The 144,179-nt window shown below is 46.4% G+C and overlaps 2 protein-coding genes across 3 annotated transcripts; both read left to right on the top strand.

Annotated features, from left to right (window-relative positions):
- Positions 1-52,900: 52,900 nt before the first annotated feature.
- Positions 52,901-75,275, top strand: LOC119451895 (uncharacterized). The gene is made up of 4 exons (XM_037714505.2): positions 52,901-53,416; positions 70,014-70,238; positions 71,991-72,194; positions 74,935-75,275. Exons 1-3 carry the CDS (start codon positions 53,411-53,413, stop codon positions 72,126-72,128), a joined length of 369 nt encoding a protein of 122 aa, XP_037570433.2. The 5' UTR covers positions 52,901-53,410; the 3' UTR covers positions 72,129-72,194; positions 74,935-75,275.
- Positions 75,276-91,588: 16,313 nt separating this feature from the next.
- Positions 91,589-98,691, top strand: LOC119436933 (acanthoscurrin-2). 2 transcript variants are annotated; one of them, XM_049660121.1, is made up of 4 exons: positions 91,589-91,739; positions 96,694-97,003; positions 97,091-97,499; positions 98,451-98,691. In XM_049660121.1, exons 1-3 carry the CDS (start codon positions 91,728-91,730, stop codon positions 97,480-97,482), a joined length of 714 nt encoding a protein of 237 aa, XP_049516078.1. In that variant the 5' UTR covers positions 91,589-91,727; the 3' UTR covers positions 97,483-97,499; positions 98,451-98,691. The 2 variants fall into 2 exon arrangements, with proteins under 2 accessions (XP_049516078.1, XP_037559904.1); XM_037703976.2 differs by having other exon boundaries at positions 96,694-97,499.
- Positions 98,692-144,179: the final 45,488 nt, after the last annotated feature.

Below are 144,179 nucleotides of genomic sequence, written 5' to 3'. Positions count from 1 at the left end.
GCAGAGGCGCCCCGCGTCGAGGCGAGCGGTGTACGGGTGTGAGAACGTTCTCCGATATTGCGTAGAATAGCATGTAGCTGTCTACAAGGACTCATGCGTTACGTGCACTTTACCGAAAGGTTCAACCCTTTCTTTGATGGCGATTTTTTTGGCGACAAAACGAGGACAGAGACATATCGCGTCGTGATGCATTTTTTTGGGGCGTCTTTGCCCTTGTTTTGTCTGAGCTGTTTAGAACATTTATACTGAGCCAGCGATAAAGGGCGTTCGGCTCGTCCGATTTCAGAGCTTACCGTTTTGGTCGCGAACTGCATATGCGTAAAAAACAAAACTGATGAATTCGCTACTCTGGTCTCTTCAGGTAAACCACACGTGAATATACTAGGTATAGAGTCTTGGCTCGATGAATTTATTGGTAGTTCCGAAGTTTTTACTCCCGGTTTTCACATCTACCGTTCCGACCACCTTTTACATGGTGGTGGTGTCTTTCTTCTTGTTGATTCGTGCTTGTAATCGTCTCCTCTGGTGATTCCATCTGAATGTCCCGAGGTTGTTTGGTGCAATATTCGTTTCGACAATGAGCAGTTATTAACAGTTAGCTCCTTCTTCCGTCCTCCCGTTTTCACTTCTGAGTTATTTAGATCCATTTCTTATTTTCTGTCTACACTTAACAATGACTATTTCATGTGCGGTGATATTAATATGTCCGACGTGCAGTGGGTCGATAATAAACTTGACCTTGGTAATTTATCCGCACTTTCTCTTGCCTTTCGCGAGGCAGTATTGGCAAATGATATTTATCAATTTGTTACCGAGCCTACTAGGCGTGGTCCTAGCAGCTATTCTGTTCTAGACCTGCTTTTCTCAAACCGGTCGTCGCTTGTGTCTGACAACGTCGTCCTTCCGGTTATTAGTGACCACGACTGCGTTGTAGCCCATGTTCGAATTGTCCCCTTCTAATGCTAACATGATCAGCCGAGGAAGGTTTGTTTGCTTGATAAGGGTGATTATAATTTGTTATCTAATGAGCTTGCTAATTTTTTGCAGGAATTCAGCCACTTAGCTCACTTCTTAGATTGCAATAGCCTATGGGATGCATTTAGCTCCACCCTAAAGCAACGAAGTGGTGACACACACGTTCCATCCAAAATTTTGAAAGCCAAAAGACGTAGGGACAAACCATGGGTTACTCGAGAGGTAAAACATTTGACCAATAAGAGACATCGTCTCCTAAATGCTTAAAAAAGGCATCATAACCATACAATACTTGGAATGCTAGTGTCTTGGAAGGGATTAAAAGTAAGAAACAAAGTCGCTAAAGCAAAATACTTCTTAGCCCACTGGGTCCCTAAGTTAAAAAAAACAACCCGAAAGAAATGCGGTAGTGCTTATAAACAATCACCAGAGACTCTGCCGGCATTCCGAGTATAAACAACGGCAATGTACTTGTTACCGATGACTTTGATAAGGCCTCCTTCTTTAACCTTCCTTTTCAGTATGCTTTCACAACTTCCTGTGGTCATGAACTTTCGGAGATCCATGACATTATGCTTGATCCTATGCACGAACGTATTGTGACATACAGTGATGTACTAAAATTACTTAACAGTATAAATGTCGCCTCTGCAAATGGTCCTGATGGCATACATTCTTATGTGCTAAAGACGTATTCCGACATAACGTTCCACTACCTGGTTATCTTATTTGAAAAAAAAATTGTTAAGTTCTTCATCGTCACCTCGGGAATGGAAAGTTGCTAACGTAGTTCTCCATCCATAAAACTGGTCCGAAAAATACTGTCTGCGATTGCAGAGGAATTTCTTAACAAGTGTTCTGTATCAAAACAATGGATCACATGGTGTACAGAGAAGTAATAAAACATGTAGAGAACATGAATTTTTTTACTGAATCCCAGTACGGTTTTAGGTGTGAACATTCTTGTTCTAGAGAGCTTTTAGAATTCAGCCACGATCTTTGTCTTCATTTGACCTTGGTGTACAGATTGATTGCATATTCCTGGACTTTCAAAAAGCTTTTTATTTTGTTCCCCTTGTTTTGCACTTACTTAAATTATCATGCCTTGGTCTCTCGCCTTTAGTAATTGATTGGATTCAGTGTTATTTACAGGATCGCATGCAACGTGTTGTAATTAATGACTCACAATAAAATTATGTCACGGTTACGTCGGGACTCCCGCAGGGATTCCTTTTGGGACTCTAGCTGTTTCTGGTGCACATCAATGATATTGGTTAGGATGTGTCGTGCAAAATACGTATGTATGCGGACGATTGCGTGATTTATCACTGCTTTAGGGTTTCCACTGACCACGAGTATCTCCAACGCAATTCGACTGTATACAGCGCTGGTGTGTTAGGTGGTAAATGTCTCTGAATCCGAGTAAGTGTCAGTTTATTTCCTTAACACATAAACGCATTCGATACCTGTTTGGTTATACATTAGATACTGTACAGCTATCGTGAGTGAACGAGTATAAATATCTCGGGGTTGATTTTTCATCCTAACTAACTTGGACTAAGCAGCTTGAATATGTAACAGCGAGAGCTTGCAAAATGCTGGATTTCGTCAAACGTAACACCAGGACAGCACCTCCCAAAATTATAGAACTGCTTTACTTTACTAATGTAAGATACATCTTAGAGTGCACCTGTGCGGTCTGGGAGCCGCAAACTTAAATCCTTTCTAATACGCTTGAACTCGTACACAACCGCATAGCTCGATTTGTTTCTAATAAATATAATTGCCATTAGAGATGCTTTTCAATATTTATTGCGGCGTGGTGAAAGTAGACAGGGAAACATACCTTTTGCACCCTCATTTTGCATCTCGAAGACGTGATCATCAATAGAAAATAAGGGAAATTAATTATAGAACTAATGTCTTTCATGGTTCATCTTCATGGCTCATGAATCAACTGCCACAACAAATTACTGAATACCGAACTCAGATGTCGTTTCGAGGTCTTTTGGATGTATGACGGTGCGTGAGTGGTTATTTTTGATTGGTGTATAATGGCGTGCGCGGTAGTTTGTTGTTTGCTCCACGCCGGCCTCATGGAAACACTGCGTAAAAAAATTCGGGGTAGCTTGCACTAGTGGCGCAAGACTAAAGACACAGTGGAGCTGATCGGTTCCTAGCTGGTCCTGGCTATACGAAGTGATGCTGTTATACGAAGTAATGCCAAGTCATGCTAAGTTATACGGACACCCTCAGTGTTTCCCAGTACCACGTCATGCAGGGGGTCTCGCATACATTTAACTCGCGCGACGCCTGTAAAGAATGGCGTGTCTAAGTATACTATCGCTTCTGGTATCGTTCGTTCTCGGCTTCTCTCATGTCGGGATCTTCTCGGAGCAGACGCTTTCTTTCCCGTTCCCTAGCATTCTCTGGCTGGACGTACTCGGGGTCTCCGGCTCGCCGTCGTCGTTTTGCAGCGGCTTCTTCGGCTAACCGTGCTGGCTCCAATCGGCGTCGACGCTGGCAGTCTCGCTTAGCAGCGCGCCGCGATTCTTGGTAAGCGGCTTCTTCCTCCGCAGTGCGAACATTCCTTGGTCTCCCCATGTCTACGTCTGGCGCACCGCCGCCGCGCACCGGCTTTAATATGGAACGAAGGAGCGCATGCACAGTTGGCCATGACGTCACGTCTGACTCGCGGCGCATGCGCACTAGTGCCCAGCTGGTGGTGAAGTCGTAGGGGAAGTGGTGCGAAAGCTATGCACAGTGTACGGGCGGCGAGCGCAGTCGCGCCGGGATGACGTCACGGTGCATGCGCAGTAGCGCGCAGCTGGCGGGAGCTCGGCGGAGCCGTGTCTGTGTCGGGAAAGCGAGCGCGCATCTGCGCCGGCGGTGACTAGGCAATTTGAGGTCACGTCATAGCTCCTCGAAGTTTTTTCTTTCTACGACAGACAGATTAGGCTCGGCATAAACAGCTCCGCTCTTAAAAATTAAATGAAACTCACCCACAATGCCATTTTGCTTGTATTGCGAGTTGAACTGACCCGCAACGCCGCTTGCTCTATCCGACTCGGCTGTGAACCCGGAAACTAGCTTTCGCTCCCATAAACCTTTTGAGTGGACGGTGCCTAGTTCAGTTGAGAGAGAGAGAGATAGAGAGAGAAAGAGAAAGAGAGAAAACTTTATTGTGTCCATGATGGGGTCCGGGGGCAGCGGGGGTTGGGAAACTAACCCCCAGTCCTCCCCTTCCTCAGACGGCGGCCAGTACTTGCTTTCTAGCGGCGTCTTCGGATATCCGGAAGGCCCAGAGCTCCTCTTCTGGGTCCAAGATGAGCAGCAAAGTCTCCCACTGCTCAGCCGTAATTATGAAGCGTGTAGTGTTAGTGCGGTGGGTGTTGGTGGGTGAAACTTTCGGGTATGCCCAGATGGTGCGATCGAGGTCAGCGCGGGCCTCGCAGGCTTTTTTTGCACAGTGGGGAGTATACATCTGGGTAAATTCGGTGGTATAGCACGGTTGAAGATCCCTAAGGTATTAACAATCGCTCGCTACCACATATTCCTTCGAAGAATGCACTGTGGGCGAATAATGCATTGCGTACCATAATACCCTTCTTAATGCTTTTTGCACACGGTGATTCTAAGGAAAGTCACTAATAGACAAAGAGGTACACTGAAAGAGTGTGCGTCACTGGCGACAACGCATGGAAAGTGACGTCTGTAATGCTCCCGTGCAAGTTGACGCACAACTATCATCAACAAAACGGTAATAAGTAGCGTTGCACAGGACACCCGAGCAAGTTAAGCATGTACTTACACCTCAGTAAGCTGTCGCGATAAAACACAGGCGGTATTAGTTTTGAAATAGTGATCCAAGTGTCTATTCCCATGAAATTTCATGAGGAAATAAGAAAGACCAATGTATATACATATACTGTAAACTATATATACTTACACAAGAGTGGACATATGTATGAAATTGGACTGACTCTCAGTTTTTTATGAGGTTCTTAAACGTTTTAAGACCTTGTTTGAGAGATCCAAATATAGTGAGAAAAGATTTCTCACTTCGTAATAGCACAAAAAAAAGGAAAACCTATAAGTACTCCTGCTCATAAAAGACACGTCCTAATGGCAAATAGGCCTCTCTTGCGTAACTATTGTATTTCCACAGCACTTTCATTTTAAGTACTCGTTTAATGTCCTAAGATGCGAATTGGCGGCCATGTTCCTCACAAACTGAAATGTTCCCCTTAATTCGACACCAGTTATTATGAATGTCCGCTTAATTTGATCGAATTCACGAGTTCCAAAATGCTCCAATGGATTTTCAACAATTATCCAAATTGAACATCGGTTAATATAAGCCAAACTTTCATGTAACGCCGCACTAGAGTTAAAGAAAATGATCCGTTGTACATGTATGCTGGCAAAATTCCCGCTTCATTCACGAAAGCGCTGACATAAAAATGATCACTAAATGCGTTGTCACGAACCACCGCAGCCAGAACGAAGCAAGAAGTGCGCAGCGGGTTAGCGATGAAAGAGGAAAGAAGAAAAGAGGACGAGACGGGAAAGGAAATTCGCGCTGGAAGGCGACCTTCAGTCTTTATGCCACACCATGGAAAGCAATACAGTACAGCAATGCAGGATGCACTGTGAAACGCGTTGATTCGGTACCTTCTGCCTAAGTGTAAGGGACCTGTAATTTTGCCACAGATAATATGTCGCGGTCTGGGGCGCGATGGCCGTCTTCCTGCGCTTCATGCATGGCAGGAGTCGAGTGCAGTTCTCAAGTAATACAAAAAAAAAAGAAAAAAAAAACATGTCGCCGAAGAAGCGTTGTGCATGGAGGGACAGTTGAGCTTGGCAAGAAAATTCACATAGCTTCCGTCTTTTTCTGTGCTTTCTTCTTTTTTGCTTTCTCTTGTTTTTATAGAGGTATACCGATGCAAGCAGCGAATAAAGAAGGTTAAAGAAGTATTATTGGTTAGCAGGACAGAGACCTTCCGGCTGTATCGAATGTGCTTAGCAGAGAAAGATGGAATTCGCAGAAGCAGCGAGAATAACGGTAGGACGACGAGGATACGGAGGAAGCCGCGGGAGAGATGATAGAAGGAAAAACAAACGCCAGACGAGACGTAGACGCGGTACGCCTGCAGTTGCGGCCGCGGCGTCTGCGCGTTACGCTATCTCAGGCAAGCCGTTGCCACAGCAGCAATACCACAGCTGCTGAGTCGGCCACTGTTTACGTTTTATGCCCGCGGCTATTCAGATAAAGAAGAACTGGTACTTGGCCCGTTGCTCCACTTCGAGGAGCAGCGGAGGCATCGGCGCTATGAAAAAAAAAAAATGATAAGGAAGAAGAGAGAAAAAAGATAAATAAACCAACTGCTGCCCTGAAGATGAAAACGGGGTGTTCAGAAATTGGTGTTTGGACAAACCTGACTCCTGTAAAACAACGTACTGCTAACCCGGCATGCGTTAATCACCTGAGAATTACATTGCGATTAATCAGCGTCTAAGCTTATTGTTCCGATTGTTATTGTACACGCCTAGTACACGCATTACGGCTGCGTAATCTCCGCGCTGAGCTACTGTGGTCTAATGCAGCCGAAAAGACCCTACTTAGATCATGTGGCCCGGCAACGTGTGCTGGTAGTAAAGTAATTTGTATAACTCACAAGTTACACATAAATAAGTCGCTGCATTTACGATAACTTTTGTTACATTGTAGTTCAATGCTGTAGAGGCAAAAAATAAAAAATAAAAAAAATACGGCACACTACCACGAGTTTATACATATACTTTTCCTCGAGTTGATGAGCTAGTTGGTTGAGCATTACTTGGGCTACAGTGCAGGACAGACGGGGACACAAGAACTTTAAAAGGCACAGTGCCTGTATGCCCGTGACGTGTGTGTTCTTATGATATTGTTTCCACGACTTGAGCTTGAAACGGTGGGACAGTCTTGGCCAGTGGAGAAACACTGCTTGCTAATGACCGCACCGAAGCGCTTTGAATATTTTTGAAAAGTACAGACCTTAATGAAGACTGTAGCAACAGTTTAAGCGTCTGTGCGTGTCTGAGGGTGCGTGGGCCATTTGTGTGTTTGTATCATCACTGTGAATATCATAACTATAATAAGAATCGCAAGTTTCACCCAACACTGGGAGTAGTGTGCCACGCCATTAGCAAGGGCAAATATCTCGTGCTCGTCAGTCTCGAGCTCGTCAGCCACTCTCTCCCTCTTGTTACTCGGATGGTGCACTGCAGGTGCAGTGCAGTGGTCGCGACCACTGCACTGCACCTCATATAATTCGAAGCTGTTTGCCCGTGCGATAGGAAATGCAGGTTTTCTCACAGCTATATGGACTTTTCCAGCGACATCTGCTATGGGTTCTTTCATCTGTCATGCAGCCGTCCGTGGGCCCTGCAAAGGTCGTCCCGATAAGCATTAATTGCGGTACCTGAACGAACCACTTGGAACTTACTGCCCGTGTTGGGCGTTGTCGAGCAAGATATGCATGTTAATGCATTTCTTTCTCTGAGTTCTCTGTCTTCTTGTTCAGCAAGTAAGGATATCATGATTACGCTAGAGCCACCGGTTCACAGTATTTTGTTTGTACCGGTGGATGCTGCTGATAATCTCAAGCGGCTTAATCGCCAAGCCGCGTCTGTGTCTTGAAGCCCTCGCCTCGATCGGGACAAATCACAGATGTAAGGATCAATGGTCGCCAGAACATTTTCGCTATAGATGTTACGCAACGTACGTAGTGCCCTGGATGTTTTGAGCAAAGTCAATGTGTTGGGGACATCAATGTACATTCTTACATACCAAACAGCAAGGACTCTACGGCAGGTGTTATTTACGATGTCGACATTTCCATCAGAGCAAGTGACCTTCCGATTCTGATCAAGCCGGTGACGGAAGGTATTATCATTTTGCTAGCCCGTCATCTCGGCAATTCGTGATGTGTAAAACTTGATTTCAAAGGAAGATATAATTACATCACAAGTCAAAGTAGGTCATTTTCGAGATCCGGTACGGCCGTTTGTGCCAAGACTACTTCAGTGCCGGAACTGCTTTAAGATGGGACACGTCAGCGCTATTTGAACAAATTCTGCCGTGTGCTCGCGATGCTCAGAGTCGCAAAGCACAGACGCCTGCCACGCAGAACATCGAGAGTGAGGCAATTGTCACGGCCCCCACGATGCGTCTTCAAAGGATTGCCCAAACATGAAGAAGGAGATGCAAGTGTTGAAGCAAATGGTTAGAGACGGTTCCACCGTCTCCTGCCAAGGTACGATGTCGGCGCTCTCATCGCCGGAGACCTAGGAAACCTGCTGCCGAAGCTAAGGACGCGCCTCTCCCACGGACTGTCCACCCACCACCACATTGCAAGCGCCCAGCAATGCCAGCAACAAGGCACCATGAGAAGGAGACAAGCCTCATTGGCCCACCTGACGCGTGGCCAACGCTGCTGTCGATAAACCCGCCGTCACAGCTGCAGCATCGCTCGTCCAAGGTAACTTCGGACCGAGTCTGTGGCACCAATGAAGGTAAGGAAGTCATAGCCATGGTAAAAACTCTCATGAATACCCTTCGAGGGCTCCTAACTAGCATTCGCACTCCTACTGCTGATAGTGCACTTCAAATATTGGATGCTCTAAACCCCCCGGTGCTGTCAAGTCTGGAAAACACCATGGCTCCTCCTCTGTAGCCCTTCCGTAAAGAAGTCAAAGAAGCTTCGATTTTCCAATGGAATTCCGAGGCCTTAGACCCCGCTTTTCGGATATTCGGCCATTTGTATTTAAGAATCAGTTTCTGATTATCGTCATTTGCGAACCACGCCTTCACAATGCGATACGATTATCTAGTTACGAAGCTTTCAAGTCTGCTACCTGCAATGACCACAGTAAAGTCATCATTTATATCAGGCGTGAGCTTACCTATATTGAGCATCCAGTACCCCCTGATGATAACAATCAATACGTGTGCCTACCAGTAAAACGCAATAACCTCACTTTCACGCTAGTAGGTGTAAATATTTCCCCATCAAGCCGTTCTGACACCGCGAGATTAAGCGATCTAATATCAGCGACACCTGGGCCGTAGATTATTACCGGCGATTTCAACGCTCATCATTCACTATGGGGAAGCCCGAAGATGGATAATCGGGGAAGACGAGTTTTCTCCTTTGCGTCAGATCATGAACTGTATTGTGTAAACGATGGCAGTCCTACGTTTTTATGGGGACTGACATAGCAGCTGCCTCGACCTAACGTTTGTGTCACGCAGCCTAAGTAACAAAGTACAATGGTTTGCGGACAATGAAACTTATGGAAGTGACTATGTTCCCACCTATATAAAAATCAAAGGCTAGACAAGTCGCAGATCACCGTTTCTTCACGCATCGGCTGGTCAAAGTACATACAGGTCACTCACAGAGCAGCGGTGTCAGGAAAATGAAGAAGGTTCTCTTGAAAACCTAAAAGGCATAATCAAACCGGCTACTCAACAAGCTGTCTATAATTTTACACCTTCATCGCAGTTTTGCGAGGAAGACTAAGAAGCCGAAGATGTTTTGGGACGAGCTTTTTCCGTACACCATGATCGGATTCAGGCCAGGGATTTCGATTCAGGATGCTATGCTTAGAATTAAGAAGAGGCTCATAGAAAAGGTCACTCGTGATACAAGGGTCATACTCGGTCTTGATGTAGAGAAGGCTTTCGACACGATACGCCACACGGCAATTCTCCAGGCCATTTCGGATCTTAATCTTGGTGAAGGCTTTTCCCGCTCCATTCAATCTTTTCTGAGCGGCAGAACCGCTTCCTTGCACATGGGTGACTTAAAATCAGAAATTTATGAGCTGGGTGACAGGGGTAGTGCACAGGGCTCGGTATTGTCTCCCTTCCTGTTCAATCTGGTCATGGCCAAGCTGGCCAAAACATTGTTAGACATTGAGGGGGTTGAACACACCATTTATGCCGATGATGTTACTACATGGAGCGCTGGGGGCAGCGACGGAGAGTTGGAGGCTCGAATGCAGGAGGCTATTAGGGCCACGAAACTCTGCCTCTTTCTAGCGGGCCTCAAATTCTCGTCGGAGAAATCGAAATTGCTCTTGTACCGTCTTTCCAAGCCAGGACGAAAACCCAAGGGCTGGAAGCAAGATAGTTGGCGTCATATCGTGCTCTTCGACATGAATGGCAACCGCATCCCTGAAGTAGGGCCGATCAGAGTGCTAGGACCGACTATTGAGGGTAACGGATACAATGGTTTGATGATACAAAAGATAACTGGCAAAGTGGAGAATACTCTACGAATGTTTCGACGCATTGTCACTAGAAGTAGAGGTATGAGTGAGGAGTGAGCCATTAGGTTCATTCACGCTTTCGCACTTTGCCATATTACTTATGTTGCGGCTATACTCGATTGGAAGAAAACTGAAGAGAAATGCCTCGATACCACCATCCGTCGAGTCTTCAAGGTAGCCCTGGGGCTACCGTTCAATGCATCCACCGAGCTATTTTCGAAACTAGGAGTACACAATACTCTAGCTGAAATCGCTTAGGCTCAGCGCATAGCTCAGGTCGTCCGGTTGTCAGGCACCAGAGCTGGCAGCGCCAACCTGGTCACTCTGGGTATTTTTAGTGAACGCGAAAAGGATAACGTCAGACAACTTAGCAAAGAAATCAGGGACGTGATTGTGGTTCGTCCCTTTCCCTAGGAACGTCCACCCTGTCTTTAACGAAGGCTGAAGACTCGCCCGAGCGAAGGCTCTTCTTGCCGAGGCTGCTGCAGATTCCACAGAAGCTGCCTTCGTAGACGCCACCCAGGTGGTCAGTCGCGAAGCTTTTTCGCTAGCCGTAATAGACGCGCATGAACGAGTTTGCAACGCACTCTCTGTTTACACCAAGAATCCGAAGGTGGCCGGACAAATGGCCATTGCATTGCATCGCTCTCTAGATCGCTCTGCTAGATCCACAGCGCTCGGTAATCTATAGTGATTCCAGGGCAGCCACTCGGGCCTTTGCTAGGGGAGTGGTAGATGCGAAGGTTTCCAAGTTACTCGAAGGCACATCCAAGTTACTCGAAGATAACCGTTGGATCATTAGAGTTACAGAATGGATACCAAGAGAAGGGAAGTGCAGTCGAGGATGGCAGAAAAATAGGTGGGTTGATGAAGTTGGGAAATTTGCAGGCGCAAGTCCGAATCAGCTAGCGCAAGACATGGGTAATTGGAGATCGTAGGGAGATGCCTTCGTCCTGTAGTGGACATAAATATAGGCTGATGATGATGATGATGATGATGATGATGATGATGATGATGATATCAATTAATCTCCACTCTATAGTCAGGTTGCCAGCCCATATGGGCGATTTCTTGAGAGGACAGCGGATCCTTAACGAATACGCTCATAGGGCCGCGCGAGGACTCGCCAGCTGCGCTCCCCTGCAGACCCCTTCGTCTCATCATAAGGCCTTTTAAGATCAACTTCAGACATATAATGAGCTTACGAAGCACTTTAATTTAGTACGTAGAGAATTCTCCCTTCCAAACAAGTGACTTAACAGGGTGCAGTCAGTCACTTTCCGCTTGCTACATACGAACTCGTACCCCAATCCTTGGCGTATGAGCCGAATCGACCCAGACTACAACGGATCATTGTGCACAGTGTGGTGAACATGTCAGCTTGGGACACATGTTGTGGGGATGCGCGACGCAGGCCTCCTATGTGAAGGACAAGAACAAGTGGGATGACACTCTTAGGAGCAGCGAGCTACAAGACCAACTCTGGGCTGTCCAGAAAACCCACGAAGCGGCGGAGAGCCTAGGGCTCTCAGTCCCGACGTGGGAGGTGCCCTCTACAACTTGACGAACAGTCGGGTGTCCTTCAGGACCCTTTTGCGGAAATAAAGATTCACCACCACCACCATCGCAGTTTTGCAAAGATTTGGAGTGGCTCCGAGCAATGCGTCATCGTGCCGAGCGACGGTATAGGCGCATTAAATCCATCTATGACTTGAGGGAGGCGAGACGTCTGCAGAAGAAGATTCAGCGTCGAATCAATGCACTCGCATCTCTAAGATGGAAGTCTTTATGCAAGTCGCTTGATCCACACAAGCCTCTATCACATATATGAATGACTACTCTGAATTACTACTTACATTGCAATGCAATGGATTTCGCAATAAAATTGTCCCCAACCCGTGTTACCACTACAACGACATCTTTGCTTGACCTATTCATGACAAACTTGGTTGCTGAAAATGTAATTTCTAGTGTTATAACCTCTGATCTAAGCGAGCATATGCATATTGTGCTAATGCTCGAAAGACAGGCAACGCTTAAAAAACGAATCGAAAGAAAAACTACATATAGCGATATATCAATGCGTACACTCGAGGCCTTTAGACAAACATTGATGCTTATTGATTTGAGTAAGGTAACGGCTATTACAGATGTGAACGCTGCCTACGATAAGTTCTTACAATTATTTAAACAATGTTATTACGCGTCCTTTCCAGAGAAAACCTAGCATGGCTGTAAGAAAGCTCGCAAACCGTTGGTCACTCGAGAATTAGTAAAACGTATCAACGTGAAAAACAGGATGTTTGAGGCCTTCCTCAAGACTCGCGACAACGAAGTGTTGCGAGAATTCAAATCTTTTAGGAACAAACTAAACAAGGCCATTTCTAAATCGAAGGAAGAATATTTCAGACGAATTTACGACAGCGATTGCCTTAGATAAGTGACATCGTCTGGAAAAAATTAAATAACCTGTTGAATAGAAAGCCACTGTCAGACGCTGTCGATTGCATGGCAGTTGATAACGCTTTACTATAAGCGGGGAGACATTTATGAACAGTTTTAATGACTTTTTTGTACAGATAGGAATCACTACTACTCCCCCTTGGTTACTTACATCGATGTCAAAAGATTGCCACAATCTTCGTTCTTTCAACCTACTTCTATTTCTGAGGTTAAATCTCCTAACTAACCGTCAGTTTGGATTCAGAAAAAATCGCGTCTCAGAAGACCTGCTTCAGAAAGAGATTATATTAGAGGACATCGAAAATAAGACGTTGACGCTATAGGATTGTATCAAGATATCAGCAAAGCCTCCGATCATGTCAATCGTGCCATATTACTAAAAAAAATGAAACTATACGGATTTCGGGGAGTTGCGTTACAACTTCTTCGCTCTTACCTAGACGAAAGATTTCAATATACCAAAATAGGCACATGCAAATCCCATCTGCGACGAATTGCTGCGGGAAAGCCACAAAGGAGTATTTTAGAGATTATAATATTCTTTTCCTTTTTTATATAAATGACATAATAAAAATAAGCATCAACTGTCAGTTTATCATTTACACCGATGATTGCACAGTCTTCAATGAAAAAGATTGGTCAAACATTTAAACCGAAGCCAGTACGTTTTGTTGAAATCTTGATAAATGGTGCAGAGCGAACAGCATGCTACTGAACGAGACAAAAACTAAGTGCGTTGTATATCGTGCTCCTGGAACACTGACTGCGATACCCGAGAACGTTACCCTGGGTCCATACACTGTCCGTATTGAAAAATTCGTTACAATACTTGGGATCATCTTCACGGAACACATATCATGAACTGACCAAGTAAAAACAATGACGTCAAAATAGGGGTAAGTGTGTAGGATTATTGAACCGTCATCGACATACGCTACCAGCTGCAAGAAGAAGATTACTATACGATGCCCTTTTTAATTCTCACTTATGTTATTTCCTGCTGGTATGGGGTAAAACTACAGCAGTTAATATATCCAAACTGAGCATAGTACAGAAAAAAGTGGTTCGGGTAATTTCAAACACTTCCTTCCTAGAACACACTACCCCGCTTTTAAAAAAACATAGAATCATTGAAATGTCAGAGTTGTATAATTACAAACTACTATGCTCTTACAAAAAAGGCCGCACTCGGCAAATCAGATACTTTGCTCAATCTTGCGCACCTTGAGCGAAACGCTGTTTCCTATCGCTTCCGATATCAACCGCCTTGGCACGTTCCATTTTCATGCACGCAGTAAGGAGCACACTGCATCCGACATATCTTGCCAACGACGTTAAACTACTATGACTCACTACAAACAGACATTTCATTCCTTACAAAAAAAAAAGAAAAAAGAAATAGGAGCATTATTTCTCGGAAAATAAAACATGCCTTTTATGTTAGTGTTTTCTTCCGCTTTCCATTTTGTTTTGTGAATTATTCTTATGTTGTACGCATGTCTTAAAGTGCATTTCTGCATTCCACTGTGCGCAATACTTTTTTCCTAGAAATACATGTGTTGAAATCGTCATATACTTGTACGCATGTACTAGCAGTGTGTCCAATGTGGTACAAATCTTCGAGTGTGTGACAATTGTTTGAGATCGCACTCTATGTCTGCTTATTTTCTTATATTTTGTTATGCTAAAGATTATGAAAGCTGTACCCTGTCTTTACCGCCGATGGGTGGCTGGGGCTTTGTCAAGCTGTCATTAGGGAGCTTTTTTCTCAGTCAACCTTTTTCACTGCAAATCTTCCGTTTTGGTGAAAATAAAGTTCTTTGATTGATTGATTGATTGATTGATTGATTGATATGGAGAATTGTCCGCGGCCTACGAACATTGCCACAGCAGCATCGTCCCTTAAAGTGCCTTGCTCTCCACCAAGGTCGTCGCGAAATTGAATAAGCAGACGACTTCTGCGCAAACATTGCCGGCAAAGGGTCCGCGTTCACCGCGAGTAATCTAGGAAGCGCGCCGATGTCAAGAGATTCCTGGATGGACAATTTGTTCTCTGTAGAGGAGCTTCAAGCAGCTTTGACAGCATGCAAACATTCCTCATCACCTGGACCTGCTGGTGCCACCTACATGGCCTTGTGTAACCTCGGTCAAACAGCTCGGCGTGCCCTTCTAACCGTGTACAATGACTCATGGTGCAACCGATTGGTTCCTCCTTCGTGGAAGTCCAGCTGCCTCGTTTCTCTGCTTAAATCAGGTAAATATAACTTGGACCTGGCCTCCTATCGCCCCATCGCACTTGCCAGCTGTTTTGGAAAGGTGATGGAGAAGATGGTACTGACTCGCCTAGAGTGGTACCTGGAGCATAACGAGATATACCCTGATGCTATGACCGGCTTTCGGCATGGACGATCCTCTATAGATTACGTGAATGACCTTGTCTCGTCTGTACAACACAAAAAAAAGCATAACAAGATTATCTGCGGCGATGTTCTTGGACGTTTCTTGGACGTGAAAGGCGCATACTACAATGTATCGCATGAAGCTATCCTGGATGCCTTGGGGAACATTGGATTGGGAGGTCGTGTCTACCTATTGATTTACAGTAAGTTGAAAAGCAGAACCTTCTTTGTACAGACAGAAGATGGTACAACAACGTATCATTGTACTTGTAGCGGTGTGCCTCAATGTGGAGTCCTGAGCCCCACTCTCTTTAACCTTGCGCTCATCGGCCTTGTTGATGTACTTTCGCTATCCATGCATCTTTAAAAATACGCAGACGTCATCTGCATCTGGGCATCAGGGGTGACGCGTCTACACGTACATGCCAGTCTTCAGAAAGCGGCTACACTGACGTCAAACTACCTTCAAGGACGGGGACTAGAGCTGTCATCTGAGAAGTGCTCACTGGTTGCCTTCGCGTGCATGGCGATGGGCCCATACGTCATTAAAATCAATGGACAGGATATTTGTTATGAGTAGACCTACCACTTTGAGAGTAATAATAGATCGCGACCTGTTCTGGAGCCCTCATGTTGCCTATATGAAAAAGGAACTGACCATGAACACCCACGTGCTAAGATTTCTTGCGGGAAAATCGTGGGGTGTATCTGTCCGAGCGATGCTTCAACTTTAGAGTGCACTTTTCCTCGGGTTCATGCGCTACAGCTTACCGGCGCTGGGCAGGACCCAAAGAACAAACGTACACGTCCTCCAGTCGATTCAAGCTCAATAACTGAGAATATGCCTTGGCCTTCCGAAATGTGCTTCAGCAGCGACTGTCGCCATATATATTCACGTCGATGCCTTAAAAATGCACATCAGGCATTTTGTCCGGATTCCATCACACCACCCCACCTCACTTCCTACTTCTAGGCCACACTCTGCGTACAGCGATATTATTGCTTCGCATCGTGCAGTGCTTCCCTCGAACTTCAGGCCTGCAGTAAGACCACCATTACCGTTGTCGTGCCTATACCCACTCAAAGCCCTCTTTACCATTCCTGGACTACAAAAGAAAACGCAGTCGTCACATTAAGCCCTATAACAGGCCACACTACTGTTCCTACATGAGAGACACAGCGGACGCCTTCACATTTACACGGATGGTTCAGTTTCTTCTGCAAGCTCAGCAGGAGCAGTGGTTGTTCCCTCGAAGTCCGTCACCATAAAATTAAAGACCTCGCATTATATATCATCGACGGCTGCAGAACTCGCCAGCCTCCATGCTGCTCTAGAGTTCCTAATTGAAGAACCCTCTCAGGCATGGTCAATCTTCTCCGACTCCAAGGCCGCTCTCCAGTGCATTATGTCGCCATTTCGTCATGGACCGAATGAACCATTAGTCTCTGACATAAGACTTCTTCATCACCATGCAATATAAAAAGAAAACACATCATAGCGTATCAGCGGATACCGGGACATTGCGATATCTACAAAAACGACCATGCAGATGAGGCCGCCCGATCTGCTCATGACGGTCTCCACTGTGTAGCTATACCGCTATCCAGAACAGACGCAGCAACAGGGCTTCGTTCGCTCCCCCGTGAACTTACATTTGCACAGTGGAACTCGACGGAATTTACCAATGCTCGTCTCCACAACTTGGATCCGAATCTACAGCTCCGTGTACCATCAGGAATATCTATACTCCGTTTCACACATCAGGTGCAACGCTGTGGAAACTACGCAAGAAGTACGGCCACCAAAATGTATCACTCCGCGCGTTCCATCTATGCTTCGCTGAACGCCAACGGCGTTTGCTCGCGCGAGCATGCACGCGAGGCTGCCGCGTCGGGCTGCAAAAAACAACAACAACAACAACAACAAAAAACCTGCAAGCAAATTGATCTAAAACAACGTGTTAGCAGCCGTATGAGTACATGGTTTGTTTGTTTCGACTGGTAAATTATTTTTTCATTCAGAACTGAGCTTACCTGAAGAACATTTTCACATGGTCAAAAACACCGAACTATTTGTGAGTGCGAACGCAGCCACTGCAAAAAGTATCTCTATCCTCCACAGCGTTTCACCTGATGTATGAAACGGAGTATAGAGCTGAGGAGATGCTCCTGTGCCGCTTGTGGCTTGGCGTGGCCTTCACGAATGCTTATTCATTTCGGATCGGAATCACCAACAATCCCTACATGCGATAACTGTAGCTGCGAGGAAACAATGGCACACCTTCTCTGTGAGTGTCCCCGCTTCAGTGCGCCCAGGAAAGAACTTTCAAGAAGTGTTAGATAGACTTGACGAATGCCCTTTGTCGGAGGAAAGGGTCCTGGGACACTGGCCGAGACCGTCCTCAGCAGAGGAGGCTTTGAAAGCGTTGTTGCGCTTCTTGCGGAGAACTGGTCTTAGAGACAGACTTTAAGTAGTGCCGTATTCTGCTTTTTTATTTTTTGTAACATCCCTTTTCTGTGATTTTTTATACCCCTTATCCCTTTCCCTAGCACAGTGTAGCCAGCCGGACTGAGAACTGGCTAACCATCTTTCCATCTATTCCTCCTTCCTCCTTCTCCTTTCCCTGAGTTCGTCTCTCTAGCGCTCATTGCGTCCTTCAACGAACGCAACTAGGCCAGGAGCATGCTCTTCTGGAATACCTCCATGTGGCCATAGCAACATCGTCATGCCAGCTGTAATAGTAGTAGTATTCAGTCAAAATTACCGGCCGAGCATATCGACCGCCTGGGCAGCAAGTCGACGCTATACTTCTTCCCCTTCAGCGCCAAGCCAGTCGAGCCAGGTGGTGATGGAAAGGGAAATGGGAGGATACGAATCTGATTGCTGAGCAGCTGGAAATGGGATAGGTCCGCATATATAGAGGGGCAGTTGGGACAGCTGGGGTCGGATCGACAGTGATAGAGAAATAGACGGGAGGGGGTAATCAGTGCATTCATTTGGATGTGCCGCAGAAGGAGAGCTTCCGGCACAGTGAGTGATAGATGAGGGGAAGGGTATAGGTGCTTGTACAGTGCGGCCACGTGACGACGGCCGGCATGCAGGACGGGGGACATATTGGACGGGAGGGGGAGGATACGAAGGTTGGGAGCCGGGGTGGATATGGGAGAGGTAAAGGTGGAAACAGGAATGGGAAAGATACCCGCCTGGGCCAGTAACCACTGATCCTGACGAGTAAGGGAAAGCCGGGCAAGCTGGGAGTCGTGGTGGAGAGAGAGAAGAGAACGGAGACGATGGAAGATGCCTGTGGCAAAGAGCTTAGCGGTAGAGGTAGTGATAGCGAGGCTGAGAGCTGCCTTGTAGAGGCCTACAAGCTGTAATATAAATATTAAATATTGCGTAGACTAAGGCACCACGAAGATTCAGGGAAGCCCTCCCACTGGGGTAGTTAACGGGCCTGCCTGCGGCCGCTCCTTTGAACGGAAATGGATAGTTTAATTGAGCGGCCATTTGTGGTCTCGTTCTTTCTTTTTTTTGTCCCTTATATCGTGTGGTTGGCCACGAAGTGCGACGCGTTGTTTAAGCTCATTTCAACAGAGTCTGACGATAAAGTTTTCATATCTGTTACTTCACTGTTGATAACAGTGGTAAAATGTTTATTTATGCCAAATTGTAGCTGTGTACTCTTTCTCTCTTGCGTGGGGTATCGCGATCTTTTGAAACCCGAGGCGCATCTTGCTCCGAAGGCACCTAGTTTGTTGTTGTCAGCTATTCTCTATTGAAAGGTGAATAGGCATAAAATGTTGGAGATAGCTTTCTCAGCAAAAATTGGTATGTCTTAAGTAAGCCGCTGAGGTGCACGAAACTTCGAAACTTACTCATGGACACCATGCCCTATTCAGCGGTTGAATGCTTGAATGACACGTTTGATTCCTCAAAAACGGAGAAACACTCCAACAATGTTTCCAGCAACGGAATGCGCCCCAGCATGAAAACGCCCGGCAATGTTCTATCTTTTGCGATTCCAAGGCAGCCACCTCCAGAGTTTGCTCTCTGAACTAGGCCGTGGACCCCGCGAACAACTTGTCACGGACACAAGAAGGTTTACCATTGGGCGGTTGAGAAAGGACATGACATTATCTATCAATGGTTGCCAAGTAACTGTGGTATCGCTGGAGACCAGCGAGCAGATGCCGCCGCTCGATCTGCCCATGACAGTGGCGATTGCGTTGCTATCCCGATGTCAAAAACCGATGCAGCGGGAATGCTCCGTGCTCTTGCACGCGATCTTACGTTGACCTAGTGGAATGCTGAATACTTTACAAACCCGTGCCTTTGTTCCCTGGATCCCCAAATAAAGCTATGCCTTCCGCACGGTTTACCACAACGGGAGGTAACTGCCATTTGTCGTGTATGGCATTGAATAGCTGACGTTTGTGAGTAGATGGAGTGTAGGTGAAGTTCGTTGATGCAAAGAGGCGAGAGCGCAACTTCTGTGCGATTGTCGTCGTTTCAATGCACAAAGAAAAGGCCTCAGCACCCCACTCGTTAAGATTGACAACCATCCGCTTACGGAATCCAGAATACTTGGACCCTGGTCCCCGCCCACGTCGTCCCGAACTGCTTCGAGACTGAAAAAACGAGAGATGTGCGGACAGATGTTTTTATCATATCTTCTTTTTTCCTTTTATTTGCCTGCCCTTACCCCAACTACCTGTGCTGAGTAGCCAACAGGACGATTATTCTGGTTAACCTCTCTACCTTTCACCTCTTGTTTTTTCTTTCTCTCAATCAAGTTAGACACATTTTCATCGGGAATCTCCTCGCTCAACATAAGCTTGTGGCACTCGAACATGCGGATCCCACGTATGAAGACGAACGCATGACGACGATGGCAAGGCGACGATGCCGTGATGATGGTGTCACGATGACACTGGAATGACGACGATTAAACGACCACGAAGGCGTGATGACGATGACGCGACTTCACTTACTGCATGACGACTGTATGACGACTGCGCCACAACGACGGCATGACGACTGAATGATGAAGGCGGTGGGATGACGACGAATTGACTACGCAGTGGACGACAGAGTGAAGTCGGCGAGTAACATCGTTTACATGCGTACATACATACATGCATACATGCATACATGCATACATACATACATACATACATACATACACACATACATACATGCATACATACATACATACATACATACATACATACATACGTACATATATACATACATTACTAACAGCCAATATCCTCACTCCACGTCTATCCAATTCGCTTTCACCAACAGCTATCTATTACCAAAACCTAGAACTAATTATGGTAAATTTACTACTAATTTTTCAGCCACACAACTTTGTAACTCATTACCGTGTCATATTAAGATAATCTTTCATTTTGGCGCATTCAAATCAAACCTCGTAAATTTTTGCACTCAATGTAATCATTTCATGATTACCGTTTTATTAATAACTGCTTTGTGTTATTAAAATATTTTACGATGTTAGCTAGTGACTCATCTAATACGGTGTTTTGTATGTTTGCATATAGCTGCTTTGTATTTACATACCTTACTCATTTCCAACGGGAGGTCCCCTGTACCGTCTGTTGACTATGGGAACTCCCTCTGTATCTTTGTATCATCTCCATTTGTAACCTTACTATTATGCACAATAAATATACACAATACATACATACACACACATACATACGTACATACGTCCATACATACACGCATACAGTGGAATTTCGTTAAACAAAACTTCAAGGAACTAGGTAAATAAGTTGCGTTTATCAGGAGTTCCGTTTACTGAGAGATTGAGCTCAAGGGTAGGTAAGGGGCAGGTTTTAAAATATACATTTACTTTCTTGCCAAGAGCAGATAATATTGCCACTTTTGCTTTGCGGAGCGTGAGTTTCTTGGCCATGTCGTCAGTCACGCGAGAGTCCGCCCGGATCCTAAAAAAATTGCCGCTGTCGCACAGTTCCCGGTTCCTTCGGATAAAAAGGCTGTCAGACGCTTTTTGGGCCTCTGCGCCTATTATGGGCGGTTTATTGCGGACTTTGCTCGCATTGCGTCGCCGTTAACTCGCCTCACGAGAGATGACGTTGCGTTTGTATGGGGCGACTAACAGCAAGCTGCATTTAACGATTTGCGGGACCGTTTACAAACACCCCCTGTGCTGGCCCACTTTGACGAGACAGCTCCGACAATGCTTCACACTGATGCCAGCAATGTTGGTCTCGGAGGTATTCTGGTGCAGTGCCAGGAGGACACAGAAAGAGTGATCGCCTATGCAAGCAGAACGCTCTCGCGCGCAGAAGCAAATTACTCTACAACCGAGAAAGATTCACACTGATGCCAGCAATGTTGGTCTCGCAGTTATTCTGGTGCAGTGCCAGGAGGACACAGAAAGAGTGATCGCCTATGCAAGCAGAACCCTCTCACGCGCAGAAGCAAATTACTCTACAACCGAGAAAGAATGCCTCGCCGAGGTATGGGCGGTTACAAAATTTCTCCCTTATTTGTATGGTCGGCACTTCAAAGTTATCAGCGACCATCATTCACTCTGCTGGCTCAAAAATGTGAAAGATCCTTCCGGGCGATTAGCACGTTGGAGCCTGAGACTGCAAGAGTTTATTATGACGGTCCTGCACAAGTCGGGGAAACGCCATACCGACGCCGACTGCCTGTCTCGGTCACCCATAGAATCAGCTCCTTCGACCGATGAAAAGGAAACAGCATTCCTCGGTCTTCTCGACACGTCTACCATTGCACAACAACAACGTGACGACCCTGAGTTGCTTCACGGCGGCCGCATTTCGATGGGGGCGAAAATGCGAAAACACCCGTGTACTTAGATTTAGGTGCACGTTAAAGAACCCCAGGTGGTCCAAATTTCCGGAGTCCCCCACTACGGCGTGCCTCATAATCAGAACTGGTTTTGGCACGTAAAACCCCATAACTTAACCCTGAGTTGCTTGTACTGATTAATTTCTTGGACGGACGAATTCAGACAGCACCTAAAGCTTTCGCAAGAGGATTATCATCGTTTTGCTTAAGGAACAAAGTTCTATACAAAATGAACTTCTCATCGAGCGGATCAAGCTATTTGCTCGTTGTTCCTACTGCTCTTCGTAGGGAAGTACTGGAAGCATGCCACAACGAGGTCACTTCTGGGCATCAAGGATATACGCGAACACTGAACAGAGTGCGACAAAGATATTATTGGCCAGGACTGCCCGTTGCCGTGAAACATCACGTTCGGACCTGCCTAGATTGTTAGCGTCGCAAGTCACCTCCAACGAAACCAGCCGGTTTGCTACAACCCGTTCAAGTACCGCAAACGCCATTTGACCAGATCGGAATGGACCTCTTGGGTCCACTTCCTACCTCTACTACTGGTAACCGCTGGGGTATTGTAGCAACTGACTATCTCACTCGCTACGCCGAAACAAAAGCTATCCAGAGAGGCACATCAGCAGAGGTGGCCCGATTTTTCATAGATAATGTTGTGCTGAGGCATGGCGCACCAACCATCGTCATAACAGACCGAGGCACCGCATTCACAGCCGCGCTTTTCGATCACGTCCTGATGCTCAGTGGCACAACTCATCGAAAGACAACAGCCTACCATCCGCAAACAAACGGACTAACAGAGAGCCTGAACAAAACACTCGAAGACATGCTTTCCATGTACGTGAATATAGAGCACAAAGATTGGGACGAGATTCTGCCTAATATCACGTTTGCTTATAACACGGCTAAACAAGAAACTACACGGATGACTCCATTCAGCCTTGTCCACGGACGCGAAGTAAGGACGATGCTCGACGCCATGCTACCACACAAACCTGGCGACATTGGCATGGATGCCGATGCGTTTACGCAACGTGCAGAAGCCAGGCAGCTCGCACGCGTGCGAATACACCTGCAGCAAGAATACGATGTAGGTCGCTATAATGCCCGTCATAGGCCTGTAACTTACGACACCGGTGACAGAGTATGGGTCTGGACGCCTATACGAAAACGGGGACTATCCTAGAAGCTTCTCAGGCGAGATTTCGGACCATATAAAGTGCTCCGTCGACTAAGTGACGTCACATACGAGGTCGTTCCAGATAGCCCTTACTGCACAAGGCGCCGCCAACACCGTTCTGAACTTGTGCACGTAGTGCGCATGAAGCCCTACGTCAGCGAGTGACTGTACGAGGGACTTTCGTTTTCACCAAGCGAACTTTTTGTTTAGCATCGGGGCGATGCTGTTTGCGAGGGAGAGCAAATGACGCGTGCTCTATGCAGACATTTAGACTACGATGACGATATGTGCTTTAACGTGCTCCGTGTAGTGGGACAGGGGGAACTCGAAGACAAAGAAGACGTTTGTTGTTCTGGTGTTTCTAAAGCTGCTCCGCCGTCTTGTTCAACGTGTTGTCACGTGACAATATGTACTACAGATCTGATTACAAAGCTTCCTCTTGTAAAGTTTCTACTTTATAGAAACTTTGGCAACCGGGGGGCGGGTTAGAGCTGGCAGGACAACACATACGCGTAATTACAGAAAGAAGAAAAAGCCATTTCATAAAATATAGTCATTTTAGTGACGCAACAACTCTCAAAGTCATTAATAACTTTGATCTTCATCTCAACGTGAGCGCATTGTGTCCCGCCATTAGAAACGCTAAGCAAACTCACACCTCACCTACATTTCTGACACAAAGAAACCGCAGCTAACCACGACAACTGTAGAGCCCACTGATCTCTACTATAGGGGGCTGGATAGCGTATCAGCGCCCTCTACTGAAGCCAGCCTTGTCCCGGAAGCTGGCGCTTCCCGACTTTGTAGCGGCCCTTTGCGTACACGGGAGTTCCGCATATGTTCTTTTCTTCACCTAGAATACCTGCCTGTTGTGCCGTAAACTACCGCAGCAGGCCGGAGAAGTCTTTTGGAAGACGCCAAGAAACTTTGATCGAATCGCCGAGATCGTCGCTAAAATCAGTGGCACGCGCTTGAAACACTGGTGATTGAGGAAATGCTTTATGTAAGAAAAAAAAATATCGCATACTGGTTTATATTACTGTAAAAGCTTTTACCGGACACGTAGAGACAACAACACCCATTAAAATACGGAAAACCCCGAAGAAAAATTGTTACGGCCACATATTATCCGACCAATCGCACTAGTAAGTGCAGCGTATACGTTCTACTTCTGGGTCAAGCCGCCGCACGACGCCGCATTTCCGCTGGCTTCACCTGCGCCCGGCTCGGCGAGTGGCGAAGTGGCATCCAGCAATACGAGCCACACTAACCAAAGCACTAACAACATCCAGCAAAAGCCGGCTTGGCGATAACCTAGATAACTGGCAAGGAAACACGAAAACAAAAGGGGCAAAATGTGATCCCTGTCGCTATGCCGCTGAGATTCGCTGCTCAGTTTCAGTTTCTGTAATATGTCGAGTTCCATTTTCCTGGAGCTGGAAAAAAATCGTTCCGTTTAACGATTTCTTTTTTTTTTTGCATTGCCTTAATGCAAAACCCACCATATAATAATAAGTTTGTTGTTTCGTTTAATGTTTCCGCTGAGATACCGACGACAGCCGCCACGCCACGCAAAACTCGGGTGGGTAGGCGAAGACTTTCAAAAATACCCAATTATTCTATCAATAAATTGCCGGTAGAGGATCAATCAGTTGTCTTATTCATGGCTGATAACAAACAGAGCACTGAAAACGAAGACGATGGATGGCGTACACATACGACACAAACACTGACTAATCAACTGGAAAATTTATTGAGGGAACGAGCTCATGTGCATTTCAATCACGCATGCGCCTGCAAGACTCCGAAAGAACATGACAGAGATTATGGCTAAATCATTTAACACGAAATAAACGTTAAACAAAATAAAAAAAAAAAAGGAAAGGAGCTGCAACACAACGAGATCAGTGTGGCGCTCGACTATAATCGATTTGCGTAATCTAGAAAAGAACTATCATCGACGACCTCATGTTTGAGACAGTGATACCAATCTTTATGACCTTGGAATTAGTATAGAGTTGAAACAACGCAGTGGGCGTTGAAAAAACGAGGGTCGTATTCTCAGCAAACATGTCTTTTATCGAAGGCCAGCCTTAAATTTAAAAACTGTAACAAATCCTTAAGGCGTTGCGCAAGTGAACATTAAGCCGAGTTCCCGTTCCCTGAAGGTTTTCAAAATATTTATGATATTGGTAACAGTAAACCCGTCTACAAAAACGATATAGTCGTCCACATACCGAAAAAGTTTCTTTGCGAGCCCGTTCGAATAACTTTCTATAGCTTTGTCTACTTTCCCCAGAAAAATATTACTAAGAATAGGCACCACTTTCGAACCAATGCGTACACCCTAATTTTGAACATAAATGCCCAACCAATGAAAGTCAATAGGGCCCTGATTTTAGAAATTAGGGCCCCACCCTATTCACTGCAGTTGGCACTTCATCCTTTCTTTCCCCCTGCTCATCTTCCTGCAGATTACACCTTCTGTTTTTCAATTTGAATTTGCAATATCAACGTTTCAGTGATATTGAAAATCTCAAGGAAACCATGACCATGCAAATCAACGAAGTGTAGTGAGCGCTTGAACAGTTTCAACATGGAGCGCTTTCCTAAATAGCTTAGGGAACTATTTAGCGATACAGGTTAGACATTTAGAAGGAGTACAAGCATATAGTTCCCCTTAAACAAGGTCACCGTTGCAATTGAAGTCAGACCTCTTGAATACTACGCCGAAACTCCTTCAAGAATTTTAAGAACCTACTTAAACCTGATCCACTGCGATCGACGGGTGCAGGCGCAGACAAGGACACCTCTGTTCCTACGTTTTATTATGGTTATTCAAAAGGTGTGTTTGCCGAAAGATCAAACCACCTGCTTCTCGTCTTTCCTTTCGCCGAAGGCATCCTTAGAGGGCGTAGCATAAAAACGTGCGGACACGCCGTTGGGGGTGCTCGAGATAAAATTGATAGCGATAAGGCAACCGTAAACTATTTCCGAACCTTGAAACGACGACCATTGTGTATTGCGCAACGTTGATACGGGAGTTGAGCTTGCTGATCAAGATTGCTGGTGTGCTCTTGTGAGTACGTGAGCGTGTGCGTATACATGTATTTTATCGATGTGCGCGTGGACGGGCGTGTGCGCAATAGAAACGCCCGATGTACCGAAGCCGGTCTGCAACCAAACGTTTATTTCAATCTTGTCCTTACAGACAGGAAAGTCATGTATGCTTTTTTTTATTTGACGCGGATGGCCAAATGCGACGTTTTGTTGAGAGCCCAAAATGTCACCGCCGTCGAAACGCATGTTTGTGGGCGGGTCGCCTGGCAGTAGTATCTGTTCAACTCAACGTAGCATGGTGTTGACAAATGGACTTGCCCGAAATTCGAAAGAAAAAAAAAAAAAGAAATGCCAACCACATGCATGCTACAAGTTACTGCGCCTATGTTTCCATAGATTAGCAGGTGTTCGTGCGCCTATACAGCCACAGCTTTTGCATACTCCACTCTATTGCACTCACAAAAAGATTCTCCAAACTGCGTCACCACCTAAGGAAAAACTATGCCCTTCTTCACACTACTGCTGAACGACTTGCATTGGTGGTACTGGCGGACGCTATGCAACTATATATACAGTGCTATAAAAGCACATACAACGATATATATATACATTCATTCACTTGCCAAGAACGACAGGAGTGACGCAATTCAGGATGCGAGATATTTCAGCGGGGGAGCAAGATGCAGCAAGCCGCGCAAGCGCCTTGCTTTTCTTCTCTTTCGTTGCCTCACCCAAACCCTATATACACTGACGAAGTGAGTGTAAGGGGCTGACACCTAACGCCCCCTAAGCAGAACAACGCGAAACCTCAACCCGCATCTGCAGTTGTAAGGACACCGCTTCGAGGTGCATGGGCGTGTCAATGAAATGCCGTGTCAATGAAATGCCGGGTTGACCTTCGGCGATGTTCGTTGGCCAATTACTACGTTTAGGAATATTTTGCGGCGCTGTTGACGTGCACGAACCCTTTTGTGATGCTTTATAACGCGCTTTGACTGCTGATAGTGTATTTCTATGATTATTTAGTAATAAAACGGCCTCTCTCATGCACAGCGTTTCTTTCATTTTACATAATAAACTCACACCACGATGCTCCCATGAATGTTGCCTGCCTTGGGCTACTTCGACAATGTAAATGCGTGCTGCATGCTACTCCGTCACATTAGAAATTCCGCAATTGCCTCTATGCTCACTCGCCACGCACGTGCAGCCCATTCATATATCCTTCACGAAGCATACATGCAAGCGAATATACCGCGGGAGAGGCTCGGCCTCGCCGCTGCACCGGGGTTGGGTCAAACATTCTCAGAGCCGCTGGTGGTATGGCCACTCCTCCTACTTGGATTCAAGTTCCGGAACCAGGCTGGACGTCATTCTAGGTTACCCTACAGAAATGGGCAGAACCATCACTAACGAGGCAAGGGGAACTACGAACTGTCTAGAATGCGATTACAATAGAAAGCAACGACTGTATATGGAGCATGTAGCGTAGTATAAATTTGTGAGCACCCATAAGTAAAGCGACAATGGAACTAAAGAAAACACGCAATTTCATTAGTAGGATGGTGGATGGATCTGCAAAGCTGGCTACTATAGTCCGCGGATTGAATGCGATAAATGATGGGATTTCACGCCCCGAAGTGGCACAGTGGGTTATGAGGGAACAAGTAGTGGAGGGCTCTGGCTTAATTTTGACCATCTGGCACTGTTTCGCTTCCGCACAATGCGCGATACACGGGCGTTTTTGCATTCCGTACCCATCACTATGGCGCCGGATTGGTCGAAGACCATGCCTCGTAGTACAAACCTCGTTCTCAACAACAGGATGCCATGGTCACTTAGTCACCGTGGCGAGTGTCCACTGTTCGAAGAGAGCAAGTGTTAAATAAACATGGGTGCCTCTTGCGATTTACGACCACGGTGTAATTGAAGGTAAAATAGAATCAACCAATGCAGAATTAACGCTATCTGGAGGCGCAGGCTTGACCAGCCAGCTGTTTGTGGTGCCACGTACTTCTGTTCTTCTTTACACACCTCAAACACTGCCCCCACCCTATTCTTAGAGAAAAAGTAAACCTTAGACAAACAAAACAGGCGGGTATAAAAAAATTTGAAAGAGGGTGCACTTGAGTGTAGCATCTTAAGTGGCTAGCAATATAGTGACAAGGTGTTGCATTACTTTTCCTATTTGGTGCCTGCCGACCCTTTAAAGGGCCTCTCACTATGCCCCTTAGGGAATTTCGGTTATACGGTAGAACCACCCAGCGAGCATTCGGCCGCAAGAGTTTTTCAAACCGATTTAGAACCGAGATTGAACCAAATGAAATATTGCGATGCCATAGCGCGAGAAGGCAAGCTGCCTTTCCTGCGGCAGAGGCCCTCTCCCGTTGTCTCAACCAGCGTCAGCAAGCGGCATTCCTCTGCCTCCTTCTTCCATATAGCTGCCGATACGTTTGCGTCCCGACTCTCGCTTCCTCTAGCTCGCTGTTCATTGTACCTTCTTTAATTTCTTACTTCGCGGCGCGTTTCGAGAGGCGGTTTTAGCACGATGCGCTCTACATTTCACAGGAATCTCCGAGTTTTTCACGGGCTGCTGGTTATTCTGCCACTCTATAGTGCTACACGTTTTGCGCGAAAGCACCACGCCGGTGACGTCATCCCTGCCGGTTTGGAGCGGTGGTTCGACTCCCGATCATGGTGGCCGACGTTCTGATAGGGGTGGCATGAAATAAATAAATAATAAAAAAAAACCTCAGAGGTTGGTTACGAATGTGTAACGCGAATGTTTAAGCGTGTAGCTGTGGTGCGGGATAGTGTGCTTTCGCTTTCGATTTCAAGCTTGCCGAATCGCTTGGGTGTCTGAAGGTCCTCTTCAATTACTCTATGACATTTGAGTGTAAAGGATGTTTTATAAATAGCGTTCTCGTTTAAACTACTACGCCAATCTTCGATGCTCGAGTTCTAGTCGGCTTTATATACGCATACACTGGCGCAACCAGGCGCGCAGCAGTGCCCCGAGAGAGGCACCATCGCCGGAGTTCCCGACGCCATGATGTTAAACACCCTCTGGTTAACGCGACGCAGTGGTTAACGCCCGCGCCGCCACTGACTCACGAAGGGAAAAGCGAGGCGTGACCACGCCGCGGCAAAATTTAACACGATACTGCGGGCGCAATTGGTGGTTTCCGCCGCCCGTGATGTGGTGGATAGCAACACCATCAGCTGGTGTTATATGGAGTCGAGCTTTGCATTCCATCACTCAACACTCTTCTCTGGGTTATGTGCCCAGAAGATAGCAACGTTCCGGGGGGTTCTTGACGTGCTATAAGATATACGGATCGCTTTGTTTCTTCATGTTTTCCCAGATAAGAAGTCAGTTGAGAGGCAGCGCATGTCCTGCGCGTACCTTCTTCGTCCGTCGTTCAACAGTGAGCGCTGCACAAACTACATCATGAACTCTTCTCTCACTGGTAGAAGTACACGTGGCATTGCGTGCGCTTCCTTCAATGGAAGCACCTTCAGGTGCCTCTCTCATCTTTCTCACCTCCCTCGCTGCGGACGGTGCCAACGGCGTAAAACTGAGGAACGAGCGAAGAAAAGCTCACACTTTAAGAGGAAGATGCTCCTGTACTTATATTTTGCGCACGGTATGAGGGACACCATGTGGCCTAAACCAATCCGGAGATGCCCACTACGGCCTCTCTCATAGCCTGTGTGTTGCTCAAGGACGTTAAATCCTATAATTTGGTTGATGTGATTTGACTGTGCATTCATTTGTGCATTCACACATTGCAGCTTCCGTACGAGCACTGTTCAAAAGATTTCACCCTTTGGTGAGTCCTTTATAATCGAGAGCTGGTTTGCCCTTAGAATACGTTCTATAATATATAACCGTGGAGAGTTGAAACACAGGTGAAGAATACTGGTGTTAATGCAGCGCAGAGAACTCTTTTTTGTAGCAGCCTTTACGAGTTCGAATCCTTAGCCTAAGCTCAACATACATAAATGTGCTTATCGTAATTTGTTAATTGTGCCTGCACGTATGCTTACATCAGTAAGGCTGCTTCCTGATTAGTGGACTGGTAGCTAGCTGTAGCACAATAGAAAAGTTCTGAAAGAAGACGTACCACTCCGGACCACTCATGAATGTCGCTAATATCTAACTCTTCTAGACTGCAGCTTCTGCCCTGTTGCGCGTTCTTTGTGCTCATTTCTTTGCGACACAACAGCTGAATAAAATATTGAACCATGCCCATACCTTAGACCACCGATGATTTGCTGTAGCGGAACTAGTTCATATTTATTTACGGGAGTATTAACCCTCGTCCACTCTCACTCATTCAAATTCAATGAGACTCACCCTCACACCCACTAAAACCCTTGCGCATTAGAAATGAGTGCCCTGATATGTGAATATGCCGACAAATGTGTTGTTTAAATCAGTTACATAACGAATGTTGACGTCACAACATAAACGAGTGATCAGTGATACTGCGTCTTTTCTGGAAGCTACTAGAGGAGTTCAAAACATCTATGTTCTAAGCCCGAATAGCGAAAAACAAGTCAACCGCAACTTGGCACACTCACGAGTGATTAGGTAGAAAATAAGTAATCATAAGACATCACCCCCCCCCCCCAAAAACAAAAAACAAAAAAAAACTAATTTATCCAAAAAATATCACAAGTTGTGGTTTCAAGGTGATTGATAAATAAACAAAAAACAAAGAGAAAGAGAGAGTGATCCAGATTTATTTCAGAGGCGGAACGTTTAGCTTCGTCTTAGAATAGTTTCTAGCCCTGTTTCCTAGTGCGTGCGTCGTACGGAGCTTCTCGTACCATTTAGACAAGGCGTAATGCGATCGGTATGATTGATATGCGACAATTGCCTGGACTTTGAAATTTTGGAAAAAGTATCGCTTCGTTGAGCCAGTCATTATTGACGACAGTCGCCGATACAGCTGCTGCTTGCACAGCACCGTCGTCAAGCGCTGCCGTCGTGAACAGAGGCAACGGAGGCAGGCTGAGGCAAGCAACGAAAGCGTCATCACGTGACCAAACATAGCGGCGCCCATGGAAGTGCGGTGAAAAGCGTCTACAAGCTATAATACTGTTGCCGCGAGGTGGCCGTTTATCTCGCAGTTGGGGCCAAACCACATCCTCCAATCTAAACCTACCCCATAATTTCGTACGCATTAATTAAACAGAAAGTATCGTCGTATGTTCGAGTAAATGCGGCATACGAGCAACACTAAAGATCAAGCTCGCCAAGTTGGAAAGGTTCTTTACTGTAAGTTTCCGAAAGGACCCGCTTTGCATGTGCTCCGCGCAACCAGGTGTCGCCTAGCAACGGTGATGCGCATGTTCTGTATATTTATCATTTTTGTCCTTTGGCTTTTGCAGTAAATGCTGTTTTTCTATGCTTCACCATGAGGCCAGGCACAGGTGGTTCCGGCCAATGCAACGGTTGTACAAATAAGAGTACAGGTTCTCAATGTACAATCATTTTTACAGGGTCGTCTAGTGTCAGAGAAAACGCCTCATTAGTATTCAGACTGGTATAACTTCAACATGTGTTCCCCTTATTAACATTTCATGAAATCGTCTCCCACTATAAAGAGGAACGCAGGCGCTTCGCGCCTCCATACCCAAATCTATGTAGAGCTCAATCGATCACGCTTAGGATGCTTCAGACGAGGTCATATCCCTCGCGAGGTTTCCTAAGCAGGATAAACACAGAAATTGACCCACAGTGCCCGGATTGTGGGGAGAAGTTTAGCACTCTAGCACATATGCTCTGGCAGTGTCCTGCGTTACGGGATGCGTCACTCACCAGCGAACAGGACTGGGACGAGGCCATCTCAAGTACGGAACTCAAGCTCCAGTCCATGGCCGTCCAGAGGGCCCGTGAAAGAGCGGAGAGGCTTGGCCTCCCGATTCCGACATGGGAGCAGCCAGCGGCGAGCCGGGGGCCCCAGCGGGTCTCCGCCGGCTAGTCCCTCAGGACCTCAATAAAAGTTCATTGTCTGTCCGTCCGTCCGTCCGTCCGTCCGTCCGTCCGTCCGTCCGTCCGTCCGTCCGTCCGTCCGTCCGTCCGTCCGTCCGTCCGTCCGTCCGTCCGTCCGTCCGTCCGTCCGTCCGTCCGTCCGTCCGTCCGTCCGTCCGTCCGTCCGTCCGTCCGTCCGTCGTCCGTCCGTCCGTCCGTCCGTCCGTCCGTTCTGTCTGTCTGTCTGTCTGTCTGTCTGTCTGTCTGTCTGTCTGTCTGTCTGTCTGTCTGTCTGTCTGTCTGTCTGTCTGTCTGTCTGTCTGTCTGTCTGTCTGTCTGTCTGTCTGTCTGTCTGTCTGTCTGTCTGTCTGTCTGTCTGTCTGTCTGTCTGTCTGTCTGTCTGTCTGTCTGTCTGTCTGTCTGTCTGTCTGTCTGTCTGTCTGTCTGTCTGTCTGTCTGTCTGTCTGTCTGTCTGTCTGTCTGTCTGTCTGTCTGTCTGTCTGTCTGTCTGTCTGTCTGTCTGTCTGTCTGTCTGTCTGTCTGTCTGTCTGTCTGTCTGTCTGTCTGTCTGTCTGTCTGTCTGTCTGTCTGTCTGTCTGTCTGTCTGTCTGTCTGTCTGTCTGTCTGTCTGTCTGTCTGTCTGTCTGTCTGTCTGTCTGTCTGTCTGTCTGTCTGTCTGTCTGTCTGTCTGTCTGTCTGTCTGTCTGTCTGTCTGTCTGTCTGTCTGTCTGTCTGTCTGTCTGTCTGTCTGTCTGTCTGTCTGTCTGTCTGTCTGTCTGTCTGTCTGTCTGTCTGTCTGTCTGTCTGTCTGTCTGTCTGTCTGTCTGTCTGTCTGTCTGTCTGTCTGTCTGTCTGTCTGTCTGTCTGTCTGTCTGTCTGTCTGTCTGTCTGTCTGTCTGTCTGTCTGTCTGTCTGTCTGTCTGTCTGTCTGTCTGTCTGTCTGTCTGTCTGTCTGTCTGTCTGTCTGTCTGTCTGTCTGTCTGTCTGTCTGTCTGTCTGTCTGTCTGTCTGTCTGTCTGTCTGTCTGTCTGTCTGTCTGTCTGTCTGTCTGTCTGTCTGTCTGTCTGTCTGTCTGTCTGTCTGTCTGTCTGTCTGTCTGTCTGTCTGTCTGTCTGTCTGTCTGTCTGTCTGTCTGTCTGTCTGTCTGTCTGTCTGTCTGTCTGTCTGTCTGTCTGTCTGTCTGTCTGTCTGTCTGTCTGTCTGTCTGTCTGTCTGTCTGTCTGTCTGTCTGTCTGTCTGTCTGTCTGTCTGTCTGTCTGTCTGTCTGTCTGTCTGTCTGTCTGTCTGTCTGTCTGTCTGTCTGTCTGTCTGTCTGTCTGTCTGTCTGTCTGTCTGTCTGTCTGTCTGTCTGTCTGTCTGTCTGTCTGTCTGTCTGTCTGTCTGTCTGTCTGTCTGTCTGTCTGTCTGTCTGTCTGTCTGTCTGTCTGTCTGTCTGTCTGTCTGTCTGTCTGTCTGTCTGTCTGTCTGTCTGTCTGTCTGTCTGTCTGTCTGTCTGTCTGTCTGTCTGTCTGTCTGTCTGTCTGTCTGTCTGTCTGTCTGTCTGTCTGTCTGTCTGTCTGTCTGTTGTCTGTCTGTCTGTCTGTGTTCTACTTCACGGGGGAAATGTGCCGAATACGACGCCTAATGATGATACCGATAAAGGAAATAATCGTTTTCTTTATTTCGTGCTGAACGTCAACTGCTATAGGCTCTTGAATACTAATGAGGTGTTCACCCTAAAAGTGGCGGGCCCTGTACTATAAAGACCATGGCCCAGATTCACAAAGCTTTTCTTTCGTAAGTTCTCTTTGCCATTGGCTGGCCGCATTCGCTAATGATATGTCTGGCATCTGGATTGGCCAAAATTGTTTCTTCCGAAAAAATTGTAGCGTAAAAAGAATTTTAACCAATCCGGATGCCAGACATATCATTAGCGAAGGCGGCCAGCCAATGGCAAAGAGAACTTACGAAAGAAAAGCTTTGTGAATCTGGCTCCATTCTCTTCCCCCTTAGCGCTTTGTCTGCATAAACTGCTGAAGTTTCGTTTCCAGTATGAATGCTATCGTCACTAACACGTCCACAAGGTGCTTGCCTTTTTTCTTTCTCCGCTACCGCTGCGTGTCATCTCGCTTCCGTACTCGCGTTGCAAGGAGTGTGAAAGGCAGCGCCAGATATGCTGGACAATTCGCTCTCAGGCAGGAAGTGTATCTTAACGTAATGACATGCACCCGCTAAAACATGAAAGAAAGAAAAAAAAAACGATGAGACCAACAATAAAAACATTTAAGCATGGATGAACTTTATAATTGCTACTTGCGCAATAATGGCACTTAAACGTAGGTAGTTAGCGCATAGGCGCTTTGGATGCCGTGCTCAAAATAGCAGCGCGCGCAAATAAACTTTGCCCTAACCCCATAAACGCACACCTTCTCACTTCGCACTGCTTCGCATACACGCAATTGTTTCTACTCTTATCAGAGTAACTTGTTCCTCCGTCGTCTTCCGGTGCCCTCAACACAGCGACTGTTTATTATCATGGCAAACTAGAGCGCACGACACCCTTCGAGATATACCGGGCGCATCCGCTGTCCCTCTTTATATCTGCAACACGACGAGTAGTTTGTGCTGCCGCCCTAGAACAACCCATGAGCACCTCCCCCTCCCCCTCTCTTCCACCCACTTCTCCTTTCGTATAATGGGCCAAATGTAGAGGCTGCGGGTGCGCTAGTGTTTACCATCTGAAGCGGAAGGCGGCCGGTAGCAAGAGAAGGCCAGCCACGTGACAAGACAGAGCATCGTGAGAGGATGCAAATCAGCGCGTATTCGCAGCTCCTGCTAGTTTCCTTGGAATCGAGAGCACGAAAATGTGCGCGAGAACAGGCGGCCCGGTAAAACCGGAAACCGGAAACAGGAGTACTCGCAATGTGGAGCGAGCAGAGATGAGCACCGGTGGGGATTATGCGAACGAAATCGGCAGCTCCGGAAGTAAAGACGCCAGCATATACGGAAGCGGGCACATCTCTCCTGGTGTGCATAGTACATGTAAGCAGATGCACGAGCGTACTCAATGCGACGGCTCTCGTTCCGTCCGGTTTGTCGATAAGTCAGAGCGCAAGAGAAATTCTAAAGACGTGTGCTGCGCCGTCGGATACTATAGGTATAGAGATCTTGGTTATTGCGTTTGTCGCGAGAAGAGCGCCTATAGCTTTCAGCGAAGCTGGGATCATGGGGTTGCTCACATTCGGTGCTTCTGTTTACGCTCATATATTAGGTAAAACGTAAAAATGGCGAATCTCGCTTATATATTCGTACATTAATTTTGAGTTTCCTTCGCAGCCGCTTCGTCAGCTTTCCGATTACTGCGAATTCAGTTTTGACCTCTTGAGGCGGTTTCAAGGGTTCGAGTGGAAGAGTGTCGATAATGCTGTGGGAGTAATAACTGTGGGTTAATAGTGTGGAGCCCACCAACACTACAACTACTGATTTAGTTTGTTTCCGATACTAAAGCCTTATTTTGTCTTTGTAATAAATATCGTCGAGAGAGGTAAGAGGCTTGAACAGTCCAGCTAGAGAGTTCGTGACATACAAAGATAACGAACATCTGGATATCCATCGTGTCACTCAAGTGTCGGACATACATAAACATTCTAATAACCTTGTGCAGATACGGATAAGTCTCGCTACACCTCTCAGTGGCCATGACATTATACTTCTGTGTAGTGGTTGCACGTTCGACTTCCGGCCGTGGCGTCTGCATTCCGGCAGGAGCGGAATGCAGAAACTCTCGTACACCGTACTTTGGGTGCACGATAGAGAATCCCAACTAGCCAAAGTTAATCTGGAACTTTCCACTATAGCATATCTCATAGCCCACTCTGCAGCTTCTTGACATTAAACCCCATCTTTCATTTTGCCGCCATAGCTGTTGTATTAACTCTCTTGGAAGTTTTCGTGTCCGCCGCTGTCCGTCGATTTCCTCGTTTGCACTCACGTTCAGCCGGTTCCTGTTTTCATGAACGATTGCTCGTGACTAGGCTTACGGCCAGGCTTACGGTCGGGTTAGTCAGTTCGTCTTTTGGTTGACGTAATCAATTTGCATTCGCGGCGCAAGAAAGTCAATTAACGCCGGTTGGCTCCACAGTTAACTTAAAGTCTGCATCCGCTTACGTCGCTCATGTAACCACTCCAAATAACGACTTTATTATGGCCACTTATTTTGCTTCGTGGCCTCGCTATTTTGTAAGGTTTTCAAAGCCTATTTTGAGGTGAATCCATGAGTGTGGAAGAGGCGGCGTTCGCACGCTAATATCCAAGGCCGGTCTGTTGAACAAGTCGGAGAAAGTCTTCCTTTCACGACGGTGCTTTCTATTGTGCGGGTCCATTTGGCCGCTTCTTTCCTCACCCGCGTGAGCGTGGTGGCTCTCGGGCCACTCCCCTGCGTCTGTTCGAGAGAAGACTAACAGTGCAAAGCACACCTCGGTGAGGAACATTGCATAAGCCAGCTTCTTCGACAGGAGAGAGAAATAAGGAACGTGCCAAACAGGACAAAAAAAAAAAAAAAAAAAAAAAAAAAACAGCAAACGACATCGTTAGGCCGCCGAGGAAAAGGAAGAACGAAATCACTAGCCAAGACAGGCTTGCATCCACTACGATGCGCTGGCTAGCGTGTGCGTGTGTGTTTGAGTGTACGCGGAAGAAATGAAGCGTGGCACGGCGTAACCTAACGGAGGGGGAGGCAGCACGCGCGAACGACCGGCGGCCCTATCCCGAGTGCGGCGGTTCCGCGAGGCGCTGCTCGTTTATCCTCTTGGTCAGCGTCCCAATGGAGAGAGATTCCGACTGATGCGCCGAGGCGTGCGCGTCCGGGTGCTTTGAGCCCCTGTTGTCAGCCATGCAAGGCAACATGATTGCTGACAAGTGTCGTCAGCCTTTAAGGAGATGAACTTGAATTGTCCTTTCAGTAGAAATAAGCAACGGCAGGGAAAAAAAAGAAAAAAAACGGAAACAGAAAAAAAAGGAATGCCAAAGGAGACAAGAAAGCCGAGAGGGACACAGAGACAGAGTTGAAGGTGGGGCACTAGATTTACAATGCACTTCGTATTTGGAAACTATGAAATCAATTTGTCTGTGCTACTACGCAAGCGCCGTCTGATCCGCCTGGGACAACGTTTCACGAACAGTGTATACGTTTATCCATCCCTAGTCCAAAAACTTAGCCTGCATAGATGTGGTCGTCCCACGGTCGCTTCAACTAAGCCGGAAACTACAGAAAGCAAGCAAGCAAGACAGTAAGAAAGAAAGAAAGAAGAGAACAAAAGCACTAATCCTGAACAATTCGCAATGTAATCACAACCCTTGTGAAATCTTAGTGGAACTTGTGACCACTAATGTACCTTGTGAAACCTTAATGACCCAAACTAAATTGTCTTCTCGTTTCCTGTTCATACGCCGACGTTGTCCATTGCGAAGGGCCAGGTTGCTCAACAGGTTCGTGGTATGCGTTCACTTCATTGCATAACCAACACGAGTGGCCCTGGATGATACGTATATTTATTGGAAATCTCACGTTTGTTTCTTACCTTTCGTCTAAATGAAGCGCGTGGAGCGGCAGTTTGATGCGAGCAGCGTTCCGTTCTGACGGAATATAGCTATATAAGTTTATGCCGCTTGTCTTTAGCCTACTGTTTTTGTTCTTATACTGTCTTCGTGAGATCACACTGTGCAAGTGTAGAAAAGTGCAAGCCGCTAACTGCTGGGAATTAGAAGTTGGGGGACTTTTTGTACTTTGTTTCTGGATTTCGATAGCGTTATAATGGTCACCAAGGTCACAGCCCACACCAACCCGAAAACAATCATTTTCTCGGTTTTCGTGTTCCGCATTCGGTACTTTAGGGCACATGGGAGTGGTCACAAGGTTGACAATTTATAAAGGCGAGACAGTGGCAGTTTCCGCAGCCTTCCTCGAGGATAGGCGAAGCCAGTGATAGCGTACCTTCTATCTTCTATCTTCCGTGAAGGAGAAGGCCGCGTCAGCTAAACCTTCAGCAGCGATCCTTCAGCTGCGTTCTGCGTGAACGCGGTCAGGGAAGTGATAATGACACCACGTGCATATTCATACAAACGAGATTGAGGCGTGCAGTTATTCGAGAAAGCAAACCACGGTGTAGGCATCTCCACACCAAGCATGAAGATGCATCGGACGTAATATTTACGCTCAGTCCCCCATGTTAACACTGGTCTTCGAAAACAACCCTTAATCCTCTCTTCGGGTTAAAATTGAGGATTTCAATATCTGTCCAATTTGGCGCTCTTTCATACTTTTCGAAATTAGGATGCACCGCCTCCTTCTGTGTCTTGTAGACGAATCGCCCCCTTTTCAGTTTACTGCTAACAACTTCAGCCAATGAACGAGGGCTCCCAAGTCAGGAAAATGTTTCAAACGCTCTCTTTGAGTGCCGACGGTACTCATCTGACAAAGGGACAAAAATTCAGTAAGCGCTCGTGAACTCAATTGCGTCGTAAGAAATTTTCAGACAGCGATGACCAGTCAGTGAAAGGAAAATAATTTTACCTTCAGAGCCTTTCACTTAAAGTAGGTATAGACGAAACACTCTAGCCCAGAAACCTATGTCCGTATTCGCAAAGTTTCTATTACGCAAAGACAAGTTAACGACAATAACGAAAAGACGGCAAGTTGTCCTTTTGTCCACTTTTATTTTTCTTATCTTTATTATTCCTGCATTTCAATTAAAAGCACCAGTTAAATTCTGGGGTTTTTACGTGCCAAAACCACGATATGATTATGAGGCACGCAACAGTGTGGGATTTCGGATTAATTTTGATCACATCGGGGGTTCTTTAACGTACACCCAACACACGGTACATAGGCGTTTTTGCATATTGGTGCCATCAAAATGCTGCAGCTGCGGTCGGGATTTGATTCCGTGCCCTCAGGATTAACAGCACAACGATAAATGTAACATTTAACTTCCACAATGTTTTCCCCGCCTTGGTTGCATGTTTGCTTGACATGCTTTCATATGGTTGCAACTTACAGAAAAATGGAGCCCTTCCGTTTCTCTTATCCTTTTCACTTACGTAAGTACCACCGGTGATTGACCTTGGCAAAACGATCGTATCGTTATTACGGCTATCGCTACCATTAGTGGCTGGCGCTGGAACGTCGGCTAATAAGGAAATGCTTTTCCTTCAGATAAGTTTTGTGAAAACCGGCCCCGTTCCCGTACATTGCAAGTCTTGAAAGCTGTGTTTTCAGGAGGCTGAGTTCGGTATTGTTCGTGGCATGCAATGACGTCTTTGATTTAGCGGACATGCCCCTATGCTCTTTTTTTTTTTGTAAACCTTCCACTACTTAAGGGTAATAGAAATACAGAATCTGGGGCGTGGCATATCTACTAGCATCTTCAAAAGCGTACAACTTGAAATAAGCCGGACGTCTGCCGGGCATTGCTTTTATATGGATGTAAACTGAAGTTACTTGACCTGTTAAAGTAAATTTTCTGTATACGAGATTAGCGTGGCCTCTCATTTGGATACATACGTGCGCGGGCCCATCACTCACAAATGAGGGTTACATTCTTGGTTAGCTAGGTCAGAAACTCCAAATACTCAGTGTTTAGTATTTTTTTTTTTTGGAGCAAAGTGCAAGCTTTATAGAGGCGCGATCCTGTCCGCAGGATTTCACTAGCTAAGGAAAGCAGTGACCTAAATGTACAGTGTGGTTCATTGTTAAAGGGCACACTCAAATATACGCCTCTCACTTTGGTGGCACCCTAGCTGCAAGTGGCTGTGGAACCAATGCCACTGCACAGGTGCATTGGAAGGATTCAGAGGCACCAACCACAAGTAATCTGGTGCAAATATAGGCGCTTGTACTCTTACGAGAGAGGTAAATGTGAAAAGCTGTGCACTCACGTATTCCATTTAACAGTGGACCCCCTATTTACAAAGAGGATGAAGCTTAGGGTGACGCCTTTCTTAGCCTGTTTACACACGGGCATTCTTACACAAAACGAGTGCATGGACTTTGGAGCAATACGTCCAGGGTAGTAGTGTTGTCAGCTAGTGTTGGTATATTATAATACCCACTAAACACGGAAGAAACTTCTGAAAGCGTGCATATATACGCTGAGAGTTACCAATTGGAGCATTGCATCATCATCGCATCGGCGAATAAACTGTGTAGATATTGACTTATATAAAGCTTGAATGCTCACACCGTTTCGTTTATGTTGTCCTTTCGATAATATAGTGATTCTTTATGACTTCCTCGATTTTGTCAGTGGACCGATGTCTCAGCTGGGGTGAGCAGCCTTTCAGCATCACCATTTCTACGACAATTTGACTGGCTCCATGCAACCTGTATCACCCAGATGGAAGTAGTAAGTACTGCTTTTTATTGTGATAGCAATTATATGAAAACTCCAAGCGACTTTCTGCCATCGCCGTCGTCGTCGCCGGCGTCGCCGTGAGATTCCATATAAAGTCCAAGGGCGATAATATTGTCGCCACGCGCCGTATGCTGTATGTGCGAGCGAAACACGCGCTTTCCCGGAGATCGAACGCACAGCGGAGAGCAAACGCGACGTCTTCCGTTGTGCGAAAGGCCGTGGGGGGATGGGAGGAAGGGAGGGGAGGCGACGTTTAGCTGCGACACCAAATGCGTATCTTGCGGCCGAGCGCGAGGGGTACTGGCGACTCAATCTCAATCTCTCAATCAGGAAAGAGGGAAGGCAGCGCGAGAGGGAGGGGGTGTGGCTTCTACTTTTCTAGCAACTGCGTATTTGTACGTTGCACGGCTGCGGGCTGTCGCGATCTCCACACGGCTCTTACCTTTCTATACGCTGTGCTTTCGCCGCTCAGTTTCCGTTGAAGCGATAGACCACACGAACCTTCGCTCGCTGCCACCGCGCTTGTTCATGCCAGCGTTTAGACAGTGGTTGTCTGCAGTCATCGAGTGTGATGTATTCGTGTTTGCTTTTGCGCGCTGACATTATGCTTGTTAATTCACTTAGTAAGTGAATGCGTCTAAGTTTATGCAGCCGATAAAACTACTATCCTTACTCCGTATAGCTCTCTACTAATTTGCTATCGCAATTGATGTTTCGCCTTTCGGGCGAAACTGCGACTTTTTCAATACTTTGCGAGACCCCTATTATGCCTTCAACTCAATCAATATCGAGTGCTTTCTGGTACCTGCGGTTATGTTTACTCCGTAAAGAAATGTATGTTTCTGCGCCTGGAATTAAATATTAGATAATGCAATATGCAGCGATGCAAACTATCTTTAATTCCTCTATTTGAGTATGAAAGACTCTATTCATATTATTAGCATAGAGATGATAATTTCTAAAAGGAGTGCTTGAGAAGATATAGGAGGAGTCGGCTAGTTCTCTTTTCTGAATTATGGGAAAAAAACCAAGTTAATAATTTTTTTCTTATGCTGAATCTGATGGTGCCTGGATACTTCAAATGTTATAACGTTATCGTACATGGCACAACAAATGTCTTATGTTGTTTAGGGTAACGTTAGACAAAAAAATATCACAGAAAAAAAGACGTTTACGACACAAATTTAATGCAACTTTACTTTCATGACTGGAATGAACGAGTGAATAACGATTGTTCATTCAGCCGAAAACTTCATACTGCGACATCATAGTTATGTTTATGGTATGCCTTAAGAAAAGCGCGATGATCATCGCGAAAGAAACAAGGAGCCTGGTTCTGAAAGCTTGCCTTGATATTATACGAAGTAATTAGAATGGTTATGCTGAATCTTACAAAGTTCTTAAATATCGTGCCTTTATCAGTGTTTATCGCAAGGTGTTAGATGTTGTGCACTGTTAGTATAAAATAAATTTCCGTAAAGTGGAAGCGCATGCGTGTCAGGATTTACAAGATTGGTCGAAGACACTGAGGCGGTAAACTAGTTTTGCTTAAAAATGCAGCGTTAGGGGGTCAGCAAGCGAATGTTAAGATTTACATTTAGTGACATAGCGGCAGTCGACACCGCACAGTTTTTAAAGGGATTACACTGACATTAATTCATACGTCTGACAGGCTTTTGACAATTATGAACTGTCATTGGCCGTTGGCCTTCGCTATATAGCGATATGTGATATGTTCACTGTAACGACTGACTGAATTGGCGAACAAGCGATGTTGCCTGTTCGTGGGCAGCTGCCATTGTTACAAACAATTCTACACAACAAACAACTGCTATATTCATTCACAGTGACTCGATAATTTGTTTGAAATGTCCTTGTCATTGTCTCTGTGTTGAAGTCGCTGCCGATATCACTGTCCCTGACTGACTGGAACATTGCTCTAGCAAACCACTGGGATCAGACCAGGTTGAGCAGATGTTGAAACATAAGACGAAGTGAGCAGATTGGGGTGTATAACGCCCCCCCCCCCCTCCCCCGCCAGAAAAAAAAAAAGAAAGCGCAACATTTCATTTGAGAGTTGTTCGAATAGGGAACTTTCCGAATGAAATCACATACGAATATTCGAGAAAAACGACCTTCAAATCTCGATTCAAATTCCGGATATTTTCACATTTTTAAACATATTAAAAGGTCTTGTGCAAACCATTTCTTTAAAAAACTTATTTGAATTATTTCGTACATGTAATGGCTTTACACAAGTGAACTTGCGGTTAAGTAAGGATTTTGTAAATAAGAAACTGAAAGGTGATCCTGTCTAGCACACCATGAAATTGACGAATGACTCGAAGGAACAGCACGTCACCAGATGTTGAAGGAGCGTAGTGTAATCCTACATCATCCCACATTGTTTTAAATACATGTAAATGGGGTGACATTGCCCCAATAATAAATTTCTTTGACCAAATCGACAAAACAAACTCATAGGTTGCCTAAAGACTGGAAATCCTTACTGAATGAATGGACATTATTCAGCCGAAGTTGGCGACTCCACGTGTTTGCTCAGCATTTGGTGCAGCACCGCAGTCACCACGGTTCCCCTGTAGCAGAATCATTCGTAGCAGTATAAATTATATCTGAATTTCTACCTCAAGCCTCGAGTAAGGGTTGGTGTGCTTTATATTCAAGCAGAAACGAATATTTAACAACTTCGAATACTAATTTCGCGAACTGAATACGAATCGAATGGCACCGGCTATTCGACTTTATTTGAAATTTCGAATATTAACCCACCCCTAAAAAAAAGATTTCACCTTCTTTCTCTGTACGCTCGGCGCCTAAGATATAATGTGCACCTAAAATACTCTGCACCGAAAATGTGGAAGACGGTATCAAGAGTAGTGTACTAAGGTAGCATAAAAAATTATAAAAATCTGACCGTCATAACTGCGTAGCATAGCGCTGTGCTTTAGGCAATGCTGGCCTAACTTTTCACTTTGCATTGTTTACAATGAAAAAAAAAAAAACACATCGCATCAATGAGCATTTCTGGGCCACCTCAAAAGTCTCGCGAGTAGCGTAAGTGAAATTCAGCACCAACTGAAAAGGCAGGAGTGTGAATTGCACAGCAATGGCGTATTCAGAATCGGGAGAATACACATAAGGCAAAAGAGCACGGCCAAATTAAAGCCCGAAAAGCTAACGCAAGTGGCTGTAGAACTTCTCAACCGACTCGCTAACATAGGATCATTACAGTCAGAATATGGGCATCCTGCATCGCACCTAAAGGGCATAAAACCTGCACCATTCATTTTTGGAGTAGTTGAACCCACGCGCAGCGACAAGTTGCACTTTGCCAACCACCCAGAATTAAGATTTCCGAATTGGAAGCCCGAATTCGTTTACCTCTTCAATGTATTATCACGCAGCTTCCGGCGAACGAGGAAGACAGGAGCTCTTTTAATGCAAAGGTCACGTGAATGTCCCACTGAGTCTGTGTAGTTTTCTTTCGGTGTGTGTCAGGACAACATACCTATTCGAACAATAACAATAGTGGCTCGCGTGATGACGAACCTGTAATTCATACAAAGCCAGTCAAACTGCAATTTTTGGGGGCATTTTTGAAAGCGTATATAGGGTATATTGATGAGCAGATGTTTAGTACACATCTAGATCCCGACCATGCATGGCTACGATCGTACTTTTGACAAGCAACTTCTCCGGAGATAGGGAGGGTGTATGCGATGGTACAATCTTAATCTTATTCCGCTTAGTTTGCAGGGTCAGATTCACAAAGCTTTTCTTTCGTGAGTTTGCTTTGCCATTGTCTGGCCGCCTTCGCTAATGATATGTCTGGCATGTGGATTGGCTAAAATTCTTTCTTGCGAAAAAGTCTAGCGTAAGAAGTTTTGTGAATTCGGGCCGAGATGCTTAAGTGAAATGTTCTTTTTTAATGTTTTTCCACATTACATAAATGAAACGGCGTTCCGCATAAAAATACAAAATATGGGGAAATACGTTTCACGTATTTGAACCTTTAACTTTTAAATGCACCGAAATACGTTTATAGAACTGTGTTCCAGTGCAATAGGCACTGCTATCTGGTATACGTATGAGTAACACTGTTGCGGATAAAAGTGGCTATTTCACTGATCCATAAACCTATATATAGGGTTTCCCAGCTATCGTGCACTGATTCTTTTATTATTACTTTTTCAATGCGGTAGCCTTCTGTGTGGACGAAACCAATTGCATGTCGTTAGCAGAAACCCGAAGGAGCGTCTCGATATTTTTGTCTTCTTCCTAAACAATTAATTTTAATAATTAATTACTATATTTTTAATTACTACATTTAAGGCAGACTTGCCAACATTAGTGGCTAGAGCGACTTCAAAAATATCAAGTTCGTTTGCTAGCCACATGCCATCTTGCGCGTCTCTGTATTCCGCGTGTTAACGAAAACCCGCCAAAAATAACAACACACCACGTGACACGCGAAACACGTGAAAAAAAAAGAAGAACCGCAAAAAACACAGCATATCGCAAACAATTGAAATTGATGCTGCCTAAGTCTCTCCATCATATTATGTTGACATGTCTGCTGTAAATAAAGTAATTAAAAAGTTAGTTAATTGTAAATTACAAATTAATTAATCAGGAAGACGACAAAAATACGAGACGCTTCTTCTTGTTGCTGCTAGTGATATACTAATGGTTTCATCCGCATAGAAAGCTTGCGTACTTGAAAAAAAAAGAAGAAAAAAAAAAACCTGGTTCATGATAGTTGAGATACATGTTATAACTCATTGTTCCATGTATCTATTGTCATGTGAATTTAACAAGTAAGACGTTCAAATGTATGGAACGTCCTCCCCTTCAGGTAAGTGAAAAATATTTGAAACATATTCCACTTATATAGCTGGAATGTAAGTGAAGCGCGATGAAAACTGTAGCTGCGGTATTTATCCGGGGCTTTGCGACACTTACCTTAAAGTTGAGCAGCGTTACGAATTCGGCATGTTGGTTGTTGATTGCTACAGGAGAACATAATCTATGCCTGGTTTTTCCTGTTTTGCTGTGGCGATCGGTATAAAAAAACCAGTCCACGGGCAAAACATATGTTCGTTGAAAGTACAGCGCTGTGTCTGTTTCCTTTGTGCCTCACTCGCCGTACTCCTGCGCTGTTCCTCTGTAGCGACTTTAAAGTTTGAACTGTTTGTTTCTATAGCGACATTCTACACAGGCCCGTCCAACTCTAGCGAACTTCCGAGGACAATCGCCAAGTAGAGTTGTCAATAAAACCCAACGCAAGTCATGTTCACAATAACGAGGAGGAGACAAGGAAATACCTTCTGTGCCCAAGCGGCACCGTGATCTTACTTTCCTATTATTACTTTTAGTACATTTCAATTCAGGTTACGTTCAACATTTTCTTGCATTTTGTCACATGAAATTAGTCTTTTTTGTCAAATTTGCTAGTATTATTTATTTCTGCATTCATTAGCTTTATCGGCCCGAGCCTTGGTCAATCCCTCATAGTGAGTATAAGCCGTGATTCAAGAGAAAAACAAAACACAACATAGCAGACAACTTGGTTTAAGCTTTTCCATTCTAAATATACTTCCACTAGGAGCCTCTTCCCTCGGAAACTGCCGCAGGGATGTTCGCTCAGACATAGAGGATTTCATAGTTGTTTCAAGGAGGTTCTCTTAAATTCTTCCTACGTTATTTTTATACATTTCCTCCTGACAATTTTACCAATTTAAGTATCGACAACTTACTAATACAATCCAAATCTTGGCCAATCCATCGCAGTGGGTATGCGCCATCGTAGACCGAAATCTAATCCAATCCATTCCGGGGATCGAAGCGAGGCCTCTGCACCCAGGCGTATAGCTGAGAGAGGGATGAATGAGCTATCGCCAAAGCTCTAGATAGACGTGCTCGGAATATAATATGTGTGGTGCGAGGAGCGTTCTCGACACAGCTTCCGACTGCAGCGTTATGCGAGTACGTACTTAGGAGGCGATGGGCGAATCACATACGCTCTCGCATACATGACTGATGCTGTCCGAAGCTAGTGAAATCACAGCGACTCCCAATAATTGCCAATGAGGAAGACGAAATGATTGCTACATTTCGGAACAAGACGAGAATAGCGACAGTTACCTGCTGCAGTGAGCACTAACTGACCGACACGAATAAGCTGCATAGCTTCCGCAAAGTGAACAGCAATCGCCGGGGGACGCGCGACTCTCACCGGCTGGGAGGTCCTCCTCGTCCCGGCAACGCCGTAACGAGTGGTATAGTAGGAGGCAGGGGGAGCCGGTCGCGTGCCATGGTACGCAGGACGCGGACAGTTACCGCATCGGTTGTTTCCTATACACAACCACAATTTCGCACAGACACCTTGATGAGCGTACACAGAGTGTCCCCAACTATCATGCACCAAAGTTTGAAAATGTGCAAATGTCACGTAGCTGGACAGAACCAAGGTTATGTTGTTTGCCGACGTTTGGAGATACTAAGATTTTTTTCGATTCCGCCTAATTACATAGGTAGTCTTAATTAATTAATCAACTTCTGAAATATTATAATTAGATGAAAAGTTTCCATGAGAAAATTGGAGAGAAACATGAAAAACTCCCGATACAGCTTCTTGTTGCTCAATACGTGCTAGATAAAAGTGTTTTGCCGAGCGTGAAAGAAGCCCGCGAATACATGTAAATTGCCGCGCGACTGGCCGCTTGAGGCCCATTTCAGGCTTCATCAGTCGCATTTGTATAACAAAATGCATGCAGCATAAATACGCGCCTGTTCTCTCTAGTTCTTTCATCGCAAATCTTTTCATTTTGAGCCACTAGTGTCCTTTTTCCTGCTTTATGACATTATTGTATTTGTTATGCTTCTTCCTAATATCACTTACTATTAATGCGAATCCATAAGTTGCAGAGAATAGCGATCGACGCTTATTACGGTGACAAATACGCTTCGCTTCCAATTTCAGCGAAAGCGAAAATAAAGGGCTGGACATCTGTCGGCTTTGGCGCACGTAGTGTGCGAGATAATCAGGTGTGCCACCTTTTCGGTGTCTTTGGTTGTCTGTCTACCAAGATCCGAATTGAAGCGAACAGACCACCGGTACATGTCCGCATGCGGCTCTTCGTCAAACGCTCTACATTAGGCCACCGAACGGTTCTACAGGAAATCACGTAACTGGGTCAAATCATTGACGTAAATAAAAGGAGGATGCAAACCACGTTTCCTCAGTCGCCGTTGCTGAAATCAGTTGCTACGACAAGGAGCTGTCCAACTGGAAGTATAGGTAGCTCTTACGCCGGAAAAAAAAAAAAAAGGAAGACGCATCTGCAGTGAAAGATTAAAAACAAGACGTGGCTCGTATGTTTCGTTTACTTGTCTGGAGCTCTGAAGCCGGTCAACCAAGCATTTCTGTTCCCGCCGGCCCGGTCTGAGTCGATATAAAAAAGAAGGAAAATAATAGAGAGAAGAAGGCTTGTTCACTTAGGTAATGTTGTCCTGCTCGGCGATGATGCCCAGACTTCTTTCGGTGGTCCGAAAAGGTAAATACATTGAAAAAAATATAACTTCGGGAAATAATGAGGTCTTGTACCCCAAGGAGATGTTACGTTGCCCTAAATGAGGCCGCATCGCATTATATCCATAAAAGAAAGAACCAACAGACAAAAAAAAAAAAAAAACAACTTACTAACCAAACAAACAAGCAAGCAGACAAGCAAGCGAGGCAACAAAACAAACATTGTGTATATACGTAATGGACGCTCGGCGGGTGCTAAAGGGAAGGAAAACGTTTTTATGACGTGTCAGAGGCGCTACGAAGACAACGAAGATTGAGAACGTGCGCGCTTGTGCAGTCAAGGTGAGCGTGTTTAGGTTTATCGTTTTTGAAGAATCTGAAGATGTCGCGGATAGAAGGAAGTATGCGGCAATAAAACCTGAATTGCATTATAGCGGTGAAAGTAATTAGATGATCTCTTTCTGGTATTGTACGATTTTTTCTTTAGCTTCGCATTTTTCTCCTCAGAGGAAACTAATAGAAAACTGTTATGCATTTTTGTTCAGCTCGTATATAAGCATACAAATGTAAGCAATCGGAGATCACGGAGTACCGCTAGCCTGCTGGACCGCAGCGCTCTGCAAAATAAATAATGAACAGCATTCCTTCGGTATAACGAATGAAAATATACGCCAGCATGCAGCTAGTACGTAATATAACGAGGCGCCATACAGGGTGTTTCACTTCACTTGGGCCAAACTTAAAAAATATGCAGATGTTACGTAGCTGAACAGAACCAAGGTAATGTTGTTTGCTGTCGCTTGGAGATATTCAGAATATTTTTTGAATTCAGCTTATTAGATAATTAGTCTTGAATAATTAATGAACTTCTCAATTATTATAGTTAGAGAAAAAGTGCCAATGAGAAAATTGTAGAGTAACATGAAAAACTCCCAACACAGCTTTCTGTTGCTCAATATACGTGCTACATAAGAGTGTTTTTCCGAGCCTGAAAGAAGCCCGTGAATACACGCAAAATTGCCGCGCGACTGGCCACTCGAGACAGTTTTGCAGGCAGAAACTGTATTGGGAGTTTTTCATGCTGCTTTACAATTTTCTCATTGACACTTTTCATCTAACTGTAATAATTGAGAAGTTGATTAATTATTTAGACTAATTATCCAATTAGGCGGAATGCAAAAAATAATCTCAGTATCTCCAAGCGACGGCAAACAACATTCCACTGATTCTGTCCAACTACGTCACATTTGCATATTTTTAAAGTTTGACCGAAGTTAAGTGAAACACCCTGCAAGTGGGAAGTATTACAAAGTGTAGCTTCTCATGCGCATTATTTTAGTGAATATTACAAATGGAGTGTCGCCCGAGAATACACTTTTTTTTCTAACATTCCAAAAGAATGGTTGTTCAAATAGTATATAGTAAACGCATGCAGCATTTCACTTATCGATCGGAGAAAAAGGCCGGGGGTCGAACTCGCAAAGCTGTTCGTTCATAAGTTCTCTTTGCCATTCACCGGCCTCCTTTGTTAATAATATCACCAGCATCAGAATTGGCTCAGATTTTCTCTTACGAGCAAAAGAGTTTTTTGGGAATACGGGCATTGGTCTTTTTTCTTTTTAATTCGTAAAGTTGCAAATTGCTGGTGTATGTACAGTTTATTTTTCAATTACTCCCATCGGCGTTTTCGTTGCGTTTCCATTATCTCGTTCAAAGTTGCTTTATTCGAATTACTGTAGCGCCTGTGGATGTCATAAACCCCGTACACGAAATAGCGTCAAATAAACATGCGTGATGTTGCAGCCTTATTTTGTCTAGCCTTGCTAAGCCGCTGGGGCAGCCTATATAGTGTCACTAAAACCCAGCTTTCTGCGCACTCCTGATATAAATGTTGATGCGACACTGGAGGAGCGCTTACCGCGGCTAAACGCCCAATTGTCGGCATAATTTGTGCATATCGCCACGAAACAGCGCGTTCCTCGGGGTGCGTCGTCTTCCAAAGCGAGAGGCCCCACACATTTCCTAAGCACGAGCGAAAGTGAATGCAAAACACGCGAGTGGTTACCGCGTGCGAAGCGAACCACCCAGCGTATAACTATAAGCGGTGAAGTGACAGGACCCTCGCTCGTGGCATGTAAGCACTCGAGCGGGCGTCGCGCGTTCTTCAGAGCAACGACATCACACGTCAACACACTATCGCACACACACACACACACACACACACACACACACACACACACACACACACACACACACACACACACACACACACACACACACACACACACACACACACACACACACACACACACACACACACACACACACACACACACACACACACACTCCCTTCTGGTTCTCGAACTATTTGCCACATTTTTTTCTTTCCTTTCTCTTTCTTATTGAAGTGTTCTTGTTTTGTCGCGTCGTGTGAGCCCGAGTCTCTTCTTCGCCCGCAGTAAAGAAGCGTGGATGGGGGGTTGGCGCGTGAACGCACGGGCGTTCTTCAAAAGCAAACGCGCGCCGCGTGTCGGCAAGGTCACGGTCTCGGCCTTTTCCATGCAAATATTGGATAACCTTTCTTCGCCTCGGAGACGTGACACTTCGACACACACGCGCGCGTATCCCTGTCTCGTTTCCTCATTTTTTCTTGATTATTTTTTTAAATGCGTCTCTTCTCTCATTCGCGACACGCGGCATTCACGCAAGGCACGCCGACACGAACGCGACAGAACAGGAAAGGCTTCTCTGCCCTCCGCCCCCTCCTCCCGAGGAGCCGGGGATGAGGGCAGGCCAGCTGCAACCCGGCCGACCTACATCTCTGCGTCGCCGACGACTGGCAGGGCGTGCGCCGGCTCGCGAACGCGCCTTGGTGTGAACGAACCGGCCGCCGACACTGCGGTGAAGCCAGCCACCGCTGGCGCGCGGGCGAAACCGAAACCAACATGCGCTTTTTTTTTTTCTTCTCCGCTACGAACTTCGCGCTGCGTCGCGCTGCGTCACGCACGTACGCACGGCGCACTCAACTCACGAACGCCCGCGCACACAAACATGCGCCTCACGCTCACACTGCGCACAGGCAGGCCTACCAGGTTGCTCTCGCCTGCTGCTGTTCTCTTTCTCGATGATGTGTTTGAGTGCAAGGGGGAGGAGGAGGGGTGCTTTTTGGTGCTCCAACGAGTCAGGAGATGCCGGCCATTTGTCGCGGTGAAACCGTTAGACACTGCTTCTGTGCCGTTTTGTCAAGAACATTGTTTTTTTATTTCTTTCCTTCCAACGGCGTATATTTCTACGTGATATTCTGCTTTATTTATTCTATTTCTTTCGTTCCTTTTGGTGTCTGGCTCCGCTTTCACGCTCAGGATTTCATGTCATTTTTTTATTTGTCTAGCTCTTGAGACGCAGCTTTGTTGACAACATTGAGGGCGTACACCGACGGATCACCTTGCGAACGCGCGCGCAAAAGCACGCCGCGCACCACTGCCATGACCCCCCCCCCCCCCCTCCTCCTCCTCCAGGGTTCACGTGGTTCGAGAAGTGCGAGTGTAGTATGTGGCACACGGCGGCAACCGTACGTGCCGTGTCGAGTGTGGAGCGCTTCGCTGGATCGCGAAAAACGAGAAAGTTAATATTAGAGAGGAGGCTAAGTGCGAGAGCATTCACATCGCTTCAATACTACTACCACTACTACTGGTCATAAAGCGAATTGTTTTATCCAGTTTTCTGAAACTCTTTGACTTTGTTTGATTCCTGAAGTAGACTGTGCAAATTTCCTATGCTGTAAGTCAGGCATCTTCTCTCGAAAGAGTTTTTTTCAGTTTCGAAAAAAAAAAATAACGCGATTGCTATGTTTTGTGTGGTTAAGCGAAAAGAAGTGGCCGGCATCACACGTGATTTCAACGTCTTATAAACACACAGCTTACTACAAAAAGAAAACATAAAAGAAAGTACAAGACGGCCGCTGTCGTCAAAAGGCATCAGCAAGTAGACAAATTGAGACAGTAACAGGTATCGCCAATATCGCATTCACATGCATTGACGCCTGTCGCCGGGAGCAAACCGAACAAAAGAAACAAACACCTAGAATGTGACAGCAATGCATCTTCCTGCAGGTATTCGTGAATTGGTGTTATAATTTGTCTTTTCCCTTAAATTAAAAAAAAAAAAAAACACGTTTGACGTGAGAAGCCCGGCGATGGTTCCCTGTACGTTGGGCTCGCCCGTTACGTCGCTCACAACAGGCTCGGTGCCATGCAGGAAGGCCAACGCTACGGGCACGCGCGTTCTCTTTCTCTTTCTCTCTCTCATTCGAGCGCTGGCCGACGGCCACCGCGAAGCACCTGCCTGTGGCTCGGCGTACACGGCCGCTCGCTCCAAGCGAAGTAGTAGTAGTAGTAGTAGTAGCAGCAGCAGCGGCAGCGAGTGGCGCGGCGTCGGGAACGAGAGAGTTTTCGATAAACGAGCTTGCCCTAAATCTGAACCGCCGCAGCGGCCGCCTCTCCGCCGTGAAGCATGCATGCAGCATCCCCTTCCACCAGAGCGGAGTCGGAGGAGGGGGAGGCGAGTTTTCTTTTTTTAGCCGCCTAGCATCTTTCACGAGTTTATTTTCTTGGCTTCTTTCACGCTTTGTACTTTGTTTTACCGTTCCTCCCCCCCGGCTTCTCCTCCCCCCTCCTGCCTCAGGGTGCCGTAGCTGCGCCGCAGCAGAGAAATTCGCCTTCCCTGGCGTTCTCGCCCGGTATGAAACGGGCGCGTATCGTCCTATTTCGGAGCAGAACAAGAGAGCTTGCAACCACCGCTCATCGCTCCTCCGTGCTCAGCACTCTTCGTTGTCGTGTGCTCCTCGACTCACCCCCGCTGCGGCGACGTCCGAAACCACGCGCACCGCTGCGCCAGCGCTGTACGGCTCTCCCATCCCACCGGCATCATCCCCGCTTGCCTGAACAGCCGTAGTCGCTAAGCGACGACGACTGCCGAGCAACGTGTGCCTGCGCAAACTGCGAGCTTTGGAAAAAGGACGCTTACTTCGGCTTCAGAAGCGTCAGTTGGAGAAGTTATACCTACCGGGACTTGTACGGACACCGCCATAGACAGACTAGATCGTCTTCTGATTTCCCCGTGACTGTGCTTCCCTTGGCTGCTACCGTCTCTACGAATACTACTCCCCGTTCCTCCTTATCAAGCACCCGGGCAACGTCGGACTGCGATACAACATGAAGGTGAGTCATCTATTTCTTTGGTTCGAGTGCGTGTCGCAGTCACCATGATGTTTGCCTAAGTTTGACGTCGATTGAGAGTGCACGGTCAATGACGTATGGTGCTCTACCCTTCTTCCCAGCCACTGAAAAATGTTTCTACTGCGTCTGCACCTCCTGTTGATGTTTGCGAAACTAAGAAACATTTTTCACTGGCGTTCCCTTCACGAAGAAGAGTCTCTCGTACTTTCTCTAGCGACGAGTAAATTGTATGACATGTCCGCCTCTGTATTTGTCTGCGGTGTTCGTAGCGGATCGACGCGCATTCAAATTGCGATACTGAAGAGTTGGTCCTTAAACTGTCGAACTAAGCAGGTCGTCTAGCTTAGCAAACGGTGCTTGCAGGCGTGTATATGAGCCAGAATGACATGCTTACACGCTAACGAGGATCTAAACAGAAATCAAGGCATTAAGTTATAACCATCCCGTGGCTGGCTGTTATTACCAAATAACTCCTTATCCTTATCAACCTCTGTGCGTGGGCCTATACACTGCTGTGTTAGACTGACGCGGGGTGATGCACCTCCCGCCGAACTTGTTTCTCACGGAAAAAGTAAAAAAAAAGAAAAAAAAAGATGAAAAATAAGCCAGAAAGAAAACACACACAATTAACAAGTAGCTAACGTCGATGAGTTACCAGATATATTCTGCAAAGTGAGGTTACTGCTTGATGCTCTTCTAAATTAGTTCTAAAGTGCGTGTATTTGCAAACAGCATTGCAAACTTAAACTTGGCTGCACGTGTACAATCAGCCATCGGTTTTGCACGTAATGTACTACAGAAACACTTTTCTTAAGTGAAGGTGTTGGCCTTTTTTTTTTATATTGGCATCATGCGTGTGAAGAGTGATGAAAAGGTACGAAAGATGCAAAAAATGTCGTTCCGGCTGTTGCATTGTTTGTGAGCGAGCGCAGTACGAAAGCGAACGCACGTGCACAGGCAGGTATCTTGCGTGTATGTGCGTCGCTGTCGTTAGCTTGTCAAGATTTGCTTTTCTGTTCTTTCGTCAGGAGCCCACACTAACAACCTCTGTAAATATATAATTAATCAGTTAAGATCTGAAATATACAGTCGTTAATGTCATTAATTCGTAGATGTGGTCTGCTCCGTCGTACCAGGAGTCAATACGGAAAACATGCACATATGTATGGGGTACCATCCTTTCAAGACGCCGATGTAGCCTCAGAGCTGCTGGAGGATTACCCCTAAAGAACTTTATCGTTGAGTTCCTTGTCGTCGTTGGCTACCTGTTAGACTTTTCACAGAAAGCTTTCCTGTGATGGGAATGCACCCCTTCGTTTTTTGCATCGCTTCGTGTCTATGTAAACGTTAGTTATATATGCTAGTTCAAGCAGTCACTATAAGGTGCCACTCGGGTATCCTTCAGCAAGAGAAATTCTTGCAGCTAGAATGTCGCGCAGCCCAAATGTTTCCTCAAATGAAAGAACGAGGGTTCAGCTCAATTCAGCAGAGCTGAAAGCATTGAGTGGCATTTCAAGTGGCTCTTAAGTTGAACGTCTTGATAGCGGACAATAGCTTCACTGCAAGTCAGCGTTTTGTATAGGACTTTCTTCTTCTTCTTTCTGGGGTTTTACCTGCCAAAACTAGTTCTGATTATGAGGCACACCGTCGTGGAGGGCTCCGGATTAATTTTGACCACCTGGGGTTCTTTAACGTGCACTACAACTCAAGCACACGGGCGTTTTTGCATTTCGCCTCCATCGAAATGCGGTCACCGCGGTTGTATAGGACTTTCGGGCAAACAGCCTTCGTTATGTACCCGCTGTCACGTGTACACGCTACACTTAAGGCAACCCTCTATAGGGTGTCTCAGCTAACATTACCCAAGCTCTTCGCAAAAAAATAAAAAAATAAAAATAAAATTTAGAAAGAAAACACGGTGGAAGATACTGTCATAAAACCTGAGGTGTTCGGTCATCAGTGATCTGACAACCGAACACCGTCGGTCTTATAATTGTATCTTGCACCATGTCTATCTAATATTTTTTTTTTCGCTGAACAGCTTAGATAACGTTAACTGGGGCACACGGTATATTCTCCGACGTTCATAATAATGGTCAGGAGAAACTGATATGCAATCACGCTTGACATCTTGACACTCACCTATATGGCGATTGACGTTGGCTATAAGGAAACCTAAAACAAAACAAAATAAAATTACACTTTCCGTTCGCAAGAATAGCTGTTATTGGCCAACCGCTTTCACTAACATTTCGCTATTATCCTTAGTCGGCACCTGTTTTACACAAGAGTGTAGCGTAAGAACTGCTTTATGAATACGGGCCTAGCGTCTGTATTCACAGCACTTGCTTTGCGCGTTTACTCAGTGGCCGGTGTTCAAGAGCCCATCACGATGCCATGAATTGGCGTAATAACGAGACGATCGCCGCAGCGATGACCACACGCAGACGGCACTTATGCGAGAAAAGGTTTGTAAATACGGGTCATTGTCACCCATAATTCTTATAAGAACGCCACCTCGAACTGGTACTGCAAGCCGCGTGGAGAAGGACATTCAAAGCGGCTCTTCAGCATCTTCTTTTCTACTGTCAGTCGAGATATCTACTAATATTTTAGGACGGACTTTACAAATGCCGGAAAATGTAAATGTATATAATTGCATTTTAGCTCGTCTATGGAAGTCAGAGGATGCAAACGATATCCTTCTTAGTACGGTTTTTAGCTTTCAGCGTTTTGTCACTGTTGCATCTCTTACCGAGGCGTTATCGGCAACAGGGTGCTACAGAGCGAGCGAATGCTTCAACGAAGGAATACAAGTGCCGTCGCCGGTGCGAAGGAAACACGAGGTGTGTGTGATCGAGCACTATAGCCTATACGGAGGCGCGCGAGATAACGTGTCAAAAAGCGTAATAGGCCGCTCAGCCAACGGGAAAAAGGGGGAGTGAGGTGGTTGTGCACAATATTTCGACAAACAGCTTTCAACGACAAAAAGCAAAAAAGAAAAAAAAAAAAGCAACCTCAGCTAGGAGAAGAAAGGGAGAGGGGAGAGCCCGGAGAGGCGCTAATCGGGGCCGGGAATCCTGAGCGCGCGCCGAGATGCACGTGCCGAGGCACCAGGCGGTCTGCTCCGCGGGCGAGGGCGAGGCAGCATCGCAATCAGGAGCATCGGCACGCCGAGTGCCCCGAAGGTTAGTTGCGTCGGCAAGCTATGCGGGCCGCCTGAAAAAAAATCGCGCCTTCCCTCCGCCGGACCAACGACCTCAAAGGAGCTCAATGGCATTCGTCGTTCCCTCCTCTTCCCGCGCCACCATGCACGTAGCCAGCTGTGGCGCGCTGCTCCCGTGTATGCTATAGAGAAAAGAGCTGGGTACCTCGGGGCACCCCTGGCTCCGTTATGCGAACGTCGCGACGTCTTGAGATGGCCGCGCAGGAGGAGGGCATCCTCCCGCTTGCCTGGTGCGCGGGCGCGCTTAGGAACGACGCGAGTGAAAATGCCGCGCTGCCGGACGCTGCGGCCGCGCGACAGGTGCTCGCGACTCCAGCGTGAGGTTGAAACGAAGGAACAGAAGCAACAGCCATCCCAAGTTGGCACTAAGTTACCAACTAGTGATCCCCTAGTGAAAACCCTCGTGACCGATGTCGTGTATATACCAGGCTACGGCCTCCGACGTGTAGTATAACTCGTATTTTGTCTTAACCAGATAAGCTACTTGGAATAGGCAGGGGCAAACTTCGTTCAGAAGGCTCCCTGATAGCAATCATATGCAACCATCGTCTCTCTTAGCACTCGTGCTTAAAGCAGCAAGAAAAAAGAAAGAAAAGGAAGAAGAAAAGGAAAGAAAGAAGTGTCCGCTTTTTTTTCCTTTTCTTTTCTTATAAGCAAGGTGAAGCGCGTGAACATAAGAACAGTTTCATAAGACAACTAATAACGTCTATTCAGTTGCGCGTATTGTTCTGTCGGTGCGTTTTTACGTGAGCTTCTAGACTGCAAAATCAGAAAGACGGCTTTTGTTATCGTTCTCTCATAGAAGAACTGAACAGCGTCGGTATAATTTAACGATTGCTTTTTGTCTAATTTTTATTTCTTATGATTGAGCACTCTCGATGGCCTATCCTGGCAATAACGCAGGCAGGGTGCCACTCGGATCATGGACGAAGCGAGAAAACGAAACCAATTTTAACAGAATTGTTGCATTATCAGTGGCCCAGAAGTCCAATTGCAACATTTCTTACATGTTTAGGGGGAACTCAAGTTAATTACATGTCCGAGGTTGTTGCCTTGTGTTACGACTTGAAAGCCTTCTAGCAGCTTGACGTCCACAGCTATATTCACGGTTGGGATAAACTTTGCCCCCGTTTTCTACAAAGGCGAAAGCGCAATAGCATTGTGCGCGCGAGCCAGTTGTCTGTGCTCTCCTATTTTATGACGTCAGGTGCTATGGGATCATGGCAAAATAAAGGACATGTTCGTCAGCCTGAATAACTAGAATAAGGAAGGGCAATGGTGAGATGAGGCGAGGGGGGAGGGGGGGAGGCGAGGTAAGTCAAGGTTCAACCCGGCTCTCATAACACGTCGTGTTGCAGCGCGTGCTTCCTTTTGCTCTGTCACACCGGTGTACATATGGTCCGATGTGTATCCACATAAGCAGGGTTTCTGACCGCATGACGAAACTTTGACGGCATCACCGAACGTCTCAGTTTCACTTCTGTCTTGGGCGTAACAAAGGTGCTTTTGACTTTCGCTGATGACACCGTTTTCCACTTTTCAAAGTTTACTTAGGTATAAGACTGCATGTTCGGGGATGTTTCTCACGCTTGTTCTAGCGCTTCGCATCTCATGTCATCCCTATCATCCGCATTACAATGTGCCGAGGTGTGCTGCTGGGAAATCCTCTTCAGCTTCCATTCAAGAGCGTCTTTCTCTATCTGGCCATAAAACAACTCGACACTATTTGTTTTGGTTCCTCTTATAACAGAGCTCAAAGCCTCGGAGCGCGTTGCGTGCAACGCTGACTGCAGTGGCTGCAGTTGTGCCTCGTCATCTATGCCAGAGATGCGTGGGGTGTCCATACGTTCTTCGCTAAACTCAGCACGTGCTCAGAACGGGGGGTGGCTGGGGGGGGGGGGGAGGGACTGTGCTCGCGGGCGGCGGTCACTCTATGCTGCAAGGCCCCTCGGGCGGAGGAATGTCCCGATTTCGCGGTCCGCCGCCGACGCCTTTATTTATTTATTTACTTTTTTTTTACTGCTTTTCGAGGAGTCCGAGAGACGCCCCGGGGCGGCCGCTTAACATGAAGATGGAGACGAGCAGCGCCGTCGCAGTCTGCGCACGGGTACGCTCGCCGTCGGTGAGCGCGCATGGAGAACTGAAGATGGGGTGCTAGCAGGAGAAGCCACCTCAGCGCGCGCGTTCGCTGCGCCGACACGCATCGGCGATCTCTCAAAAGAGTCGGCGCCCCACCGCGTGCTGCCTCGTATGTATTACACGGTGCCGCCCGCCCGTGCGACCGTATAGTATACGTACGACGGTGGGATCCAACGGCCGTGAGAGTGCGAGCGCATTGCAGAACACGAGCTGCAGCCTCGTTTATAGTAATGGGCGCACCCGAACCGCATACTTCTAAAGCAGCGTGGCGGGTACGATTTGAGATTGAGAACATGCGTTTTCTCGAAACCAGGGCCAAACGAGCCGACAGTGCGCTTCGAATTGAGAATCGCGCGACGTGCGTGCTTGCTCGACGACTGTTTGAGCGCGAGCGTGTGTTTGTGTGCGCGTTTGTGTGCAGGGGGAGGGGCGAAGAGGCTGTAACCATACGTCGGTCATTGCGCTTCACCCCGATAACGCGCTAAGCTATGCGCGATGGAGCACGTGCCTCGTATAATTAGGTTCTGGCACGTTAGGTGTGAGAGTGGGGGGGGGGGGGGAGAAACGCGGGTGCATCGCTGTAATGCACATCTAATCAAATTTGCATGGAGACGGGTGCGCGCTGGAGCGAACATTACGGTGGTAATGATGACGCAGCCCTCTTGACGGGTGTAGAGGCTATAGTCGATGCAGCCCGGGTGGTCTCGGACGGGACCGACAGCATCCACGTGCACGCAACACTGCGTCGGGTTTCTTCAAGTGTGCCTAGTCCAAGACGCATATCTCAGGCGCGTAGTTTCTGCTGTCGCGGCGTTATAGAGCTGCTGCGGGCGAAAATGCGTGACCTCCTGCGCGTAGTTCTAAACGTGAAGAAAGAGTGTCGTATGGGATGTGTGGATTGTCCTCAACCCAAGCCGTATCACACTCATTCTCACATGAACCAGTATCTCGAAAAACGATTCCCAATCTTCACGGCTTCAGTGTCAACGAGCAGGAAGAGCAAAGAGGGTTGGTAATTGACAAGCAAAAAAAAAAAAAAAAAAGAAAGAACGCATACAGTTTTCGTGGAGACCATGAAAATTGGTCGGATTTTACAATATTGTTCCAATTAGCATCAGTAAACCGCGAAAAGACAGATGTTATCCCAACACATTATTTACTGAAAGTTTAGACAGCTATAGTCGGGTTTCCTGCAACAGACGCTTGTGAGACATGGTAATCGCATATAAAAATTGGCTGTTTCTAACAGCGTGAGAAATGGCCCACGGCTGATGAAAAGTGCGTCATTCAATGGCCCAGTATTCGAACAGGACCCCCACGCTACCAGCTTGCACATCTCCGTCGAGGACGATAAGGCGAAGCCTCGTCTCGAGTCATGCTGTAAACGTGCCGAACGTACTTCGCGTATATGTGCACGTTGCCAGGGGTCATTGTACGGCTGGGCGCGATTCGTACGACTTCGAGCGGCGGCAAAAGAAGGCGCAATGACCACTTCCTGTCATTTTGTTCCGACTTCTCAGGCACCTGTCTCTCCTCGAAAAGACACAGATTAGGCTCTAAAACCTAATCTAAAATTCCATAAGTACGGGAGTGCCTGCCATACTTGTGGAATTCTAGATTAGGCCTGTTTGAGGCTATGAGCAAACAGCGAAGGCAACTTTGCTTCGAGGCGTCTCATGGGCACAGCAACGCGCGCCAGCGGCCGACCGTGAACAGGTCTTCGGGATGCGCTCGTTCTCATCCGAGTTCTTCAGAGACGCAGTTGGGTAGACACCCTTTCCAGGCCAATATTACGCATGGCTGCGGCACAGTTCGCTCGTATGGAAGAGCAAACAATGGACCCTCGAGAGGGAAGGCCCATTTATTGTGCGCACCACGCCTGCGCAGACAGCATGCACGAATTCATTAGCCGCTCGTTTTCCAATTATAGAACAAAAGTCGGCTTCTGTGATCTACAAAGGGGATTGTTCGTTAAGTCGTTTCCTGGACATGCTGAAATAGAACGTAATACGAGTTCGTTTCGAGATTTGGGCCTAACGGTAGCGTACTGATCTACCCAGGAAGGAACGTCTTCAGGAGATAGTAGCTTCTGGGACGGCCACGATCATTTCCAGCTTAGTTTAGGATGGAGCAGAAGCAACAGAAAGACTGAATATAAGCTACCTTACAGCATAAACTTTGTCAGCAATGTCTTACGCGTTGGAGCTGTAAGTATACTTCTGCAGTTAGTGTTCAAGCTGTTTTCGTGAGATAAGAACATAACGTAGATGTCGCCATCCGCCTCCATTCAAGTGTGTATATCATGCCCTAAAAAACGCGGACGTCGCTTGTAGGAGGTGTCGCAACAATCGAAAGCGAAATGTGCCTTAATTGTTGCGCCCAAGCCAAATATATTTTCGCACGGATAGATCGGCACGAATGAGCCTGCCCTTGTTGTGATGTCGAGATTCGTTAAACCTTTGCGCCACTATACTTTTTAATTGCTTCTAAGGACTCGTTTATAACACGAAAGCATGCAGAGTGTTTTATATACGGTACATATCTTTCTAACGCATCATATCAGCTACTTTTTTTCCAATCACGTTAAAGACACACCACAGTTATAATATTAGCTTTATTAGGAGACATGTCAGAATTGAGGTGTTCCCTTAAGAGTGGACCATATCTGTACGTTGCCATCGGAGTTAAGCCCCATATTGGTCTCGTCTTGTTTCGTCCCCGTGACATTACAGACGCGCGCCGTTTCACCGAAGGGCAACCGCCTCACCTCAATACCGTTGAACAATCTGTGGCACATTCCACTTGCAGTGCGTGAGCGCCAAGTTGCGCTTTATTTGCCTCCGCGCCCTTCTTCCCGCCATGCCGCATTTGTGCGCACCACGTTACGTCGGCCGTCGCAGCGAGCAAAACGACTCGGCTGTGCGTCACTGCGGCGGCGCAGGCCGGCGACAGTGCAGTAATTACGCAATTTGGCGAACCGTTATACGCAACAATGCGGAAAGTATAAAAGGAAAGGCCGATCTTGAAGACACCACAGCGAAGCGCGCGCCGCCCGTGACCGCATTCCGAGCCCGCGTGCACTGCGAACGATAGCGAGCGTGCGGAGGAGGAGGCGGCGATCTGTGGAAGGTCAGCGCGGGGGTGCCCGACGAATCTGCTCCGGGGTGAGGATGGAAACGATGGGCTAACGCGCGTCTCGATCGGCCCCAGGGCGAGGGCAGGAGAGGGATTCCGAGGGTAGGTTTTTCGTTATTTTATTTATTCTCACAGCACCGGCGTGGTAGTAAGACCTCCAAACGGTAGCGTGAATCGGCAAGAAACTGCGGCAAGCATCAAAGTCAACGCCTTTCAACCCCCCTCTCTCTCTCTCTCTCTCTCTCTCTCTTTACTTCGCGTTGCTGCTTTCGCATTGTATAGTTGGGGCCGTCAAGTCTAGCTCGAGATCTTGAGCGGATCGTATAGAGAAATAGATAGGTGTTCTTTTTTTCCTTAAAGAAAAGGAAAACGGTAACTGTACACAGTGGGAACTTAAGAACGAGGACTGCAGATAAAGCCGGCCATCGCCACCGGGGCTATACAGTTCATCTGTATAGCAGCCCTTTCAGAAAGCAGGTTTTTCTTGCGCGGCCCTTCTCTTTATGTTGTCGCGTCTCGTCCTTTCGTTCGTAACCCCTATTCTATATACTGGAGCAGTTTTGCGAGCAGGTTAGGTTACCCAGAAGCTAAAAGGGCCCGAATTACGGGGCGTGCGCCCTGTTCTTCGGTGCACCACGCGAGGGATGTGCGGCGAAGCATCGGAGTATATTATCGCCCCTGCCATCTAGGAGTGGAGGGAGAGCGAAAACGTGTCATTCGGAGCGCTCTCTCGCACTGTATGGCGATACCGAATAATAAAGGAGGCGGCGACAAGCTCATACAAGACACAGAAACAAAAATGGACTTCAGTCGTCGTGCTGGGCACTATAAAATGTGTGTTCAGCGGAGTGGTTGGATAGGAGAATCCTCCTTGATTCTTCTTGTAAAGGCTCCGCCGTTTGATGTTACCTGCATGTTGGACGCACAGACTATCGTCGCTACGTTAGCCGCTGGCCGTAAATGGCGTAGCTTTCCTAATGTTCCATGTGAGTTCTATGCAGCGATACCAAAGTCAGTTTATTCTCAAAACATCCGAGCATCGCGATTTTTCACGTCTTTAAGCAAGTACGTACATATTTCATTTCATTTCGTTTCAATTATTTACCCTAAAGGCCGAGAATCGGGCATTACATAGGGTGGGATAACAACAACAATAAACTTGAAAAGAGGGTTATAAGCATGAAGAACGAAACACAAATCGCCCCTTTAAGAAAACAGAAGCTGTAGTGGTGACGCCTTTCACTGTTTTTCTTCATTTATCCGAAGAGAAAAGCTATGTCGTGTTTCTAGCCAAGGCATGCTGTCTACATTATGCTAGTACTGTTTGTGCCCATTTTTCCCAACCAACCAACAAATATTCAAATATGCAAACGAGATTATTCGTATGGTACCAGCTATTTATGTGACAAGATTGGTAACTTGCATTGTAGATACTTCAATCCAATACTTAAAAAAATTTACTTCGACTGTCACAAAAAAGCTAGATGTACCTTTTGCTTGAGAAGAATGGTAGCGACTTGTTGCGTTATGAAGCGTAAGTGCCAAAGCATACACCCACGGTTTAACAAGTTAAAGACGACAACTTCGCCACAATACTTGGCGAACTGTTTTAGCAAGGGAAGTACAAACAACGAGCCTCAAAATACAGTGGCCTGCTACTGTATTTATGTCGGGATGTGCTTTATGTCGGAAGGAACATGGTACACATTATTTTCGTATTTAAGCTCCCAAGCTAGCATTTGTTGTCTAAAAAATATTTTTTAATGTTTACATTCATGTAGCCTGCCAATTTATGGCAAGAAGCAGCCGCTACGAGCGTGACAAAGAGAGACGAATGAATGGAGAATGACGAGGAGGTCAACTAGAACAAGAAATCTGGTTTGATATTCTACACGGTCGAACGGGGGAGATTGAAAGATACGAAGCAAGTAAACTCCGATCATCGACACGTGCTCACAGCAGTTCACGACCACCATCAGAGGATCATAATTAACTCCAATTAATGCTAAAGGCACTTGTGCAGGTCTGTTGCCCTTTACGAACTGTAACTATGCCTTCGTCGTCCTCTGCTGCGACGGCTTTCGAGGTCGGCAACCCAAAATTGTTTGTACTGACAATTAATTATCTGTCATCAGTGCGAAGGAGCACAGTCTCAAGCTATCGCCTCTGTACACTGTATCGTGCACAGTCACAATGAATATATAATGTGCCAAATATCTAATGATGCCCTGAAAGGAAAAGATAGAGAGGAAAGGCATGGAGGTTAACCAGAGCGCATCTTCGGTTTGCTACCCTGCATGTGGGTTGGGGAAAAACGGGTTTAGAGAGCAGGGAGGAGGAGAAGGAGGGGGAAGAAAAGCATTGCAGTGATATTGGCATTGCAGGCACCCCCGTATATATACAGATTCAGCTACACTTCGTATTTTCATGTCATTTCGTACTTGTTCGGGTACTTTTTGCATTTGAAGCCACAATGGTTTTTACCTTTGGGCACCTGGCGAGTTATCGCACTCACCTCAATTCTTGCCCTGAAGAAACACAGAGAAGGTCGTCGCACTGTGATTGTCACGTCGTTTAAGAAGGTCGATATTTTCACTGAAAACAACGCATTGAAAAAGCGGTGATCACGGTAAGCGTCGCCCACCTTCCCCGCTAATTAAATGTAGAGTCTTGGCTATCCTAGTAGCGTCAAGGTATCGAAACCTGCCAGCGTTCTGCTGTCTAAGTAGCGTTGCCTGAAGAACACACTAAAAGCTTTTACACCGTTAAGGGTGCTAATTTTTCCACGGCTATACAACATCGTTACCCTTATGGCTATAAACAATTATATTGTATACGAGATCGAGCTCAAGCTACACCTGTGATTAAGAAGCCATAGCTTAAAACTGCCTACTAATTATGACCACCTCGCGCGAACCGAAATATCTGATGCGAGAGTGTGACAGCACCGCTTAATAAAATTTAGTTCATTCAGTTTTTGTATCATCTTTTGCAGCTATCATTATGTTTACTTGTCTCGAAAGGTCGCCCAAAAAAGAAAATTGTATTTGTCCCGATCAACGATTTAATCTTTCCCTTTAAGGGTGAGGGTGTTAGCCATGGGACAAATAAAGCACCCTTTATACACCCACCAGGGTGTTAAAATGTTTAATGTGTTGGCCTGCTAATTGGCTCTGGCATGGAGAACTGCTTGAAATAATTGTTCTACAAACAAATTCTCACTCATGTGCACAAATAAAACCAGTCATTGCTGCCCTCCCGCCAGTCAGCGCCCTTGTGATGCTCTACTCTCGCGTACTCTATGTAGCTGTCTGGCAGAGGAAGCTTACAACGACGTATTCATTAATCACTCCACTGTTAACGAAGTAGGCATCCACTAAATGTGTCGTCGGCCTATCGCCCTTTTAGCTGCTCCGCAGCGCTCTGAAAATACGGCTTGACGTTGGTCTGGTTGAAACGTAGCGTCAGCTAGTTCAGTCTGCACCGCCAGTTCTTTGAGAGAACACTCCAATGTGCTCCGACATTGCTTCCAAACCTGGCTGTCGTCACATGCAGTCGATGACTGCCATCATTCCAAGACGAGTTTTTTGGTGATGTTGCAGCCGAATGCTTGCAGATGCTATCTGTCAGTGGTATAGTTTCCGGCACTATCCGAATATTATAAAAAGCCCACTAATGTTCGACTGGGCACTTTCTGCTCGACTATGACGGAGAACAGCTCCGCATGTTGCTGCTTCGATGCAGAGGACTAAAGTGACCAGCCGAATATACGTACATGACTCGCGAGTAGACGGGCCATACGTTTTTCGTTGTGAGAGATGAAATAAAGGTTTATTGACATAAATTCCATCTGGCGGGCTTTACGGGGTTCAAAGAAGCAAAGTTCGCGACAAGCATCTTCAGTGCTAATAGAATAGTAATGGCTAAGATGGCAGTATTTAGACTGCATACCTACTGTTGCATCTGATTATTTTGAAAAGAGGTTGACTTGATGCACACACTGGCTCAGGTACCTTCACCCGTGACAGTACGTTCACAAAATTACACGCCGTGACCTTTTGGTAGCTGACCAAGGGCATCGAGAGTACGTGTTTATACATAACTTTGGAGGGGTGGAATATGTAGGCTCCTACAATTTCCCCGCTTGTGTACAGTGGCAGCTGGGCTGTGTGTTAAGTATTGTGAGCCTCCTGTAAAAATTGTTAGCGTTTGTGATCTAATGTGCTTGAGGGTGCGCCGATTTAGTTTGATTAAAGCCGCTCACTCAGCAATAGAATTCTATCGCCTATGAAACATTAAATAATATTTTCTGTAGATGAGAAACTAATGTTTACAAGAAACAGGGAAAGTTGTAACAGTTGCTATCCCATCCAGGTTACTATGAACTTTGCTCGTTTCTATAAGTTATTAAAGCTTGCTAGGTCGCCATGTAAGTTTCACGAGTGTAACCTCGTCAGCGGCGATAGCCGACCATGAGTTGCTAGCACCAATTCTTCACAAGAACACTTCTTTTACTGCGATAGCAATCGTACGGACACTCTAAGCGCATTCGCGCCGTTGGTGCCACCCTCGCCGTGCTGTCAGGGCATTGATGGCGCATGCGCGGCCAACGTGTGGAGGTTTAGATGGTCTCGAGAGACGCGAGAGATGCGCAGTGCGTTTGGCTGCAAAAGCGACGATGTCCAAGTGGACGCACCGTCACGCACCGCTCAATCAGCTCAGCAACAGGGCCAGGGCAGCGTTCTGCCTTCGGCTGATGGCACGAGCGTTGTGCGCACCAACCCTAGCGCTCCTGCAGAGCAGCTGCGTCGCAGAGCTGCAGAGCATCAGCATTGTGAGACGACTGGCATATATACCAGGGTGCTGTTTCTTCTCCGCAGCAGCAGTTATCTCGCGTGCTGGGTCACGCCAACATGTCTCCCAATACCCATCCGAGAAGTTTCAGAGCAACTATAAACGTTGCTATCTCCCGCCGTGGTTGCTCAGTGGCTATGGTGTTGGGCTGCTGAGCACGAGGTCGCGCGATCGAATCCCGGCCACGGCGGCCGCATTTAGATGGGGGCGAAATGCGAAAACACCCGTGTACTTAGATTTAGGTGCACGTTAAAGAACCCCAGGTGGTCCAAATTTCCGGAGTCCCCCACTACGGCGTGCCTCATAATCAGAACTGGTTTTGGCACGTAAAGCCCCATAATGTAATTTTAAACTTTGCTATCGCTTTCAATGCTTCGTCCTTCGTGCGTAACTCCAATTTTTTTTAGAAGCACGAAAGAGAATCTTTGGCTAATGCGTAGTTGCTTTGACAATGACAGTAAGAGGTGTTGGGACTGGGACTGGTCTTCTCTGGTCGCATTTTTTGTGAAACTGAAACGGTGTTAGGTGCGCGTGAGTGTCTGTAGTTGTACGTATACATTGTACTAACAGCACGTGCGAAGTAAGAGTTTGATAATTCATTTGGCCTGATAATTACTCTGAGAGTGTTTCGTGCGTGGTAGATGCAATTTCGCAAACCGCCGATTGCCTTACTTTCGTAAGCTACAATTCCCGCATCGTTGGCGGGCCCCCTTTGAACCACATATTTGAAACATGAAACAGCACAGTGGATAGAAAACTGCTACCATTTATGCTGTATTGAAACATGAATGATCTTGTGCTATCAGTTAGGGCGATTTACGTGGCAACTTATGTGTGCTATGTGAGTGGCAAAGCGCCTCACACACTTTACTGCCTTGCACTGAAAAGTACGCTTAAAATTAGGACGCGCGGTTGAACACGGAGTATACGGGGCCTTAGTAGCGCCGCAGAGAATTGTCAGTGCAACGAGCTTCGAGTTTTTCTATATTTTTCTTTGTGGTAACCCTAATACATACGGGGCATTTTTTTGACATCCTATTTATTTTTCGTGCCATATTTTCCGTCTGTACAGCTGACTGCAGACAGCTAGAGGCGGAGCGACGCCGGCACTGTGGTTCAGGATATCAATAGCGGCTCGTGTGTACATATTATAAAATGTGAACTCGAAATATACGTAGTGTATTCACTTCATCATTTGAGGACTGTACGCAGCCCATCTGGAGCATTCGTTCTAAGCCGCCGTGGCATAGAAGCCCCATCTGCCGACGGCCATATCTCTTATCTATACCAGCCCATCCGCGGGTTATGAAGGAACCGGTGGCCCAACCCTAAACGATTCGCTATGTCCGGGACGTTCGAACTGTGGAAGCCACGCGAGAACCTGTACGTGGCCCAACAAACCGCACCGACGGCCGCTTACCCCATCAATCTTTGCGCTAGTACGCAGACTCATCCATTGCGCAACGCTATTGTAGATAGGTTCCGTCTCCGAAGAGCCAGAGTGCGACAATCTTGCGACTCCGCGAGAGTATGTGCGGTGGGCGTCGCGTTGACAGATCCATCAATCTCCAGCAGCGTTTATACTATAGCTTCCTTCGGTACTCGTACCTGGAAGAGAACGTAAGACAGCTGTCAGCGCCTTGCCATCAGAAAGTGGTCTGATACCTGATAACTCTCAAAAGCACGAAGTGTTAAAAACGAACGCTACAATATATGCAACCGCAGGTCTGCCAACTGCAATTTTATACAGCGAAAATATCAAAGGAATACTTAAGCTGGATACAGGAGATACATATGAATTTATTTTCTGTTCATCGGATATCTGGAGTGCTTGTAATTTTTTTAACAGTCTATTTTTTACCTTTCGTCGTCGTGCGGCTATACCGCGATTATTAAGAATCAGTTCCCTTAGCTGCCGTGTATGTCATGACAGTTTTTATGTATTACAATCCTAGTCAATGAGCTGGTCTGCTCGAAGAGGCGGACATTACTTGCACAAAAAATGCATAGTTGACTAATTAATAAAAATTGACTAATTACGTTTTAACTCATAACCTTAGGGTACGTATTGCAATTTACAAACTCTAGTGGGTGAGACTGCAAGGCATATCCACTTCAAAATAATTCTGTGGATTACACCATTTACGAGATATGCGCCATCAAACTTGTGGTAAAAATGCACTGTGATTCCGCTTAATTTTTTAACAAAGCCTCATTTTACGTGTTGAAGCACAAAAGTAACAGGAACGCCAATGCATTTCTCCGCAAAGTTCGGGAATTAATATCTCTAAACTGGGGTCATCTTGAGAATTTGTCCCAAGTGGATCCGCCTTGCGAACTCCCCGGCTATAATTTGTAAATTGCAATAAGTGCCATAATGTAATTAGTTCAAAACGTTATTAGTGAATTTCTGTTAAATAGTTGATTATGCGTTTCATTTTTTTTGTGCAAGTAATGTCCGCGTCTTCGAGTAGACCAGCTCATGGAGTAGAACTGTGCTATCTGCCACAGGCAATTAAAAAAAAAACTGTTGAAAGTGTTCGCTGAAACACCCGGTATAGACTTCCACCCACCCACGCATGCACACACATACACAAAACAGAAACGAAGCACTCACGTGATGCTACTAGATCGTTTCAAGGCACGTATGCGAAGAAGGGAAATAGATTAGATATTCTCCTGAACCTGCTTTTTGCTTCCGAGGTTGAACATTTACAGTGTTAATTTTGAAATAGATAAGTAAACGCATTCCGACAAGTAAATTATTCTTTTTCTGCACCTTGTGTCAACATCAGTGCACTAATTAGATTCAGCATCACACCTGTAATCATTGCCGCATTGAGAAACGGCATTTAAAGCTAAACGCCACTACCTAGAACTAACCGCAGTACTGGCCTACAGCTCCTATGCAAGTGTCAATTGCGTGGCAATTTTAACCCAACATAAGTGATTAAATCCCTTAAAGATGCTTGAGTGCGTGCGTGTTCTCGTCGCCATTTTTTTACGTTATTTCCCTCGCCACCTGACCAACAGCCTACTAGGTGTGTGTCGGGCTAATCTTTTACTGTCTTCTCTTGTGTTTTGTCTCCATCTGAAAGCCTTCACCAGTTGAAGAGCTTGAAATACGGTGTACATTGAAACGAATGACATACAGGTGGACTGAACCGCAACTTATTTGACGTATATTTCACGCGAGCTGACGGCCTTTCCTTATACGATGCGCAGTTCTTCTACCTGGCACTGGCCCTGGTGGTTCTGCTGGCGGCGGCCCAGAGCGGCGTTATGGGCCAGGACGAGCAGCTGCTCATGCCATGGAACCAGTACCGGACCTCGCCGTTGCTCGAGGCGCTGCGTGGATGGATCAGACGGCCCACCTTCACTTTCACACGCCCGAACTTCTTGCCGGCACTCAGCGCTAACGCCATCAGACTGCGACCTGGACTGCAGCAGGTACACATGAAAGCCGAAGAGGGTGTTGGGGGAGACCATGTATTAGCCTTTGCGAAAGTCTAACGCAAGTAGTCTCATGATAGTAAGCAGTGGAAGCATGGTGACGCATAACATAGGCAAAAAGAGCAAGTGCATGATTTGAGTGACACTACGTTTCTTCGCTATTGAATGGTCAGGGCATAAGTACTCGGCACGCAACTTTTGAAATATCGCAGATATATCCCGCGAACACTTACCGACATTATTCTCAATGTGTCAGCACATGTTTGGGTGAACGCTTTACCCATGCATCAAGAAACACAACAATGAATCGCTGCGGTGCACTCAGTCCAGCTAATTTAACATATCCCATACTGGAGCTAAAAATTGAACGCGTGCAGCTGCTGTGCGACCGGTGGTAATGGACTCAGCTTGCTCTGATCGGCAAAGCAATGATTTTGCAGCCATGCAGTGACCCGCTGCCTGAGCTACGATCTAATTAATTGCTCTGCGTCTGATGTTTTCTCATAAAGCTTAGGCCGCGGGGTCCTGCACCACTCCCGACTGTTGCGACAGTTCGTCTGAACGGGAAAATTTAAAGTTATAGATCTGGGCGGTAATCTCGCTGATGCAACTGGGCAAGTGACATAGACCCAGGGAATAAGGTTTGGAACGCACGTCAGGATATTTGCTTAATGATTTTAGGTGCTTGGGTGGCGCATAGCAGAATCATAATGCCGGTGAGCGTGTCGCCTCACCATTCAACCGTAATCTGGGGCAGCATGCCAGGCCTGCGGCCAATATTCGATGACCGGAAGTCATTTATCCCGGGCTTATATTAACTGAGAACTCTACTGCAGCCGCTATGCGCTGAACCGGCGGACCCTTCACTGGAAACCAATACGCAGCAGTTACCTTGCAGCTCCATAAGTCATCATACCCCTGAATTAAAGGAGTCTCTTTAATGCAACATGGAACCACGCACAATAGATGCATCTCGCTGCATACGTAGAAGTGGTCAATGTCAGATAGCCCGGCAGGTACAACACCTTTGCAAAAGTATGCCAGCTTCAGTGCGAAGTTGCGCCGCTTGCGTTTAGTACTAGGTACAGTACAAAGCGGAGGAGCGTGTAATATCAGCCGCATCGTATAGTACTGTCATATCCCGCTCGCTTTTTCGGTGCCGTCGAAGCGTCTTATAAAGCGCGTTACAAGCTGTAGTGTGCGTGTGTGTGAAAACTTTATTTAAAGAGGTCCGGAGGCTCGACTTAAGCCGAGGCGGGCCGCTCCCACGTTGGCACTGTCAGGCCAAGCCCTTCAGCGACATCATGGGCCCTCTGGACAGCCCTTAGTTGGTCTTGAAGCAATGGGCTTTGTATTCTTTTTTGCCATCGAGTCCATTCTTCCAGGAGGCTGGGAAGAGTTGCGGGGCACCCCGCGAGCATATGTTTAGTAAACCAGCAACAAATTCATGCAGGAATATTTCCATTACACGCGCATGATGCCTGCTGTGCACGGTCCCACATTTTCCAATTTCTTTACTCATTTACACCATATTTACCGCAAGGTATGCTGCTAGTGCCTAATGAATAATGACATTATGAAGGCAAAAAAGAAAAAAAAGAAGAAAAACAGAAAGGAGAGAATTTGTGTTTCCAATTTGTGATCAAGTGCCTCTGTAGGCAGCGCTATTCTGACGCCTCAATGCGTGTAACACGGTCCGGCCAGCAGTGGCACGAAGCGGTGACCCACAACCTGAACGCTGGCGCGCAGGTGCTGCGCCCCATGCTTCAGCGGCCGGCCATTCAGAGCATGATCCGGCCAGCTCTCAACCTGCGACCCGTCATCGCCACCGGCATCGCCAACCTGGGAAGCCTCATCCGGCGGCCCTTCCTAAACTTGGAGGAATGACCCACGCATACGAATAGCCGGGCATCCGCATTTGAAAACGTCGTATACTCTTCAGCATTCCGTGAGGTAAGCGAACAACTTTCCTGCGGCCATTGATTTGCTGCGCCTCGTGAGAAGGCTTTGAGCACTCTCAAGCCTGATATGAAGATAAGGGCAAGATGCGCTTGAAGTGCTAAACATGGGCTATTGTACATCCTGAAATGCTTTTAAAATGAATATGTGAATGACTGAACTAGAGGAGTCAGTGCATATGGGTGGCAACGGTTAAAGCTGTGTCCTATATCGCCCTCTTAATAAAAGGTATGGTATTTACGATCGTTAGGGATCAATAAAATAGTAAAGCCTTAAAAAAAGAACATATTGGAAAGTTGCTTTCAAATTCATAACCAAGGTATGCGTCACTGTCGTATTAGATGATTAATCATTGCAGGAAAAAAGATATACTAAGCACGTGGAGTACATTTATTTTCCCCTCTCGCACTGTAAGCATTGATGGCGTATCACTGAACTGTGACAACGCAATTGAAGAAGAGAATATATTCACTTCAACGATTCCTCCGGCTCTGAACATATTTATTGTGACAGCCCCAGGGCACTCACAGCGGACACTGCCACCTTGTCAAGAACGTCTTTGCAATGTGACCAACGTTGTATTCTTCCGCTACAGTATTGTCTGCTGTGGCTTCTGAAGCACATGCACGGATATCACAACTGTGAGAGTATGCGTCGCGTATAAAACCCGGATTAGTCACTAAGAGTCCCTGCTGCGCGATAGCTCAGTGGTCAGCGCGTCCGGCTCCCAACGGGATATTGCCATGGGTTCAAACTCCAGTGGAGGGCAAAGTTTTGTTTTTCGTCGCCCTATATGGGGAAACTGAAGCTGACTGAGAATGAAGAGGTAGCTTGACGACCGTGTAGCTACCTCTTCATCCTCTGTATGTCGTCCGCCGTTTTCATGTAACGGAAACGGCGGACGACATACAGCCAACCAAGTGTACATTTACCAATCTCAGTAAATGGGAGCAGATACTGCATTCATTACTAAATAAAGTATCATGATTAGGAGCTCGGTGTAACTGAGTTTTTCCGGTGCACTGGGAAACATTGCGCGAATTGATTTTATAAAGCTCTCGAGCACTTGCCAAAGGAATTTTTATAAGTCAACTTGGTCGTTGTGGTTCCAGAGGTGAGTTCGCGTATTTGTTGGGCCCGTTTAAGTATACGAGAGTGTTGTTCAGAGATAAAAAACTTTGTTCAAGCTCCTGGTGCCTCAGAATAGATTTAGTACGGTTACTGAACTCTACCACGTGAGATAGATTGCATAACTTCGGGTAGCAAACCAAGTTGAGTACCGGACAAACTATTACGGACAATGTCTCTGTGAGGATTTCGTCCAACAATACTGAAGGGCGCAACATCACCAATTGGAGGTTATTGCGAATGCATATTTTATTCCTGGGAATAGAGCCAGAAACTATTTTCTTTAGAAAAATGAAAGCGCCCCAAATATAAACCTTTTCCGTAGCACATTTACCAGGCTTTGTTCCTTCCACGACCATTTCCCATGCGGGAGCAACGTTTCGGGAACTGTTGACGCGGCGCACTCAAGATCACGGGGTCAAATTAGTGCACCCTTTTAATCGCTCGAGAAACCAACGCGCCCACGCCGGCGTTTGCGCAAATAACCACCTTATTGTGCCGCGAATGTAGGCAGGTCACGTACACTCGGCGAGACGTCTGGCACAGCCGGCGTCGCTCAGTTCCGGCTTCGTTTTTGTCGCGAGTGAAACCACCGCACACAACATAACGGGGGCATCCGAGCGGGCCACGGCTGTAGAAGGCGTCATCTCACCTCGCAAGAGTTGCCAAGTTCGGTTTAAACTGTGCGGGCCCGCTTCGGCAAAAGTGTTTCGGGCCACGGAGGAAAGAATGTAACCATTTATTCCCCTCCGAGCGGCGCATTAACCGGTGATCGCGGGCAGACTTCCCCGGTAGAACGAGCACGACACCGTTAACGAACAATGGAGAACAGACGGGAATACAAAACCGAGAAGAAAGAAAACGCGACGTCCTTGACAGAGAACGAGAACCATCGAACGAGGACACACGCCCGTACACACGGGGTGGTTTCCCCCGTCGTTGCGACGAGGAGAATAACCTTGTACACGCTGACCGAGACTTCCCGAACGTTCACACGTCATGGTTCCTGGTGTGTAGCTGTGGCAGCGCTTCGGTGCGTACCGTGACGAATCGAAACGCTCTGAAGGAGCGGTACAGTCACAAAGTCCTCGTGTACACGAGAAATAAAATCCGAGAACCTGATTTCGTCCGCATGAAACCGGAGTTATACACTATGTACAGATCACTATCAGAACATTTTCCCCTTCATTGAGATAGTGAAAAGAAAAAGAAAGGAACGAACTTGGATGCCGCGATTTGGAGCGCGTGCAGCTAAGTGCGCAATAGAAGAAAACACGTTCCAACACTACTGCGTCACCGCTCGCCTTGTTTTTACCCCTAACAGCGCACACACTCACTGTTGTGCCCTTCCCTGCTCTAGGGGCCATGACGTTATACGTCCCTCTTCTTTTGTTAAAGGAGTGACTGAGGCGCCCGAACACCCTGCCGCGGTTGACAATGCAAAGGAATGGCATCATGTTGTCAACCATTCGACCGCCGTTCCGAGAGCCATGTTAACCATAGGGTGACATTTCTTGGTTGGTGTAATAAATGTGCCGAGGGACTATAATTGGTTGATTTGTTCAAAGTACTGAGTACCGTTTTACGCGTCGCCTTCTTCGCGCAGGTTCCGCTGGTTTGGAGCCCCACTTCACGTCTCATCAAGCTCGCGGCATCTTCGAGCGGTGCAAGTTGCAAAACCATCTTCGCATCGCCTCCTGCTGCCACCTTACCTTCGTCATCGCAGCGCATATGTACAGTTCGGCGATCACTGGGAGTGCCACTGGACGGGCCTCGGTGGTTGACTGTTTTTGTAGCACTTTTTTTTTTTCAGTTACACCGCGCCACTCACACTCAAGCGCGTATTTACCGACGGCGGGACCACACTTCACCGACCTTTTCTACCAGATAACAGTCACACCACTAATTTATTTCTTCAATGAATAAAAGAACATATGTATACATACAGATTTATCGCGGCACAATGTGGCCGCTTGCCTCAAGTTACTGCACAACTGTCATTACCCAGTGCCATGAAACTGGCGTTGAATGAATGCTGTCGTGGTTTCTCCTTTCTTTTGATCCCAATACTCTCACAGCTCAGATAACGAAGCATTGAAACTAGAAAAATATGTAAAAGTGAAGGGTGAGCAGCGTGCTACCTAGACTAACGGGCATATAGCTGCCTGTATTTTTTAACATCTTTTTAGGAAGTGGGAGTTCATTGAAGTACGTACTCTTGACATTGTAAAGAAACATCATGATATCTTTGAAAAAAAAAAACAGTTATCCTGGCGCATTGCACCAGAATTACTGGATTGCTACTTAGACATGTGCGAAATTGCGTCGACACTGCATTCATGGCACGGCCCTGTTAAATGGATATCTCATAAGCTCATGACGAGTTCTTGTGTCAGAGTAACGCACTATTAATAATATCGGCAACAGTTTCCGGCATATTACCCATCCAGCCGTCACTCGAACGCGCACTTCATGACTGAAACGTTGGCGCTTTTGGTTGGAACGAAGCGTGGTTTGAACATTTAATGGGAAAATATGAAAGTACACTCATGCTACGGAAGCACCTAAAGCGTAACGTCCCTCCTGCGAGTCCCTTAAGCGGAGGTGCAAATTTACTCTAACAGCACCTGCTCATCGCAAGGCGGTGGTGACAATGCTTCAAGAGGTGGGGTGGGCTTGGCAATCTAGGCCGTCAAATGGTGCGTCTGAGTGCCTTTCACGGTTTCACGATGTGTCACCATGTGTCCATCAGTTCAGTCTATCGCAGAAATATAAGAAGGCGCCAGGCTTCGTTGCACGCTGTCCGTGGTCCTTCCGGCAAAGCTAGTAGTTGGGCACATGCCCGAGGAAGCTCTCTTCTATCGAGTGACCTGTGCCTTTAAGCGCAGAAGCACTGGCAGGTCCACACGAAGTGCTCAGGGTCGCACACTTCGTAGCACTAGTGAAACGTGAAGATGCAGCACACCCAGCCTTAAAAATCTATGCTGGAGAGTAGGCCAGATATTGTTTGTACTCGGGGCATTGTTGGTTGGCGTCTGTGTGGTGAAGCCCCTTCACAATACCGGGCTGGTGCGGGAATGTCTAAAACGAATGAAAGTGACGAAGAATTGCCTCCTTAGGGAGCTGGCGACACGACGGCTTTGCCATTGTAAAGGTCATGGTAATTTTGAGGTTGCGGCGTGAGTTAGCAAATTCTATGGTGATAAACTTTGAAGGGAATCAGCCGATTCCTTCACTACCGGCCAACCATTCCAGAAAACACTCCATATTTGAGAACATTGCGAGTGTCACAGCTAGCACTGTGGAAAGAGGCAGGGGACAGAACAAGGGGTGCCAACACAACGTTCTGGCCTCGTATATGGTTAGCCCGATTTCTATTTCCGCGTCGTAGGCCCGATGCCATCGGCCATAGAAATGAGGCCTTTATCTTGCATAGCCCACGCCGGAATAGGCAAAGGTAATCGCTAGCGCAAGTAACCAGCTCGCTTGCGGTAAGAACAAAGGACAACCCAGAGCGGCCGGCTGGGACAAAGGGTCCGCTGCATTATGCCAGGGGGCAACGTAACTTGCACGAGGCCACTGACTCTTATGCGAGATACCCCGCCCAGTCCGGATCTCTCCGACGCAAACCGCTTTCTCCTCGCCGGCCGAAGAGTGAGCACGTGTGCACGGTAGAACAAAGCTCATCCTTTACGGAGAGGAAACCCTTTCTTGCTTTCGGCGTCCGTGCACTTCTCGTCACGAAAGCGGCCGCACGGACCACGGGCATGCCGAAAGGGGAAACCGGTTCAAGAGCGATGAGAGCCGTAACAGCTGATCCTCTTTGCGTCAGCGCAGCCAAGTGCGGCCCTTTAACTCCTCCTCAGTGGCCACTGGCCGTCCTCGCGGCGTCTCGTGTTTCGAAACTTGCTTCACGGCTGCTTCCGACGATTCCGATCGTGGTCCACGAATGGGAGACCCAACCCCAACGTGGGAACGCGAACCAGGAATAGATTGCGTGCCACTCGCGCAACGAAGGTTTGACAAAACGCGGCAGGGCGTGACCTCCAGAGACATCGTCCACGAGGAGTCATAATCGGTCTTTCCAGACGAGCTGGAACGCTCAGCGGTATCTGGGGTTCTGCACACCTCTAAGTCGAACAGCACGAGTCGGTGACGCGTGTAGCTAGCTATATTTAGCTTCGGCTAAGTATACCACTGTACAAGTTCCAAATGTGCAGAGCAACTGGCTGGGCAGGGCATCGGCGCCGTTTACCCACCTGTAAACATACCCCCCCCCCCCCCCCCTCCGCCTCCCTCAGTCATATTGGCTTGTTGTTGTTATAGGAGCACGAGCTATAGGCATTCTTCAAAGCAACGCCACAAGACCATCCTTATCGAGAAAACTGGGATAGAGGCTGGAACACAATCTTCGAGCCATTCAGAAATTTCACTTCCCTCCAACGTATTTCAACTTTCCCATTTTTGTCCATGTTAGCACGCTTCCAATTACGTTTTTAAACTTCTTTTGCGCTATGGCCACAGCAAACACAAAAGCTTCAACTTAACCAATTTTGGGCGTTCACCATCACGAAAAGCTGACGTGAAATGTCTACGCACTGATAAGGGGTTTCTTGAATATGATTATGCATTGCCGTCTGTCGACATTTCATGATTATTGAGTGCCTCGCCATTACAGTTTTCCTGGAACACCGTGGCAGTACCGCACCAAGTCAGTTCTAGCTATGTTGTCGAAGCCTGGGTGCATAACATTTCCAGTAGTAGTGAACGACAAGATGAGGAACCGAGGCACTCGATATTTTGTTAGACACAACCACAGGAACCCAACAGTCAAGAAGCCAAGGAAAGCATAGAGGAAATTAAGTGCCGTTTCAGCTGAAATGTAAATATAATTACGAAAACGGAAATTAAAGTGGACAAAAAAAATATTGCTGCCTGTGAGAGCTGAACTCACATTTCCGCATTACGCGAATGATGCATTACGATTTTTGCTAAGGCGACGGCTGTCCTCCCGAAACTATTCGCCTGCGCGCACTCACGCTGATACATTTCATTGAGAAAATGAATACTTGAATCGGAGAATTAGAATCTACGGACCGGCTAATCAAGCAACTTTATCGCTGTTAGTGTGAATACGTATATCTAAAAAAGAAAAAAAAAATACGGGCGAGAAGTAAATGGGCGAAAGAAGAAAAAACATAGGAGAGCATGAAACGAAGGAAAGAGTGAAAGAGAACAGCGAAAGAAAAGCACGGAGTTCAACCAAATGCACATATGTTTTTTTATCCGCATCAGGGGATCATGGAGTGAAAAGAAAGAAAGAAAAAAAGAGAAAAAGAAAGGAAGAAAGAAAGGAAAAACACTGAGCGGTATATTAAGACTAAATGTGGCCACTGAGGCCCATCTACTTCAGGAACTGCATGCCATAGTTGCATGCCACAGTAAAGATAAATCACTCCATGGCCGAGCAAACACTTTAGACAAGAACCTTAGTCACCGGCTGCCACGCGTGACTCCAGAGAACTTGTTCATTAATTAATAAGAACTTGTGGCTAGTCTGCTGAATAGTTACATCAATGGTCTCTTGCTTCCTATGGAGCATCATGTTGGGCTCGAGTACAAGAAGCCGCAAACATTCTTTAGTGATTGATAAGCTTTTATCACTAGATAAAATTTAACTGAATCGAAGCACTGAGATATTTAATCTCGTTAATTAATGAAACATGTTGTTGGGCTCGTTGGTGCATGTTTCTTGAACTGAATTGTGGTGCCGGAGTAAGACACGGACGATAGGAACGACATGGATGGATGCAACTGTCCTGGCTTACTCTAGAGAAACGGTGACAGGCTACTCTTAGGTCGCAGGCAATAACTCGGTAAAGATTTTTCTCATTTATGTCTGAAACCGGGACTCGATACTGAGGTAATCTCAAGGATACTTAAATTGCCGGTTATGAAACAGAGCTTTGGTAGCTGCTCTGGCGAAACATACCAACAGGTGAAAGAACGTGTGCGACGTACAATAATCAATATCTAGTTCGATAGGACGGTGAAATGCAAAGAGCAGTTAGAGTACACAAAGGAAACAAAGGTTGCTCGGACTTAGGAAATGTTGTAGCAAAGGCGCTAAGGGGCCGGTTGGACTTTCGCTTCGGCGATCATCCCTTCAGATATGCTAGTAGTTGTATAAACGAGGTTATGAACCTTTTATATTACAGACACTAAAGAATAAGAGTCTATCGCATATCAAAACGAAAGTGACAGCCGAGGAAAGTACAGTTCGTTTGTTTTTCTCAAAAGCAAGAGCTCCTGAAGGACAATATCGCTTCTATAGCGTGAGCTCTATTTCAGCGATAGTTCACGATTGTATACATATATAGTGGTCTCGGTCAGTTGTTATAATATAAATGGGATATTTCTACTACAATAAAAACGAGGATAAAATGATAGGCATGAACACACGTAGCACTCACTGTGTTTTCCTTGCGTTACCCGTGTTTGCGATTCAACGTTAGAAACTTCGCCTTCTGATGAGAAACACTTAAATCAATAAAAGTCTCAGGCTTACAAACAGACAAAAAGAAGCAGATCATGCAATGTAGCAATGACTCACATGAGCTCGATCAAATTAAAAATTCTCTCAGGCACTGGCCGCGGACCTGTCGCGTCGGTACCACAGTGAGAAAAGGAGCTCACATGCAAGGTGCACGCCTTCTTCCTGCGTGATATTACCTATAAGGAACTTGTGTTATTTTTCGAACCGCATCCACGAATAATTGCAATATAAGCCTAAGTCACGCTTAGGTCACCAACACGAAGCCGGGAAAAAAAAAAGAAATGAAAAAGAGAAGAAAAAAAAGGAAGAAAGAGAATGAGAAGAAAAGACAGATAAGGTCGCTTTGGGGTTACGCTGGAAGCGACGCCGTTGAAAAATCACGTCTCATCCCGCTCTCACGCTGCGCAGGGAGCGTCTGCGCAGAATGGAGAGCGAGCACAGTGACGACGCAGGGGGCCGCAGTGTTGAGGCCCCTTCTGTTTTTGTTTGTCACGCTAATTATTCTTCCAGCTCTCTAAAAGCACATCCCCATGCATGGTCGGTCACCAGTGAGAGTCGATGCTCGCGTCCAGTGCGCAGCTGCGCGCACGTTTCTTCACCCTGGGTTTTTTCACCGGACGCCCGCAGCGGAAACGACAAATGGGCCAACCGCGCAACTAGTCCTCCCCCTTCATCATTTCTTTTTTAATCGTTTCAAGAACACTTGCTGCCCGCGGTATGACTTGGCGAGCGCGTGACGATGCGAAACGATCTAACTCGGGGATGAAACGAGTTGCGTGAACTGCGGCGGCAGTGACAGCACACCTACGTGGTGATGCCAGATTATGCATGTATAAATAAATCCCCTCTTCGAAAGAATAAAAGAAGAAAGCGCACGCGCGAACTGAAAACAAAGTCTGGCACGAGCGCTTTCTTTTTGTTTTCCTATTGCTCGCGGGGCTTCTCGGAGCCGGAACAGTCCAGGTCTGAAAGAAATAAACATCACTCTAGCAGGCAACGGCTCTTGGTCTATTTAAATATTTCAGAACCACAAGAGCCTGAGATGGAAAAAAAAAAGAAACAAATGAGACGCAAAAAAAAAAAAAAAATCATCATGCGATTGGTTTAGTTTGAACAAACGGAATTACAGTACTACACTACCATCTGCTTGTCTTCATTATTGGGCTGCGAAATAAAAAGAAAGAAATGCAGGAAAACGAAGGAAGAAGAGAACAGGATATATACTATATAGAAGTAATGACGCGGCTAATGGTACAAGAACCAAGTTTTTGTCCTGCTGATCATAATTTTTTAATGCGAATAGCGTTCTCAGTCTACTTATATTATCTAGTCGTCTATCTGTCCAGTCCCTTTACGCGCCTCTTCAATGGTAACGAAATCCTTCATAATTTCTCCGCTGCTGGGCGAAAGTGAACCGGCATCGCAGGGTTTCCTCGGGCGCACCAGCCTGACGCTTTAGCGAAGCACCACGAATGCCATCCAGGGGCACTGCTAGGTCATGATGTGTCAGGAGAAATTTCTAAGGGAGGAAAAAAAGAAACAAAGAAGTAAAGTTTATAACAAGAAGAAGAACTCAGAAGGGCGGTGGCTTGAAGACACTCGAAGTGTAATCTGGTTCATCCACTTCACTATGGCAATGGGTGGTGAAACTGTAACTGCCTCACAAAAAAAGAGAGAGAAAAAAAAAGAAAGACGGACGAAGAGAGAGAGAGAGAGAATAAAACATTTATTATTGAAAATTAATAGCCGTTTTGTGGTCGGACCTCCTAGTCCGGAAGACGGACGGAAATACATTATTCCACATTACACAAAAAAGAAGAAAACCAATGCACGTAGCTTTGCACGTAAAAAAAAAAAGAAACATCTATTGAGGTAAACTCACACATCACGCCACCAACGTTTATTAAACCCGGGTTTAATTTTATGCCTGGACTGCTTTAACACCAAATGTGTCGTAACTTCACCTTTCATGCGTACGTACCGAAAACTTGTTGAAAATGAGCATTATAAAATACAGGATTAAGTGACCGTCTTTGATCCGGACTGAGACACTGTCAGTGATATAGAGCAGAAAACTGTTACCACGTCAACGATATCCACAGTGGACTTCTTCTTCTTCTCCTAATCTTTCCCTTCTCTTTTCCCTTCCCCCCACTGTAGGGTAATAGGCCGGACTCAGCCCTGGTTAACCTCCCTGCCTTTCATTTATCATTTTCTCTCTCTCTCCAATGAGAATAAAAATGATTCCCAAGCAATGACTCTTCAGTGGTGGATGCGAAACCCTTCCGTCTTCCTTTTTTTCTTGAGGTTGTAATGAAGAAGACAAGACGACAACGAAGCAGTCAGGAAGCAAGCCACAGTGTTGGTGGTAGCCACGTGGCCCGAGCACTGACCTGTACTATGTTTGCCCGAGCTTGCGCTTGCCTGGATTTTGGCTGCTTGTCGCCCGCCGCTTCGCGACACTAGCCTGACGTTCCTCGCCGTTTCTTGACGTCTACACGTCAATAAATCCTGTGACAAGGCAAACATTTTATGAGCCTCAGCACGCATACAATACCCCAGCCTCTCTCTGCACTCGAGATGCATGAAGTTTGCCCCATTTTGCTTTGTTTCGCGTGGCATGAACAATATTCCGTCTCGGGTACATCGGCTGCTCCGTGCCACGGATGAAGCAAGTGGTGTCCTTACAGGCTCCGTCGGAAGTGAATATACGCCATACTTGACGTTGTCATTGTCGATGGAACGGTTGTCTAGCAATGTTCGGGAATGTCACTGGCAAATGTCGAAGCATGTCTGTGTGACCGAACAAAGTTTCATAACTGCTATAAAGTGTCCGTTTTACATTCTGTACGGTCGCTTGAAATTATTTTAAGCATGAACAGTGATTCTTGCGAGCAGTCACAGATCCCGTTTACATAATTAACAGGTTGGCCTGCTGTAGTTGGAAGCTTCTTCTGATGAAATTTGATTTCATGGGGTTCTTTAACGCGCCCTAATTTGCATTCTTCATAGTGAAAATATGGCCAGTACGTCGGAAGTAAACTTTGACACTTCGTGCTTAGCAGTATAACGCCATGGTTAGTAAGCCTTGATAAAGGATATCACTTCCGCATAACTGAAACAAAAGTGGGAAGCTGTGTCAATAACCAAGCTCTTTTCGCACTGAGAACATTGATGGGACAGTAATATGTAACCGTCGTCGTGCTTTATTACATAAAATACTGCAAGAACTTGTCAACGTTTTATGTTTTCAGTTCTAGAAGTTAACGTATCGCCTAAACTTTCAGACCAGCAGCCGATTAAGTACATTCATTTACCAATTCAGTGTCTATCTTGCATCAATGCACCATTAGGCATCCGAACTTTCATATAAGGGTGGCCATCATCGACAGAACACGCGCTTCGGCTCTTCCTCTCACGGCAGATGCCATAGGGTATACAGGAACACTATCGAGGCATCATCGCGTAGGTTTTATTGACTTCGGCTTATCACCTGCGGGCATAGCTTAAGCTCGGCTACATGTCAAGAAATGTTTACGTTGTGCCTAAAAACAAACAAGCAAAAAAAGATCGGAATGACAGGATGGATGGAGATTGAAAAGTTGCGTGCGCATAACCAGCCACGCAACTACATACACAGGAGAAGCTGCACGATAAAAATAATACTTGCTGCCATTTACTTGAGGATCAATAAGCCAACGAACTTCCGGACCCAAGGAATAGAATAAGGAGGAATATGGAGGAGTATGGCCGCCAATGGTTGGACAGCGGAACTATTCACGAAATAGATGACGCAATGGTCGGAGACAGCGCAGTGCCTTCGTCAAGTGCTTCCCTCCTGGATATCTACGGCACTCGACCGCACTCGCGCTCTTTGGATAACACTCAGTAAGTACCGCATACGAGATGGGTACCCTACTGTAGCGTCATCGTCATCACCGAGCATCATCTTGTGCCATCATCAGCCCCACGCATCTCGCGTGGCTCGAGTCGCAAGCAACAAATCGAAGGCGCTCTCGTTCTCGGCCGCCGCCTCGCTCTTCGTCTTCCCAAATAAACACAAGGACGACAGCACACCAACGCCGGCCCTCCGGAACGTCGTCTTACGCTAACTTGCTATCGCTACGGTACTGCTGTGTGTTGTGCTGCGAGTTGCTGTAAATTATCAGGGTATGACCGAGGATAAGCGCGAATGGCGTACTAAATCTCCGAAAGTTTCCGCATAGCGAAACAAGCCGGCGGTTGTATTGGAGCATAGTGCCATAGCTTGTTTTGTCCTTGCGTAGTTTTCCTACTATATAGTTTTCTTTTGTATAATTATTTTTGTTAGTTCGCCGACCTACTATTAATTTGCTTGGTAGCTTAAACGAATAAGTAGGACGAGAAAATAAGGACAAATTTATTAATAATATTAGAACGTACTTATTCTTTAGAGATTTATATTTGTTCAGAAAACGTTTGTTTTACATGGGCTGAGCAAGTTTGGTGCTAATAAAATTATATTGAAGGCCGAGAAGAATTGAATTATTTCAAGAACCTACTATGGGAATATGGGTGTACGTTGAAGAATCTCATGTGGTCGAAATTATTACGGAGCATCCCAATAAATCGTCTCGTAGCCAGTTGGTCGCTTTGGAACGTTAAAATCCCTCAGTCAATTAACTGATTGATTGATCGCTGTTACACACGGCGCCATAACAGCATTATATAGCACAAATTCCGTACGTATCTGTCCTCTCAAAACAGTATCAACATGTCTGCCGCTTTCCTGTATGCTAATTTTGAAAGATGTAGGCATAAGGGTGTGGTTAAAAAGCCAATGCGAATCAATCATGCCTAGTGTCCTTGTTTCAATCACCGAATATGTGTAGGGTTTGGAGCACTCGAGAAATTGGTAACGTGTGCCTTCGTCTTCAAAGCCGCCGTACTGACGTAAAAATGCACGCACTTGACCCTACGCCATAAGTGTTGTGCACTGTGTTCCCATACGCCAAAGATGGAGGAAAATATCGATGTAGAAGGTGCGGCAAGAGCTGTTGCTCTACGCAAACTTAATATTTTCCATACCCAGGATGTGATACTCCCACTCGAAGGGTGCACAGCGGCTACTTTATCTCGAGGCAATGGCCATTTAGCTCCATAAGCCTCCATCGAACAGTTCTGCGCAGGTCGTTAGCGTCCGTGAAAGAACTCAACTACAAAGGCTTCAATCTGGAATATCAGTGGATCGCCTCCACCAACAGTATTGCTAGGCATTGAGGCAGCTGATGCCTCTTGCAGAAGCAACACTCTCCTCACATTGCCCTAATGTTAACGTCCCAGAGAGTGACCAAGTGACAAAATACGTGACAACTTTCACTTTTTTTGTTCCGCCACATGCTGGCTGCGTAAGTAAACGGTTTCATCGAAAGGAAGCATTGGACAAAGACAGGATCTGCCAATGTGCCAGCATACCTTTTTAAGACGGGGCATATCAATTCTCCGAACTCTACTACATGCAACAAGACAGGAGACATCGAACGCGTTCTATAGTCGTGCTCAATCTATCAGACGCTCTTCTTAAGAACCTACAAAAGAAAGGTATTTCACATACATGCCTGGAGCCCCTTAACTGAGTTTACAGAAGGGTCTGTTATAACCCGAGACGAAGCTTTTCGTCATCTTACTGCATTCCTAAGAGAGTGTGGCTAGCTTTCCAGTTGCGTTCAACAGGCGCGTAGCCAGGGGGGGGGGGGGGGGGGGGGGGGGCTGATGGGGCTTCAGCCCCCCCCCCCCCCCCTCCCGAAATTTTTTCGTGCCGGCATGCACCGCCGACCAAAACTACCACCGACGACGGCAATCATGCTGGATTTTGTCTACGATGTCCTTTTCACGCTCGAAAAGACATTCGGCACGAACATTGCGAACTCGGGCTGGATTTGATGACAACGCCCTTGCACCTGGAGTCACGTAACGCAAGGAGCCCCATCCGAGCACAACCTTTCAACGGCTTTTCGATAGCGAGCGGGCGCGTTGCGGCATCTCGCAGCGGCCGCGGAATAAACGGAGCGCATGGATTTCAATTATGAAAGTTCATGGGTATAAAGTTCTCATAAACGTTTGACGCGAAAGGTGCGCTGACATTTCAAAGGCATGCTTTAAAAGATTTTCAATTCTAGAACTTTATGGGGTTAATGTTCGTATAAACTTGGGCCAACATGCGCGCACTGGAACGCTCGTGTCCAAGCCGTTCCATAAATGGAAGCGCACGCTCGCAATCTCCCACAGACACGAAAATACTAAATATCACCGTGACTGTCAGCTAGCAGCTGATAATTTTCTCCAAACATTTTCAGGAAGCGCGCCCAATGTGATTGATCAGCTGGACCAGGGCAGGCAAAGTAAAATATGAGAAAACAGAAGAAAGTGAACGACCTATTATTGAGGATTTTTTTTTTTTTTTTTGCGGGCGACAAGGTCTGACTCTCCGTGGCCACAGGGACAGGGGCCCTATGGATTTAAGCAATGCCCCTGCTGAAAATACAGGCATTTTCAGAGTGCTTTCTGCGCATGCGAGCTGATTGTGGAGATACATATCTGTAGAACCATTTGTAAAGTTGCCCCAGTATTGCCTCGTATTTAAGCACAGACGCACAAAACCAAATTATAGAAATTTATGGTGACATTATCAAAGAAAGCTTAGATTCAAAAGCAGGCTGCTTCTCCATACTTCCTGACTAAACGACGGAAATCGCTGGAATCGAACAGCCTGCTGTTTTTGCAAGGTACCTAAACAAGTATGCCAACGACATCAAGGGAGTGTTTCAGGTTTTAGCACCGCAATAGATGCCCATCTCTCACTGCGACAGCAGGTTCTATGTAAATGTGTAAATACTGCTGCAGCTTCTAGTCACCCTTCCAGTGACCACTGCCAGCAAAGAGAGAATATTTTGTTAACAATAGTTTACTAAAAAACTACTTGCGCTCTACAATGTCTGTGCAACGCATGGTTAGGCTGGCGCTTCTATACACCGACAGAGACGTCGGCATCAGCGTGTCCGAAGTCATTGACCGCTTCGCTCAACTTTCCCGCCGTGAGAAGTTTGTCCTTTAGATAGCGAAGCAGCAAAAATCAATGCAAGTAAAAAGCACTGTTCCTTCAGGTCCATAACTTCTTAATTATGAAAACGTATGACCGTTCATTAGCTTTTCAAACCGCAGAAATTTTCGCCATTTATTCTAGCAGTTAACATCATGATCACAATTATCACGCGAATAGAAAAATTACCAGGATACCAATAACCAATTTTGACCGACCTTGCTCATTGAAAGCCTGGCCCACGCGCCGTTCGCCAAAAACACACTCGGATATTGGGTAGTTTAAATTACCGCATCATCTGTGGCCTTCGTGTGTCCTTTTCTTTCCTTTTCAGCTACCTGCTTTTATTTCTTTTTTGAAACGAAGGAATACCCACCTTTATTTTGGGTGCAGAATAATTGTTGGCGTTGTGCAGGCAGTTAAATTACACATTTTAGTATTGATTTATGCATTATTCCTCTATTAATCTACCCACATGGTACTGTCGCGACCGCTGCATGGCCCAAGTACATATCACAATTTCTGCGATCATAGTTGTGTTCTTGCCTAGATCATCTGTCTTTCTGTGCGCAAAGTTTACTATCTGTGACTGAGCAACATGTTTATTTGTCTTATTTGACGCATTATATACACTGACGTTTGCTTAAATACGTAGATTTATTGGAGACTCATACGTATTCTTAAATATCTTATTGCGAGGTTTTGTGTATACAAGCAGTGAACTTTGTTTCCAGCGACTCTTTTTTTGCCCTTTAGCGAGTTGTATCTTCGCATTTGTATATTCTATTCTATCTTCGCATTTCTAATATATATTGTGCAGAACTCCCACTTTTTATTTGTACTCACTGCTGCGAGTATTATCTCGGTGTAATTACAATACACGACGAATTACAGCTGCTCCTGCGCAATCGACTGCAACGAGGGATAGCATCATTGAGGTTTCTTCCTGGCCGTTGCATATGTAGAAAAATGTAAACAAGGTTCTTGAATGACAAAGATTCATCAAAATATTTGTCCTCAACTTATTCATTTCATAGCCTTTACGTTTTTCATATAAGCTGCATGCAGTGCTTTGCTGGTTTCGAACTGATATTGGCCCTTTTCGCGGCGATCCCGTGGGCGCTGCCATATTTGATCACGTGATGACGCGTCCACTGCATGCCTCAACTGCCTCCGTTGCCTCCTTGTTTACAATGGAAGTGTATGACGCCGGCGCGGCTTAGAAAACCTCTTTTTTCGGAGATATCGTAGACGGTGACTAGGTGGACGACACGAAGCTTTGATCACCTGCAGCTTCAGAGAACATGCAAAAGCGCTTTCGGAGCTGATTAAGCTATGTCCAAACGGCGCAAGCAGTGTATATGGTGCTTCTAAAAGCGGGGCTAAATATGCATTTCAAGCTTTGCGATTATGAATTCAGTCAGGATTAGTGTGTTTTGCTCTTTGTTCTTTATTCGGCAAATATTTTGAAGCAGTGGCTTGTCAGTTTCTGACTCAGTGAAGTTCCTCGGTGTGGCCACTATCTGATTACTTTCTGCCTAATCGCTCGCGGGTGTGCTCAGTTCTGAATCCGATAGATTTGTTCTTGCTGCGCACAAGGCTTGCAACGTAGCTGTTTTGTACAGTGTAATACCTTGTAGCAAATATATGTTACAGCCAGTAACTTGCTTACTCTTGTGGACCGTCACGAAACATTCAGCTTCGACCATTGGTGCGCCATAGGTGTAGTCCGTCATTTATTGTGCGTATACAGTGTGCACATATTCAAGTGTGTGCTCATTCACTTATTCTTGATACGTCGGCGATAGAGTGGGCGTAAGTTTTCCTGCCATTTGGGACAGATGTGTATAGATAATGTGCGCGAAACTTACTATGACAGGAAGCGGCGCTACTCCCCTTTGTCATTTTTTAACGAGTGGTACTCACTCTTGCCGACGTTCAGGGGATGAAGCCCTTTCTTTGAAGGTTAGCGATACAAGGCTGGCGGATGAGTAAATTTTTGTATCCTCGAGGAAAGCCGTACATCACGAAGTGCCGGTAACACGTTCGGACAATTGCAGCAGCGGTCCGCGAACTTCGCCACACAGACTCATTCTATTCCTTAACATGCCAGTCACTATTTTTGCAGCCAACTACTGCACACGTCTTCAATCCACATTATTCAATCTAGCATGATTGGAGCACAGTGTGTTAGCGAAAACTCAGTTGCATTTCCGACAGCTGATCGCACAGAAGCAAGGTAGAAGCGGTAATGGTTTCGTATTCGTGCGCGGTCGCTGAGGAGAGGTATGGCGCGCCGCCGTGAGCGCCATCTCGTTTCTCTAAAACAAACTGCTCCGCGAAAAGGGTCAATAGTTCTAAGGTTCATGTGATGTTTTCTTTACTGATTAATTAGGCAAAAAAAAACGCGGAAGCATTGATAGCAGTTATTTCTGCCACAATTTTTGGGGCATACGAATATATTCTTTTATGAAAACATACATATTTTAATGGACAGTGCATAGCGTTCAATAATTCGTTTGCAGCATCTAAAATACAATGATATTGGCAATGCAGTTATTATTCATGCATTTGATCCCACGACAAATTCTATAAGGAGGAGGCCGCGCTGAAACCTGAGCCCCCCCCCCGAACAAAATTTCTGGCTACGCCACTGGCGTTCAATATGAGCTGAAACACCTGTGCCCGTGGTTGAAGAGGCTCCAAGACTGCACGACGGCGCCGATAAACGAAAAATTTCAGCACAAAATACAGTTCCAAATACTGGTATTATAAAACAAATTTTTCGTACGTAAGAGCCGCTGTGCAGCATTGAGCTCTTTCGACCCCGGGCACTCGTGCCTGAGCCCATATTTAACGCAACTGTACGTGTTATGTGTGGTAACATACCCCATTGACACTGCAGGAGACGCCCAGGCGGAGATATTGCCCGCCTCGATCGTCAGGCTGAACCCACTTGTTGCTACAAACCACCACAGCAGCAGCAGCAGCAGGCAGCAGCATCAGCAGCAGCAGCAGCAGCAGCAGCAGCAGCAGCAGCAGCAGCAGCAGCATCAGCAGCAGCAGCAGCAGCAGCAGCAGCAGCAGCAGCAGCAGCAGCAGCAGCAGCAGCAGCAGCAGCATCAGCAGCAGCAGCAGCAGCAGCAGCAGCAGCAGCAGCAGCAGCAGCAGCAGCAGCAGCAGCAGCAGCAGCAGCAGCAGCGCAGCAGCAGCAGCAGCAGCAGCAGCAGGCAGCCAGCAGCAGCAGCCAGGCAGCAAGCTATGCTAGCAGCAGCAGCAGCAGCAGCAGCAGCAGCAGCAGCAGCCGCAGCAGCAGCAGCGCAGCAGAAGCAGCGCAGCAAGCCTTCGCTGAGTCATACGTCTCCTTCCGTTAATGGCCACTGTCGTGCAACTGCCTTCAAATGCCGCGTTTTGCGCCTGTGAATACAACGCTGATATCACGAACTACAGAGGCTGTAGGTATGAGGCCAATGATATGAGCAGTACTACAGATGCAACTGAGCGTATAAGGTTTCCGAAGCCTTGAGCTACAAATCAGCCTACGTTAACATGTCAACTTTTTTTTTCAGTGCGAAAACGCATCCATTCAGTGAGAAAACGCACAAACGTCGCAAATGATTTTATGCACACGCTTTTATTGCTCAAAAACTGAAAAAATTCCCGAAGAGAGCGCATTAGTCTAATGCGACCCACCAAGAAATTCTTTAAAATACTCAGAGTGTTTGGCACGTCTCACGAGTCATTAAAAAGGCAAAAAATAAACAAAGGCAAATGGCAGGGTGCTGAAAAAATTCTGAAAATAAAGGAAGATAACGGTTCGTATTAATCTGAAAAGAATTAGAAATGGGAAGCAAATTAGAAGTGTCAAGATTCGCTTACAGTCTATAGAACTTCTTTTAGTAAACTAATACTTCATTCGGAAAAGTACAAGACCCCAGCATACGAGAGACGCAATTCTTCCCGCATTAACAATATGTTATGTTTTTTTTTTCGCGTGCAGGCGATACTAATAAGACGCAAGTGTAACGCATTACGAGGGTCGTTGCGCAGGCCGGCTCCGAAGACCAGCTCCAGCACTCGGGTTGGTCGGGGGCTTTTCGCGCAATTGTCATTACTCGCATCCTGCTTTCTAGCGAACACCACCGAATTCTCTTGCCGCGCACCTGCTCGGCAGCGCCCGCGTCGCCGAATCGCAGCGCGAGAGTTGCAAACGAGCGGTCGGGACAATCCCCGACTGCTCCTCCTCCTCTCTTCCGAGTGTTATTAACGGCGCCGAACTGCGTCGAGGTGGAGGGGGGGGGGGGCTCCCGAACCGACGACGAGACCACGGTGCAATGGCGCTAGCCGTGCCAATACTATCGAAGCGAGGAGGACAGCGACTTGACTGAGAAGGAGGGAACGCAAGAAAAGGAGAGGCGGCGTCCGTCGGCACCACCACCTCCACCGGCAGCAGCCTTGAATGAAAAAGGCAAGAAACGGGTGAAAGCCGCCTTGTATGTGCGTGCGCATGCATGCACACGAGCGTGTGTGTGTGTGTGTGTGTGTGTGTGTGTGTGTGTGTGTGTGTGTGTGTGTGTGTGTGTGTGCCTGTGTGTGCGTACGAGTGCGTGTGAGCGCGATGAGGCGGCGTGAGCTGTATATAAGAGCCGGGGTAACCTCCGATGGGACACCATAGCCCAGCGGTTCGAAGAGTTGCTCTACCCCAACGCGGCACCCTCAGTCGACTCAACTTTTTCTTCGTGTGATCTCACAGACCGACGACGCGATGAAGGCAGCGGTAAGCGTAGCGGATAGCTACTCTATCTGTGTTCGTGTCCCGGTTCTAGAACTGGTGGGCATGTCTCGCACACTGCAGCTGACAGGAAAAGTGAAGGAAAGCACTGCTGCGAACAATTCCATGTTCGTGCAACTGTTCCTTCACTTTTTCTTTTTCATCCTGTCCTCACCGCTGCAGTTTACGAGGCTCATTTCAGCAACCGAGCTAAGCTTTACATTGCTGGATAAGAATGACTCAACGACAGCTCTGTACGAGTAGGAGTCGCAGTCGGTCGTCTTATGCCAGCTTAAAAACCTGCTCAAGGCAAACTGCTAGTTCGTTGTGGGCAGGTAAAATAATTACTTAGGAAGTTGAGTTTCACTTTACCTTTGGGGAATGCCGTAAGCTTTGTAAGAATACTGGCGTGTTGTCTTATATACAGGAATGCCAAAACTTAATATGCTCTAACGAGTAGCAGAAATGCTTGACCGGTCATTCACCGCGATAGAAACGTACGATTAAATAACAGGCAGGTTATCTTCGTGTGGCTCAGTTGTACTCCGCGGCAAGACTTTAGAGTGGCACCATGTTAGATGTAGAACTTGAATTCAATCATACCGTAGCTAGCATTCGCAAACATGTCTCAGAGCCTAAACAGGGCAGCTTGAACCCTGGTGAGCAGCCATCGCTTGAGCAGCCACGGCTGATCGACGTGAAATATAAATGCAGACGGTGTGGAGAGTTGTTCTTTATAGCCATTGCGAATGTTTTCGACTAAGTATTCAGCTGAAGGATGTGTTTCTTGACCTGCCGTGGTAGCTCAGTCGCTATGGCAGCGCGCCGCTGAGCAGGAGATCGCAGGCCACAGTGGCCGCATTTCGATGAGGGCGAAATGCAAAAACGCTGATGTACTTAGATTTAGGCATGCGTTAACGAACCACAGGTGGTCAAAATTATTCCGTAGTCGCCCACCACGGCGTGCCTCATGATCACATGGTAGTTTTGGCACGTAAAACCCCAGAGTTTATTTATTTAATTTAATATGTAACTTTTCAGTGTGTATGCCAGGGTATCACATGGAATTTACGATCTTTTCTTTCGCTATTCTTAATTTGCTTCTTTAATCTCCCTATTTTTCAGCAACGTTAAAGAGAGTTTATGAAAAAAAAAATATCGCCAGCATCTCGCCGTCTGTTGTGTATCCTTCATTGGAAGGCTTCTGGTCAGAATACCATCTCCAGTTATTCTGCATTCAGCCCCTTTCTCCCATATATGGATGGCATTTGTAGGAGCTAAGGAGGCTGAAAATGTTAGTGAGGGCCAACTGCTCAACGTGAATAAATAAGCAGCTGCAGTAATGCACTGCAGCCCAGCAAAATGTTGGAATGTTTGTTTAGTAATCCTTCAATTCTAATTCACCGCTAGGAACCATTTAGCTCGAGTGAGCTCTGAATATTTCAGTAAACGTTCATCATACTTGAGGGAAAAATGTGATAGAAGGGGGTTTCGGACACTTTCTCGTTAAGTTTCATATGTCAGCTATGCGCAATGTCTGTTACGTAAACATAGTGAATCACCCTAACACATATGTAAGAGAAGGCAGTCGCTTATTTTCATAGTACTACAAATGAAACAGGGTAGGAACTACGACAACCGAACAGGACGCTGTGCTTGTGGATGGGTATTTTAATCATCATAACCACCAACTGTCTATTTTATGTCCACTGCAGGATGAAGGCCTCTCCCAGCAATCTCCAATTCTTCCTGTCTTGCAACAACTTTGAATGCTTCGTTATCTCTATTGTAATACAGTATCGCCAGCAGAGCTATTACATTATTTGGATAATTTAAGTAAATCACGAAGAATAATCGTACTAACTATCTCCATGAAAACCAGGCAACAGCTTAGATTGGGTTGGATTCTGGGGTTCTACGTGCCAAAACCACCATTTGATTATGAGGCACGCCGTAGTAGGGGACTCCGGATTAATTTTGACCACTAGGGGATCTTTAACGCGCCCCCAATGCACGGGACACGGGCTTTTTGGAATTTCGTCCTCATGGAGGCCACAGCTTACATGCTTGCATGCAAAAACGAAGGTGTCCTGAGCAAATGAAAATTTGCTACATTTGTTATGACATCCATGCTAGGACACCATCCGGAAGTAGCAAGTAAAACAATCAGCACAGTCAGAACAACCACCAATTCATCTCGAACAATTCAGAAGTTATAGAATATTCAGAATAATTCAGAATGTTATAGCCAACGTTCACGAAAAAGTAACTGCACCTGCGTATGACTCAGGTGCTTCCTGTTTAACGGTAATACGAATTGACGGTACATTATGTGAAAAAGCTGCAGCTTGGCTAGGAAGGAAGCTGCTGCGTAAGGCTGCGCTTATTACAGGGCCTTCCTTAGGTTTAACATCAGCAAAATCTTATCCCACAAGTCTTTTCGACTTTCGGGCTCAGAATCAGGAACACAACGTCATAGACATTGTCCACAAGGATGCGCGGGCAGCAAGTTCAAGCAACAACATTTCGTCTTTTCTAATTCAAGACAGGACAAAAATGACTTAGCTTGAACTTTCTACTCGTAAGATGCTTTAGTGCTCCGAAAAAAAAAAAAAAAAATGTACGCTGGGCATTGACGCAGCTTTTTGTAAATATTGGTTTTTTTTATTGGCTTAGGAGCGGGAACATGTCAATTCTTCGGACTGTTTTTGTTCTTACTTAAGGCACGGTAATGCGATTTGCAAGCAGCTGGTGTTTGAGTCATATCGCAACGCTAAAGCTTCTAACGAATAACACGCCTTCGTTCATCGCCAGCGACCTTGGTTGAAACGCCGGCGGAAAGCCCCGCATAAAGGAAGTGTTTTGTTACAGCCGTTCTGGCTATTGCGCCAAGATGATTCATTTGATGATCCAAAACACCGTTAAACGCGCTTCCCATAACTCCACCCCCGCACTTTAGAGTATGTAACACTGAAGGTCATTCCACGACGTTAATGTTATGCAAGACGGAATCGCATGCTATAGACAGTCATTGGCGTCGGCTTGACTTTACGGAAGACCTTAATCCTTTTGAAGCTCTGATGTAATAATGACCGGACAGTTTTCTTCCATAAATGGTGATGGCGTCGTAATAATGATTGCCGGAAGCTACTACGGTGATCACAAATCGATGGCCGTCTTATGTTCTCACTTGTAGTGTAGATTTTTGAAAGTCGGCGAATAGAGGCTGATCATTTATATTTCCGGGGACTGCAATATAAGGGTTACAGAAATTCACAGCTAACTCTGTACGTTTAGCAGGTTCGTTGCAGCATTCGGGTTCACGTAATCGCCTCCGAGATAGCACCCGCACTTACAGATCTTGGAAGCCGCGTTCACGTTGTCCAAGTTTTCAAGGATGTAACAACGTGCCGCATGACGTTGAAGTCTCCCTCTTTTTTATCTCACTTTTCCCTTCCAATATTAAGTGAAAAGGCAGCTAGCTGGTGGCACATAATTTTCTGCCTATTTGGAAGCAGAAGCCGGGTTCAATACCATTGGAATTCCCGAAGCCGGGCAAAAGTGAAGTTATCAACAGTGGTAGAATAAGCAATGTCTCCGGAGCCAACGTTTCGACAAGGGGTCTTACCTTTGTCAGTTGCTGCGGCACGAAGACAAGTGCCCTTGGTAAGATGGTGGCTCCTCAAACCTTTCTTGTTCTGCCCGTGTTGATAACTTCAGGTGTCCATAAGCTGTCTTGCTTGAGAAAACGCAAGGTATTTTACGTAGTTCCGCCACTTTACTAACTGAACCCAGTGACGTGACACATTCTTGAGGGGCTGCTCACGGCACTCGCGTGTCATAGAAGTGCAGCCTCCGCCTACAATGGTGAAAATTCGTCACAACCGAAGAAGGGAGTCAAACGTCAGAGCCCAAACGCAACCTAATTTCGGACTTTCCCGAAGTGTTGTTAATTTACATTCCTCACCATCATTCAGTTATATGAAGTCAAGTGGTTGTTAACAGTAGGCCAGTGACGCCACGAGGGCCGTCGACCGGAATCCTGGAACTTATACAAATAAGTTAACATCGGAAGTCAGATCATGAACCATAACATATCATCCAGAGGTAATTTATTCCAATGTGTGCCTTACACCCCAACATTATTTCGTAGGCTATGGTGACACGTGAAGCAGCATAATCTCTATGTGACTATTCCGATGCATGCCTCATATGTGTGGATACGTAGCTGGGTTCCTTTTGTATGAATCGACCGTGAATTTTCAGCAAGGAGTATGCTATTACATGTTGAACCCCTGTATCTTGTATTATAAGTTGCCTTTCATGATTTTTATACCTGTATAACTCCTCAAATAAATACCTAATGTGCCGTAACCGGCTAGTTTGTAGATCTCGTGTCACTAGATCGCTTTCTCAACATGAGCAGTTGCCATTAGTTGTATTTTTTATTTTACTTTTATTTTATTCATAACTTCATTTTGTATTTGCGCGATATGTTTTATATTCTCAATTTACACACTTATTATTCATGTTATGTCACACTGATAGCACTACTCCGAATGCCTCATAAGGGGGCCTGCAACGCGTTTTCGAAGAAAATTGAGATAACTTTTGAAACGAACGTTTCAACTGTGTTTAGAAAGTCACTAAGCACAAAATACGGATACTTGTCGAAGAGCAAACACGCAAAATATTTCTGAAGGTGTACGGAAGGTCATTACTGCAAGCAGCTGTCGTGGTGGCGTTTTATCGAGTGCTGCTGTAGTTGAAATATTGCTTAGCAGACAAGACAATTAAATCACACTACGTTATAAGTGCCAATTTGGCAGTCTAAGAGATATATCTTTTGCACTGGGAAAGCTCGCCCTTCGCGGTCAATATAGTCGCGCTTTCAATTGCGGCATTGCAAGCAAAAATAATTGGTCAGAAGTCGTAACTCTGTCTCCTCCGTTTCTTCCAGCTGGTCCTCGCGGTCAGCTTGGCCGCCCTGGCCCTCGTGTCGTGCGCTGACGAGCCGGAGGCCGCTTCCACCGATGCGCCGGCTGTGGCCAGCACTGAACAGCCGGCCACTGAGCCGGCTGTCGATGACAAGGACAAGAAGAAAGAAGGCAAGGAGAAGGTCGAGGGCCGCGGTGGTATCTTCGGAGCCGGGTTCGGCGGCTACGGACCGGGCGTAGGCATTGGATACGGCGGCCTCGGCTACGGCGGTGGTCTTGGCTACGGCGGTTACGGCTATCCTGGTGTCGGCTATGGAGGCCTCGGCTATGGCAGTGGTCTTGGCTACGGTGGTCTCGGCTACGCACCAGGATACGGCGTGGGCTACGGAAGTCTTGGCTACGGACGCCTCGGCTATGGAGGTCCCGGATACGGCGGTCTGGGCTACGGTGGACTCGGCTACGGTGGTCTCGGCTACGGCGGACTCGGCTATGGGGGTCTGGGCTATGGTGGCCTCGGTTATGGTGGTGCTGGCTACGGTGCTTACGGAGGCGGATCTTACGGCGCCGGCCGCGGCTACGGCCAGGGTGGCTACAACTACGGCGGCGGCGAGGCCCAGAAGCGCGTGTACGGCCACACTTCGACCTACGGCCAGACGTCCACTTACGGACTGCAGGCCAACGCCGGCAGCGCGTATGGTGCGGGACACCAGGCTGGCGGAGCTGGCTTCGAGAAGGCGGCACACGCTGGAGGAGCAGCCGGCGGACAGTACGGCGGTCAACACGTCGCAGGCGTCGGAGGCATCGTTCACTGAAACCCACCACCTCCATAGTAAGTTGGCACTTTTGCTACTAGGTCACTTACAGGCCCGCTTTAAGTGGCCACACGCAGAGTTCGGGTGTCTGAAAAGGCATCATCCGCTCATATGCTACTGAAGTATTTGCGGAACGTTGAAATCTGCAGAGATATACGGCCCACTGATATGCTTCTTTGTGTTGCGGTTAGCTTATCGCCTTTACAAAGTACCCGTTGTGCGTGCATATGGTTACGTTGGAGGACTATGAGGATAAAAATGCCAATTAATCAATGAGTGCTGAGCAGACTAGAAAAAACAATCTATGAGAACATGTGAAAGTCAGTAAGCACGCTAAAAGCTAAACCGTATCATTAAGAGCATATTGCAGCACATCTGGGTGTCTCTAATTGTGTTTAATTATTTTGCTTGTACGCTAGTGAAAAGCGCGATCGTAGACCTGGATTTCATTTGCGCCCAATAGTATAGTGTTTTACTCATCACAATTCAGCCACAACAATAAAACAAATAGCGATTTGTTACCTGCATTCAAAGGAATGAAAAGAGGCATTTACTCCAGATAAAATGACGTCCTAGTCAACTAAGTACCTAGAAGCTTGCGTGGAATTTATTGTTTATTAGTAAAACATTTTGTAGGAATATACAGTTTCTTGTATCAGCTAAACAATTAAAATGCACTTACAGATGTGATACTGAAAACAATGATGAGTAACTGCGTATCTTAATTTTTAACAGAGAGAGAAACAAAGAGGGAAAGGAAGAGAGGTTAACCGAGGACGTGCCCGGCTGTCTAGCCTACACTTGGGAAAGGGAAATAATCTAAGAAATTCCCGAAGCGCTATCTACAGTGTAACTAAATCCCTGAATGAACATTGGCTGATAACGTGTCTTGACACAGTTTATGTGTGTGTTGAGCTTGCATGTGTCAGTAACTAAGTGATGCTTCCCGTTTATTTTCACTATGATAGAAGCTTGCCGCATCCTGCTCCTACCGAGTCTGCGACGGACAGAGAGGAGCTGGATTCTTCACCAACACTGCCTGTCAGCGGACTTCAATCATCTTCTAAAACAAACTCACTTGAAATGAAATTTGGGCATATCACGAAAGATAACGCATCACAAGAGGCCGGTCCAGCTTCGGTGGTCACATGAAGGACCTTGTCCGACTGTGAATGCTCTTGTTTGAATAAATGTTCCTGTTTTCCATAACTTCTGCATTTATGAAGCTATCATCACCGCATGCAACGCCGAAAAAATTGTCACAAAAAAGAACATCCTTCCGTGAACATTTTCTTCTTCTTTTTTTTTTCGTTTAACGTATAGACGTGACATCTGACTCTTTCATTCCTCTGCATGATTTATTCAAGTGCATTGAAATAACAACAAAAATATGCCTTATTAGGCCTAAATACTCCTGAGACTCTAGATTCACTCCGAGAAATCGTATCTTCCTTTATCGAAGCAAAAGTGTTGGGTGCTCTAGTGGGACGCAAGAGATGCAAAATGGGGCCGAATCCATGATGCTTGGCGAATAGACTAAACGCATTGCGTCCTGATTTTACCTATTAGTTATCTGCAACTTCTAATCAAACAGATTGGAGTTTACGTTCGTTGCTTACCTCTCAGCCGCCATCGAATGATGAACTTTTTGATTCCAAGAACAGAGCTCGCCTGTGTCAGACTTGCATTTATTTCTTTACAGGCGCTGCAGGTTTTGCATGTGTGTTCGTGCATACTTGTAAACATTTCTTCTTATCTTTCACCTCATTTTCCCCCGTCTCCCAGTGCAGGGTAGCCAATCGGGCTCAATCTGGATAACTTCCCTGCCTTTCCGTTGTCACTTCTCTGTCTCTCAGGGAAATGTCTGTCTGGCGTCACGCACAAATGTGAACTATGGTTCACGAAGCAAACACTTCATGAAACCCTACTTAACACTACCGCGGGAAACACGACAAAGGCATCTGAACTTGTACGTGATTAGGAACTTGCCTGCGAAGACTACCTTGCGCTAAAATTTTCGTAAATTATATGTCACCTTCCATCTTTCGACGATAGCGGGTAAGGTCAAGCCAACAGCTAATACGCTTGTAGAGTTGTACTTATGGACACGTCCCAACCAACGGAGCTAAATATCCTGGCTAATCCTCGACTGCTTGGACTTCTAGAGGAAAAGAACGATCCAGGGCAGTGCGTTTTCTTGCGTCTTCATACTCGCACAAAGAGAACTTTTATGCACTGCAAAAAAGATAGCGCAATAAAAGATCAGTGTACATAGTGGCACGATCGTAGTATGTATACCCTGTGTTCCACGCAACTTGCGCCAAAATTATATATATATATATATATATATATATATATATATATATATATATATATATATATATGCAAGTGCCACGCGGCTGGACAGAAACAAGGACGCTATAATGTAAAGGTATTCTAAACTTTTCTATTTCATTTCTGCAATCAGCCCTACACGGTTGGTCAAAAATGTTTTGGGCTACACCCACTTCGGTTGCCGGCATATCGGATAACTCCTTATCTGATATGCCGTGTAGATGCTGATTACGCATGATTAGGCCAAAAAATAATTATTTCCTACTCTAAGATTTTTCGTCATCAGCCATCCGCTGTCGATCAAAAGTTCTTGGGCTGCGCCCACTTAGCCTGTCCGTCACGCGACGTCCCAAAACCGCGAAAACTCCCCACGTCAAATTGACGTGTACACATGAAAGATGCCTTAATATTGCTACACGGGTGTTGCATTTGGTCGTTTGAACGAGGCGCGTGGGCGCCATCACTCGAGCGGAGAGGAGGAAGTACGAACTGGGCTCGCGCTGTGAATCCAACCGGTTCCCATCTTCAATTATTCATTTATTTTCCTTTATTTTTATTACTTATTTATTTCTAAACTAATTTATTTTAAATTTCGATAATAATACCGCCAGGTTCGTGGCCTATCCCCCACAGGGGGTTGTGCCATTGATTGAGGCATCATCATCATCATCAGCAGCAGCAGCAGGAGCAGCGCTGCAACTGCAGCTGTAAATATAATCTGTGAATAGTTTCTCGTTTAATTGAGTCGTCCTTCGCGTAACATTGTGGTGGAAGTGGAACGTTCCCCGACCTCGCCAGGGAGCTCCGAAGCGGCCACACCGTCGTCTTCTCAGCCATGGCTTTCGATGGAAACACCCCGTCGCCACCTACACATGTGGCGCCTACCACAACGTACGTTACGGTTTCCAGTCTCCATGATCCTGGGACATTCTCCGTCGAACATGGCGTTGACGTCGACGACTGGCTTAGCATGTATGAGCGTGTTAGCCAAAGCCACCACTGGAACCCTACCATCATGCTTGCCAATGTGCTCTTTCATCTGGACGGGACAACGCGTGTCCGGTTTCACACTAGTGAGGCCGAGCTCTTCAGCTGGGACATTTTCAAAGACGGGCTTCGCGACATATTTGGCAACCCATCCGGTCGCCAACAGGCTGCGCGAAAAGAGCTTGTCACCCGTGTCCAGTCGTAAACCAAATCGCATGTCTTGTACATGCAGGAAGTGCTCGCGCTTTGCCGGAAAGTCAACGAGCAAATGACCGACAAGGTGGGTCATATATTAAAGGAATCGCGGACAACGCCTTCGATTTGCTCGTCTATAACGACGCTTCTACTGTCAAAGCCATGATCAACGAATGCCACCGATTCGAGGTAGCGAAAAGTCGCTGCATCGTCCCACAGTTTTCCCGGCTCCCAAATACACCTGCCACGTCCTCTTGCTCCGATCTTACCGCCACATAAGTATTTCAATAGAACGTCACGCGTATCGTTCGCCGAGCGCTTCAAGAGGCCGAATCCGGCCCCACTTTGCCCACGACCACTTGACGGTACTATTTGATCAACGTTCCCCAACCATTTCCGTTATTCAAGCAGTTGTGCGGCAAGAAATTGCAAACCTTGGCATCCCTACCGACTGCTCTGTCTCCCGACCTGATTCGAGCCCCATTCCCATGGCCTCAACCTGCAATGACCAGTATTTCGCTCCCAGAGCACGCAATCCTGCTGAATGGCGAACCCCAGACGCCAAACCGATATGCTTCCGCTGCCACCGAGTTGGTCATATATTCCACCACTGCCGCACTCTCTAGATGCCGTCATACTGGCGCTCATTTCCTGCTCCTCGCCCATATGCCGACGTTCAGCGTTATTCACCTCGCCGTCTGTACTCTACTTCTCATGCACCTCACAGCCGCCCCTCCATGCGATCGCCGTCGCCTCAACGCCGTCGTTCCCCGTCACCCCAACCACACCGAAACTAGGCCATGCAGCTCTTGGAGGGAGTGCTGCATCACGTTCATCCTGTCCAAATCCTCTGTTGACGCTCCTCACGAACACGAACCTAATTGAAGTAGACGTAGATGATGTTCCGTTGACGGCATTGGTTGATACTGGAACCCAAGTGTCCGTAATGAGTGCTAACCTATGTCTTCGCCTCAAAAAAGTTCTTACGCCTGCCACCACTCGAGCCGTACGCGTCGCCGATGGCACCACTGTTGCTGTCAGTAGTATGTGCACTGCTCGAATAGGAATTGCTGGGCGCCAAGTTCCAGCACTGTTCGCCGTGCTGACCAGTTCCCCTCATGACCTAATCTTCGGGCTCGACTTTCTGACTACGCATTCTGCCCACATCGACTGTTCCGCCGGTACGCTGTGCCTCGAGCTTCCTCTTTCAGCATTCACCCCGAACAACCGAACAACCTCTGCACTACAGCATTTGTTCGCTTGCCTCCAAAAGCCTTAACCTTCGTCGAATTAGCCTCAACGGCAACCGTGCCTGATGGTGACTATGTCTCCTGGCACGCGACATCTCTGTGCCACACTCCGTCGTAACCCTTTGACACTAATCGGATGTGCCTCCCTGTTATCAATTTTGGCCTGCCGAAGCAAGTGTTAACCTGAAGGCATTGCCTGAAGGCCACGCTCCGGACGGTGACAGATGTCCATGTCACTGCTTTTGCAGCCGACGCGTCTCCAGGTCCACCTGATTACCCGCAGGATGTCATGAACCTCGACGCCACATTACGTCCCATGGTCGCTCCGGACTTCACGCCTGACCAAGCAGCCGCCCTATATCGCCTTTTGCTTTCTTACCACGACATATTTGACACTGACAATCGACCACTAGGTCAGACGTCCCATGTTAAGCATCGGAAAACCCCGGTGATGCTGTTACCATTCACCGCCGACCGTGTCACGTGTCCACGGCAGAGCGGAAAACTATTGAGCAGGAGGTAAACAGGATGCTCATCAAAGGCATTGTTGAGCCTTCATCGATTCCTTGGGCGTCGCCGGTCGTGCTCGTTAAAAAGAAAAATGGCAAGTGGCGTTTTTGCGTTGATTACCACCACCTAAACCGCATCACTAAAAAGGACGTTTACCATTTACCACGAATCGACGACGCTCTTGATTGTCTTCAGGGTGCCAAATACTTTTTGCCCATAGACCTTTGATCTGGTTATTGGCAGATTTCCGTAGATGAGCAAAACCAAGAAAAGACCGCTTTCGTCACTCCAGATGGCCTCTACCAATTCAAGGCTATGCCGTTCGGTCTATACAATGCCACCGCCACGTTCGAACGGATGGTGGACTCTGCTTCAAGGTTTAAAATGGTCAACTTGCCTTTGTTACCTCGACGACGACCTTGTGTTTTCTCCTACAAATTAAACGCACCTTGAGCGCGTTGCAGCTATTCTTGACGTCTTCCGCAAGACTGGGCTCCAATTAAACGTATCGAAGTGCCACTTCGGGCCCCGACATATTACAGTGCTAGGCCATCTCGCCGATGCTTCCGGCGTTCAACCCAACCCGGAGAAGGTTCGAGCAGTAACGGCTTTTCCTGTACCTTAGTCTGTCACAGAAGTCCGGAGTTTTGTGGGGCTTTGTTCTTATTTCAGACGGTTTGTGCAAGATTTCACAGCCATTGCTCACCAGCTCACTGAACTTCCGAAGAAAGAGGTGCCTTTTACGTGGGGTTCCCCGCAGGCTGCCGTGTTTTCACGCCTTATCACGATTCTCACCAATACACCTGTCTTGGCCCACTTTGAACAGTCGGCACCTACAGAAGTCCGAACCGATGCCAGTGGTTATGGGATCGGAGCCGTCTTAGCGCAACGCCAACATGGACACGACCGTGTTATAGCCTACGCTAGCCGGCTCCTGACAACTGCAGAGCGCAACTATTCGATTACCGAGCGCCAATGTATTGCTCTTGTCTGGGCAGTTTCAAAGTTCCGCCCATATTTATATGGCAAGCCTTTCTCAGTAATCACAGACCATCATGCGTTCTGTTGGCTTTCGTCACTCAAGTATCCTACCGGCCGGCTGAGTCGCTGGGCCCTCCGACTACAAGAATATACCTAAACAGTGACATACAAGTCGGGACGCCAACATCAGAAGGCAGACTGCCTCTCTCGCTACCCAGTCGAAGACCCGACCACTACGTCTGATACTGATACCGACGCCTGCGTTCTGTCTGTTTTCCAACTGCTCCATGTTGCCGACAAGCAGCGCGTGGCCCGTCCTTGCGTATCATCATTGACCGCCTGGAGTCATCACTTGCCGACAGTTCCCCTCGCTTATTCATACTTCAAGATGGCGTACTTTACTGCCACAACGTTCACCCGAACAGCCCAGCATTACTCCTTGTGATACCTAAACCCCTTCGCTCGGCTGTTCTCCATGGAACTTCACGACCTTCCTACTGCCGGTCACCTCGGTGTGTCACGTACCTACGACCGGATCCACTGACGCTTCTTTTGGTCAGGGCTTGCTCGCTCCGTTCGAAGATACGTAGCAGCGTGTGAGAAATGCCTGCAATGCAAGACACCATCGACGCTCCCTGCCGGGTACCTTCAACCAATCGACATTCCCACGGAGCTATTCTTTCGGATTGGTTTGGACTTACTTGGCCCGTTTCCTATATCTACTTCTGGGAACAAGAGGATCGCTGGGGCCACGGATTACGCCACGCGGTACGCCATCACCCGAGCGTTTCCACAAGCTGCGCCACAGATGTCGCCGATTTTCTTCTACGCGACGTGATTTTATTACATGGAGCTCCACGACAACTTCTCACAGACCCTGGCCGGACATTCCTATCAAAAGTTATCGTAGACATCCTGCAGTCCTGTGCAACGAGACATAAGCTATCCACGTCATACCATCCGAAAACAAATGGCCTCACGGAGCGTCTGAATCGCACTCTCATAGACATGCTCACGAAGTATGTCTCTTTAGACCACACTGACTGGGACCTCGCTCTATACCGTTTGTCCCGTTTGCGCATAATTCATCGCCCCACGACACAGCCGGTTATTGCTCATTTTTCTTCTGTACGGCCGAGAACCATCACTGCCCCTCGACACAACCCTCCCTGTTCATGCGGTACCGACCAGTGAATATGCACTTGACGTCATTGCCCGTGCTGCCCTCGCAAGGGAAATTGCCCGTGACCGCCTCATGAACTTCCAAGACAGTCAAAGGGGTTTTACGACCAGCGACACCGAGACGTGCATTTCCCACCTGGTTCTTTGGTGCGCTTCTGTGGTCTCCGTCGCGTCAGGTCGGCCTGTCAGAGAATCTGCTTTCTCGCTACAAAGTCCCATACCGAGTGCTTCGTGCCGTGACTCCCGTCACCTACGAAATCGCCCCTGCCGCCCCATCTACTTCCCAGTCCAGTGTTATCGTGCACGTTACATGACTGAAGAAGTATCACCCTCCCAGTGATGACTTTTAGACGCTCCAAGACGTCGCTGCTGCCACCGGGGGATTATGCTACATGCGTGTTGTATTTGGTCATTTGAACGAGGCGCGCGGGCGCCATCACTCCAGCGAAGAGGAGGAAGTACGAACTGGACTCGCGCTGTGAATCCAACCGGTCAGTGCTGCAACCGCTGCTGTAAATATAATCTGTAAATAGGTTCTCGTTTAATCGACTCCTCCTTCGCGTAACAATATGCCGAACAATTTTTTTTAATAGGCGGAGAACTGTCCCGTTCCGAAATGAATAGAAGATGGCTGCCCACCGATCGCTGTGGTAATGGCTACTCGGAGCTGCCGGGGAGAATTAAATTATTTGCGTTGAATAAAAACTTTCTCGTGGCAGCATAACGTTGTCGAGGCCTTTCGGCACGTACACGACATCGCTTTGCCTACTCTCCTTCGCTGAGGATCCGTTTTAGTGACATTTTTATACTTCCGTTGCACGCTGCCGCGATTTTATACCAGCCGCCGAAAACCAGAAAAAAGAAGCGGGCCAATCGCCAACACCGGCACTAGCTACCCTACTTATCGGGCCATCTACTTTCACTGCGCTAGCCCGACCCGACAGAATCCCTTTCCACTTCTGCGTGCTCTTCGGCTGTTGTCAGCCAATTATATGAGGAGAGAGTTCCACTGGCTTGTTCAAACAACACTGTGGGTCACCGCCCGATGCTTGCGTCGGCAATTACGTAAATTTAAAAAGTTAAATTATGGGGTTTTACTTGCCAAAACCAGTTTTGATTATGAGGCACGCCGTAGTGGGGGACTCCGGAAATTTGGACCACCTGGGGTTCTTTAACGTGCACCTAAAATCTAAGTACACGGGTGTTTTCGCATTTCGCCCCCATCGAAATGCGGCCGCCGTGGCCGGGATTCGATCCCGCGACCTCGTGCTCAGCAGCCCAACACCATAGCCACTGAGCAACCACGGCGGGTTACGTAAATTTGACGTCAGGAGATTAGAATAAAATCAGATTGTAATTGATTTACGTTATAGGGCCCCAGGGTATTGTTGTTTTCCATCGCTAATTAGAGCAAGTCAGACAACTTTTTTTCTATTTCGCCTAACTACATAATTATTTATTAATAATTAATCAACTTCTCGAATATTATATTTAGAGCAAAAGTGTCAATGAGAAAATGACACTTCCTGTAAAATTCTCGATCCAGCTTTCTGTTGCTCAGTACGTGCTACATCAAAGTTTTTTTTCCAGTTTGAAAGACAGCCCGCGAAAGACAAAAACGTTTCGTGCGGCCCTAGTCCCGACGCACACATTACCAGAATAAATTTGGCGCAATAGCTCGGTGGTTTGCGCGTCCGGCTCTCATCTGCACATTACTGCATTGGGCATGAACTGTATCTCAAGAGGCGATAGTATACGCAGGTTGCTGTTTTGCTTCGTCATATTTAGTGAGGGCGACGATGAGGAATGGGCCTGACAACGACGATTTGCAAAGGTAACGCAAAAAGGAACTTTTCGTTAAATGTGCTTTATTTCAAGAACGGTAACCTCTAATGACACAGATAGGAAATTCATCGTCTCTGTCGGTAGAAATTATTCTACAGCATCGACGAGACTTAGTGTCACATCACAAGGCCATAAAAGCTTTATGGTGCTACTTGCAATCCACCGGCCGGTCTAATTGCCCATAATTGTAACGTCGTTCCTGTTTCTTTTTTTTATCTTTCTCTCTTTCGGCCCTCTTTCCAACCGCCATTTCCCCCACCCCAGTGCAAGTGGGCAAGCCGTAAACGTACACTTAGTTAGCTTCCTGGCCTTTCATATATTTCTGTCTCTCTTTCGTAACGAAATCAAAATTTTTGATAGCCGGGGTTCGTGGCACTGGCGGACATCAATTTCGCGATACTCGCCTTGGCGTTAAATGCAAAACTAAATTCGACAATTACCACCTAATTAATAATTTAGCGCTTGCGTAACTGCGCAACGGAAGTCGTTCAGTGCTCAAGTCGGGCTTAAAGGGGCCCTGAATCACCCACGGGCTTGGTGAAATAACATAGTCCGTGGGTAGCACACGCTACTGTGAACATCTCAGCCAAGTTTTGTTGTCGCACGCGGTGCGTGGAGCTCGCAAGCGGAGCGCGAAGTCACCTTTCTCTCAAACGCCCTCGTTTCAACAGAGCCATGATCCCCACTCTCTTCTGTGTACTTTATTGCGCAATAAAGCACATTCCAATACGCGGCTGCTATTGGTCGCTGCGGTCGGTTACACCGCGGCCGCTGCGGGGTGCCGCCACGAGTCCAATAGGTGACCCGTAAAACAAAAAATCGCAATGAATGGTGGGGCGCGCCGTCTGCTAGCAGCTTCCGGTTCGACGGACGACGCGGTGGCATCGGCGGCATGCCCGGCGCACGTGTTTTTCTACGCGGTTTCAACTGTCAGTCGTGCGAAGCTTTCCGTCCGCTTTGTCGACCAGCAATGTCGTACCATTCATGCAGCTGATTTCTAGGTTTCAGTTCACTCTGGGCGCCACGATGACGAGCCAAGAAAGGCAAGGATACGCTGTTATTCATAAACAAACTCTGGTTTTCTTTCCGGCAGCCATTTTTGTTTCTGCCAGGTTTAGCTCTTCGACATTTGCCGCTGCTTGGACGCACCGTCAGTGACTGCTCTGCCTGCGGGTCAGTCAGACAGATGAAAAAGCTATCTTTATCCGATAGTTTATCAAGCGTGTAGAAGCATTACTTAGAAAATCGGGGGCCGAGGCGATGGCTATAGCAGCCTGGTAAATGCTGCCCTGTAATCGTCGCTGCGACCAATATCGTCAGTGACGGCGCAGCTAGCGTAATTAGAAAATGAAGTGCCGAAAATGTTTGAAAACTGCGCGCTGTCAACCGCATTTCTTGGTCGAAACTCAAGGTTCATTTCAAGTGGTACGTTAGAAGTTCTCGCTTTTTTGTCAACAAGATGGGGAAATGGTCGTATCGCCAACATATTACGGCTGCTCATTATCTCTATCTGTGTTCAAGGAACTAAGGTGGGCTAGTTTACGAGTATTAAGTATGTATCTCGCTGTGTCCCGTTTAAGTTTGCGCCGTAACACCATGGTTCATAATACCTCTCTCTCTATATGTGCATGCGAGTACTGAAATAGTTATTGTTGCTTGAGTCAATGTTAGAGAAAGAAATATCTTGAGAAATCATTCCGTGTCGGCCCTTACACAGCTCGTTGCCGCCTGATGAGTGCCACTGTACGTTCATTGATGAGTGCCACAGTGGTTCAGTTTTGGAAGTGGCAGCCATGCCTCTGATGCTTGTGCACAGCTGACTCAGCAAGAGACGCTGCAAGGCAATAGCTACTTGAGTTTACCTTTAACGCTTGAATTTGAGCAGCCAACGGCTAAATAGCCCACCATGGTTTTGCTGGGCGCCTGCAACCGGGTAATCTTCCTGTGTAACAAAGCCGGACTGGCACTGCAAGCGCATCAATAAGCTTCAACGGTGAATCGGAACTTCCTCGAACCGGAAACAGCGAGCAGACGGCGCATCCCAGAATCCCTCGCTCTTTTACGGGTCACCTATTGCTAAGCGCACTGCGGCTCACTGAGGACAACCGCGTTTGTCTTACGTTTATTGCGCCGTAGGCACCAAAATCGAAAATTTGAACTGCGCGCCACGGTGACGTTTCGAAGGCGGAGCGTTGTGGCCCCGCCCCACTCCGTCGTAGCCTTCGCAGTGCAAGGCATTGAAGAAGGAAGGGGAGCACAACGGAGGCTGTGTTTGATTGCCAATAACTCTGCTTCTTTTTTTTCCTAGCCTATTTTCACCTCAAATGTATTTCTCCACTTCGATAAAAAAGTGGTTCAGGGCCCCTTTAAGGTCGCCTATTGTGCAGTGTCTGTCTCGTGCTCACATAAACCTAGCGTAAGATCGCATTCGACTACTGGCGGCGAAATGTCAGTCAATGAGAAGCACAAACTAAACGATGTGGGGTGGGGAAGGGAACAGCGGCGCCCATCATGGATTTGCCAGCTATAAGCGGCAGTATTATGAGAGTTCGTGTGTTGGATTTGTTGCGAATCACTTTGCTCAGGCGTACGATTTGTAAAGATAAACTGCAGCGCACGAGGAATTTTTTATAAGTGCAGCAGAATAGTTCTTGTGCCTCTGAGAAACGTAACTTTAAATGAGGGCTACGTGTGAAAAATGTAATCGCCAAATATCCCTCACTGAGAAAAGCAACGCGGTTATATCATTTTTTTATTAGATCTTTACAGGGCTTGAATGTTGTAAGTGCTCGCGTACATCCCTTCAACGAGGACGTATTCCGGCGCTTTCATTGATTTCGTCCTACAGAACAAGCATGTTATATTAGGTAATTTATACAACGCTGGTTAGACCTTAATTTTGGGTGCGTGGATATTCGAAACTTTGGAATAAGGAATCAAATATTGACCTATTCGATTCGTTATTCGGGTCGAATAGTCACGATTCGTAAATACGAGAATCTTTCGAATAGTTTTCGAATATTTGAAATTGCCAACTGTGCGCGAGGTGCTGTCTATGATGCCGATATGAAAACTGTAGGCATTGGTAAATGCGACGTCCTGCCATCGCAGCGAGATAGACCAAGCTGTTGTCGCAGGTGTAATGACGGGTAAAGAGAGTGCAGTTGCGAGATGGCACATTCCGCTCCGTTACATTGTTATAATACACTGGGAGCAGAAAATAGGCAAAAAGAATCAGTCCTTTTGATGGGCGAAACACGCTGCTTCGTCGGCACGTTCGTTGCTGATGATGACGCAATGGCCCAGGAGCCACTGAAATTTCATTGTGTGCCCATTTTCAACAGTGAGGTGGTAAGCTTCTCTTATTTTTGGATACCAGCTGTTTGTGAGGACCATGATGCAAGGCTGACTGTTAGTATGGAGGGCCACCTTTAGATTCGTATATGACCCACCGGTTAGGTGACTGCTGATGGATGTAGTCAATAACACCTCTGAGAGCCGCAAGTTCTGATCACGTCGATGTTGCGTTATGGTTCGTGATGATGATGATGATGATGATGATGAAGATTGCCTCACACTTTGGCTCGTACCCACACTGGGGGATTGGCCAAGAATTAGCTGCCTGAACTTTTAAGTAATATTTTGATGATTTACATATGCAAAAAGAAAAGGAAAAATATGAAAAAAGAAGAGAAAACAAATCAATATAAAAGTGATCATTTAAAATTTGATTCGTTTAGTTGTTTGCATGAAAGCACAAACGGTATCAAAGACATCCCTGCGGCTGAAGCCCAGAACTGACGCACCGAACATTCGTATTAGTTCTGATGTTAAGATTAGCCCTAATTTAGCCAGTGGAATTTCTAGAAGCCTTTTTCTTAATACTGTATAGCGGCGGTATATAAAGAAAATAGTGATTTAGGGATTCTGTTTCCTGGCAGAATTGACACAGGGGAGATATCGCCACACCAGTCGTGTGTAAATATAGATTTAAGGGGGGGGGGGGGGGGACACAGCAGCGCAATCTGGTGATCACCACTTCCGATTGTCTTGATTGACACCACTGAATTTTCCACGGAAACTTGAGATGCTGAAATTCAGCCCATGGTGTTATTGATTCAATGGCATTTCTACGGATTGAATACTTTCGATATCTAATCGCTGTTATGTGCGCAACTACTGGAAGAACCGATATTATTCGTGTTGTCTCCTCCATCTTCGTCGTCGTCATCTTTTCAAGCCTTATACAACTGGGGTAGTCATAGCAGAAATCAAAATAAAGACTTCATTGATTCTGTTGGCAATTGTATTAATGTGTAGAGAAAATGGGTCAAGGTGATCTTAGACAGGACATATGAATGCGCATATGGATTATCTAGAACGATGAACTGATTACAACGGCTCTCTAGTGCTGGATATGTGCCAGGAACAGAACCTTATAGTAGTTAACAAGGACAATAAGTGTCATGGAAAGGTAACGTGGAATGGGGAAATAGAAAGCCATGTTTCGACACTGCGTTAACTTCTGAAATGGTTTAAGAACTACCAGTCCAAATGACGTTAGATGAACAAAGAAAATATAACTTGGGTAGTAATCACAACTGTATAACCTTAAGCTTTGGGAGAGATACCAACGGAAGACAGGAAGCAACAACAGTTGAATACTTAAATATTAATGAAAGGAAAATGCATGGCAGAGATCGCTAACTTATAGAGAAGAAAATGGAGGCGCTTACTAAAGCACTCTGGGATTACAAGAAGCTGGTAGACGTCATGCAGCAGGAGAGAAGACAAACATGGCTACAAAAATTGTTGCAGTGGAAAGAGGAAACAACGCCAGTGGTGGAACAAGGAAAAAAAATTACTCGATCTCCCGCTAAAGGGAACCATGTGTGGATGCGAAGCAGCGGGGAGATGATTAGCTTGAGCGGGAGATGGTTTCGCGGCAGCGGCCCGAGCGCTCATCGCGGCGCTGCACAGCAGAGAGAATGAGGCGCGCGTGCTCCGTCATTTTCATACCGCGGAACTATCGGGGCACCCGCAGCGGAGTATGCAGCTGTCGCACCACCTGTCGTGCGCGCCGCTCCGGATTCCTAGAGGAGAGATAGGGGGAGGGGACGCGCATGCGCTGTGGGGGTGTGGGACGCGGCCGCCGCTCCGTACAGTAGAGGATTCCTAGAGGAGAGAAAGGGGGGGGGGAGCGTATGAGAGGAGAGAGAGGGGGAGGGGACGCGCATGTGCTGTGGGGGTGTGGGACGCCGCGGGACGCAGGAGGGACGGACAAAGCCCCCGCCATAAGCAGCTTCGCATCTAATAATGCAAGCTATAGAAGAGCGTAAGCAGGCGTCTCGGGATCATAGAGAAGCCATTAAGTGGGAACTACACGATGAAGAGGTACTGCTTAGATGAAACGAGCACCTAGAAAAGAAAACTGGTGGCGAGTAAACAAGTGCAAGAAAATAAAATTAATGTACAGAGCGGTCCACTGTTAAAGGAAACACCGGAGCGCGTGGCATCCTTTCGGCGCCACTGGCAGCTGGCAGCTGCAACGAGTTTCGCGCAGACGCAGTGAGCGCTGTGGGCGGTGCCATTTCGTCATCTGCTACCATCTGCTGCCGCGCTTCGGATAGTAACGAGGAAAGCCAATCACGCCTTTTTAATGTTGGCCGGTGACTGCATGGTCACACACTGATTGCCAGCCATTGCAAAGCTTAAAGAAAATTAGACGAGGCTAAATATTAACTCGCAGGTATTTTTGCCGTTTCAACTTACAAGGCAAAGCAGGATAATTTTTTTGTGTACGGATGTCTCTTTGTGGCGCAGATATATCAGAGTATACTTCTTCGTGAGTAGTGCCCATCTCATTTGAACTGATGCATATTCTAGTCGCTGCAGTGCGTAGGCTGAACAAAGAATCCACAAGCGCCTTTAAAGAGCATATTAATTTATAAAGAGCTTTCACTCGAGCTATCGTTGAATCATGGGAATTGATGTGCACAGGTAACATTTCTTGAAGCTGGAAAATCTTTATGAAACGAGAAGGCGAGCAAAAGGCGGCAATGTCATTGCTGCTGATGTTTAGGGCATTTATTTGATTATAAAGCAATCCAGTCACTTTCCTTCCGGCTGTGGCTGCTTTAAAATACGAATTATGCGAGCTGCTTACTTCGTGACGCTCCGAAATGCGGAAGCAGTTGGTATCAGACGACAAAAGAGCGCCACCTACAGTGCTCACTGCGCCTGCGCGACATTCGTTGCAGCCGCCAGCCGGTGGTGGCGCCGAGCGGACGCCACGCGCTCCGGTGTTCTCTTTAACAGTGGACCGCTCGGTACAAGTGAACGTTGGGTGCACAAAATTCACCAAAAAGAGTATGGAACCATGCAAGGGCACTAGGAGCACCAACTAAAAAATCGCAAACGTTTTTATAAGGGATGAAGACAGTAACATCTTCGAAGGAGATGACACGATGCGGTAGACCAGATAGGTTACTGGTGATAACTTCGGCAAGAAAGAAAGCGTAATCCAGACTCAACCAGATCCACCAACAGAGAAGCCTGAGAGGTTAAAATTCAACGTAGAAAACTATTACTGAAAAAAAAATGAGCAGGAGTACATGTCCCGTACATCTGGCAGCAGGGCCAGATCAAATACCAGTGCAGCTGATCAAACAACAGGGTCAAGAACAAGGTGCAGCTGACTAGCGCCATAGAGCAATTGATAAAAACAAAGAAAATTCTGATTGGGTGACGTGAAAGCAGGATGAACCGTATCTATAAAGGTAAAGGTGATAAAGATGAGACGAGCTCGTATACAGACCAGTTAGAGTAACGTAGGTAAGATATGGGTGTCTTTTTTAGACCTTAAAGAACGGTTAAAAGTCGCCCGTGGCAGATAGCGCAACTGTAGCCCTTGAGCAAGATTACTCGAAGCGACGGACATTACTGGCACAAGAAATCGAAATGCATAATCATCTAATTACCAAAACCTCACGAATTAAACTTTAATTAATTACTTTAAGGCACATATTGCAATTTACGAATTGTAGCCAATTAGTTCGTAAAGCATTCTCACTTGCAACGAATTCTAAAGATAACAAGGGTTTCGGCATATGCGCCGTGATTCTGGCAGTAAAAATGCCCTGTTACAATTAATTTTGTTTACAAACCTTTGTTTTATCCATTGAAGCACAAAAATATGATAGATTGCTTATATACTCCGATTTTACGCAGGCTGTTCGAGTGCTACGAAAAGTGACTAAACTCCTAGATACAGCGGACTCGTGCTGTAAGCAATCTGCCTATCTGTGGACCCGTAGGTCTGCATCTGCCCAACTGGACGATGCGATTCAACTGGACGATCCAGCGGAAGCCCAAATCCCGCTGCCTCTACTTCGTCTGTCCCTAAAGGACAGCTTGCTCCTGAACAAAAAATCACTCCGGCGCTTCACGCGTGCCCTCATTCCTCCGCGTGGATCGGACCTTCCCGGCGGCTTATCTCGGCGAGAGGAGGATGCGCTCAGGAGGTTCCGAGGGGGCGCCGCCTTGACTCCTGCCATCCGGGCCACTTGGACGTCCGGTGCACAACCTCCCCCACTGGTTTGCCCCTTATGCACTGCCCCAGCCACAGAGGCAACGCTGGATCACCTCCTGGGGCCCTGTCCGGACTTTCACGAGGCCCGCACACGCCATGATGCCCGCCCACACACGACCACGACTACGACCCAGGTCGAACACCTTAGCTAACGTGCTGGACACGTTGGCCAGGTGTTCGTTGGCATCGGCTGCTCCTGGACTTCATCCAGGAAGCCGACCTACAACGTTTTATTTACTTTATGCCGTAGGGTATACTGGCGCCAATAAAAAGAAAGCACAAGAATAACTGGAACGCTCACGTATTTCAGCGCAAACTTTGGGAATGAATATGTCGCAACCAAGTCAAGGTGCAACCAGATTAGGAAGGCTCACTAAGCTTCAACAAGGTCACTCCCTCACCAGAACAGGAATTGGCCTCCCTGGTGCAGTATTCGGCCGCTACCTCCCAAATGACTCCAACAATTCACCCATGGCACTCAGTCTCCAGTGGCTACGGAGCACCAGACCAAGGAGGCGGTCAGACTTGCTACGCGGCCGAGGGTGCTAAGAATCTCTGGGTCCGGACAGGCCGCCAATGGAAACTGACCCTGGCAATGTTGAACACGCGCACCCTATAGAGTGAGGCTAGCTTAGCAGGACTATTTGAAGACCAAGATTTTATTGGCCTTAGTGAGGTGAGAAGAACTCGTGAGGCTTATACGTACAGTGCCACGGCCACGTCCTCTTTTACATAGGCCTTCCAGATATGAGAGAATTCTGAGTAGGATTTTAGTCCGTAAGGACCGAGCGGGCAACATTGATGAATTCTACATCAATAATGAGAGGGTATCAGTCGTCGTAATAAAGCTGAATAGCAGGTATTGAATGAAGGTTGTACAAGCCAACGCCCCAACCTCCCGTCACGATGATGAACAAATGGAACAGTTTTATGAAGATGTTCAATTAGCAATGAGAAAGGTGCAAACTCAGTATACGGTAGTCATGGGCGACTTCAATGCAAAAGTGGGGAAAAAGCATGGTGACGAGCAATCAATTGGCAACTACGGCATCGATTTTAGGAACACTAAAGGAGAGATGTCGGTAGAATTCGCAGAAAGGAATAGGCTCCGAATAATGAATGCCATCTTCAGGAAGCGCAGCAATAGGAAGTGGACCTGGAAAAGCCCAAATGGAAAAACCAGGAATGAAATAGATTTCATACTTTCTGCCGATCCCAGCGTAGTGCAGGATGTAGAAGTGTTAGGTAGGGTAAAGTGCAGTGACCATAGGTTAGTGAGGTCTAGGATTTCTCTCAATTTGAAGAGAGAAAGAATAAAGTTAGTCATGAAGAAACAGGCCAACCTAGACGCAGTAAGGGTAAAAACAGACCAATTCAGGCTGTTGCTCGCAAACAAATATAAAGCTTTAGAACAGGAAGATAAAGACAACATAGAGGAAAGGAATGAAACCGCAACTAGGTTGATCTCAGAAACAGCAATTAAAGTGGGAGGTAAGGCACCAAGGCAACCAGTAGGTAAGCTCTCCCAAGGAACAAAGGACCTAATAAAGAAACGGCAAAACAGGAAAATGTCAAACTCGAGAGATAAGATAGAATTCGCTGAACTGTCGAAACTGATCAACAAAAAGAAAGTAAGGGATATCCAAACTTATAACGTGGAAACGATTGAGGAAGCAGTAGAATATGGACGCAGCATGAAATCAGTGAGAAGAAAACTAGGCATTGGACAAGGCAAAATGTATGCACTGCAAGATAAGCAGGGTAATATCATCAAAAATTTCGATGACATAGTAAAAGCAGCAGACGAATTCTATACTGACCTATACAGTTCCCAGAGTAGCCAAGCTACTTTCATTCGAAGTAGTGATGAACAGGGTACAGAGGCCCCTTCTATAACTAGCGATGAAGTTCGAAGGGCCTTGAAAGACATGATCAGCGAAAAAGCTGCTGGAGAAGATGGAATAACAGGCGATTTTATCAAGGATGGAGGAGATATTATACTTGAAAAGCTTGCGGCCCTTTATACGCAATGCCTCACGACTTCAAGTGTACCAGAAAGCTGGAAGAACACCAACATTATACTCATCCATAAGAAGGGAGACGTTAAACAATTGAAGAATTATAGACCCATTAGCTTGCTCTCAGTATTGTACAAAATATTCACCAATGTAATTTCAAATAGAATCAGGGCAACACTTGACTTCAGCCAACCAAAATAACAGCCTGGCACGAGGAAGGGATATTATACGCTGGATCTTATCCACGTAATCAACCACGTAATAGAGAAATCTGCGGAGTACAATCAACCTCTCTATATGGCTTTCATAGATTATGAAAAAGCATTTGATTCAGTAGAGATACCGGCCGTCATAGAGGCATTGCGTAACCAAGGAGTACAGGATGCATACGTGAATAAATTGGCAAATATCTACAAGGATTACACAGAAACCTTGGTTCTCCACAAGAAAAGTAGAAAGTTACCTATCAAGAAAGGGGTCAGTCAAGGAGACGCAATCTCTCCAATGCTATTCACTGCATGCTTAGAAGAAGTATTCAAGCTCTTAGACTGGGAATGCTTAAGAGTGAGAATCAACGGCGAATATCTCAGCAACCATCGGTTTGCAGATGACATTGTCCTATTCAGCAACAATGGGGACGAATTACAGCAAACGATTGAGGACCTTAACTGAGAAAGTGTAAGAGTGGGGTTGAAGATTAATATGCAGAAGACGAAGATAATGTTCACTAGCCTGGCAAGGAAACTAGAAATCAGGATCGCCGTCAGCCTCTAGAGTCTGCAAAGGAGTACATTTATCTAAGTCAATTACTCACAGGGGAGCTTGATCATGAGAAAGAAATTTATAGAAGACTAAAATTGGGCAGGAGTGCATGCGGCAGGCATTACCAAATTCTGACTGGGAGATTACCACTGTCGTTGAAAAGAAAAGCGTCCAATCATTGCATTCTACCGGTGCTAACATATGGGGCAGAAACTTGGAGGTTAACAAAGAAGCTCGAGAACAAGTTAAGGACCGCACAAAGAGCGATGCAACGAAAAATGTTAGGCCTAACGTTAAGAGACAGGAAGAGAGCGGTGTGGATTAGATAACAAACGGGGATAGACGATATTCTAGTTGACATTAGGCGGAAAAAAAGGCCAAGTAAAGCGTAGGATGGATAACTGGTGGACCATTAGAGTCACAGAATAGATATCAAGAGAGGGGAAGCACAGTCGAGGACGGCAGAAAACTAGGTGGAGTGATGAAGTTAGGAAATTCGCAAGCGCAAGTTGGAATCAGCTAGCGTAAGACAGGGGTAATTGGAGATCGCAGGGAGAGGACTTCGTCCTGCAGTGGACATAAATATAGGCTGATGATGATCTTGAAACCGGTATCAGCTTTAAAACTCGTTACAAGTGAATAAGACTTTGAATGCCCGTGAATACATGGAAAATTGCCGCGCGCCTGGCCACTCGAGGCACTTTGCGTGTATTCGCGGGCATTTTTTCACACTCGGAAAAACATCTTTATGTAGCACGCATTGAGCACCAGAAAACTGTATCGGGAATTTTGCATGTTGCTGTACAATTTTCTCATTGACACTTTTCATCTAATCATAATAATTGAGAAGTTTATTAATTAATTAGGACTAATTATCTATTTAGGCTGGATGCAAAAAATAATCTGAGTACCTCCAAGCGACTGCAAACAACATTCCTTTAGTTCTCTCCAGCTACGTGGCATCTGGATATATTTAGAGTTCGGCCCAAGTTAACTGAAACACCCTATATATAAGGGCAACAGAAAATAATTCGTATGGGAAGGTCGGAAATGCAACGAACTTGTTGAATTTCACCGAGTAAGCATGGACGCTCTTGTTCGCCCTTGCTGTTGACGCTTAATGTTAAGCATAGAAAGACCACTGGACAACAGTGAACTAAAGTTGATTATTCTTACGTCCGTAATAGGCAAAGTGTGCAAGAAAGAGTCCATGTGCTCATGTATGCGGATGACATAGTGCTACCAGCGGACAATGCAATGAATTTACAGAGACTTGCGAATACATGTGGCACTGAATAGGCATATATGGGTCTTAATTTGAGCACACATGAATTATTATCTTTAATGAAGATACGAGTAATGATGTTGTATCAATTCAACAGCAAGTCATACACATTGTCAAGCAATATAAATACTTGGGTGCACACATAAATGAAGGAAGGAGCTACTCAAGCATCCACCAAGTTAATCTAAGAATGAAGGGGAAGTGCAAGGCACCCATAATGGAACATAGAACACTTTGGGGCTACAATAAATATGAGGTGGCGCGAAGAATTTTGAAAGGAGCAGTGGTGCCAGCGCCAACGTTCGCAAATGGCGTTTTATGCCTAAAATCAGAGACCTTGTCGGGGTTGGAAGTTACCAAAAGGCCCGTGGGTCGATTAGAATTGGGGGACCACGGTAAAATGAGGCAGTGCAGGGGGACATGGGTTGGGCCTCCTTTGAAGTCACAGAAGCGCTGAGCAAAATTAGTTTTGAAGAAAGACTAAGCAACACGGATGAAAATAAATGGCCGGCTAAAGTGAAAAAGTATCTGTATCCTGAAAAGCGTATACACGGAATGGAGGAAGAGGTCAAGAATGTTGGTAGCCAAGTACAGGGTAATTGAAAGTCTTCATAAACAACCAGGAGACAAAATAAAGAAGTGAGGGAAACAGAGACGGTAAGTTTGATGCAAAAAATAGGAATAAAAGATACCATGGAAGTTTACAAATACAGCAAGAAAGAAATCAGGAGGTAAAATCTGTATGATAACGCAAAGGGTAACAATAGTGCCTTGCTACTTGAGGCTAGAGCTGATTTCCTAAAGACAAAAACATGCCGGAGCAAATATTCGGAACAAGATGAGGCATGTGTCTGTTGCAGCAAAAGTCTAGAAACGACTAAGCACATCGTAATGGAATGCCGAGAAATTCACCCAGCAAGACCGGTAGAAAACGTCCACCTTTAAGAAGCGCTGAAGTTCAATTAGGGTGGAAGTATTAACTCAGCAGTCGAGACACGCAAGAGCCGTTTCTGTTATTGGTGGTAAAAAATTCAGGGAAGAGATTAATAGAACCGGAGTCGTTACAAGCATAGGTAACTGTATACAACATAGAGATAGATGTTTTAATGGGGCGAGAAAATATCAAGGAGAGATAGGCGAAATTCTAGACGGCGATGCGTCCTTTCGAAGATGATGGCAATGTAAATGATCATCACCACGGGGACGCGTTGGCTTTGCGGAACACTCTAGAGGCGTAATTCTTTGAATTTATCATTACAGTTATTTATTTATGTGCTCTAGCATTAATGTCTCTGGACATGTAACGGTTCGTGGAGAGGTGGCGCATGCGCAGTGGGCCCAACGTATGACATTTCACTCAAATAAAAAACACTAAAATAATGTATGAGCTAGCTCTTTGCCTTAGATCATAAGTAAATCGAGACTCAAAGTATGCACGCCTTCTTTTATTTAGTGGCTTGTTCGAATGGTTGTTTAGGAACGATGCAGTAGCGTTGCAGAGGTCGTGTTGAACAGCACTAAAGCTGTACTGCAAGCATAAGCTAATAATCTAGCTCCGTTATCACTGTATGAGCCAGCATAGTTTAGTGGCAGAGCTGCTGTTGCACGATTTTTCTTGCACTGACGGAGTGCTATGAGGCGATGAATTGAAGATGCCATAAGTAATCTGGTGAAACAGACCAAAAAACGAAAAACAAAAAAGATCTTTCTTTGACGAGAAATGTTCTAGCCCCAGTGATGCAGTTCGACTAATTTTGTTTCCATTAATGAACTAACATTTGAAGCAGCAAGTTGTTATTAAATTATTTACGGATTCTCTCAGAATACATACTACAATAACAAAATATTTGCATAGAGCATATCGAAGGATTCTAGAAACTGAGGGATAGCAACTTTGGACACCAACCCCCAGTTAACGCAACAACCAACCGGGACACGACGGCACACGAGACGCTGGTTGCGCTTTTGACTCCTCGCACCAGATTATTTTTTTTTCGAGAATCAGGGCATAACATTGAGTTTCAGGGAATTAGGCTGGTAGTCGTATCTGCCAGGAGCTCGCTCATGAATGGTAGAGAAGATGTAGGACAGGAAAAACAAGGACCAACAAACCAAGGCAACGCATTCGCAGAAAGTGATACGCACATTTTGTGTCATTTTGTACGAAAATGCACAGGTTTATGATAAATACGAAGTATAACGGTGTCATGTTTGAAGAACACTTTGGAAGTACGAAACCAATACATTGTCGTCCAACGTTATCTCATACGGATATAACTTTCTTGGAAACTTAACTGCATGGTGGTCTAAGAGGAACGTTGCCGTATAGATGGTTCCGGAGTCATGTTGACCGCTTGTAGGCTCAGTTGATTCAACGTGCACATAAATATTGTATTCGCGTTGACGAAAAAAAAGAGATAAAACAAGTACGCCTGTCGATATAAGTGCGCAACCGCTTCTGCTGGCGTCATTTCTCAATATCATTTCGCATGGTTTGGAGAGGACAGACTGTTTCGAAGCGCCTCTGCTATGCGCCAAGAGTAAGGTTCGCGTCGTCAGACCAGTTTTAAATTTGCAGTTGCTGCACAGCCTGCTAGATGGCGCGTCGTGTCTGATTCGTCTAAACGTACCACTCGCTACCGTGTGAGGAGCAATTTACGGGAAAGGAGCAGGCTCGTTCGCACATTATTATTTATTGACTAAATTTATAAGAAACGCTAACTAAATAAATACTACTCCATCCTCAAGGACATTGGCTTCTATCCTAAAAAAAAAAAGATATACTATACGCGATGAAGAAATACATTCTGTTCTAACTTAAAGCCGGATGTCGTTATACAAAATACCAGTAATATAATCATCTTTTTGCAACCTTTTCAAAAAATTGATAATGAAATTTATGAGACCGTTGTGTCCTAAAAAGCTTGTAAAGTTCACTTCAAATGCCATAAGATGAAGCTCCAACAAATGATGAGAAAAGAAGCCAACCACTACAAAAATTAAAATATTTCTCTTTATGCCTCGGTAAGGAGAGCAGGTTTATACGTAATCAAACATTACAGGTGGTCACTTCTTCCACGTATAGTCCGCGGGAGAAGTTACGATAAAAGAAAGATTTGCTTTAAAATAGTGTGGAATCGTTTTTAATGTTCACTCAGACAAAATCTAAATGTTCTTGGGTAGTTGCAAATGACGTCTTTCTTCATAGCCACATTCGAAGCACAACACTTGCGAACATGTAAACTAGAGAGCCACAGAAACACGAAGACACAAGGAAGCACACACAAAAGTACAGGTGCCCACAAAATTACTCGGAGCGCCGGACCGGTGGCCTTTCGCCGGCGGAGCGCACCGGTGAAATCGTAGTGCCAGGATCTGCGCATGCGCGGTCTCCCTAGTAAGCTCGCCTCGTTCCCCAGTGCATCTAAATAGGTGTTGCCTTGCTCCAAAAGAATAACGTTGGGTGCCTTATAGCGTTTTAGAAGATGCGGTCTCTAAAACGCTGTGTGCGCGCATGTGCACGCGATGGAGCATAAGCGCTCGTGCGTGTGCGTTAATGGGCGGGCATCGGCGCTTTTTAAAGCGAAAGGCTTAAGTGGTTCATTAGTCGCGGAATGTAGCCATCGTCGACAACACTTGCGGTAGCAAACATCAGAAAGCGGCATGCTACACCTCTGCCGTTCAATGAAGCATGTAAAAGTGAATTAAGCACCAAGTAGGTAAAAGTAATTAAGAGTAATTCAAGAGTCCTAAAGACTAAAGACAAGTCTAAAACACGGGCATCGTGCGACACCTTTAGTAAAGCTTGCTAAAGTGAATTACTAAGTAACGAAGAAAAATTACGATTAATTAAAATAATTAAGGGTTGGGAACAGTAATCGATACTACTTAACATCAGTTTGAGACTCCGTGATAAGACTGGTCACACCAAATTAAGACTAATTAAGAGTTGCAAAGAGTACTCTATACTAATTAGGATCAATTCAAGACTCCGTAACAGCAAGCAAGAAAATAATTTAACCGAATTACGACCAATTAATAGTTATTTAGTTATTAACCAAGATAAGCAAGCAATCGCGAATGAAATGACGTCAACGCATTAATGCTTTCGCCATCAAAGTCGTCTTAGCAATAGATAATGGACACCACTGAATTTTTTCTTTTTTTTCGTGCGCATTTAACGCACACAGCTGAACACCCCTTTGAATAGCAATGTATCCCCATACTGAACAAAAAAAAAAATGGAATGTTTGCGCCAACCAACGCGCACGCATGATCAAATGTTACAGTACTCCCTACTAAAAGGGCAGCGAAGTGGCCAGATTTCGTAAATAAATAGCGCACTATACGATGTTCATTGTGACTGCCAAGCATTGAAGAGACCTTTATTATAGTGCCGCTTCCATAAAATAGTTCCTGTGCATGAAATTGCCGTGTTGGAATGCCGTCTAATGTCATTTTGCAAACTTTTATTACTGCACGCAATCATCCTTGTTAAAGGAGCCGTAATGCTACAGTCAAAGTTCTGATCTTATTCCCGAGTGATAAATCCGGCTTGGAATATAATTGCACAAGGACTAAAATACATTCGCGCAACACGATAATTAGGTTTAAAAGTGCGCTCCAGTGCTATTATAGGCGAGCCGTGGCGCTGGCCCACATGAAAGATAAGCTATGAATTCATAGTTTCTTTAGACGAAATAATTAACTCAGACATGCAAGACATTAGGTTTAATTAAAGGTAGAGCATGGTGAACTCACAGGTCACCACTCAGTTATGAACGCTCATGGATTGCATCCACCCAACATATCCAGAAAGCATAACTATCTTTAGAGTGAATGCAGATGTCGACGACAATACGTCACAGGGATTACGCGTGCGTTTACAGTTTACGCTGCATAGCGCATGAGCACGCTGTAACCTACGTTCCTGTAGCCTGGGAGATGGGTCTGTCATGTATATACCTCACGCTTTGGGTCAGGTGCGACAACCATGCGCTTCAGTGTGACCTACAAGAATCCTAACGTAAAAAGAAGGTGTTCCGGCCTGGGACCGGACCAAAAACTTGTGTTTTAATCAGAGCACATCAACAACAGGCGACTATGGCACAACCAACAGAACACTATGCTGGGCGCAAGCGAGCGCATAATATACTCGTATTCGGCGCTGACAAACGTCAAATGTTATCTGTAATAAGCTTTCACCTCTTGAAGCATATAACAGCAGTGATCGAAACACGGTGCCTGCAGCTCTTGAGCACGTGCACCGAAAGGGACTTTTTCTTCGCTCCATCTGGCGTTTCTATTGCATTGCACGTGCAAGATTGACAAGCAGTGGCGCATGTGTCAGCCGTTGCGTGACGCTCTCAGCGTAGCCTGGTGTGATACACAGGGGCAATACGGGCTACATATTCGTTTCGACCTCAACTGTAACTTACATATGCCACATGGCCGTGATAGGCGCGATTGAACGGGCCTTGGTCACATCTCGAATGTCCCTTAGGCGAGACACCATCTATTTAAAAGTTGTTTGTCCAGCACGCCACTGTATCCCACCTGCGGTGTAGTCGAGAACTTAGACCACTTAATTTTTATTTGCAGGCGCCTAGCAACCTTAATGGCTGTGTTGAGGAATGCTCGCAACCTGCGACACGACACGTGACGTTCGCTGCTGGACCTTCGCAGAACGTGACATCGTCTTGTCTCGGAACTTCACCCGACTAAGGCACTTATAGGCTATAACATTCTTGCGGGATACCGGCCTCAGTGAGAGTTTGTAAATAACCACGTTTGGTGGTAGCCTATGTCGCGCGCGTGTATGTAACAATGTGTACGTGCTTTTTATTTTCTTTTTCCTACACTTCCTTTCTTACATTTCTCACCATCTCACCAGGAATAGCATGCGACGCCTGTCACTCGAGTAAACTTTCCCGATACCTTTAAACTTTCTCAATCTCTATCTTTATGCCGGGTTTACGGGTTTGTGAAGCAAACGATAAAAATAAAAACAGGAAGAATGCTAGAAGCAAATATGAACTCAGTAACGGCCACCTCGTGGAGGGGTCATTAACAGGAGTGTGCCTTGCATGTATTTCTTGCACATGGATGTCGCTGCGGACACACTACGTCTAACTACGTCTGCCTCTGCCATACTTCTCCAGACTGCGGGGAAAACTCTTAAAGCAGCGGATATAGTCCGGCATTTCCGGCGTGACAGGCAGCGGCCGTCGGCGCCAAGAGCGCGAAAACTTCCCTTTATCTATGGTTCGGCGTGCCCAGCGTGGCCCATAGGAGTGCGGTTATGGTAACTCCAAGGCGCGTGTCGATCAGCTTTTGACGCAACACATGCGAACATGTACGCGGCGAGCGATCGCTTCATCGCTTGGTTAAGGCGCTAAGCACACTCCAGTGTTGCAAAACAACATTCATTAAAAAAAATTAAAAATACGCGGAAGCTGAAAAACACCTTTCAATACCCTACGTGGCCTTCGAATTGGCCGTTTCATTTTACCGCACTAGCTTTTCGTGCAAATGCGCAACTACATGATTCGAAACAATACGAATGTTAATAATAAATAACGGGCTGTCGAAACAAATAATGAAAACCACTAAATAATTTAATAGACAACGTTATCTAATAAATGAAGCTTCTTGCAACTTGCGTCACATGTACATTTATCAAGCCGTGTTTTATGGCTAAGATTCGCTCATTTCAGAACGTGCGCTGGGATTTGCTTTCGCCAGCTAGAAAACTAGTCTGAAAAGATGGAATATCCTCTGAGGTAATGTTTTGAGGATTGCAGTGGCAGAAATACACACGATTACTTTTTGCAGTATTGTAACAAATAAAAAGGCCCGATAGGTGATTAGTAGCTATATATTTTGAAAATTATATTGTGTTGCATGAACTTAACTAACATACTACGAAATCAGAATTACCTGTCAACTAATTTCGAAAACTCAAGAAATGTTTGTGGTCAGTAAATTTCCTTACAACATTATTTTTTATATGATAAACGCTCACACACACACACGCGCACACACACAGACGCACACGCACACATACACGTGCGCGCACCCACAGACACACACACACACACGCGCGCGCACACACACACACACGCACACACATACACACACGCGCGCACACACATGCACACACACACACACACGCACACACATACACACACGCGCGCACACACATGCACACACACACACAAACACACACACACACAAACACACACACACACACACACACACACACACACACACACACACACACACGCACACGCGCGCGGTGAAAATTGCTAAAATTTTGGGATATTTCTTTTATTTTGCCACAAACTTCGCTCTTCAGAATAGCTGCTCTATACTTGAAGTTCGATATACAGATTGTGTATTCAAGAAAAAATTGAAAACTTGGACAGTCAAGTGTCAATGCCTTGGAATGAAGCCAAATGGTCAACCCGAGAATGCGAGAATTGTGTACTTCTTTCCTTGGAATATGTTTATTTCCATCCGCCATGCATAGTAGAGCGAAATATATCCGAAAAGAAAGGACCCATAAAATGAGGGACCAACAGCTTCCGGCGAGTCTGCAAATAGGTAGTGCGCTGTGACGTTACTGTGCTTTGGAGGTTGAGTCGCGATTTTACGTTGGAAGGCGCTAAGTACTGTTATGATCGGCTTGGAACTGCACCTGTAAAATGTGGGAAACAAGCCCGAGCGCCTTTCCCGTGACGAGATAATCCTCTTTCATCCTCGAGAAAGCGTCTCACCTCTACGACCGGAGCAGGCGAAAAGGGCGAGCTACCAAAGAAGAGGACCCGAGGGGGAGGAGGTTGTCAACTTGACCGCCCGACAGAGGTCTGACACTTCCACAAGTTCCCCGAAGGAGTCATCGGCAGGTTATGATCTTCCTCGAATCTGTATCTCTCCAATGTGGGAAGCAAGCCCCAGCGCTTTTCCCATGACGAGATAATCCCCGTCATCCCCGAGAAAGCGTCTCACCTCTACGACCGGAGCAGACGAAAACGGCGAGCTACCAAGAAGGAGGATCCGAGGGAGAGGAGGTCGTCAACTTGACCACCAGAGAGAGGACTTCCCCGAGGGAAACATCGGCCACCACGAGGGGATTTAAGGCCGTCCTGGCCCCCCTGTTAATCAGAACCGCTCGAGACTCGGATAGAGTCAAAACCATGTACTAATAAATGAATACAATCTTTTCTATTTTTCATCCTCACGATGCCCGCCTTCATCGCCGTCTCCTGATTCCTGCGGTGACGACCCACCTCACCCGGTCGAGATTATATCAGTACCAAGGAGAGCTCTATGAACGCCTGTCCTTCCTGATACAAAGAGCAGGCGGTGCATGTAAAGTGTGCTCAGCCAGGCATATGGCTACGTACCTTTTCCAATGAACTTTCTTATCTTAGTTATAGTTATTTAATCGTAGCTCCTGCACTATCCTTGTTCAGTAACTACGTAAGCGCAAAGTCGCATAAAACTCGGGCCGCGCCGAACTCGGGGCTTCCTGCACAGCACCCCTGTTCTGCTATTAATGGGCCGCTGCGAAACGATCGATGTGCAATTTGTACATCAATATATTCAATAGCCTTGGCTATTCTCCTTCTTTATCCTTCTCTTCGACATCAAACAAATGAAATGAATCAATAAGTAAATGAAGAGATAAAAAATTAAAAAAAATACTTCCATTTATCTTTGCGCATGGAGACTGTCTATGCTGCATTTGCGCAAGAGTGACGAAGAGCAGTTAAAAACCAACTAGAGCCCCTTTCACATTTTCAGTTAGTCTGACTGCTCGCTCGCATGGTAATCTAGTTATTGCGACATCTGCCTTTTTTTGGTATTTTACTTGGCGTTTCTCGTTTTCTTGTTTTCAAATATGAATTTCTTTAGCATACCCACTGCCGCCCGATTCTTGGCCTATCCCCCTTAGTGGGTGCGAGCTATGACAGAGGTGCATCATCATCATCATCATCATCATCATCATCATCATCATGCATCATCATCATGATCATGATCAGTCATCATCATCATAATCATCATCAACTAGAGCCAAACTTCGGGCAGCTTAAGAATCGTAGCTTCAGATCGAGTATATATAGGTCTAGGACAGCCTCCGTGCAGTGTTAGCCTTGAAATACGAGCGGATGCGTCATGCAGAAAAAGCTTGCAAAGATACACGTTCTATACGAAACTAAAGAGGAAAAAAAAAAGAAAATGTCGCTAATTCCGCGCACTGAAAATTACGCAAGACCCAGAGCGTTGGGAACCATTGCGGTGCCTCGGGATAACATTCGTGATTACGCGGAGCTCGTGGTTCGCTGACAATCTCGGAAGTCGTGGTCTGGGATTTCCATGATATCACGGCTAACCACAAAGTGCGCGTGTCGTCGACTTAGGTGCTATATAAATGCTTTGAATAAAACAAGTTAAGCAATTACCAACCCGACAGCTTTACAAAAATGCTTCAATAGTATATACTACTCATTCACAGCCAATTCAACCAGACTGACATTTTGTTGCGAATTCATTGAATTACTGCTCCATCGTGGCAGCTTTATCTATCACGATTCCTTTTATTTGCACATCTGTTGAGCACTGCCGCATGATATTCCACAATTAGGAGATGTGCCATGAAGTTATGAGTAGAGAGTGACTAGTAAATTTAGTTAACTATAGCTATTCAGTGACCATCGCATAATTTCTAATTCCGCCGGGGCGAATAATGCGTTACAAAAAAGAAACCGTCCTCATCCACATATCGCCCTGTATTGAAGTATTAACAGCTTTGTTTAAACACAAAGTATAGACTCCACACAAGAAATTGATGTAGCGTCGTTCCAGGCATTTCGTGGTAGGTATACGTAGGTTCCTGCCTCACGTTGTTTCGGACCTCAATCAAGAAAAAAAAATACGTTTAGGGTAGGGGGATCGAACTTCTGTCAGCAAGTACAGCAGACGGATGCTTTAACCATTACGCCACAACCAATTTGTTGCTTTAGTTGCCATTACGCCACAACCACGCGCATTCATCTGTCGCGCCAACGCCAAGTAGGCAGCTTTTGAGATGGTTGGCGTGTGCGTCACGTCGTATATAGCACGTGTGAAAGCACGCGCGCGCGAGTACCTGTACGCACGCCAATTTTTAACGCGAGGGCCTCGTGTCGCAGAAAATCCGGCATCGGCGTCGGCATTGGCGCCCGCGGCCAAGAAAGTCATCCCCAACCATGTTTAGGTATGCCACACAATTCTACCATTAATGTTGCTCATACCTTGTCTTGCATTCTTGGCAAAGCTGTTCCTCGGAATTTTGAGAATGACAATCCACAAACAAATGTCATGAAACAAAACACCCACAGGGCATGCATTTTATGTTAAATCTTCTCAGACTGAAATATTAAAAGTGCGAAACAAATACGGAAACCTGAAAACGATGTAATTTATTTGGCGTAGGTTGTTGACTATCTCCGGGATCAGCCCACGCAAGAGGCCGCGTTTCCACCAGAAAGCTCGCCTACGTGCATAGCGTTCGCCGCCAGTGTTTGCCAGTAACCATTACGGTTGCATAAGCTGCAGTCGTCGGGACCATGAGTAGCAGTCAGGGATCATTGAATGCTGATCGCGTTCCACTCTTAAAAGAGAAGCTTATGCGTCCTTCCAAAGTTTTTTTATCAGATTACCGACGCAGTAATAAAACACGCGAATGACCGCCAACCTTACCACTAGCTTTCGCATGTGTCAGGTCGCACTGATTGTAAAAGCAATATCGTGCCAGTTTCTCCCAGTCTTCTCACGTGGCAGCTACCGCTTTGAGACATTGTGCTAGGCTGTGCCGCCTTCGGGTTCGGCCTTGGTCTTAACTGAACGGGTTCCGACGGTTCTTCATCGGAGTAGACAAAATCAGTCGCCATGCCATCGCCGTCGTCATCGCTGTCGTTTCGCCACAATCGTTACAGAAACTCTCGCGTGACACATTTGCTCGCCTTACACAGACACATTGGTTAATCTTGTAACGCATTGCAGATACTAAACGATGCCGGGCAGCTAGATGCCTGCAAAATGCTTCGTACAACATCTATTTCCACGTTGCGTGGAATCTGCATAATGTTTGCCTATATTTTTGTCTATAGGTACGATGGGTGATCAAAATGTTTTGCAACTCGCATATCAAGAAAAGTGCCAGATCTTGTAAAAAAATTATTTTTCAACATAATCTCCCCTAACACTAATGCACTTCTCCCATTATCCTGGAAGGCTTCTAATACCTTGCAAAAAAAAAAACAGTTTTTTTTTCCCTGGTTGCCAATCCACTCCTCTGCAGCAGTTCTAAGCCAGTTCAAGTCACCAAACTTCGTTCCCTTGAGGTGTTTCTTCAAATTCAGAAATAAATAAACGTCACTCGGGGCCAGGTCGGGACTGTAGGGTGGGGGTCCAGCTGTTCGAAACCACACTTTCGAGTGGCAGCCTGGGCAGCACGAGACCTGTGAACCGGGGCGTTGCCGTGCACTAGGAGGACACCTCATGTCAATAATCCTCGGCGTTTTTCCACGATGGCTTTACGCAGTTTTCTAAGAACATTGGCATAGTATTCGGACTGCAACTGCCTTACTGTTTGCAAGATACTCAATGAGCAGGATCCCCTTTGCGTCCCGAACAAGTGTCGCTATCGCTTTCCTCCCTGAGCGTTGGGCCTTGTCTTTTTTAGGGGGAGAGGGGTCCCGAATGCCTCCACTGCATAAACTGCTGGTTTCTATCTGGGTCCCGCTGATACAGCCACGTCTCATTCCCAGTCACAAGGCAGGAGAGAAAATCTTCTGGGTCGCTTGAATAGAGGTGCAAAAGTTCCCTTGATGAATGCACGTGGTGGTGTCGATCTTGCGCTGAGAGATTCTTTGGCACCCATCGTGCCGAGACCTTCGACATACCCAAAACATCGTTCATGATAGTGAAAGCACTGCCATAAGAAATGCGCAAATCCCCGGCAACTTCAGATACCTTGATACGGCGATTATTCATCATAAGGCTCTCTGCTGAGTCTGAATGGTCCAAATCGGTTGAAGTGGTCGGCCGCCCTGACCTTGGGTCGTCTTACACGTGCACACGGCCACGTTTTAACTCATTGAACCACCGAGTCACTGTAGCATATACAGGACATTCACTGCCATACACATTCACCATCCTACTCTGGATTTCTTTTGCGGAACTTCCTTCCTTGCACACAAATATGATAACGCTACGGTACTCCAGCTTGAAATCATGGGAGGGCGCCATGTTTGACTGACTGTTGCAGACCAAGTAATGAACTGGAAGGCTTGATATTCAGACCTTGCTAGGCTACAGAGATGACTTAAACACAAGGCATATAGAGATCACTGTCAGATATTTGGTTATAGCCAAGTTGCAAAACTTTCTCATCTCCCCTCGTATTTCCAGAGGACGTGATGAATGCCTGTACCGATGTGGACGGTTCGCGAAGAGCTTCAGAGATGGCAACCTTATTGGGTGAACCTGTCCCACAAAAGGAACAATGCATCTTGGTAAACGCTTAAAAGCCAGAAACAACAACTGCGAAACAAAAAATAAAAAAATGCACTCACATATACGCACGTGCTCAGGTACACAAACACACTAGAAATTATCACGAAAGGACAAGGAGGAGGCAATAACTTCGTCGAGAATAAAAAAGAAAACGAAAAAAAAATATAAAACGCAAACCGTCTGGTCTTCCTAATTGCGTCTGGGAGGGGTCCTCAGTCCAGGGCTCCTGTGGTGATGGCTGCACGAGCGCACAGCACTGAGCACACAGCACGAGCGCACAGCACAAGCTGTGGAACTATATTTTCTGCTAGCGGCCATGATAGGAGAGAGAGAGAGAGAAATAACATTCATTAGTACCAAAGGAACTAAAGCCCACGTTCGGGCCTCCTGATAGGCTCACGCCTCCTGGCCCAGCACGTTCTGGACGTGCTGCACCAGAAGCAGCCACCATAGTTGTGCCATGATAGGAGGTAAGCTGGGGCGACTGGGCTGCTCCGCCGCTTCTATGACTCCAATAATACTGGACGCCGTAACCTCCATGGAATTGTATGAAAACATTTTTCTCTCTCTGAAATAAACGCAGCCGTGGGCTCCTTGCACGGAGACCTCAAAAATACTATTTGAGTCCTTTCCCTATTTATACAGTAGTCAGTCATTTGGCATCGATTCGAGAATGCACCGCAGCATACGCGCTGTGCGTACACTGGCAAGGAAAAAAAAAGTTTAGCAAGAATGACTGGCGACCGCAGCGGCGAAATTGCTATACACGGTGATACTGTGCAGGACTATAGAGAACGTGAGTGTTTGGCTCTTCCCATGTTGGGTCGGCAGTTTCATACAACAGCATTGGGGAGATAGTGAATTTGTATATCGATCTTTAAATCTTGCGTTTGTATGCTGGCCACCCCCCAAAGATAATAAATGTCGCAGTTTCGCCCAAAAGGCGAAGAATCCATTGCGATATCAAATGAATAGACATCAATAAGAATTAAGGTTAGTTGTTTTATCCGCTGCATAACGTGCTGTAATCATTCGCTTACTACCAAATTAACAAGCATGGTTTCACCCGCGCACCGAAAAACGAACACATCTCATTCGATGATCGCGAACACTCGCTGTCAAACGCTGGCGTGAGGAAGCAGCAGCAGCGAGCGAATTGATCTTCGGGCTGCCTCCCGCTTGAACGCCAACTAAGTGCCTCGGTGCCCCCTAGACTCCGTAATCATATCAGATCGCTTTCAAGATAGGGCCCACGGGGCCGTGCTCAACTGCACTACACGCAGCCGCTGCCGGAGTAGAAATTTATCCGGTGCTGGAGGAACCCGTGTCCTATACACTCAGACAATTATGTCTGAGTAAACCAGGTGTTTTTTATTGCGATAGCAATTATATGGACAATTCAACCGGATTTCTGCCGTCGCCGTCGCCGTGAGGTTCCGTATAAAGTCCAAGGGCGATAATATCGTCGCCGCGCGACGTATGGGCGAGTGAAAGCGCGCGGGGTACGCGCGCTATCACGGAGAGCGAACGCACGGCGGAAAGCAAACGCGACCGTCGCGCGAATGGACGGGGGGGGGGGGGGGGGTATGGGAGGGAGGGAGGCGGGGCGACGCTGTGCTCCGGCACCAAAGGCGTATCTTGCAACCAGGTGCAAGGGGAACTTGTCACTCAATTTGCTCGCACTATAAGTTATCGAGAAAGGAATTCCCCTCACCTCACCCAACCCTTATATATGCAGCAAATACCTCCCAGCTATAAGGCCAGAATGCCCTAAATGCCAAAATCCAAAGTGCGACTTAGATCACATGCTGTGGCAGTGTCCCGCGCTAAACGCTTGCTTCGGGTCTCCTGCCACCGAGGACGACTGGATCAACCACCTCAGGAGCCCCGACAGGGCCCTTCAACACCAGGCCGTCCAGAAGGCCCAAAAGGTGGCTGGCGAGCTCCGACTCCCAGTCCCCACATGGGTGGAGCCACCGGGCCGGCCCCCGTAAGGGGTGCCTAGGCCCCTTCAGGACCATTAATAAAGTTAATTCTCTCTCTCTCTTGTCACTCAATCTCCCACGCGAAAGCAAGACAGTGGGAAGGCAGCGCGGGAGGAAGGGGGGGGGGGGGGCGCAGCTTCTACTCTGCCAACAACTGCGCTCGTACTTTGCCCGGCTGTGGCGTTCGCCGGCACCGTCTCTTATCTCCACACGGCTCTTACCTTTGTATGCTCTGTGCATTCGCCGCTCAGTTTCCGTTGAAACGATAGATCGCACGAATCTTCGCCCGCTGCGGCGGCTGCGCTTGCTACCAGCGTTTTGACAGTCGTTGTCTGCGGTCATTCAGTGTGATCTATTCATGTTTGCTTGTGCGCGCTGACACCACGCTTGTTAATTCAGTTAATAAGCGAATGTGCCCAAGTTTATGCAGCCGATAAAACTACTATCCCTACTCCGAATAGCTCTCTACTAATTTGCTATCGCAATTGATGCTTCGCCTTTCGGGCGAAACTGCGACATTTGTTTTCTTTTCTTTTTTAACTGCACCGAATTTCTTAAAGGTTACCTGCGGCAGATAGCACAATTATAATCCTTGAGCTAGATTACAAGACGAGGCGGCCATTACTTCTACGAGAAATCAAAATGCTGAATTAAATAATTAACCTTTAATTAACTACCTCAATGATGGCGCTGATTTCAGGCTGCTCCTATAGTCCCTGCGGATTCATCTAGCATCCCATGTAGCGCAGCGTGTTCAGATAAAAGAGAGAAGAACCCGGCTGCGTACACGCTTCATACATGACGGGTTTCTTTGGTGGCAATACGGCGTGTCGCTACATTGGTGAAATGCTAATCGTAATAACGTCCACATTCATCGTAAAATGGGTTCTCCCGGGATTTTTTTAAAGTTGTTGTCCACACTGAAATTAGGTTAATTTATTGCCTTCATCAAGCGATAGCGCTCTGGCCAGCCGCGCGCGCATGCGCATGCGCTAGCAAAAGCTGATCGCCACGCTACACAGTGTAGCCACGCTCCTTGGAGTTTGTATACCCGCGTTTCTTTGCGCCAAACTGGGCTCGCCGAACTATATAGGGGGAAGTTTTTGTCGCTCTTGACGTCGCCGGTCACTGCGCGCAGGAAATGCCGGACTATATCCGCTCCTTTCAAGGGTTTCCCCGAATTCCGGAGAAGCACAGAAGCAGACGTACTTAGAAGTAGCGTGTCCGCAGCGCCAATCATTTGCGAGAAGTATGTGCAACGCACACACTGGTCAATGACCCCTCCACGAGGTCGCCTTTACTGAGTTCGTCTTTACCTATAGTACCCTTAGTATCTTTATATTTAGCATTTGTTTCACAAACTCGTGAACCCGACAGAAAGGGAGACACGGAGAAAGTTTAACGGTACCTGGAGAGGTTAGCTTCGCGACAGATAGATCTGTGGGCTTACCATGCCTACTCCAGGTGATATGGTCAGAGATATAAGAGAGAGAGCAAAAGAAACAAGAAATAAAAGCACACACGCATTAATACGTACACGCGCGGGAGATAAACTATCACAAACTGAGTTATTGTGCTGAGGGTGGAGTTCGAAACCAAGTGTCGGACCAACGTGGGTCACTGGGTATGTACCGGCGTTCAATTAACCTCTTTGACGCCAATTTGGGTCACTGAGTATTTTCCACTAGGTGCGTGACGCTCTTCAATGGCAAAAAAAAAAAAAAAACAGAACCAGGAAATTTTCTGTGGTGCAGGATGGAATCTAACTGGCGTCATATATACTCGGAGGATTTTGTCTGAATATGTAGTAACGCACGTGTCACCCGCGGTCTTAAAGCTCCGCCTAAAGCGCAACTGCCTACTGGACTGGAGTGGAAAAGGCCCGGTACTCTTTTATTAGTTTGTCGTCAGCTGCATGCAGCATCGCGTATCGCAGTTCCACCACTTGGAACACCGATCGCTTGTGGTAACCTTTTTCCGTGGCCTTTGTACAATCTTAATGTGTATGAGCTACAACACTTATGATCTGGTGTTCTAATAGTACTGTTATCCTAGTGTTATTAGTAGTGTTAGCAGAAGTCAAAAGGTGATAGTGCAGGCAATATGGGGAAACCGATGAGAAGAAAAAAAAAAAAGCATCACAAACGGAGAGCACGTCTCTCAAGAAGGTAGTGTGTTTCAACTGAGGAGTCGGGAAATGCCTAAATATATAGGGAAGACGTGGTAGCTCACTGGTTTCTTCAACCGCGTGCTGAACTTTAAAAAAGCAGCAAAATGTTTAGTTGTGCAGTCAATAAAGAAAAATACGATAACCGAGCAAAATAGGCACTACACTGTTGTATGTACCACTTTCTGAGTGTACTTCGTGTCTCTTTTCTGATTTACGCAGTAGGGATGCCACCCAATGATGTTGAAGTGGTGGTATTTGAGCGAAAAAGCAAAAGGGAGCCCAATTGCAATTGTCCGAAGGAAAATTTGTGATAAACGTGGGTCTGGGTTTTAGAGCGGTGCCAGGCCTGATGCCCTCGTCTCACAACGACATTTTGCATGTTCGCATTTCGCTGACAGTATTTTCTAGCAACAATAATTATCATCCGGTGGCTACTCATCCAGTGGATACCCCTGGAGGGTAGGAAAAGAATGCTTCACTTTAATACATGCGGAAGTACAGCTTTCGCCTATTTCACGCTTCTCTGCCTGCTGATACTGTGCTTAGGTGCGTCAATTCGTTGTGTAATTTACAATAAATGATCTCAAAGCGTGTATTATCCTGAGGTACTACATGCAAGCGGTACCCTACGGTATTATGGAGTTACTTATACGGTGATATTACGTGAAATACAGAAATATGCGCCCGAACTTGCTCATGAACCAATCACACGTCTTTATTTGCCCTGATAAATTAGTTTCAAGACCCCCCTAGTTTCAGCTGATGGAAAGCACATTATTAGTTGCCTGATGTATGACGCAACTCGGCTGGAAGGTCTTCTGGAGGAATCTTGGTTTAACGAAGGCCCTGCTTTCGGAGTTTAATTTGTTGCAAAATGAGCGAGTCTTTCTCGAAGCTTATTTCTGGCAAACATTCGAATTTCTTTCTCGTCCTTCTTTTATTCTGTACGTAAATTCAAACAATTCTATGCTCTCGCTGTTACGGCCTTGAGAAGTTTTAAAAAGAACTTGTGCTGATGCGAGAGTTGAACGAAATATAGCAACACCTTTATTACGCAGCCTATGTTTGTCATGACTGGTTTGGAGGCTGGCTGGCTAGGCGGTCTACGTTGTCGCTCAATGGTCTACGTTGCCGAAAAAAGAGGGTGATCAACTGGGAACGTGACCAGAGGTATGCAATCCTACATTCGGAGCTCTTATGTCATATTATAGCCGACAAAACATTTATTGGAGACTATTCTTGCGCACTCACATTGATTTATCCGAAAGTACAGAACCGGACTTAAAAGCAAGGTCCCTCCAGAATTTCTGCACCGGAAGAGGCAATGGCGCTATAGACTCAGGAAACCTCAGTGTTTGAGGAGAGCTCCAACACCCACTGTAAGCGAGGCTAGTTCGGCCGGTGTGTCTTTTGTTCGGCAGCTAACTTCGAGCCAAGGGATGCATGATAAATAATGTTGAAGACAATCCCATTGTCTGGCCAGTTAGCGCCACTACTCCGCATGGGGTATGTCTGTGTCTAACTCTAGACCCTCCCCCCACTTTTTTTTTTTTTTTTTTGCGGCGCAGCCGATCCCGGAGATAGTGCTGCATAAAAATTTAAACTGATTCCGAAGGTAGGGCAGTCTAAGGCCCGACGATATTCCGACTCGCGAAGGGTGATGCGATAGAGTGCCGTGCGCAGCGACTCCGCCTTCAGCACGTGGAAGAGCGCTACATTGCGCTCACGCCGGGGAAATTTCTGTACATCGGGGGGAGCGGCATGGAATGACACCGACGCTCGCTCGCTCGCTACTTGCCTTCCCATCGCCACGCGACGCCCGAACAAATCGCTGACACAAGCATGAATTGAAGAGGATGCCAAACATAGACTCAAAAACGTTGGAAGGCGATTTAACCCCTAGGTGACGTCGATGAAACGGTGCCGCTCCAGCGCGGCTCTCACAGTAAATTATACGGTTCATACACCCCAAACTCACCCAGGAAGACGCGGACTTTTATCGATTTCAACTAGAGGTTCAATCACCTTCCAACTCTTTTTTTTTTTTCAGAAACGCACCGAGATTAAGGTGGTCGTATTGTATGTGACGCCCATGGTTGGTTGTCAGGTATACTAGCACGCAGCTGAGACACTTCACGTTTTTGTTGAGACACGCTGGTATTCCCTTAGACAACCTCACGCCGTGTACAACTTGCACATCGTCGAACAATTACCAGAAAGGAATTCGTCAGCATAAGGGGTCCTGCATCTAACCTCCTGTCCCGAATTATTGTGAAGCATCTGTTCATGCTAGAATAACTGAAAACACCCAACTGCAACGGACTGTCTTCGGGAAGCGTTCTGTCGCATATACAAGAAGGCTTGTTTTAAATAATTTTATTTATTTAGTTATTTACACATATTGCTATTCCAATCAATTGGGGTATTGCATAACGGGTACAGTATAGACCTACTTAAACTAAAGAACAAGATAGCTATTCATGCAGGTTCAAGACAGTACAATGTTTAGCGAACAGGAATGCAGTTTTTGATACTGTCTATATTCGTCACGCTTTCTAAGTTGCCTTCAGCTATTTTGCTTTGGCTTTCAAAGTAATTCACGGACGACTGTTTCCTTTAATTGTCCCGAAATACCAGCAATGTATGAATGCTAGCGCATAAAAAAGGAAAGATAACTAAGTGAAATGATTTCGGTGACAGTGCTATGCAATAAAAAACTGGTATGGAGAAAAAGAAAAGGCGCCGCAAATATGCAACTGGGAAAAATTCAGCAAGGGAAGCCTAAGTTAATGAGATAATTGCGATATCTACATTCACAGAAAGTGAAATGATGCGATGCATATCAGCCGCATTTCTTAAGCAACCATTACCTCAAGCAACGCACTAAGTGTGTTGTGCCATATAATATAAAGTAGCGCAAGGAAGCGCGAAGAGAAAATAGATGTGATGCAAGGTGAGGGTTCCTGATGAAGAACCAAAGGAACAGGACAACTGATTTTTTAAATATTGGTTAAGAAAGAGTGTCACGTAAGCATTGCTTCCTGAGTGAAGACAAGGCTAAGCTTTGCGTTTAACACACAATAGTCAATGATTCTTGGTTTTCCTCTGTGGAACTCACAGGAGCACAAATCTTAGCGGCTGTGTGCGTTGTAAAATTCTATCAAATATATATACATATATGTATAGTTCGTAGAAAAAAAAAAACTCAACACATCTGTGAAACACTCAGGTGATATCAACAAAAACGTCAGTTGAAATCGAACCACTAAAGGCCTATAGGGCATTGCAAATTCTGTCTTGAGCTGGTTGGCAGGTATCACTGAACTTTATAGAAGTTAACGTGATGTCCATTAGAAACTTTCAGAAGGCTCTCCGCTGGTTTCCGCTGAGCCCACCCGCTCTACCGAGTACTGTGGTTTGTTGGGCCAATTGGTGCATGCATGATGACAGTGGGGGGGGGTTCCAACAGGTACAGACGTGAGCACAAGAAATATAAATGCACGTGACAACGCTGGTTGTCCTTTACGTTTCTATTTCTTGTGCTCGCGTATGTACCTGCTAGAACCCCTCCCCCCCCCCCCCCCCCCCTCCACTGCCGCTATACTAAGCAAGGTTCATTGCAAGGTTGGTAATTATGGATTTTGAGATTTTATCTCAGGCGGTGGTGGTGTAGTTATGCTGTTTCTGCAGGCGGTGTTTGCCTGGGAGCTGGTGGTAATTACTGTGCCTGAGCGCAGAGCGTCCATAACGCAATGCACACTACCACGCCTCCATGACCCTACAGTCACGTAAAAACGCATGATGGTGCGATAATTCACACTAGGCGTGGTTCCACGCCACGACTAGGCGTATAGTTCCACGCCTAGTGCGTGGTTCAACCACGCACTAGGCGTGGTGCTCGCACAGCAGCACGCACGAAGAATTATCGTGTTTTCTATTTGTGAAAAGTCTTCTTCTACGCACTGACGCCATGTCAGATTTAGTGCTACGTGTCGCTCACTGTATTGCAGTCAGTACACGCAGAGGAGAATTAGCACGCCCTGTCTTAGAAACCCGAGTAGGGGTGAATGTCGATCCTGCGCAGATTCTATTCAAAAGCATGACTTCGATATGGTTTAGCCCTTTGATAACACATGGTTCGTGAACCCGGAATCTAGAGGGAGCGTAAGTGCCGGCGAACTGTGATTTTGGGGACCTTCGAGAGCGCCTCGCGCAAGGGAGGCATCGGCTTTTTCTGTGGTACGGTATTTTCTGGAAACTTATGGTAAACCTTTTTACTCTGAACTCTTCAGTAGCACTAGCGAGTGTCAACAAAACTTGAAGAAAAAAAAAAACTCCGCGAAAAAGCTGCTTAAGGGCTGCTTTATAACCTGTAAGTGCTACAATGACCTGAAAAGCAAACCCTAAGTTTAATGAGCGTGGCAACAATGGTGGCACCCTATAATGTTGGGACCAGCTGGTTGAGACGATCGGACCATGATGCACCAAAGGACGGAATCACAAACATAGCCGCGTAGTTCGCTGGCGTCAACATTGTATGATTCGTTTGTGTAGATATTTAGGTAGCTTCCGGAAGCCAAGTTCTAACGCTCAAACACCAAGGAACGGATCTCGGCAGGGGAAAGGGTGCGCTTAAGGCGTATAGCTAAGGAATTCTGAGGTCGAAAATGAGGTCTTGCGAACGGCCATGCCACAAAAACGTGATTTATTCTTTTTGAACACTCGTGAAGACGAGGGCATGTAGCGTGCTTAGGACACAATAAAAAAAAAGTTCAACGCCTGCTCATTATTCGGAGAAGGGCGTTTTCAGAGGCAGACCCATTGAAACGAAGGACCAGGGCTTGAGAAGCCAAATGACGCAGTGAACTAAATTTTAAACGATTTGATTTGTATGAATGCAAGGTATACTCGGTGTGAGGCCTGCTCTATGCCACTGGTCCTCCAGGACCCCAAACGAGGAGAGAAAGTACCAAGACAAAAGGGCTCGCCCCGGAGGTACCCTCCGCGACATCACGTGTCATTTTACGCCCTTTTCCCTTTCTTCTCCCCCGCGCGGGCATATCCACAGGGACTAAGTGCCCAGGGCTCACCGGTGCTCTGGGCCTCTCACTATTATGTAGTTTTTTATGGCGCTTCCAGTTTCATGAACGTACTCTCACCAAGAATGAGCAAGAAGACGCTCGCACAACCACCTGAACAAGGTCAGCCGTCTACTTCATCGCTTATGTTTAGGCGACGTGACTTTGGCAGCTCGGACCAGCCCCATTCCTGGGAGAGCTCAATGCCCGAAGCCATGGACTCTTACAACGAATACACCGTAGCCATGGGACGTCGTATGAAGAAGAAGATGCACCAGATGTCAAGTGAGCTGACTTCATCTAACCAGAGTGAGCAGCAGTCTTTCATGGTTTCTTACGTGCCGCTTACGGCGTCACACAACCTGAACTACCTAAGTAGGCAGTTTTTAACTGAACATTTTGAAAGTGTGGCCCCTGGTCAAGTAATTGAAATCCGGATCAACTCTCGATGAAGCATCCTGACGGTAGATGCAAAGAGTTCAACTATAATGGAGAAGTTAAAGACTATTCCGACATTAAGCGGAATTCCCGTCCGTTTCTTTAATAATTACGGAGAGGAGTCCACGACTGGTGTAATTTCTGATGTCTGCCTTGATATAAAGAATGTGGACCTCAGGAATCTGCTGAGTTGATCTGTGCACATTCTTGAGATTCACCGCTTGGGGAACTCCCGGTGCATCAAACTAGTATTACACGCAGATTTGCCGCGCGACTGGCCGCTTGAGGCAATTTGCGTGTATTCGCGGGCATTTTTCACGCTCAGAAAAGCACATTTATGTAGCACGTATTGAGCAACAGAAAGCTTTATCGGAAGTTTTGCATGTTGCTCTACAATGTTCTCATTGACACTTCGATAATTAGGACAGTACTTCTCAAGTTAGATAATTAATTACAATTAGCTATTTAAATATCAGTAACGAAAAAATTACTGGCGGCTACTTCACTGTACTGGAAACAATACGCACTAGGTTTGCTTCGCGTAACACCTGTCCTCTTTTTTTAAATCGTGCTGCGTGATAGCTGGGACACCCTGTATATATTACCTTTACTAACACTGCGAACTTCGTGTGGCCTCGAAAGATTGGTCACTGAAGTGATGAGCTTGCATGACGAGCTCAACGAGCCATGCGACAAGCGGATTCAGTTAAACACGTTAGGGAGATACATGTGTTTTGTGCGTATTAAGTCGCTCAAGTACACATCTATGAAAAAGCAATGTAACGCCTTGTAAAACATTTAATACAAAAGATACAATCAAGGAATCTTTTCCTGACGAAAGGTCAGTTATTGAGAAGACATAGCATATATAAAAATTAAACGATATATAACAATTATTGAACACAACTTATATCTAGAATTATTAGCATAAGTATAATGTGATTCCATAACGCCATAGTTTCATTACATGTCAAAGCATGCCTTATGCCATTGGTTTCGTTTATTTTCCGGAGGCAGAACAAAGGATTATAGAGTAAAAACTATCAGGTGCCCAAATAAATAAACATGTTAACAAATAAATAAACAAGACAGCGATATCTCAGAAGCGCGAAAGGACTCGATAACAAATTTAGGAACAAGGTGGATTTGTTATTGAGGGGCAAATGCAGCATACGACGAATAAAAATTAATGAGGAAAATGCACAGATAGACTAGGGAGTTTTACAAATAGCGCAACCACGCGTCTTTTCTTACCCAAATGACCTCACTGTGCTTGCGTGGTTATGGACCCCATTTTCGTTCCTTTCTATAACTTTTTGCGTTGTTTCCTAAGCCAGGTGGTTTGCTTTGACTTGTAAGTAGGTGCCTTTTTCTCTCCCGTTAAAGACATCAGTTCGTTGTCTGATGCGATGATTTCAGCTTCATTGAATAAGTGTTCGTTCGGGCATTTGATCTGGAAATGAAGTCGTCGGAAATCTTATTCAAATTGATTTTGCGGAAGAGTTCTTTGTGTGCGTGCAAAATTGCCAGATGGTTCAAACGGGCTTGTCCAGTCGTCGACCACAAGTACATTTTCAGTCGCCGAAGGCTAAAAAGGACCTCTCGGATGTGGTCGACGAGACCGGTATGGCCAACGCAATTTCTTTAGCTTGTCCATTTCCGGCAAAAGGTTTCGCAGGTGTTCGCTCTTGCCCCCCCCCGTAAACATGTGCACGTAGTTGCAAATGTGTGTAATGATGCCGACCTTTGCTGGCTTAAAATGTCAATCAGCATATCTCTGCAAAATCAGGCGTCCTGGTTCAAGGTCATCACCGTATGAAGTATGTTATATATGCTTTGTCTTCCTTCCCTAAGACAAGCTGCTCAATGTCAGACTTATGCTGCCACATATCAGGTGGATACCTGTTGTTTAATGAAGACAGCATTATGCCAAGTACATTGTATCAAGTAAGAACCTCTGGCGGTACATGTCACTCGCTGATGGAAACACGTGAGCTAAGGAACCTTCTTGATAGCGGCGTGGAGTCTTCTTTCGCCGAGCGGCTAGAAGACACGGGTCCTAAACTCCTACTTTTCCTGCCTCTGCTATACATATGTGGGTCACGCGCTTCATTTTGGACTTAATCTGCGCCGAGTCCAAGCTTGGGCCATTCGAGATGGCTGGTCCCTTCGCGTGTGCTGTCTCCTCGCGCGCCTAGTGTTATTCCGTATAAAGTCAAAAAATCATATGAGTGAGCGACCCATACACTACGGGTGCGAGAAAAAGCCCGTAACGCTGAGTCGTAACACTTCATGGATAGTATCTTCCCGCGCGCTCAATATTCGTGTCAGTTGGAGGTCACGTGATCAAATGCGCGAATTGAGAGGAGAGCACACGTCTTCTGATCTAGCCCTGCCGCAGTTGCAAATTACTATGTGCGGTTGACACTTACGCGGCCCGCGTGCCGTATCCAATTGTTGGTAATCATTGGGGGCTGGGAGGGGGTGCAATGATCAAGGGCGAGCAGGGATGGCTGCTAACTTCATGCGCGTTGTCTTCCTTCTTAGATGTTTTTCAGCGCCCCAAGTGTTGCAGATCGCATAGCCTAAGTTAAGAGACAGGGGTAATTGGAGATCGCTGACAGAAGCCGTCCTGTAGTGTACATAAAAATATGCAGATGATAATTAATCTAATTTTCAGAGTCGCGGTGAATCGCATGGCTGTACGAACCGTTTGCCCCCGCTGACGGCGTTCATCATAATACCAGCGTTGTGATAGCAACTGCTCGTGGTCATCCAGCGGGATATTTACAGGTTTACATGGTCCGTGCATTGCACGATCTTTGTTATTTTAATTAGTGAGTAAATGTTGCATATAATATAGGCGATATACCCAACGTACAGACTCGCCTGAGGGCCACACTTTTTGCCGCAATTTTGACGAGCCTTACAAGGGACCGGGCCATTTTATCTAATTTTTCCAACTACGAGTCTGACATCCGCCGTAAACCTCCGCGATCGCCTCCTCTCGCCATCTAAAGTCGTGTACAACTTTAGAAGGCAGCGGCATTTGCCCCTCAAAGGCGGATGCACACGAGCATCCACCAATGGGCGTGCACTCTAGACTGACGTCATGAGCCGGACGGCCGGTGACCCCGCCGACGGAGGACATGGCAGCCCGCGCTTCGAGCTGTGCCGAGTCGCGTCAGCGGGACTATTTCTTTAGTCGCGGTTGAAATCGGCTGCTGCGCTGCAGTGGTCAGGGCGGGGCGCTTCTCCTGTCTTCTTAAGTTATAACCGACCTTTTTTTTATAGTTGGGACGCGCGAAAGTACGCTGCGCGGGAAAATTCGCAGTACAGCGCGGAATCGCGCTGAGCGCGATTGCTTCTCGGTTGGATTTTTAAAAACTTATTTGCTTTCAAGTTGGGGGTGCAGCACTCACACGGATTTATACGGGAAGAATATTGTTACGGAAGGATAGGAGGAAAGAGAAGAAGAAGAAGAAGATCGAGAGACACTGGCTGCTGCGTGTTGTTGCTGGT

This window comes from Dermacentor silvarum, chromosome 1 (assembly GCF_013339745.2).
Source record: "Dermacentor silvarum isolate Dsil-2018 chromosome 1, BIME_Dsil_1.4, whole genome shotgun sequence".
Classification (NCBI taxonomy): Eukaryota; Metazoa; Arthropoda; class Arachnida; order Ixodida; family Ixodidae; genus Dermacentor; species Dermacentor silvarum.
This window is presented reverse-complemented; position numbering and strand designations above follow the sequence as displayed.

Excerpts from the sequence above, each read along its gene's own strand:
- LOC119451895 (XM_037714505.2), top strand. Across the intron at positions 70,239-71,990 it reads TGCGACCTGGACTGCAGCAG|GTGCTGCGCCCCATGCTTCA; the intron begins GTACACATGAAA and ends GCTGGCGCGCAG.